General features: G+C 39.6%; 2 protein-coding genes across 3 annotated transcripts; both read right to left on the bottom strand.

Moving 5' to 3' along the window:
* Positions 1-44898: 44898 nt before the first annotated feature.
* LOC102004358 (neuron-specific protein family member 2) lies at positions 44899-104964 on the bottom strand. The gene is made up of 5 exons (XM_005376357.2): positions 104802-104964; positions 103783-103933; positions 88512-88595; positions 49444-49554; positions 44899-46755 (listed from the first exon to the last, which is right to left on the bottom strand). The coding sequence occupies exons 2-5, from the start codon at positions 103909-103911 to the stop codon at positions 46564-46566; spliced, it is 516 nt and encodes a 171-aa protein (XP_005376414.1). The 5' UTR covers positions 103912-103933; positions 104802-104964; the 3' UTR covers positions 44899-46563.
* An 80-nt stretch (positions 104965-105044) lies between these two features.
* Positions 105045-140799, bottom strand: LOC102004678 (chromosome unknown open reading frame, human C5orf47; the record flags this gene model as incomplete). Of its 2 annotated transcripts, none has more annotated exon segments than XM_013507167.1 (4): positions 105045-105127; positions 137196-137234; positions 138845-138944; positions 140714-140799. In XM_013507167.1, coding segments are annotated over 3 exon segments (206 nt in total), but the record flags the coding sequence as incomplete, so codon positions are not given.
* Positions 140800-144179: the final 3380 nt, after the last annotated feature.

The raw sequence follows: 144179 nt of genomic DNA, 5'->3' as shown, positions 1-144179 counted from the left end.
ATCCCTTGTTGTACTTGTAGAGGAGTTTTCTTGCAGTAAATCATTGTGCAACTTTCTGGCTTTTTCACAGGTCATAGCTTTACTAGTGCTATCATCTGCCAGCTGTTTCTCATTTAACCACATAACAACAGTTTTTCCACCTCTTACAGCACTTGCATCTTCAGCTTGTTTGGCATCATTTCTCCTTTTGCCACATCAGCTCCTTTGATGGCATCTTTATTCTTCAAAATAATTGAGATTGTCAACTTCACCATCTTGTACTCTAAGGTCAGATCAGCCACACAAATAAAACACTCATGCTTTTTTACAATTTCCTCCTTCAATTTATTGGTAATTTTTCACAACCTTCTTACTATCCTTGCTCTGCACTTTCTTGTTACTTTCTTTATTGCTCTGCACCTTCTTGTCACCTTCATTACTGCTTTTCACATTTGATTACCTTCATTATCACTCTGAAAGTTCTTGTCACCTTCTTTACCACTCTGCACTTTCTACCACCATACTTGCTCTGAACTTTCTTTGGAGCCATGCTGGAAGGAATAATATTGTACAGTACTGTATATGCTAATATTCACACAGAAAAGCTTCACAGTGAGTGTACACAGGTTTGTCTGTGACCAAAATCTCGACTGGAGGAAGCCACAACCATGTGTTAGAGAGGGGAGGATGGCTGTGTTCATGTTTGTGTAGAGAAGATGACCACGGTCGTGTTCATCACCTGTTGCAGAGTTTGTGAACAAAAACAAATTGCCCAATTCTTTTATCCATGAACAGACTGTTCACAAACAGAAGCATTCGTGAATCAAGATATTGCTGTAGTGGCTTTATTTATAGTCAAAATCTAAATACATTCTTAAATATTCTTCAACTAATAAGTGGATAAGCAAACTTTGGTACCTTCCCACAATGGAATGCTACTTAACAATACAAAGAAGATAACTATTGCATGTATAAGTAAATCTCAGATTCATCCTGGTAAGAGAAAGAAGGCAGACTCATAAGACTTCAAATGGTACATAGATATTCTGAAAAAAAATTGTGGAGACAGAAAACAGACCTTTAGTTTCCAGGTGCTTAGGGTAGAAGAGTGACTAAATAGAGTCATGAGGGAACTTGAAGGTGGTTAATGGGACTGTTCTGTAACTTGTCTGTAGTAATAATGATGCAATTCATGACCTTTTCCATAACTTGACAGTCACATGCTTTCAGGGATGAATTTTAATGTATGCATATAATATTTTAATTTTTAAAAAAAATAGTATTCTAATGAAATAGTCCTACACATTCTGCATGATTCCATTTAATAAAATTTAAGAAAAGTCAGAAAAATGTATAATAATTATAATCAGATCAATAACAGCTTAGAATAACTGGGAAGGTTAAAAGAGATAGAGATTGTAACAGAGTAGGGGATCTTTTTGAAGAATTGAAAATAATTCTATATACTGACTGTGATACTGAACTCATACATAATTCTGTCAAAACTCATTGTATTTTACATTTTAAATATATTATTATGTATTTTTACATCCTATCTTACTTTTCTCTCATTTCTGGGACAAAGTACCCAGCACCCAAAGTTTTAATTTAGCTCACAGTTTGTGGAGGTTTCAGTCCATAATCATCTGGCTCCAAGACAGGGTGGCATGGCACAGAGGCAACAGTTCAAGGCTGCAGAAGACAGCAAAAGCAACAAAGCAAAACGGGGAAGAAGAAGCCTCTTTTCCTTCCTTATAATGTAAGCAGGCTACCCACCCTGCAAGGTGGGTATAGCATTCATAGCATTTTCATGCCCTCCTCTTGAACAAGCTCAGGATGTTTGCAAAGTTAGGACCCTGGCCCTCTGCTGAATTACGTAGTTAAACTTCTAAACTTCTCAAGTTGACAAAATGTATCAACCATTACAATCCACCCTTTGTCAATTTGGCAACCAGACACATTTCTTTAAACTGGTTTCCAGATATAAAGACATACTTATTTGTATCATTTCACAACTTAAACATTATAACATAGGCTTAACAATCTTTAAGAATTAGTATTAAGTCTATCAACATTACATTACATCAGAACCATAACTTTCTGACCCTGGCCCCCCAGAGCCTCATGCACATCCTTTTATGCAAAAGAAATTTAATCCATCTCTAAAAGTTGCCACAGTCCTAGCAGTTTCGGCATTGCTGAAAAGTCCCAGTCTCAGGTCTTCTCTGAGATGTAAAGCAAACTCTTAGCTGCAAGCTCCTGTACAAATGAAAAGTCAGACACTTCTAACATTCAAGAGCACAAGATAAACATTTTCATTCCAAAAGTTATACACAAGGGACTACAAAGGATTGAGTCTAAAGCAAGTACAAAATCCAGCAGGGTACACATTAAGTCCTGTAATTCCTCCAGCATCTGAAGCAATCTGTGGAAGTTGTGAGCTCCAAAGGGCTTGAGTGACTCCACCCCTATGACACTTCTTGTGGTTATAGCTCCTTTGGCTTCTGTCTTAAGCCTGCTTTGCTCCCTCCTTGCAAGTTTCCTTAGATGATCCATATTCCTGGCGTTTGTAAATTTCTGGGGTCTTCACTGTACCTTTGTTTTCACACCACAGCTTCACATACTGTTCTCTCATGGGTACATTGCCTGGCCTCGCAGACCTGAAATAAGGTTGGAAGCCTTCTTTATCCCACAACTCTTGCATTCTGCATGGACCTGAAACAAGTACCACGTGGAAGATGCCAGGGTCTGCTGCCATCTGGAACAGTAGCCAGGTTTCCCTCTCTCTTGGCTATAGGAGTCAAGTGCCTGGATCACTGGGCACTCTGAATTCAATTCTGAGGAACAAATTTTCTATGCTGCTGCCATCCTGGCCCATGGTGCAGCCACTGCCATTCTGGGATATGGTGCTCTGTTGTTTTCACAGTCTCTCATCTTTGAGGTTTTGAGGCTGCAAAGGATGGATTCTTGCTGGTTCTTGTGATGCCCTCAGGCCATCTTTTGTATTCTCCTATCACTTCTGAGTGGTAAAGATCTCTTCTATTCCATCTTTGTAGTCCACAACTTTATTGGAGCTTCCTTCCTGGCCAAACTCATAACATTTTAAATCACTCTGCTGGGCTCTGTGCTCTTGATTTGCAACATAAATCTGACTGACAGCCCTCAACAATAGCCATGCCATAGCCTCAACATTCAACCGCCCTGAAATTTCTTCTGATAAATTAATTAGTCTATCACCCTTAATCTCAGTCTCAGGAAAAGTCTATGCACATGAGCAAAATGCAGACAAATTTTCTGCCAAGCCATAACATACTTTTTCTGGAAGCCAGTAACCAGTGCAGTCCTACTTCCCAGCAAAATCTTCCTGAGCCTTGTCTTTACTGGCAGGTTTTCTATCAGCCCTCTGGTTTTCTATCTCTGACCAAAATCTCCCATACAAAACAGACAGCTTAAGGTGTTCCAGTGCTACTTTTTCAGGCGACAGCTCCAAACCTTCCCAGACTCTTTCCATATGCCATTCCTAAAGGCTCTTGACCACATGTTCAGATATAGTCACAGAAACAACCCCATTTCTCTGGTACCAAATTCTGTGTTGGTTACTTTTCTCTCATTGCTGAGACAAAATACCTGAAACCCAAAATTAAGGAATTAAAGGTTTATTTAGCTCACAGTTTGTAGAGGTTTCACTCCATAATCAGCAGGCTCCAAGGCAGGGCGGTATGGCACAGCGGCAACACTTCAAGGTTGCAGAAGCCAACAAAAACAACCATAGCAAAAGGCGGGAAACAAGCTATATTGTACGCAGGCTACCTGCCCTCAGGCAGGTGTAACACTCACTCCAGCTCCATGCCTTCCTCTTGAACAGGCTCAGCACGTTTACAAAGTGAGGACCCTGGTCCCCACCTGAGTCCCACTGTTAAACTTCTAAACTTCTCAAGTTGACACAACGTCTTAATCATTACATACCCCAATAAAGTTGATTTTTATAATATAGCTCAAATTTTGTCTTCCCTGTGAAGCTCTCCAAGATCTTCCCTGCATCATGAGTTTTTCCTCTTCTGGATTCCATTAATATATTGTATAGCTGCCTTTCACCACATTGGCCATCTGATTCTAAGATCAGTTCTCCTGCTTCCCAAACTTCTCATCCCTCTCCAACATAAAGCACAGAGCCTGGAATTCTTTCTTTCCAGAAATATGTAGTATGAACCTATTATGGATGATCCCATGGCTGTGCCTTCCTGAAGATTACAGTAAAGCTAAAGAGAAAAGTAATAATCCAGAAATAGGTAAACATATTTTTCAGACTCTGTTTCTCTCTTTGTAAAACAGAGGTATTAAAAACCATCAAGTAGTTATGAGGGTTATTATGGAGTGATAAAAACAGTTTCTGAAATGTAGCAAACACTCAGTATGTGTTAGTTATTATTATTTTTACTGACTATTGAATTTATTTGCTGCTGTGACAATGAACTAACTTGATTCAGTGATAGAAATCATGAAAAATAAGCTACTTCCAGAAGGGTAATCAGGAGGCATCTTTCTATGCTGAGACCCTTAATCTGGAACCTGAAACATGAGACAGCAAGTGGTCAGGTGAAGTGTGCTCCTACTCACAAATGAAATAGCCTGTGTGAAGTCTCTGGGTCAGGGAACTGATAAGCCACTTGGAGAAACTGAAAAGCAGCCAAGAAGATTTTGACCAGGGACAGAAAAAGAGAGCAGAAAAAATGAGAGAGGCAAAGGCATCTTTGAAAGACCCATATAGGCTGTGACCTAATTTTGTTTAATGTTGGAAGATGGATGAATGGATGGATGGATGGATGAATGGATGGATGGATGGATGGGTGAATGGATGGATGGATGGATGGACCGAGATGGATAGATGACCCCTCAGAATTCACACCTATGTGAATGTAAGCTGTTTGCCTTTCAGCAGGCATGTATATAAACTAAAGAATGTACATTACCATGTTCCAGTCTCAGCTTCCACATCCATTGAAAGTACTTTTAATAAGAATAGAAAGCCACAAATTTATTGTAAGAATCAAGTGAGATCATCTACAGAGTCTACCATTTAATAAATAATCTCACTCTACTGCCCCATCTCATGTGAGTATGTGTGTATATGAAACGTACATGCGTGTGCATGCACACAGTGTAGCTGTATGGTCAAGAGCTAGGCTTCAACTTGCCAGACCAAAATTATGGCTTGGTGAGGCCAGTTAGAGTTGACAGGCCCAAAATTCATCAGACTTAGAGAAAGATGCATAAACCAGAAGCCACCTTCTGTCATTCTCTGGAAAGAGGGCTAGGCTATCAAGTGGAATACTCCTGGGCATAATCAGAAGGTCATGGCAGAATAGGGCCAAGGAATGGATGGTTCTCAGGAGCAGAGTCAGGGAAAGTAATAGACAAGATGAAGGGTGAATGTGCATTGATGTCTTCCTATAACGGAAGTATTTTGCACCGATTTTCTAATTTTATCCTCACTACAATCCTAGGAAGATAGTGCATATCTGGGCTTTATCATCATTCCCATTTCATAGCTTAGGGAAACCAAGCTCAGGGAGATTATGTCACACTTCTTCCCTAAGTTCTCTTGTGGGGTTAGGGTTGTGCTGAGATAGTATTGATGCCTTTGGCAGTGGAAATAATGAGAAAACTCACCCATTTTCTCCAGGGTGGTAAATAATTTTGATCACTTGCTGAGTGTCTTAATGTGGGAAATGGTAGGATGCACCAAGTTAGTTAATTCACTCAAAGTGCCCACTAGCAAAAAGGTAGAAGGGAGACTTGAACACTGATAGCCAGGTCCCAAGCAATGCCCTCCATGATAAGGAAATCCCAGCTGTGCACACCCTGGTTCTGAGTTCTTTTTCCCCATTCTCCTGTGCCACGGCAGATGCAGTGAGCCATGACCCCTTCAACCTTCACACAGTTCTGGTAAAGAAAATGATTCCACCCACTGTATAGATGTGGAAATTGCACCATCCCTTATCCTGTCTTCCTGCTCATCAAACCTTGTGCAGGATGTGCCATCTCTGCCCATGCAGGTCAGGGGCATCAGGCTTGGGGCAGATGATGTTTGGAACTGAGTCTGCTCAATTTAAAAAGCTAAACGCTAACACGTCTGTTGGGAAATTGCTCTTCCCAAGCACCTTCCAGAACTTCCCAGAGCTCTCTCTGAGTAGCTCTTTTGTAAACCTCCTGGACCAAGACCTCAGCCAACCTTCCAGGCTCATTTTAAATGTCACTATTTTGTCCCATTTTAGGAAGAGCTAGTGACTCTTTCCTCACTGCAGCACGCTCCTGGGATTACAACTAGCTATGCAGCAACAGCATCAATACAAGAAAGAAACTTGGAGACAGAACCAGAGAATGGAGGCTTTGCAGAGGGCCAGTGTTGGTTGGAGGATGGGATTAAGAAAATTTGGTGACTGAGTAGGGAGTGTATTAGATGAAACAGGTATGGATATGATCCACTCTCTGTTATAAACAAGGGAAGAAGATGGTGCATTTGCTCAGGGGATGAAAGCAAGCGGCTTGAACATCCATGGAGGAGGTCAGTTAGAAGAACTACAGTCTCATTAGTGGGAAAATCCCAAAAGATCTCGATTTGCTGCTAACTCCTAGCTAAATCCCTTTCCCTTTAGCCATTTATATTCCAAAGGCCCCCATTTCAGTGTTAGAGCATTTAGAAGACACAGCAGATATTTCCTCTCCTTTAAGTCCATCAGGAATTTCTGATGCAGCTGAGTTCAGCAAGGTTCAGAGTGCTTGGAAACCACTGTTCCTTTTTATTCTAGATGAAGCCTAAGAAACATCTCGGCTAGTTGCGAATTATGCAAGGGGAGAGACATACTTTTTTTAAAAAGGCAGAGTCTTGGGCTTTGTAAAGGTCTGGCCTTGGATTTAGAGGGCCTAGATGCTGCCCCAGGGCCACCTCTAATAATAATGATAAACCAGGAGCTCACTTCACTTCTCCAGGCCCTTTCCTGTGGGATGCCCTGGCTTGTCCTGGAGCTCTCTCTGTTCTGTTTCCAGATTAATTTTTGTAACTCTCATCCCAGTCTCACAAGGCTAGACACTCCCCTCTTTCCCGTCAGCATTCTGTCTATTTGTTAACCACGGCAGCTACTGCATTTAATGATAGCCATTCCTGGTCAGTGCCACAAAGTGGAAAAAACTCAGGAATCAGATGATTTGGGGCTCCCACGGTAAGCTCCAGCTGTCCAGGTGGGAGACCTTGAAGAAGTCTCTTTTCCACTTTGGGTTTCATCATCAATGGTTGTAAGAGTTTAAACAAGAGAAGAAAAAATACACATAAACTATCATCATGATAAGCACATGCTAAATGTACAATAAATATTATGTCCTAGTATTAGTCATTTTTCTACCATTGGGGCAAAATACTTGATACACACCTATCACTTCAAGTTGTTATTGCCATCATAATTTGTAGCACAATACATTACTCAGTGCACAGTACTGCCAGTCACATAAAACTATAGCACATGCAGGCTAGGGTGTAGTTGAGAGGTAGAGCATGCATGAGGCCCTGGGTTCCATCCTCAGCACTGAAAAAAAAAAGAAATTTACAACACGTAGAGTCACAGGTTAAATACATTTGATAATGATAACAAACAGTGCTACTAGTTTATGCATGTAATACACTATACATTTACATTAGAGTATATTCCGGCCACTTATTAAAAACCTACTGCACAGTATCATGCTGCATTATGTTAGCAACAGCCTCACACATGCCATGTTTACAGCATCTCTTGATCATTTTTTCTTGTGCTCAGTTTAATCTTGCTCTTTTCATTACAGCCTTAAGAGCAATCGGTTTGTGTATGTGTGTGCCTGTGGGTGTGGGGGGATATGTGTACATATACCCCAGGTGTGTAGTAGGCTATCTCATCTAGGCTTGTGCAAGTGCACTCCGTGACATTTGCTCAATAATGAAATTGCTTAATGGTGCATTTCTCAGAACATGTGCCCATTGTTAAGTGACACATGACTATAAATGAATGAATGACGGTCAAGTTCCTCTGGAACGTGGAGATAAAAGCTTCCTTTTCTGAAAAGTAAATGAGATTGTGGAAGTCACAGATAAAACAAGTTGCTGAGATGCAGTAGCCCTGAAGAGAAAGAAAGGGTCCTTGTGGCCTGATCCTGAGCTACCCATCTACCTGTCCATCCAGCTGCCCCTCCACACTGCTTTCCCGCTGCTTTTGCTGTCCTGAAACTCTCTGGCTTCTTTTTCTAGATGTTTCCCACTCCACTTTCTCAGAAGAGCTACTCCAGCCTTGGGACTGTCTGGCCCCATCATGGCCAGGAAAGGTTATGCTCCCAGGGGACTGGGTCAAAGTATCAGGCATGCCTAATTGATGAGGGTGCAGGGATGAAAGCAGTGCACCAGATATCTTGACTTGTAACTGAGCAGTGTGCTCTGGTCTGGGTTTTGGTCCCACTGAGACGGGTGGGCGAGAGGTGGTTGCTCCTGGAAGCATGGGGAAAGGGCTGCTCTGCTGCTGAACAGGGATGCAGCTCTCTCTGTGCTCTCCCTGTGACTCACTCTACTGTTCACATTCCTAGGCTCCTACTCTCACATTGCCCTTTTCATTCTCTGGCAGATGCTGTCTCCAAACCGAAGGTGTTATGTGAAAATGTCATTGCTCTTATTTTCTGTGCAATTTCATTTTAAATACTCTTCAAAGAAACATGAGGCTTCATGGCAGAGCTGTGAAACCAAATAAACTCAGGGCTGTGCCTCTCTCTGCAAATCGCCAGCTGCGCTATGTAGGGTGAGTTACTTCCAATCTCTGTGTCTCGGGCTTCTCGCCTGCAAAATGGGCTATTGCAAGGCATGAGTGCTTCCTTGGTGAGATGCACTAGTTCCCAGTATGATATGTAGTTCATAACACAGGCAGATTAAATGTGAGCCACTGATTTCTCCAAAATCAATGTTAGATCAAAGATCCAAGCAAGCTCATTTCATCAGTTCAAACAACCACTTTTTCAGATGCTCACCCATTCAAAAGGATTTACTGGGCTTCTCCTGTGAACCAGGTGGTGGGTCAGGTGTTGGAGTAGATAAAGTGGTGATAAAGATGAGGAATCTCAGTGCCTGATAAGAGAAACTGGGGTGAACATGCATCCAGGTAACCTAGGAGTCCCCTTAGCCTTGGGAGGGCTGCAGGAAGAAGGGGTCTGAGCTGAAACCTGAAGCAGGAAGAGAACTTCTAAGGCCAAAGTGGGGGCATTTCCTTCTCTGAGACAAACAAGAGCAGGGCCCTCAGAGCACAGGAAGCAGGTACAGAAAGGAGAGAGTGAGAAGCAAGGATAGAGAAGGAACACAATGCCATCACAGACTCCAGAGCATCAGCCACACCCAGCAAGACTATCTAATTTAAGGGTCGTAGACTTTGTCTCAAGGACACTGGGCAGCTGTGGGAGGGGGCAGCAGAAATTCAGAATCTGAGATACAGATATAGATATAGATAGATTATATATATGATTCTTCTGAAGAGAACAAGTTGCAATGGACAATGAGTGAAGCAGGGAAGAAATCAAAAGCTGATTCCTCTTCATCATGAGCCTGAAATGAGATGGAACTACATTTAAATGTTCACACTACCACTCAACATTTAGGTGGACTTAAATAAGCCTCTTTTCTCTTCTGTGTCCTGAGTTTCTCATCTATAAATAGGTGTCGTTCAGAACATGCACCTTGGGGCTGTTATAAAAAAATGAAATGAGTTAATCCATGTACAGATCTGGCACAGAACAAGCACTCAATAAATAGGAGCCATTGTTGGTGCAGCTTTCTTCTCTCCATCACACATATGCACAGCTCTTGCTCTAAAACACCCTGGCACTTGTGCCAGAACCCCTCCTCATTGTCACAGCCAATTCCAAGTCAATCACTGCCAGCAGTTCTGGGATAAGGGGTGAGTGAAAGAGGCCACATAGGATTTGTGCTGTAGCTCTGTTGCCTAGCAACAGCATCCACATCTGCATCATTGCAGAGCCTGGCTGCATCAGGCACCAGTCAAAACAAAGGAAGCAGAAATGAGTCACAGCCAGTCCCTGGGAACTGGTGGGAGCAAGGCCTTGTTTTTGGAAGAGATCAGATCTATCGAGAACATAGCTCTACAGAAGACCCAGCCCCCTAATTCCCCATTGAGAACCACATTCCTCGCAATCCCTTCTGGTACAAGGATGGTTGGCTGGGTACCAACTGTTTGCTACAGTACCCTGTATACATTACACATTCATAATCTTAAGAATAACACATCCCCATTTTACAGCTAAGGACAATGAGGCTCAGAGAGGATTAATATTCAAAGTTTATGTCTATCTGCCCTCAAAGACCCCATTTATCTTACTAAACCACAAGCATACCGATGCTTTTCAGGCCCCACACCTTGCCCTGATCTCTTTACAAAGCTCCACATCCCAGAATCCAAGCCCTTTGGGCCTTACCCATTGGTGGACAACAGGCAGCTTCCTGGAGGTGATCAAAGCTGGGTCTCCATCTGGCTCATCCTGCTTCTTCTTCTCCTGGGTCCTCACTGCAGGGATCACCTTATCTCAGGGGTCACCCAAGGCTAATAAAGCTGGTGTTATCTTGGATGCTTCCATTTGTCAAATATCTCAAGATCAGTCAAGAAACCTCAACAACAGGGCCCTCCACGTGTCCTTTTGTCCATTCTCAGTATTAGCCTGGCCTTGGTCTCCTGAACACAACACTCTTGCCTCCTGGTTCCACATCTTCCCCCATTTTATACACTGGAGTTCTTCCTAAAGGTCAACTATGACCTTGTCTCTCGTTTGCTTAAATCTGTATCAAGGCTGTGCCTCTTCCACAGTCCTAAACCCCAGATCTCTACAGGAGGCTCCACAACCTACACAAACCATCCACCATGCCTACTGCCCAACACACACACACACACACTCAGCCCCCTTTTCCCTCAGTGCTCTGAGTGACTGAGCGCCTCACTCTTCCCCAACAACAGATGAGCTGAGGGTAGCTTGTGACATTGGCAACTGAAGCCCTTCTAGGGCCACCTGTTTTCATGTTCCAAGTTCCAAGCCAGGGACAGCTCGTCCCTGATTCTGAATGCTCTAATTACCCTCAGCTGACACTGACTTACTTGTACTATGAAATTCTCCAACAGAGACCACGTGGAGGCAGCAGAAGGACCTTAGGCTTGTGGATCAGGAGTAAGAGTTTGAATGTCTGTAAGGTCCATTACTAGTTAAATGATTGTGCTGCTTTAAAATAGCCCACTGAGTCTTTGACACTCTCTTCAAAGATTAGGACTTAATGCTGCAGCCCCCTGCCAGTGTTTGCTGGATGTAATGATTGTTTTTCTAATTAACAGGATATTGTAGAAACAACAGCATGTGACTTCCAAGACTGAGTCACAAGAAGCACTCCAACTGGGTCCTTGCTGTGTGTCTCATAGCACTCACTCTGAAAGAGAGCTGCCATGTCATGAGGATGCTCAAGCAACCCTAAGGAGAATCCCTGTGCCAGGGTGTGAAGGGGGCCATCCTGGAAGTGAATCTCGGACCCCACCAAGCCCTCACACATCAGCAGCACCACTTGTCACCTTCATTACACACCCCTGGGAGATCCTGGCCCAGAGACCTGGTGAAGTCACTCTCAGATTCAGCTGTGAGATAGTAAGCGCTTGCCTTTGTGAGTTGCTAAATTGTGCGGTAACCTGTCACACAGCGATAGATGACTAAACAGCATCCTAGAGTAAATCACTCAGCCTCTGTATGCCTCCTCTCTATTTTTTATCTGTGACATGGGCTTACTAAAAACATGTATGTAACAATGTCAAAACAATTAAGAGTTAATGATTGGAAACCACTTAGCACCAGTGGCTAACATGTACTAAACATCCCATAAATATGATTTTATTCTTGTTTGTTATGAACTGCTCCTTTTTCATTTCTAAAGACTCTGAATAAGACCAAAATCAAGCAATTGGCTTCTTACCCACATAAAAGTCTTCAGCCGTCTACCACTTGAAGTCTAGATACTTTGACATCTTGAAAGCCACTGTCATTGCTGTGGTTAGAAAGAATTTCAGCCTAAAGATTCCTAGCCAAGAGAGTGATGCCTTCTCTAACAACAATGGGTAACTGCTGTCACACAGCGAGCACTTACTCTAAATATCATCTTATATGTGTGAAGCCTCACTTATAGGAATACTGGGTTGATCCATAGACGAGGATATTGTGGCTCAGAAGGCAAAGAGTCAGGTTCCAGGTCCCCAGACAGCATAGAGTAGAAACAGGATCTACTAGCTCTTGACATAATAACCACAACTAAGATAAGCTTAGAGGGGGGCAGCCTCTTCTTCCCTCCAGCCACAGGAACTGCCAGAAAGGTAAGCACTGGCCATGCTGGAAAGTGTGCACTTGACTTGAAGTCAGAGGCACTGAATTCTGGAAGGAGCCACATTTCCAGCCTGAACTTTCAGGACTTTGGGCCTCTGGGGGCTTTCAAAATCCAGAAGTCCTCTTTTGCTTGGGGTGTTGGCACATGTGGGGTACTGGCAACTTCCCTGACCCACACAACACCCAATGACCCACTTCCTTGCTAATGCCTTAAGAGCTGGGTAAAGTAGATTCACTTGGATGAGTAAAGTCTCTTAGTGTCATTTCTGTTTGGCCAATTCCAGTTTTATCCCTCCACCCAGGAGACATCCTGGAGACAACTATCTATGACTGAGAACCAATTAGTGACTCCCCAAAAGTTATAAAAGTGTCCATGTTTTGTGACACATTCTCATGGGTCTTAAAAGGGCAGGCGTGAGAAATTGTACAGGATAATGGTCCTAGAACTCAAGTGAGGCTGAGAATAACAAATGTTGGCTTTCTACTCCAACAGCATGTTAGTTTCCATACAGCTTCCTTCCCACCCAGCAAGCATGCTACTGCTACCCTCACTGAGCTTGTGGCAAAAGGCAGGCTTATTAGTTTGCTAATGTTGCATAAATATGGAGACAAAGGGCCTCCCCCATACCTGTAAGTGTCTTGCTCACATGCCTTTATAATGAGGAACCCAGAACCAAAGAGGAGCCCACAGAGGCCACACATGTTACCTCCCATCTCATAGCATCCTCTGTCACCTTGTCAAGCACATGCTCAGTCTTTCCTTTCATATCAACTGATAGAGAGCTTACTGGCCACCAAAATAGCCCCTTCTGTAAGCCAGGTTTTGGAATGAGACACCTAGGTAGATATTAAGTTCCACCATGTGACCTGGACAAACCTCATCACCCCTAGTTCCACCAGCCCTTTACATAAATAAGGTTCTTGACACCCAAGCCTGCAGAGAGATTCTAATGGCTATGGCTGTACTTTTGAAACAGTAAGCTGCATAGGAATGTGAGAGTTATTTTTATCGTAATTACTGTTATTATGAGAATGTCACATAACACTAATTGTTCCAGAGCTCCCCCTGATATTGAACCCATGTTTGCCCCTCTAGTACCTACACACTAGGTCTTTCCATCCAGAGGATAATGTGTTGGCTGTGGTGAGAAAGATAAGAAGTTATCAGTTTTGTTAAGATGTAACTCCAACCTAAGAACTGTCATGCTGGGAAAATATGGATGAAAAGGGTGCTCACTAAGAAACTTGTTACTGGTCACATGCCAAGTACATTACAGAGAAAAGAATGCTCAGTCTTCCTTCCCCCTTCTCTTCCCTTCTCCCTTCTGTCAACAGCATTATGGTGTCTTCTATGATAGATACAGATACATTTTCTGAGACCCCCGCCAACATACACCCCACACATCTCACACTAGAAACAAACAATTTCAGAAATAAACAATTTGTACATTTTAGTTTGTGTGTCATTCTGAGTGTTATGATGAAATCATGTGTCATCCCACTCTGTCTCCTGATAATTTATTTCTTTCCTAGTGCTCATCACTGTCTGATAGTTTTTCATTCATCTGCATTCATTTACTCTCATTTACTCTTCACTTTCCATGGTTTTAGTTACTGAGGGTCAAAGATATCCTTTCAGGGATCATTTCTATACTTAGTTACTGAGGGTCAACTATAGTCCAAAAATAGTAAATGGAAAACTCCATTACTGCAACACTATTCATAATCAGCAAGATGTGGAATCAGCCTTGGAGCCTATCAACAGATGAGTGGACAGTGAAAAGGTGGTACATGTGTATAATTGTATTAAAATTGATAATTGTAAATTTAGCACTGGGATACAGTATCCAACACCTACCACATCACTCTCACAGCTTCATGCATCACCCTCCCAGGCACATTGCCTGGCCTCCAAGGTCTTCCTTTGAAATCTGGGTGAAAGCTTCCATGACCCCTTAACTCTTGCATTCTGTATGCCCAAAACTTAGCATCACAAGGATGATGCCAAGTACTGTTGCCAGCTCAAACAATAACCTGGACCCTTTAGACTATGGATGTACTAGCCTCTTAAGGTCTAGACAGCTAAACTCATGGACAGTTAAACACTTCTGTAGGCAGCCCTGAATCATAAGGTGCTCTGGGGCCCTCTTATCAAAGCAAAATCTTTTAAAAGTTTACCTTTTTATACCTTTGTGCCAGAAATGGCTGGGATCTGGCCATTTCCTGAGATGTCCTCAAGGCATAATTCCCCTTGTTCTGGTGCAAAGTACTTGGCCTCTTCCTCTCTTCCCCTTCCCCCTCCTTCACTTCCCCTCCCTCTTGCTCTTCCCCTCTTCCTCCTGTACTCCTCATCTTCTTCTCTCTTTCTTTGTCTCCTTCTCCTCCTTCTTTTAATCCTACAGCTATATTCCCAGCCATTTTTATACTTTTATTTTGAGGCAGAGTCTCATTAAATCATTATGTTACTCAGACTGAGATCAAACTAGCAATCTTCCTGCTTCAGCCTCTGAGAGTGCTGAAATTAGAGGCATGTGTCACCATGGTCAATTTTGCTACTTTTAAATTGCATTAAACTTACTTAGCAACCATATCTTCTGTGGCTCTAATTTTATGTGTGCTTGTTCTCTACCAAAGTATAGTTTTTACATCTTTTATCTCTGCTTTGTTGACCCTACTTCCTACTGTAGATCTGTTCAAAGGCGGCCCGGGTTCCCCTGTCTCAGCCTGAATTCTGGACTGCCTTGGAGTTTTTTCTGTAAGGCTAATTAGCCTGTCTCTTAAAATTTAGTGTCCTGCAAAGTCTAAGGACATTTGCAAAATTTAGACGAGTTCTTTGCCAGAAGGTAAAACAAATGGACCCTAGTCCAGTTTCAAACAGACTTCTCATTCCCACCTGAAACCTCATAAGCCTGGCATTTATTGTCCACATTTCTATTATATTAAGTCCCCAACTTAAAAACAAGTTCTGTTCAGGAAGTATGTTTGCAAGTCAGATTCATTCCTAAGTCTGACCAAGTTGAGTTTTATATACCTTTGACATAAATATACAATGTAATATATAATATACATTCTAATACAATGTAAAATATAATGCACAGTGTTACCGTGGTTCATGAACTTAATTTGTCCCATGATTCTGGGGAAAATGCCACATTCATGTTCCCACACAAAAGGTGGCCATGATTGTGTTCATCACTGGATGTGGAATTCACATACAAAAGCAAAATTTTACCAAATGCTTCTGTTTGTGAACCAAATTTTTTGCAAAGAAAAGCGTTCATGAACTGAGGTGCCACTGTACATCTTCGGCCCTGATTGAACACTATACTACTGTACACTAGCACACTACTGTAAGCACTACAGTACTATACATTATCACACTGCAATAAGCACACTAGCACAGTACAGTCAGCACACTACAGTAAGCACACTGTACTACTGTACACTATCCCACTACAGACATGTGGCAATGTCTGGCAGACACACAAGGTACCATGATTTGTTTGTATCCACAAATGTTCATAATACAAGGTCCACCTGTATCTGTGAAAGTTCACAATTTGAGGAACTAACTGTATATTCTGATATTCTAAGATCTTAGCTCAGAATTACCCATCAAGCTCTGCTTACAGCATTCTAGGGATTCACTAGCCTGCATCTCCAAACCTTCTGTGAATCAGTTCCAAAATCTGCTAAACCACAGGGCCAGGTACAGTTATAGCAGCAACCCCACTCTTGGTACTAATTTTCTGTATTCATCACTCTCCCATCACTGAGATAAAATACTGAATACCTAAAACTTAAAAGAGAGGTTTGGCTCAAGGTTTCAGAAAGATTAGTTTATGATTGGCTGGTTCCAAGGCAGAAACAGCACAATGGGAAGATATGGTGAGTGAAAGCTTGTAAACCAGCGGTGAGCAAGAAGCAAAGAGAGAGAGAGGGAGAAGGGAGAAAGCAGGTACAAGGATATCCCCCTTTTAGGTTGCACACCCATTGACCCACCTCTTGTCATCAAGCTATGCCTCCTAACAGCACATTTAGCTATGAATTCATAGATGATTTAATCCACCAATGACTCAATTATCTTCCAAAAGCCTCGTCTCTGAACACAAAACTTTGGGGGACGTTTTGGATGTAAACCATAACAACAACAGAATATTACAGAGTTATATAAAAGGTGAAATCTTATAATTTGCAGCAAATTGAATTAAACTGGAGGACATTATGTGAAGTGAAATCAGCCAGACACAGAAAAAAGTACAGCACATTTCCTATATATGAAAACTTAAAAAGTCAACCTGAATGTATAGAGATAACTAGAATCTGTAAAGGGGAAGAAAATGATAGAGGGAGACTGGATAAGAGGTTACATATAGAGTTAGGTAGAAAGAATAAGTTCTAGTGTTTTATAGCACAATGTGATGACTGCAGTTCATAATAACCTATTTCATATTTTATAAAGTGCTATAATAATAGAGTTAAAAGGTTTCAAGTAAAAAGGAGAAGGAAATATTAAGAACACTGATTTTATCAGTATATACGTGTAAACTGTACCCCATAAATTTGTACAATGATTACATTAGTCTAAAATTTTTAATTTTGAAATAATTTAAAAAGATAAAGTTAGAATAAGAAACAAATGCCCCGAAATAAACAATCTATAACTTTCAAATTGTCATCCTGAGTACCATAGTGAAATCTTGTAGCACCCCACTAAAGACATAAATCCTCCATTCATCCAGTAAATTCATAGTGTCTGCACTGCCTGTCTATTAGACTTTTAGTAACTATCTCATCTATCAGATTGACTGTTGTGGTGTCACAATGCTGTATTTACCTAGCCCTTTCTGTAGGAGCCTAATGTTATATCATAATGCTTACATCATTCACTTCACTTCATCTCATCACGTGGGCATTGCATCCTTTCACACCATCACAAGAAAGATGGGAAATATAGTACAATGAGGGAGAGAGACAGAGAAAGAGAGGATATTCAGATAGCTCTTTTTTTCTTTTGGTTGTACTGCAGGTTGAACCCAGAGCCTTCACACTAAGCAACATTTTTTTTGAGACAGGGCTTGCTAAGTCACAAGTTACTTAAGCTGGCCTTGAACTTGCAATCCTCTTGGTTCAACCTCCCAGAATGCCACAATGTATCACTGCACCTAGCTTCTGACAACTTTTATTACAGTACAGTGTTGTAAACATTCTGTTTTATTATTAGTTTTTCTCACTAATCTCTTACTGTGCTTAGTTTATAAATTAAACTTTATCATATGTATATATGTATAAGGGCATATACAGGGCTTAGCACTATTTGTGATATCAGGTATCTACTAGGGGTCTTGGAACATACTCAAAGAGATAAAGAGAGACAAATGTATTTGTTTACTTCTCTGAACTCTCTCAGTAGAATAGGAATGCCTTCCCAGGAAGCAAGAACCCTGTCTGTCTTATTCTCCATGGAGTTCCCAGTGTCACCATGGGGCCTGGCCAACAAGACACTGAATACATGTATGTTGAAGAAATTTCTAAATAAATTATAACGAAGTACAATTTCTATATTGATCTCTCTGGTGCCAAGTGACACATAAGTACACAAATGGTCTTGATCGTGTGAGAGAAGTGCCCTGAGAGCGGATAAAGAAGGAAAAATAGAGACAAAGAGAAAGAAGGAGGAATACTGCTTCATTGGTAACCAAGAAACTTCCCTTGGGAGAGACTTCAGTTAGTTGTGAGGCAAAAGTAGGAGTTAATCAGGTGGAGGAATAAGCTATGTATACAGAGAAGCAGGGTGATGAATGATGAACTCTTTGCAGTTGGACATTGTCTTTCACTGTGGCTCATGCATAGAGTTTACGGGGATTCAGCCAAAAGAAGGCTGACCATGAAATGCATCTCCTTTCAAGAGCAGGAAACTCTGAGTGCTCCGGGTAGGAGTAAAGAGGGTCAGGCTTACTAGAGTGGGAATCAGTTTAGTGCAGTGAGGAGAGGTGGAGGGAGGGCCTGGAGGTAGATCAGGCAGGAGGTGGGTCCAGCAGAGAGGTGAGGCCTCTAGACTGAGGCAGGAGCAGGAAGCTAATGATGCCCCAAGAATGAGGGAGCAATACTGAGCATCTGGAGTCAGGGACAGAATGAAATTAGGAGCAAGGAGGACCTCAGAGATCTTCACCTGAAGAACCCTATGCTTCACCACAGTGGCATGATCCTAGATTCCCGAGGAAGAAAGGACAGGCATAGAACAGTCACATGCTGATATCCACTATATGTCACATGTTTTGCATCCACTGCATTGCTTGGTTCACAAGCTGGGCTTTTCTCCTTTTATCAGATGAAAAAACTGAGGCTTGGAGAAGCTGAAAACACTCTCCACATTTCTACATATAAGAAAGGGAGAGACAATCATCAAATCCAGTTTCTTCTGCCATAATAATCTGACTTTCTTTTATTATACCTCTATTTGCTAAAAGACTTGAGGAACAAGTATTGAGAAGAGGGAAACAGAAGAAAATAGCAGGGCACAAAACCATGGCAGCCATGGGGCTTCGCCTCCATGACAATTTTGCTTTCTCTTTGCCATATTCACTCTTCTCTAAATGTCAATAGTAAAGTGAAGAGTCACGCATTTTTTCTATGCTGATTTTGTTAACATCAAAGATCTTTTCAAAATCCTTGCCCATACCTGCACTGAGGCACCATTTCCCTTTCATATGTGGTAAATGCCTAACCCCTGACCCCTATTAATCAACTCAAAATGTACAGCAGGCTTTGAGGTGAGAATTTCAGAGCAGACATCCCAAGCCTCTAAAAGAGAAGGAAAAACACAAGGAAACCCTAAGGGAAGCTCCCATTCCTACCACCATCCTTATGAGATTGTTGGATCATGACATTTCATCATCCCCAACTGATAGTGAGAAAACTGAGTCAGAGGTGGAATTTTTCACACAGTCACACTAGAAGGCAGAGGCCACACTGTCACTATGGCTCACTTGGATGTGCCATGCAATGGGGGCTGTGGCCACATGGTCATCACAGGGCCCAGCGTGGCCACTGTGTCACTGGCATGCTTGCGAGATGCCTCATGTATCCCGCTCACTCTGACACCAGCTTCTATATCTGTGTTTTCATTTCCAAGCACAGTGCCTAAGACCTAATGTTTACTCCTTCAGGATTTGTCAGGAGGACTGACAAGTCATTTTCCAATCAGCAGGAAAAAGAAAATGGTAGCACTGGGATCCCAATATTACCTTCATAAAACAGGGCAACCTCCATCCACACCAGCCCTTGCATGACACAGGTGAGTGCCACAAAGGTGGGTGGCATAGTGCAGCTACAAAGGGTAAGACTACCCCCATCAAACCCATTCTCACCACAGCTAGGGCCATGTGCCTGGAAAAAGAAATGAGGAAGCAAAAATCTTGAGGTAGAAATGAGCATGCTTTGCATTATGGAAATGAGAAAAATGTGACACACACACATGTATGTGTGCTTGTGTACAGCAGAATGCTATCAGCCTTCAAATGAAGAAACTCCTACCATTTGCAACAACATGAATGAGTCTGGAAGCTAGTGTGTTAATGTAAAATAAACTGAGTACAGAAGGGCAAATATTGTTAATTCTACTTATATGAAGTATCTAAAATACTCTAACAGAAGTAGACAATACCAGGCTCGGGAAAGGGGAGAGTAGGGAATTGTTCAATTACTCCAGGCATGCAAGGTTTCAGCTACGCAAGATCAATAAGTTACAGAGATCTGAAGTACAACACTATTCCTACTGTTAGCAAAATGGTATTAGGCACTTGGAAATTTGTAAGAAGGTTAACTGTCAGGAAATTTGTAAGAACTTTTGTTAGCTGTTAATTTAAAAACATAAAAATAAAAACAAAGGCACACAGAGAGACCTTGGGAGGTATAGGACTTTGATGATGGTAACCAAAGTCAAAGGTGTTTGCAAGTATCCACACACATCAAATTATGTGCCTTAAATATGTGCACTTCCTTATCAGTGAGCCTTCAATCAATTGAGTAAAAATACTTTTTCAGATGCAAAGCAAACCCTTCCTTTTGTTTTGTGGGTGTTGTAACTGATATCCCACACAAACCACTGCCGCCATTCCCACGCTCTTTGCTTCCCTGTCACTTCGACTTTGGGCCCTGTTCTGGCTGCCTCAGGGAATGGACATGGGTGCTTAAAGCACAGAAAGTAGGAGCTTCTTTCTCACCCTTCAATTCCAACTTCTGGAATCCTAAACTCCCAGGGGGAGGAAATTTTCACATGGCACAAACAAAATTCTTAAACACAGGAGGCCGTAGGAATAAGACTTTCTTTTCTGTTATAGCTGACCACATTTGAATCAGAGCAGACTTCTCTATATTGGAAGCAAAAGACATTCAGGGAGAAGAATCAACAGACTTTATGAGAGTCTTAAGGAAATAGCTTTGATCTTTTCTCTTGAGTGAATCTCAGGAAGGGAGGAAACGCCAGACGTGTGTGATGTTCCAGAGCAGAGAGAATGTGTACCTCGTTTCCATGGGAAGTCCAAGGGTGGAAAAAGAAACTACAGAAAAAGATGCTCAGTCTACCTTGGAAACACAACTGTGGATAGCTGTACAAGGATGTGCTGGTGACCACACACCACAGAAGCAACAAAAGGGCTTCTGAACACCAAAGTGTCAGATCCACAACCAGCAACCTGGCAGAGAATTCTGAAGGAAAGCAGCCTGGAGATCTCTGTTTCCGTCTCTGCTTCCCCCTCACCCCGACTCCATCATATCCAACCTATAAGAAAGACTTGGGTTGGTCATTCAAAACATAAGCACAGCCACATACCGCACAACAATACTTCTAGTCCTTAACAGACCACATATACAGTGACAGTTCCAACCAATGATCCCAGAGCTGAAAACTTCCTTTCACCTCATGATACCACAGCTGTCATAACATCCTGTGCAATCCATTGTTCATATGTTTGTCGTGACACTGGTGTAAACAAAGCCAGTGTGCTGCCATTCATATAAAAGTACAGCAGCAATATCATTATGTACAATAAATAATATGTGATCATGATGATGCACGATTATGTGACTGACAAAGATTTACTATGCTGTACTTTCAAATCATCAGAATAGACTCCTATTTATAAAAGTAGCTTACTGTAAGACAGCTTACTGTCACACCTGCAGCAGCCTTGTCCCAAGGATGTTTATTGCATCTCTCAGCCACACCAAGAGGCCACTTGAGCTGACAGACCTGACACACAGGTTGGTGGAAGTAAGTGCCCTCTGCAATGATCACACAATGAAATCACCCACTGATATGTTTCTCAGAATGTGCCCCATCCTTCAGGGATAACTGCACACAGGAGATTGTCTCAACAGTGTTACTACTCCTACTGTTATGCTTTTCAGAATGTTCACACCTCAGACCCATCTACAGCCATCCCACCACCTCTCACCTAAATTGGGAGACAGCGTCCCCACTCAATTCCACCCTCACACTATCGGTGCTTTTCCTACCCACAGCAGGTAGAGCGATCCTTTCAAAACAAGGTGAATCATGACACTCCAAAGTGCAGAATCCTCCAGTGACTCCTTGTCACCCCCAGCTCAAAATGTAAATTCCCTTAGTGACCTACAAGAGTTTACCTTCCAATTCCTCAGACCTCATTTCAGTGGCCTCCCTCTTGCTTCTTTTACACCAATTATCTCACCTTTCTGGCTGTTCCTCTGACATACCGAGCTCACACTCCAGTTCAGGGCCTTTGCAGATGTCCTTGAGTGCTCCAATGCAGATTCTGGACTACTTTACAGTCTTGGCCGAGCACTCTAAAGTCATTCTCAACCAGTCTCTCTTCATCGTCTTCCACGTTTTATTTTTCCTGATAGCGCCTATCATCACCTTTGTTTGGTTGATTATTTTCTCCCCTCTGTTAGAATGTAGCACCAAATGCGTGGTTTTGTCTTATTTTCTTTTATGTCTATATCCTTGGCACTTCAAGCAGTGCCTAACACTTCATATGTGATCAATGGATATTTGTTGCATGGACAATGTTGCAATGGCCCATGTTGATAGATACCAAGAGCCAATGAAATAGAATCTCGAATCTTAAGTGGAGGTTAATGAAGTCCACAAGAGTTATATCTTTGATTCTTGGATAGCATTTGTGTTTTCCAGATCTTACATGCAACCCCAAGGATAAAATGAAGGGATTTTTAAAATTTCATTCCTCACCTTGGAATAGGGGCTAAAAAGACTAACCTAAGTTAGTGAAAATGAAGTTGTGTTTCTTGCACTGAGTTTATGGTCTGGGATTCATAGTAGATACACTTTCTTGGAAACAGAACTCCTAGCCAGTTAGTGGTAACACACTGACAGTCTCAGTGATCCTGGGGTTGGATCGTGCCCTCCTATGCCCTCATTGCAGAACACTACATACAGCACCCACTCCTTTCAGTGTCCATACCTGGTCTGGTGGGCAGTAGGTGACTAATAGTAAAGGCATTTATGGAGCATTTGTAGTTCCAGAGCCAGGACTAATGGCTTCTCCTAAATGCTCTGTTCTAATCTTCCCCCACCCCTCTCCAAGGTCTGCAAGACTTGCACGGCTGCCAGACACACACTGCAGATGGCCCGTGACATAGATGCACTCGAAGTTCCATGAGGAAGACAAAGACATGAATCAGTGATGACCATATGGCTCAAGCTCAAACAGAAGGGAGCAGGATGCTGTAGGAACCAGAAGGGAAGCTGATGCATTCTCTTCAGGATAGAGGTCAGTGAATTCCACTCTGCAGCTGCCAGAGCCCCATGTGCTCCTTGCTTTAGGGCCTCTAAGCATGTTGTTCTCTTTTGTGAGACCCCCTAATCTTGGCTCTTCACATGGCTGGCTCCTCCTCAGGCAGCCTAAGCACCTTCCAACATTTCTACCAAATAGGGCTCCTTCTCCACACCACTGTTATTCTCAGTGATAGTAGTTGGTCTATTTCATAATTTAGTTTAATTGTTTCCCTTCTCCCCTATTGGAACATAAGCTCCCTGAGAATGGAGACCTGCATGTACATTTCATCACTGTAACCCCCAAACCTAGACAACTGATTGACACAACATTATTTGCTGAGCAAAGGCCTGATTGAGCGTGTGAGTGAATTTGTTAGGGGCAAGTGTTGATTAACAACAGGGACACATTCTGAGAAATGCATCATTAAGTGACTTTGACATTGTGCTGCTTATTAGAATACACTCAAACAAACTAAAGCCTTTACAATGCCAGTAGGCTATAGAAATTTATGAGACCACCACAGTATATGGGCCATCACTGACGTAAATCATCATTATGTGGCACATGACTGTCACTGAAATTCCAAAAGACACAGTTGCCTGCACGAGGAGAAGAACATTCCAGATAGAAAAGACTACATTGGCAAACTGGAGAGGATTTGCCCGATTTCACATTGGGTAGGAGCCTAAAGATATTCTTGGTTTTACGCTGTTTAGGAAACCTCATAATCAGTACCTTGCACCCCTCTACAAGCTACCCTAGAGCCAGCTTCAGAAAACACACTATATTCTCCCTGATGATGAGAGAATATCTGACCAGGAATTATCCCAGCTAAGCAAAAGTATAGCTGTCTGTGGTGGGACTGCCTCTCAGCATTCCCTTCTCAGTCAGTCAGGTGACTCTTTGTCCCAGGAGTGCAACTACTGGAAGTCTTAGTGTCAGGGCTACTGAGATTGAAGCCCCACTACCTTGAACAAGCTGCTAGGTCCCCAAGTCCTTGTTCCTGTACCGTAAAATAGAGGTAAAATTCCTTTGTGACTGCTGAGAGGATTAAGTGAAAGAGGTCCGACGAGCCCTCTGCGTAATGGACAGTACATAACAAAGAATTCAGTAAGGGCTGAATAGATGGATGGGTAGATGGATGGAGAATGAATGAATGAATGAATGAATGAATGAATGAACTGAAATTTTTATTAAGGCTCTGTCCTTTAGTAAATGTGCACATCTGGATGAAAGAGAAGATACACATTCTCCTTGCCAAAAGTGGTGCTTCTTGAAAACGCATGGATATGAGCTGTGCAGGAACCTCCCTCTCACACTCAGCCCTTTCACAGAACCACAGAAGTTGTCTGAGGGACTCTGGTGTGAAGACGGCCATTGTCTAACTCTGTGCTCACCCTCAAGATGGATCAGCCAGCATAGCAGGAACATGTCTCTGGCACATACAGAAGGGACTCCCTCCCACATAGGGAAAATGCAGGGGTTGAGATTATCCCACAGAGAGCCTTTGGACTTCTTCAGACAGACTTCAGTAGCCAAGGGTGTGGCCCTGGAGCCCGCCTGTCCAGGTTCTACAGTCTACTCTCTTTGGGTCATAATTTCTGGATCTGTATCCTGAGAACAGTGATAGCATTCACCTCCATGGTTTTCTGGGTGGGTTAGTGAGTTCACATATGGAGACCTGAGAAAAACCTGTCCTACTTAGATTCCCAACACATGCTGGCTGAAAGTCGAAATAAAAAGATGCAGCATCGTATAATCGCCTTACCTAGGCCCTGGGCACAGAGGACACAGAGATACATGAAATGTGACTCTAGCCCCCATGTTGTGGCAGTCCTGTGAGGAAGGCGGCTGCATAAACAAACAGTTCCCCTAGTGACATCGGTACCATGACAGAAGAACAATTAACAGGCTGTGGCCATCCACAGCAAGAGCACCTAACCCTACCTGGCAATCCACAGGGCTTTCCTGAAGGAGGTGATAAACCTCAAATGACCAGGAGGACAAGAAGGAAGAAGACAGAAAAAATACTCTAAGCAAAAGGCAGTGCGAGTGCAATGGCCCAGAGGCGAGAGCTTGGCATGAGAGGATGGGAAATATATGGGTAAGAGGAAATACAATCGTGGCTGGGAATATGAAGGCACAGCCCATGCACCAGACCCTGTACCAGGAGTTAGAAAAAAAAATACAGGAGCAGTTCTCCAGAAGTATATACTGTAGTAAGTGAAATGGTAATCAAGATAAGCAATGGTAATACTTGGAACACAGTATAGTGGGGGTTATGATCAAGGTATGCCGGGGGAATACAGGAAACCTAGGTACGGATGTGAAAAGAGCTTTAGAAGAACGCTTTAGGGGCAAATAAGTAAATGATAGATAATATGTGCTGGTAGGAAGTACTTTGACAGAAATGAAGCAGAGTGATAAGATGGCAAGTGACAAGGACAGGGTGACAGGATGGTGTGCTTTTGAAAGATATTTTAGGGGAAGTGAACTTGGAGCCCATTTATTGAGGATAAGAAGTGAGATGGGCGAAAGAGTTCTGGACGTCTGTGGTGGCAGGAATAATAGGCCTGTATGAGTGCATGAAATTCAGCTCAGGCCTTCCCACCAGAAAGACTACCAAGACCCTGAATAGCAGCTTGGCATTTTATAAGATAAGGAAGATCATTGTGGTTAGAGTTAATTCCATGAAAGCAAGCACAGCGGAAGCTGAGATGAGTAACCCAGGGCCTGCATAGTGGAGCTGGAGGAGTTGGTACAAGAAGACTGTTGAATGGTGCTCAAGTCCAACAGACACAAGTCTCAGAAGTATGAGTTTGGCTTACTCATAGACAGACTGGAGTTAAAGGTGGAGAATACGAGTGACATACAAGTGGGTGTTGGAGAAATATGAGGGTATTTGAGTTCTATCCTGTATGAAGTAGGGGCCACAATGGGAGTGACAGCTGCAGTCTTAGAAAGACCACTCTTGCATGAGATGTTTGATTAACGGTTGCATTTATTTCTGAAGGCTGCTGTGAGAAGGCATCGTAAGCAGGGATGGCTCATAATGGAAGTGTATTGTGTCGCACACAGTGCTAAGGACTGGAAGCTTGGAGTCAAGGGGTTGAAAGACTAGTGCTTCCTCTGAATTTTCAGGAGAACCCTTTCTTGCCTCTTTCAGCTTTTTTTATTTACCCGGTATCTTTGTCACTCCATGGCTTGACCTTCATTATCACATGGCTTTCTCCTGTTCCTGTGTCTTCACGTGGTATTTTCTTCTTATACAGGCACCAGTCACTTTGCTTACCACATTTTCATGGCCTCATCTTAACTTGACCATTTGTTAAATTCTGATTTAAGCATGAAATACCATTCACAAGTATCAGGGATCAGGGTTTTAGCATGTCTTTTAAAGGGACATAGCACAAAATCTCTTTATCTATAGCTATATCAATATACTAATACCCTCGCCTATACCTATTCCTATATCTGTACCTGTACCTGTAGCTGTACCTGTAGCTGTAGCTGTGCCTATACCTGTCGGTGTGCCTGTACCTGTACCTGTATCTATATCATCTATATTCCTGATGCTGGCCAGGAAGAGAATGTAAAGAACCATGAAAGCGAGAATTTTGCAGATTCCAAACATAAACATTTGCTTTTGAAACCTTAAAATAGCATCTGATGGAATTTGTTACCTAAATCCAAATGGTAGCCACATTCCTGCTGATGTCATGAATCAATAATCTCTTCTCACAATCTAAAAAATTCAGGACTTTTCTCCCATTAGATAGGCTTGCTTCCCCCATATTAAGTGCACTTCAGATGCACACTTTCTTCATGTGACCTTCGCTTGAAAAGTAGCAAGCTCCAAGGACTGATACAGGTAATACCAACAGGAGACATCACTGATCCTCGCTGGTCTCCACAGTTCAAGGAAGGTGTAGAGAAGAATGATGAGACTTAACAAGATCTGTCATGTGCTCCAATGGGTCCTGAGTTGCTATTCAAGCCTAGCTGGTGAGAAGCCCCAATCTGAATTGGGACAGTAACATAATATGGAAAGTAATTAAAATTTGAATCCAAACACATTAATCTCTACTTTAGATAAAAGATACCTGCTAACCCAGAGCAGTCCAGGATATGTTATTGGACTTGGTAAATTCTTCCCAGTCCTTCGTGTTTGTAATGTAGGATAGCCATAGAGTAGCCACTGTAAGAAACATTATTCAATATCCCCATATTTCAGCAAATCATAATAAAAGTCCATTGCTCATCTGCACATGTTTAAAGTAGGTGCACCTATATGCACAGGTTTCCTGGGGAGCTACTGTCAAACACTGTGGGGTCTGAGATCATACTCCCACTTTCAGTCTGATACACTGGCCTGCCACCATTTCATGGACGTTGCCATAAGACAGTCTCTTGAGTTAGGGACAAAGGACGTGAGTGTCATGTTTGCATTGGCTTCTTTTGCTCCCTAAGTCCCATGAAAGCTATACAGAGTGGTCCAAGTAGCTGCTACACTATGAGTTAGCATCATAAATTAGTGAGTTTAAATCTTTTATAACAGGTGGTAAGCCTGTTTATCCTTTGACTGAGAGGAGGACATTATCTTTATTATATCAGGCAGCAAGTAAATCTGCTCTCTGCTTAGAAGTGGACCCCATCTTTATCCTCCAAGGCTGTTCGTTATACAAACATCCTGGAAAAAAATAGTCTGGAACAAAATCTGCTAGTGACTTTGCTCACAACACGTGCAAAAATAGCAGAGCTCCATGCAAGATCATCTCCAGTGACTCAAGGGTTCTGAATCCTTCCCCAATGGGTAAGTAACATCCTTCTGGTTCTTAGAATCTTCTTTATGCCTCTGGAAGATGAGAAAAAATAATAGGAGATAAAGATGGGGAAAAAGTTGTTAATGGCCCAAGCCTAGTGTTGGTATACCCATAAGACATTGGCCAGAACTTGACAAGTCATTCCTGTCTATGAGGGAAGTTAAGGAGTGTAGTCACTGTGTGTCTAGAGGGAGAAGAGAAACGTGCTTTGATGAAGAACTTCTAGCAATTCTACCATTCTGTTTAAATTCAAATCTAAGTTGCACAAAATTAATCCAAAGGTTTCTGGCAATCTTCTGGGAAGTAGGAGTATGGGGTAGAGTGTAGGGATAGGAAACAGGAAGAGAAGGAAAAGGACTGTATTTCTAAGTCCATAGTAAAATATTTATTTGACAAGAGCACAAGATTTGAAAATTTATGGCATGATTTTAAAGCTACAGTTACATTTTCCTAAAATACCAGCCCATCCCAGACTAAAGGGTTTCCTGGGATGTAGGACTATGTTAGTCTGTTTTCTGATACTATAACAAAGTACTTGAGGCTGAGTAACATGTAAAAAGAGGCTTACTTGGCTCACAGGTTTGGAGGTCCTGATCATGGTGCCTAGATTTTCTAGCTTTAGTGGAAGTTTTCTGGCTATATCACAGTGCAGCTGATATCATCATGGCAGAAGTGCGTATGAGAAGGAGAAGCCACCTAAGAGACAGGAAGCTAGAGAAAGGAGAGAAGCTAGGAATCTATACACAGGAACTAACTGGTGTTCTTTAAGAATTGTTAATCCCTTCCACAGGCAGCATCCCAATGACCTATGTATCTTTCACTAAGCCCCACCTCTTCGAGCTTCCTATTTCTCACTATCACCACACTGAGTTTCTTTGGGAGACACACTCAACCATGTCCAAACCAGAGCAAGGGTTTTCAGTGTCAAAGCTGGGAATGTCTTGGTAAATTGAGACAGCTGTTTGCTCTATTTTTCAGCTACCCTAGCCTTGTAAAAATTATGTCCCCTTTTGGAACTTTATTTTCTCACCTTCTTCACTTAGAAAGTGAAGCCCAGCCACGTACTTCCTATCTTATGCAAACGTGGTGAAGATTCATCAAGGTCATGAATAGGAAAATCCTTGTAAAGGATCACAAACATGTGAGTTGATCCATTTCAGAAAACATGAAGGTTAGGAGTGGAAGAAAGAGATCTTGAATTAATAGAGTAACAGCGCAAAGACTATAACTTTGAACCAATGTGTTTTATAAATGAGGAAACAGGTGAGAGAGACTCCAGGTGGTAAATGGAATTAACTCACCGAAGGCCCTTAAACATGTCTTGGCAGAGCTGGAGCCCAGGCCTCTTTGCAGTGAGTTCAGTGCCCCAGCCTCTCACTAACTTTTCACTTTTCTATTCCTGACATCTGTAAGATGTTTATAGAACTCAATAAATCATTGAGAGGTGTTTCTCACTCACCTTAAGCTCATTAATATGATCAAATTGACATTCCCCCAGCCCCTAGTCCTTGCATTTGCCAAATGCTACATAAATGAAGAATTTAGGATATGAAAAATTTGTCATGAGTATTTATTTCCCCCAATAAACCCTGACATTGTATCACAAAAGCCCCACAGTATTGATATTCATCATGTTCAGAGTCAATTGGAAATAAAATGCTTTGCATAAATCCCAGGTTATAATTTAGAAATTTAAAAATGAGTACCAGCCTTTCTGTTTCAAACTCCCAAGGCAAACCTCTTATTCAGACTGGGTCTGCCCAAATCCTGACCTTTGCTGGGATATAAATATTATTTGCTCTCTTCTTCAGTCCAGAAATTCATTTCACTAAGTCATCCTAGACATTTTTGAAGGCTACCTTAGCATAGCAGTATGTGTGATGTTAGGCAGGGAATCTGCTTCATTGTGTTGTCCAAATGTTTATCTGCAATGATACATTCAAACATTCGTCATAGTTACACCAATTATTTCATCCTATATTGGCAGCCAAAGAGGAACTCATTATTTTCACCCCTCACCTGGTGCTTCTCCTGAATTTCATGTCCTGGTAATGCCAACACAATCTACTTAGCTATCTAGAAACACAAAAAAATATTCTCAATTCTTCTACCACCATCCACAACATTCAACTTATCACATGTCCCATAATTTCTTCCCCTCTCATTATATCTCTGAAATCCACTGGTATCACTCCATCTTTATCACTACCAAAAGAGTTCAACACTTATCATCTTTCACCCAGACTATTCCAATAGCCCCTCAGAGGCTCTCTGTCCCAGCTTGCTCTCATCACAAAAACACACACAGCCTACTGCTGAAACATCCTGTGACTGTGTGCTTAGCTGCCCATTTTCTTTATATTTCTCCCTTTCTTCCCTGATTATTAGTATTACCATATGTACTTCCTATATGGGTCTCAGAAAAGGCCATAAATAGGCATTGATTATGATCCCATAAGTACTGTTGCTTTATGTGTAATGCATTTTAATTTGAATATATAATACCATACAATTAATTTCATTTGGTTTTCCACTTCCATACCTCAGTTTTGTTGCATGGATATGTTTCCATGCAGCTGTGGGTACACCTCATTTGTGACTCTGGCTCCTGTATAGGATTCCCTGTATGAATTCATCACATTTTATCTGTTCTTATCTTTCATGGTGTGCACCCAGGTTGCCCTCCCTTCCCACCTCCCTTTCCACAGATCTGGGCAATATTTGATGTAGCACATGCTGACCTTGGAAAGTATTTTGCTGGGCTATAGACCTAGAAATGTGCTAACTGGCCCATGTGGCTGAGGCATGCTTAATTTTGTTTACTGCTATAGACCACTTTCCGGAAGGATTCTGCCAATTTATGTTTCCACTTTCACCAAGAGAATCCTGGGTTCCCTGCATCCCACTGTCACTTGGAACTATTCACTCAGTAATGTTTTTCATACTAATAGGTTTAAATTGATTTCACGATGGTGTTCACACTGCCATTTTCCTCGTTACTACTGAGGTATTGTTTAGCCATTTGGACTTTCCAGGAAGAGAAAGAGCTATTCATCTTTGCTTCATTTCTTATTATGTTATTTTCTTTTTTAATTGATTTGTAGAGGCTCCTTACATATCATAGGCATCAATTTGTTGATGTGAGATGTTGCAAGTATATTTACTCAGTCTATGATTTATCTATTAACTTTATTGACAGAATTCTTCATTACAAAACTTTCTCCACTTTGATGTCAAATTTATCCACTTTTTGATTTATGTTTTGTCATTACCTCTTTTTCTCTCAGAACTTACTCCTTATCCCAGTCATAACTGTAGCACAGTCATGTGCCTCGATGTCATCATTGCCTTTATACAGGTGATTAAAGCAGAGACGGATACCTGACTCCATAGATACAACTGGGAATGTGAAATTGGGGCCAATAGCAAGTCAATCAATCACTTCTTTGAGAGCTATACAATCTGGGAACTGTTGATGACCATTTTCTGCCATGACAAAGTTGGTGTGCAGGGAGACGCCCCTGAATAACAGCTGTGAGGAGAGAGACTGAGTAAAATTGGAGGGTTTCATGCCTTCCCTTTCTATTCTCTGATTTCTAAGGCATAACTCCTTGGGACAGCGTCTTCTTGACCTGTATGTTATGGTTTAGATCTAAAATGTTCCCCAGAAGTCTCATATGTTCAGAGGTGAGACTTTTGAAAAGTCATTTTATTATGAGGGTGCTATACTCATCACTGAATTAATCCATTGGTGAGTCCATAGATGTATGTGCTATTAGAAGGTTGGCCTGCTTGGAGGTGGGTCACTGGGAACATGACCTGGAAGGATGTTTTTTTTTGTTCCTAGAGGCTCCCTTGTTCTTCTCTTTCTGTCATGAGTTGAGTAGCTTTTCCTTGCCATACCCTTCTGTCATGATGTTTTCACATTAGAATTAGCCAACCATGGATTGAAACTCCTAAAACTGTAAGCCCAAAGAAATCTCTCCTCCTTTATGCTTTGAGTGTCAAGAATTGTGTCTCAGTGGTAGAAAAGTTGACTAATTACACTGTATCTCCCAACTACTTTTCCAAAAGGTAATATTTCATCATATAAATACTGCCTTTATCTTTACCTTGTCCTTTACCATGTGGGCTATGATTTACTTAATACTTTCTATATTGATTAGACAGATATATTTGCTTAAATTTTTTATTTAAAGAGGAAACTTCAGATAAAGACTATAAACATAAAATTAATATCATCTGCTGTAACTAGAGGTAATAATGAAACAAATATAATTAAAACAGTGTAAATTCTAGTTAGGTGTCCTCACATCCTAAAAGTAAATATAGTAGAAATATATTAAGGAAATGTAGATCTAAAAGAAAACTTTCTCCTTAATATAATCAAGATATATAAAAATTTAGAAAAAACTAACTTTTTCTTGGTGTGATTCATATTAATTAACACCCTTTCCTCAATCGTCTAAATGCATCTACTTGTCTCAATGATATCTGTAAAATCTAGTGTTCTAATAGAACCCTCCTTTCTTCCCCACAGCCTTTTCATTTCCTTCCCCTTAACCTGCTAAGTTTCTTAATCAGAAAAAGCAAAAATATCATAACAAAATGAATTATTTTCAGTTAAGTAGACCAAGTGGATGGGAAAATAACATCTTAATTTATCATTAAGAACCAAGCAGATGGAAAAATGGCATACATCACTTCCTCCTACTTTTGATTGGTATAATTTAGTCATATGATGACCTCCTAGATGCAAAAGAATCTGGGAAATGTAGTGCACAGCTCATCATCTGCTTCCCTGCAACAGCTGTACTCCATCAAAGGAATGCTTGAATATTTTGTGGACCATGTCTGCCACTCACTGTCACTAATAGCTAGCACACGGTTGGTGGGATGTGTTACAGGAAGAAAGAAAGAAGAGCGACAGACCAAGAGAAGGCTCCCTACTCTTTTCCTTTCAGTAAAAAAAAGTTGTACTCACCCTTGAGTCTTTTACTCTTTAAATGAGTCTGAACTATTTCTCTCACAGATGTACTGATAACATAACTCAGTGAAAGCTTTAGTTTTACAAAACAGTTTCGTTTTTACTCCCAGAATTTGCAGCAGAGTATGCTACATATGGATGATTCCTGAAAGGTCCCTGGAAAATAGATTTATTTCTATATATCACATCCCTGGATTTCATTATGCTATGAAACTCAAAATTCTCTATGAATATATTAGTCGTGTCACATTTAAAAATTCAGGTAAATGTATGTCCCAAAGTTAAATGCACATGTGTGTGTATGGTTTTAGAAACAAATCACCAAACAGCATGCCTTGAGACTAAAAGTTACTTTGGTTTTATATTAGCTTCCAAGGGTTGCCAGAACAAATTCCACACACTGTATTGTTAAGCAGCAGAAACTTATTGTCTGTGAGTTTTAGAAGCTGGAAGTTTGTAATCAAGACATTGGCAGGACTGGCTCCTTCTGTTGGTTGTCAGGAGGATATGTTTCATACCTCTCTCCTAGCTTCTCATAGTTGACTGTCATCCTTTGAAATTCCTTAACTTGTATACATCGTTTCAATCTGCATGTCCACATGGCATTCTCGCTAGTGTGTGTTTGTCCAAATTTCTCCTCTATATAAGGACCTAAATTATATTGGCTTAACGCCACCCCAATGTTTTTATCTTAACTTGAATTTAATTGTAAAAATTATTTCCAAAAAGGCCATATTTTGGGAGGATACAGTTCAACCTATAAAATTCATTGTCTTAAGATCAAAATGCTCAATAAGAAACAAAGTAAGAAAGCAAAATTCATGGCAGCAAAACCTTTGTCAAGGTCTCCTGGTTTGTAGTTAAACAACAGATACAGTTTTGATTTTTCCAATCTTAACCCCCAATACTTAAAATATCTACTCACCTCTAAAGGGTGAGCTTTGAGCTTGGTGTGCTGACTAAAGTACGAGTGTTGGAGGTAAACTACCTGGGGGGCCAAATCTTGGCTCACATCAAGAGGACTATGGGACTTTGCATATATCACAAGACTATTATGATCATTTAGTGATCAAAATGCTTGATAAATAGCTCAAGCACTTCATGTAGTTTTTAAAGTAGACCTGCCTTAAATACCATTGGTCTTAGAAATGTGTAGTGGACTGCTATATCCCCATCACCTAAGTGTAACCAACTCTTTACTGTGTTTCTTTTATCACATTTCACTTTATCTGCTGTCCCTTCTATTCATATATTACTCCTTCTTGATTGTCATTCATTTCTAAGTAAGTTCCAAACAGCAGTACATGTCCTTGTAAGCCTTTCAGCATGCAAATCATTAACTAGTGTTGGACATTTTTTACACTTCTTTTTTGGAGATAAAGTGTAATGCAATGACATGCACAAATATTTAAGTGCATGATGATGGGTTCTGACACACAATAGCCCTGTGAAATGCAAACACCTATCCAGTTGTGAAACATTTTCATCACCCTAGAAGTTTTCCTTGTCCTCTGTTCCCAGTTAATCCCCACACCCACTCACCCCCAGAGGCAGCCATTGTCCTGATTTCTAGCATTAGAGGCTGTCTGCCATTGGTTGGTCTATTGCAAAACTTTGTGTAAATGGAATCAGATACTAAGTACTCTTTAGCATAAGGTTTCATCCAACATGATTTTGATATCCATCTATGTCACTGCAAATGTCAGTGGTCCATTTATCCTATTGTTAAATATTATACCACTTTACAGCTAGTATATCATAATTCGTTTCTCATTTTTCTTCTAAGCTTTTTCCAATGTTTTGGCCATTATGAAAAATGCTACTCTAGATATTCTTGTATGAGTCTTTATATAAAAAATGTTTTATATTTATTGAAATTGCAATTGCTAAGTCATAAGTATATATTTGATTGCATTTAAAAAAAAAGTTCCAGAAATTTTCTCAAGGTAGTGACACTATTCTATACTGTCACCAGTGATTTCTTAACAATTTGCAAAAGACATCACTCTGGTGCTCCAGAGCAAGGTATACCAGAGAAAAGAATCCCAATCAGGAAGATAAGTGACTGGGAAGATTTTGCAGTATTCCTGAGAAGGATGACAGAGTATTCCTACTCTTTCACAAAGATCTTTCTCACCTTTCATAAATGTTTGAAACACACCATGATTTTTTCCTTGTGCATTCTCCAAATAATCCAAAACTATGAAGACACCAGATGGGGGTTAGAGTGAGAAGACTTAGTTCTTAATTTAGGTGGCAATATCCTTGGACCAAAAAAAAAAAAAATGTACAGCTGTGGAATATTTTAATACCCATGCCAGTGTTTGTATTCCTTCACTAACCCTAAAATTTCAGCCTATTTATTACAAGAGGGTACTGATGAGGTCTAAAGATGAGGACATGTTGTGTTGTTTCTCTTTTCTTTTCCACACTACATCAGTGTCCTTGGCCATCGGCCTTTGTATCGGTTCCCTCTACAGCGTGGCCCTGAAGGTTGTCCCAGAAAGCTAAGTCTGGAATTGGGGTCTCCAGGTCTCTCAGGGAAGCTGTAACCCCTTAACACACTTTAATCAATCACTTTTTCTGCTTGTACTGTCTGTAAGCCTTCAAAGTGAGAAGACAGACTCTTGAAAGGTGCACAAAGTAGGTTTGTTTTAGAGAATACATTTCTAGCTCTTCGATTTCCAGAAGCATTTGCTTCTAAAATAGGCCCTCTACTAACTTCCAAGGGCTATCTCATCTTCTTTCTCATCTCCCCTGACACAACCTCTCCTCTCCCTCTTAACCACAATAAGACTGGCTTCTCATCCAGCCTCACTATTACAACAGCATTTTGCCAAGAACAGAGATCTCTAGGCCAAGGAAAGGGGAAGCCAGTATGTGGCTCCTGAGAGGTAGGCACTATGGCAGGCAAAACTATCTGTAGAGAAAACTGAAGCAAGATCCTTTCAGGGATCCCTACTGACTGACTTCATTCAACAACCTAGACATCCCTGTCTATCTAACATAGGATTCAGAAAAGAGATGCTTGTTTCAGGGTCAAGCTTATTTGAAATAAGTAATGATATCAAGTGTTTTCTGACGTTTTTATTCAACTAATGGTTTAAGTAGCTATCCTTGGCAGTTCAGATACTTATCAGACATTTTTAACTGAAGGAGCTTTCTAGTGATCTGTATCCTAGTAGGTAACTATAGTCCACACCAGTCTGTGACATATTACAAAATAACTAGAAAAAGGAAGTAGGAAAGTTCTCAATACATAGAAATCATCAAAATTTGAGGAGATGGAAAATCTTATTACTCTAATTTGATCATTATACATTGTATACGTGTACTGAATTGTCATGCTTTACCCCATAAATATGTATAAGTATCCTATCTCCAAAAAAATGAAAGACCTAAATGTACAAGTTTCAAAGCACATATTTAAAGCACATATTCAGATACCATAAATAGTAAATTATATTGTTTATAAATGCTTGAACTTGTGATTTAAAGAATGTACATATCAGGGCTAGGGATATAGCTCAGCAGCGCAGCGCCTGCCTGGCAAGCGCAAGGTCATGAGTTCGATTCCCGGTACCAAAAACAAAAGCAAGAATGTACATATCATCTTAAAAATGTGTAAGGAGAAGCACTGGTTTTCAATTATTGTTATTCTGGGAGAACTTCAAGTAAACATTTTTGAAAACTAATGCCTTAGGGTGTCACCTGTTCCTCCAAGAGCTTCTTGAGTCATGTCTTCCAAATAAATATAGTGCTCTACTCAAGAGGAAACCTGAACTGAATTCTCTTTATCTTGTTGCATTAGGGGAGAAAATTAAGCTGCCCCTTTCCTTTGGGGAAAGGAAATTTATTTGCAAAGAATTCAGTTAGCCACAGTAAAGTTGTCTGATGGGCCAGATGAAAGACAGGCACATCCGGGAGCCACAGAATCCCATGGTGTGCTTTGCAGCTGTGCATATTTTCTAGACCTGTGTTGAAAGAGGTTTTCTTCCTAGAGCTGCAGGATGATATTGCAGGCTGATGTCTAACCAAAATTTGCTGCTTGTTGCTTCTCAATAATACCAGGTCTGAACTCCCTTGGGGAGCTGGGGGTGCCCTACTTTTTCCAATAAGAAGGCTCCACACCAGCAGCCACCTCTGCTTGCTTTGGAAGTGTGGCATAGAGCTTGGAAGTAAATTTGGGGTTGGACTGAGTCCAGCTTTCATCTGTGTTGCTCAGAAAGGGTCAAAGAACAGCTAATTAAAAGCACCACTTCTCACATTGCAGAAAATACAATAATGATTTTAAAAGATTTTCCTCTATTTTCATTCCAAATGCAATTAAATGCCAACTACCTTTGCTGTTTTCAAGCCCAAATTGCTGATGCATTTTATCTGACTTTGATAATTACAAAAGAGGAGATTGAAAGCTAGCAGCAAATATGCGAGAAAACGTTTGTTTTCCAGCTCATCTGGTCTGAATGTAGTTTAGCTCCTATTTTTCCGCTAGCTCACTGGTAGTTGGTGGTTGTTGTCAGTGTGACTGTGGGCATGATAATTGTTGTTAGTGACTGTGGATTGTGCTCTGCTTCACCACACTGTGAAACCGCTGGGACTACCCTAGGGTGTACTTCCTTCACTTGGTCCTCTCCAAACTTTCGGTTATCCTATATCCTGTCTTGTGAGTATCATTCTGGGAATTTTGTAGGGTCAGGACAAGATCCTCCCCAGAAGCTCATTCAGATAACATGGGCACTTCCTGAATGACTATGAGACATTTAAAACAGTGAAAGAGCATCACTTTAAAGCTGTACGTGTCTGACATCTGTCATTATCATCTTGAAGCTGTGGTCTGTATTTTAGTTGTATCTTTCTTCTCAGTCCCTAGCAGGTACTGTGCACATGCATGAAGGCTAGTAAACACTGACTTGGACAGATTCATTTGATTTTGTATGTATTTATTACAATATCTACACATGAAGCATTATCACATGCAGTTTATAGGAAGGGCATAATGTTTGGAGACTATATTAGTTTACTAGTTATCATACCAAATACCACAAATGGTGACTTAAAGTTTAAGCCAGAAATTTACTGTCTCAATCCTGGATGATAAAGTACAATAACAAGGTATTAGCAAGGGTTGCTTTCTTCTGAGAGTTGTAAGGAATAATCTGTTCCATGCTTTTCCTCCAGCTTTGGGTAGTGTCTTAGTATCTTCAGTATGCCCCGGCTTATAGAGCCATTACCTCATCAACCTTCACAGGACATTCACCAGGTATGCTCATGAATGGGTGCAGTTCTCCCTTTTCATAAGGACACCAGTGATATAGGAGCAGAGCCCACTTTGATGGCTTTATTTTAATTTGATTATCTCTGTAAAGACCTTACCTCCAAACATACTCATTATGAAATATTGGTGGATGGGAACTGCAGCATAGCTTTTGGGGCTTGCACAATTCAACCCCCAACGTAGTTGGAGAGACCTACATTAAGTCATAGCTCCCTGAGTTTCTAGCCAGGTGACCATGGGCTCTAGAGTCCTTAAGAGGATATTGGGGCCAAAGTTTGCTTTCTGCAAATTAATGTCAGAGAATACTCTTCTCTACTTCCAGAGTATCTTAGAGCTCCAAAAACACATGTGTACTTTCTCAAGTAATCTTCACAACAACCCTGTGAAGCAAAGTTAACATCCATACTTTTGAAATGAGCTAATGGAGGCTCAGAGAGGAAAATCACTGTAGCTGCTGTTGATAAAACTCTTACTCAGCCCTAGGTTCCTCATCTGAAGATTAGAATTATTTATACTCAACTCACAGCCCCTATAGTGAGAAAGAGTGATGTGACTGATTTGCTGAGTCTGCCATGGGTGAAGATAGAACAGTTAGAATGTGTGAGCCATTTACCTAAAACCCTAGCACTACAGCTATTGCTTAAATCCATCTTTCAAAGCAGCCCTTCTGTATTCATGAATGGGTCCCCTCTAGGATGAGGCAGAGACTTAGGGTGCAGTGAATAAAATACAGATAACATAGACAACTCTTTTGGTTGGAACACTGCAGGGCACAGGAGGCATGAGCAGTCCTGCAGTAGGCCCTTCATAATAAAGTGAAACTCAAAGGAAATAGAATGCTTCTTCCCTTACTCCTCCAGAGCCTGTGACAGCTGGAAATTACACAGACTCTGGAGCAAGCATGGAGCTGCCCACCAGCCTGAGAACATCTGGGGCATCTGTGGAGCTCAGCAGACAACATAGCTCAACAGGTGCTCAATGATTATTTAGCACCTGTGAAACTCCCCCTGGGAGCTCCCAGGAACACCTATAGTAAGCTGGAAAGTGATAGCTTTACAAAGGGGTCAGGATCCTGCATGAGTAGGTGAAGGTAGATGGGTATGATGTGTACAGTATTATTGTTAATAAGATTTCACTGTTGCTCTCAGTGGTGAGGTCTCTGTAAACATAGCTTAAATATAATACCATGCACTACCCACCTCCAAAAATGTTAGCTTCAGAAAATACAAATCCATTTATATGTGAGTACACTCTCTAAAATGCAATGCTAGATGACTCAAAAATTGTCTGTAGTAGTGTCTGAAATTCTAAATATCAAAACAGTGCACATATCTGAAACATGTTTACATGTATACAAATAATTATAGATCATAAAATTATATTTCCTAGTGTCAGAGAGAGAGGTGATAAGAAAGCAAAAATAATTTTAAAAGAAATTCTATGGTTGTTGTACAGTTGTGCTTCGGAGTTAGAGGGGTAAAAAGACTCATATAAGTTTGAGATGGATAAATGGATGAAAGGATGGCTGGATGGATGGATGATAGGTAGATAAACAATAGGTAGATAAGTAAATAGATAAACAAATAAACAGTATATAGATAGGCTAGTAGATATTCATAAGTTTTAGCTCAGCCTAGCAGGCTTGCAAACAAGGACATCTGTATAACAATAAAAGGAACGAGGGCTGGTTAGAGGCATGATTGATTTCAGGTCTGGGAAAGGGAAAATATGCAATAAGCCTAGAGTATCTTGTCATTCAAATAGATAGATACATGATATAGATAAGTAGAGAGATAGATAGATAGATAGATAGATAGATAGATAGATAGATAGGAAGCAGCCAACCTAAAATAGCTCTTAATAACAAAAGCCCAAACAATTTGAGGAACACAATAAAATAGTGTTGAATTATAACCCAAAGAATAAGTAAAGATCTATGAGTTTATACTAATATTTTAAAAATGGAAAAATAAAGAAATGCGGGGGAGGGACAATTCTTCCTTTCTTCTGCAATAATTGTAGAAGCAAGAGAGGAAAAGAAAATTACTATTAACTTGCCAGTGTCATAACTGCTGCAGGTAAAATCTGTTGATGAATGCTAGAATGAGTGTGTGGAAGTGAAAGGAAAAACAGGTAATTTGCACTGTCCTTAGAGTAACTTGCCTCCTATTTCTCTAAATTGTGAAGGGGAAATGGTAACATTATGATAGAGAAGCCTGTCAAAGATCACTTGAGCAAGCAGATCAAGGTGAACATTACCAGTAGCATGCCCCTCACATGAATCTGTGTGATTATTTACCCCAAATACCTATCTTCAGTGTAACATGAGAAGAGAGCAGACAAACCAAATTTTGAGGGACACTCTACATGCTGGCCAGTATTCTTTTAAAATGGCCAGATCATGAAAAATAAGGTAAAAACCAAGGAACCATCATAAATTAGGGACCCCAAGGAGACACCCAAATGCAATGTGGGATGTCAGACTATATCCTGGAAAAGAAAAAGAATTTTAGTAGAAAACTGGGAAGTCTGCATAAAGTCTATTCTTTGTCTTTCTTTTTTTCTTGCTTGCTTGCTTTCTTTCTTGCTTGCTTTCTTGCTTTTTTTCTTTACAAATATGTGTGTAAAGAATTTTATCAAAAATCTTTCAGATTCTTTCCCTTTGCTTTTATTGTTTTTGTGTTCGTTTGTTTATGTCTGTGTGTTTGTTAATGTTTTTATTCTTTTATCTTTAAAATAAAAAAAATTCTTTCAGAATATGTGATGAGACCCAAAGCAATACTTTATCATAAAAATAATACATTTGTATAACTAAATTTAGTAATTAAAAACTGTTAGTAGTGTAGGTATGGAGAATTGGAGTAGCATTTGCCTTTTTGCACAGGTGTATGTGACAGATGATGGAGAAAGAGTCAGGGCCTGGGATAGGGGACCTATGAGCTCCTTAAAGGCAGACAGGAAGTAACCAATTCTATATTATAGGCACTCGAAGGCTGTTACTCTTATTTTAACCTATGGCAACCCTACAGGGGCTGGGAGTAGAGTATAATTCTGATCTGCAGATGAGGAAACTGAGACTGAGTAAGCGTTTTATCCACAGCAGCTACAATTGAATGCCTGCTATAGGTAAATCTTTAAACATTCTATCATAGAATCTTCACACAATGAGGGAGGAATAATTTTTGTTCTCATTTTAAAGACAAGGAGGCTGATGTACAGAGAGGGAGGAAGATGGCCAAGGCCAGACCTAAGGGTAGCTGCCCTCCTAACAGGGCATCTTCCCCTTCTACCTATTCCCCACCCCACACAAGGCCCAAACTCACCAATGCGTTCACTAGAAACCTTACATTGAAACATCAGGGCTTCAAACCATTCCACAGCCTCTGGACAGCATTCTCTTGGAAGGGGACAGAGAAAGACAGAGAGTAAGAAAGAGAGGAGAAAGAGGAAGAGGAGCGAGAGGATAAGGATATCCAGAAAGAGGGTGGCAATCTTTGAAGGCAAATTTGAATAGCTGAATGCTGAGTCTATGTGCCAAGGGACACATTGTTTCTGTAAAAAGGACAGAATGGGATAAACACCCCATTGTGTAAGACTGACTCTAATCTATGGAAAACAGCATTGACGTTGCCATAGAAACCACCCCTTCTCTTTGAAACTGTTCAGGAGCACTGTTCTTTAAAGAGATGGCATTGTGTGCTTTTTGGAAAAATTGCTGGGAATCTATTTCTTCTTCCATTTGACTACCCAGTTGGATCAGATCACACTGCGGAAGGGGAGGGGAGAAAAATCAATCCAAAACAGTTCCAACAAGTGGTCTTTGAATTTCCTAGAAAAATGTGTGTCTCCTCCTAAATGTCTTCTGATCTTATTGACTGCTGAGATCAGGCACCGTGATGGACCCAGGTCGCCATGATTGCTTTTCCCCAGTATGCAGCAATTGGCCCTTCATTCATTTTTACCCCACTCCCACCTCCACCCTATCCTAGCTGGGATGACGAGCCCCAGAGCAGCAGAAGCAATTTCATTTTGTGTTTCATCTTTGCATTCATCACTGGTAAAGGGGAGATATCCCACATCCCTCATGAAGAGAACTCCCTCATGGAGTTCCCTTCTCCACACCTGTATGATACCCTTCCCATTTGCCTGGAGGACAGCATTATGATGTCTTTCCTCCTGCCTTCATTCTTCCTATAAAAATATTACCTGTCCTACAAGGCCCAGTTCAAAGGCCAGTTCAGCCCTGGTAGACAACCACACTAACATGCCCTCCTCTCCTAGAATTTCCAGTAACAATGAGACCCTTGGCTCCAAAACATCTCCCACACAGGCTTGGTTCTATTTTATCTGGGAGCCCTTCCAGATCAGCTCCCACTGATGTTGGAAAGATTAAAAAGTGTGCAAAAGCCACAAACACAGTTGTTCCACTAACCAACGTGCTGTTTGTATGATAATTCCCTGGCTACCCTGGCTCCCTTGTGGACCAGAAGTAGCTGTGAAATTCCACCTTTCAAAATTCAGAGGAGCTTTCTCCTCACCAAACTTCCTTTGGTTAAATTCTAGATGATCTGCCTCTCCTTGGATATCTATGTGAGGAATTAGGCATCCTCCTTTATTCTGTTGTGAATATGATGTGAATTATAAATCTGTCAGCAATAGTATATGACTTCAGGGTCTCTTCTGAGACTAGAAATAGCTGTCACAATCTCCTTACCCTTCCATCCTCCTTTGTTTCTGGCTATGCTCCCATAGCCTATTTGTTGCTGAGTAATGGTAGCTTTGGCTCATTGTTTATAGAGTGGGAAATCCACTTATGACAGAATATTTGCACATGTATTCATTAAGTCTTTAGCTGACATTGAGGAACTAAAAATACATTGGGTGTTTATGTGTTGGCTGTATGGGTCAGTTGGCCCTTGTGATAGAGATGCCAGCCCTGACCTCTGCCTGGACCTCTCCAACTCAATTCACCTTATCATGCCCTAAAGATAGACTGGATGCCTAAGTCCACATGAGTGTGCATAAGGCTGTCTGATCCCTGGTGCTCAGCAGCCCTTGTGGCCCCAAAGAGCAAGAGCTCTCCTGTCTTCTTTTTCCCCACTACCCCCATGCTCAGATGCACGCCCCAGGACAGCAATCAGCTTAGAGCATCTATTTGCAGCTTAACTCAGAGTCAATCCACACCACTTCCTCAAGTGGCCTGACATCTAAGGTAGAGAAAACGGTCACAAACTATGAACTTCAGAGCAAAACACAGACTGTGTGTCATAGTGATTATGACACTGGTACCAAAATACACGACTTAGAATCACAGCTTTGCCATGCACTAACCAAATGACCTTAGGCAAGCTGCTTTACTGTTCTGTGTCTCCATTTCTTCATCTAGGGATTATAGTGATGATGCTCATGGTGATGGTGCTAAAGATGGGGGTAGTCATCTCCTAGAATTTGTGGGTGGCTCTGTGAACACAAAACACTCAGTACTTATTGCAGAACATGGGGTATTTAGGTGTTTGCTATTTTGGCATTAACCATTGCAACTGAATTCTGGCTGAGAATAAGTGAGTTTACTTTCATAATAACTGCAAACTGACTTTCTAAGGGATTGACTATAACTTTCACAGCATTGCTTGAGGTCCTACACACAAGTGGTTAAGGGAAGTAAAAGCATCACTCAAACCCAGCTTTAGATCCCAGCTCTCCTGCTACCGCCCTCAAGCAGTCTCCTCATACTGCTGAGCCACAGTCTCTTCACCTGTGTAAGGGGGTCAATAACTCCTACATGCTCAGGTCATCCTATCTTTAAACAAGCTAGTTATGCAGAGGGTCCCACTCATGTTTATTATCTTCTTCCTCAGGCTACTGGCAAGCCACCAGGTGCATGATGTCAATAGTATCATGAGACTCTCCTTTTGCCACTGTCTATTTTATAGTCAGTTTTGTCTGCAGACTTCAGAGTAGTGATTATGTGCTATGGTTTGAATGATTTACCCGAAGAGCATCTATTAGAAGTTTAATCCCCAATGCAACTGTATTGAGAGGTGGGGCCTAATGAGAAGTGTTTAGGTCATGAGTATCCACCCATGTGAGTGGATGAATGCTCACTGTAAGAGGGCTTGAAGCTGTCAGTTGGCTCTCTTGCTCTCTCTCACCTTCTCTTTGCCCTTCTGCCTTGGGATGATGGTTCAAGAAGGCCTTCACAGGGTGCTGGCTCCATGATCATGCACTTCCCAGCTTCCAGAACTGGGAGAAACAAATTTCTTTTCTTCATAAGGAACCCAGGCTATATTCTGTTACAACACAAAATAGAGTAAAGAACTCTGTTTCCTCTAGTGCTGTATGCCCCATGCCCAGCTCAGCCTGGCCCTCAGAAGCTGACCAGCAGAGGCTCAGAGAATGAAGGACAGTGGACTGCAAGCAAGGTGGCCATGTGCATTTCTTTGTCCATGCGTAGGATCTCAGCATCATGTCAAGCCCCAGCTACCTGAAGATGAAAGTCCTCCATGTCACCCTGCCTCACAGGCCACTCTATCCCCAAGGCTCACCCACCCATCAAGGCCCCTACCCCCAGCGTCTTTCTGGTTATTTTACTGAGCAAAAGATAAAGAAAGTTGCAAGTGAAGGTCAAGATTCTCAGACACATCTATCTTTATTTGTTTTCTGTCAGAAAATTTCAAGAATTACACCAAAAAATACTTCAGCCTCTGCTACCTACTGACAAAAATACACCACAAAATTATAAAGCGTTCAGCGGTTTTGCTAGGGACAGCTTGTTATTCCGCTTCAGATGACAAGTGAATTACAGGTGACTCAAGGTGATGGGCGGATGGGGAAGGAGAAAGGAAAAATCAGATGAGCGCGTTTGGCAGGATAGTTTGAGCTATACTAGTCTTATTTTCCAGCTGTTGAGTATAATGATTTCGGCAACATAGCAAGCCACAAAAAATCCCTTTTAAATGGCCTATTGGAGACTCATGGGGAAACTGTAACACATTTCAAATTGCCAATTCTCCTAGCCAGTTCTGGCCCTGTTGGGCCTGGAGCCAACACCTACACAGAATGGGCCTCCCTGAAACACTGTGAGAAAGGCAAGGACCGCCCTATATGCTTCCATGGAGCAAGAGGCCTGGTCAATGCCAGATGTTGCCTCCTTGTAAGAAGCTTCTAGAACTTGATTGGGGAATGTGGACCAATATCCCCTGTCAATACAGTACAGTGAACAAAAGTCACCTTTCCCGGTTTCTTCCAGAAATGAGTTGGGATTATTGCAGCCTCAATCTTAAAGTCTCTTCCTGACTACCACTTGAGGTTCCTGATTACAATCCAATTGTTGCTATGGCAGTTAGCATTCTGGGAAACCACAAACAGATAAAAAATTTTAAAATTGTGTGTCTGTGCTTCTAGTTTGGCCAAGGATCACATCCCTGCCTTGTGCCTTCTTTTTTCTTGAAGCCTCACCCCCATTTTCTCCCTCTCTACCCTTGCTGTCTCATAAACAAGTGCAATATCCAGGGATAGATCTAGAAAAAAAAAGCAACAAAGAAAATCTGCCCACATCCCAGTGCTTGCTTAGGCAAAACACACTGCCACAGGGTGAGCATTCAGAGCCCAGGTCATAGGGGTTGGCCTAGGCCATGTGGGTCTGCCCAAGCCCTAGCGTGAACACCCAACTAAAGTCTGTGCTCATCCTGCCGGTGCACCAGTGGTCGGTACGTTTTATTCTGGGCTGTGTGCATCCTGGGATTAGAAATGCCAAAGTCAATTCTTTCTGACTCAACCATTGCTAACCTCCAGGGCTCCTATCCTGCAGGCCAGAGGCTCAGTCAATGCCACTCACATATTCCAAAGCCCACAGTGAAGCTACAGTTCCTTGTTTCAGAAGCCCAGTCTGTGCTCTTTACTGCTCTCCAACGTCTTCCAGGTGAAGCCTGTTTCATGCTTTCTATTTATTTCTTTGTGTCTCTCCTTTTCTGCTTTTAAATTTTCCTAACAAAGAATAAGCAGTGGCTTTGAAAATATCTTACATGGGAACAATCAACACGAAACATGCCTTTGTACATGAGCCTGACTTAGGGACGAATCAACAATACCAAAGGACAAAAAGAAATATCGATTCAGACAACTCCAGTGCACAATATTTTCGGAGAGTGCCACCCCCGCCCTCCCCTGCCCCGCCCCCACCCCCACATCCCAGGAGTACAGTGTTGTCTTGTAACTCAAGCTTGGCTTAGCCAATGGGGGAGGCCCCCTCCCTACTACCACCACCCCCAGTCTGGCTGGGGTAGGCCTCTAATGGCCCTGGGTCTTGGGCGGCTTGGGCTCATGGATGACAGCAGCTGCCGACAGCCACGGCCCGATGGCCCGGGCAGTGCTCTGCTTGGCCACACTGTAGTGGCTGATGACTGTGTAGAAGCGGCTTCTGGAGTTGGGGTCCTGGGATGAGTAGTAAGCATCCAGGGAGGCCGGGATGCAGCGCTTGTGCTGGGGAAGAAATAGACAGTGTCAGGACTAGTTTGGTGGGCAGCTTCCAACCCACCTTGAGACATATTATTCTACCAATAACCACAGGTTCAATCAGGCTCTCAGACACATGGCAAGTGGTAAGACCCCACCTGGGCCTGGCACACAGCAGACAGCCCAACATCATCATCATCACCACCATCATCAGAGCTACCCCTGAGAAGAAGCCAGAAGAAATGAACTTGATGTTGGCAATGATTCAAGGCCAACATCATCTGCTTATTGAACATTGCACTGTAGGAGACATCATTGGTGTTTTTAACCAGATCTCCTTATCTAGTCCCCAATTACTTGGGGGATCACAGCTCTTTATGTCCTTGACTTTAGACTTCTATCTCTTTTTTATATCAAATATCTTGGTTCCCAACAATTTTAATATAATCATGCATTTGCACTCCCCTACAATTTGTGTCCTACAAAAATAACACAAATATTACTACTCAGAGTTAGATTACTAAAGGAATGTTGATATTTATCTACAGCAATCTGTGTCTTTAAGATATGGGTAGTCCAGGATTTGACTTGCTAGCTTTTTACTTAATGATGACATGAAACAATACCTATACGACCATTCTACTTTTCACTTTCAATGTACTAGCCATTAAACTCCATCACAAATCCACATTTTACTCTAAAGTAAGATTTGTAAAACATGGTTTCATCCCAATGAAGGATACTGTAAGTATTCTGAGCACATTCAAGATAGGCTGAGCTAAGCTATGGTTTGGGTAGGTTGGCTAGAGTAAATGCATTTTAACGGGATGTTTTCAACTTATGATAGGTTTATCAGGCTACACTCCGATTGTAAGTTGAGGACCATCTGTACTTAAATGGGAAACTGAATTGAAATTTTCCATTTGCACCATGACTCAGCTAAGTTATGATGTTTGGTGGGTTAGATATACTAAATGCATTTTCAACTTATGATATTTCAACTTACAATGGATGATTTTCAATTTAATTTGAAATTCTTTTATCTTATTTGTAAATGCATGTCCTCAACTTGATATAGAGCAAACTTTCTGTTTATATTTTTTACTTTTATGATTTATTTTTCATATTTATTTATTTTTAAATATGTCAACTATTTACATGTTTCTAGCATGAACATATAACAAGGTATATCCTGAGAAGCCTTGCTTCCATCTATGTCCTCTGACCCCTGTTCCCTTCCTTATCCCTGAGTAATTAATTTTACTGATTTTTAAATTTATCCCTCTAGAAATTTTTTCAGAAAAAAATATGCAAATATTTTCACTTCCCTTTTTATTCACATAAAAGTAGACCTCTGTTTACCCATATCATCTTAAAGGATATTCTATGTTTATATACCAATGTATTCTTCACTGTTAGAGATCTATAGAATTCTATTTGGGGATATGACATACTTTATTCAACTTTCTCCAATGCTAGTTGTTTCCAGTCTTTCAGAACTTGGACTTTTAGTCATCAAGAGCAAAGTCTTAGAGAATTGTGTAACAGAACCAAAGGACATATGCTTCCAAGTTTGATCCTCCACTGTGGAAATCACATATGTCTGGAAAACCTTAACTAAATGCTTTAAACTTGTATTTCCTCATATGCAAAATAGGGTAAATATAACAATATGTAATATAACAACCACTGTTAATTCCTATCATTTTGTTTTGAAACCCTGTATCATTTTGTTTTTGCTTTGTTTCATTTTTGTCTATGTTCTAGTTATTTTGTTATTTTTTATTCTCTTTAAAATAAAAAAAAACTACTCTTCAGAATGTTTGTGTGGCCTGTGACAATGCTTATAAAAATGTCTAACAAAGGGCCTGACATATAATACTTAGTAAATAATAATTATAAATATTAATGTAGGAAAGAGGAGAGTAGATCTTTTGTAGGCAGTGAGGGGATGTAGGGATGGAGAGATAAAGGGAAAGGGAAAATAAAAGGATTAAAATGTGATATCTACATGTACTAACTCCTCATGGAGAATATATTCATTATGCACCACAAATACATACTAGTAAAAATAATTTTCAAAAGACACCAGTAGATCAGATGTCCAGCTACAAGACTAGAGGAGAAACTCTCAGAAGCATAGCTCTGTGACTTTACACTTCTTCAGGGACAATGTGGAGTAAAGAAACAGCCATCTATGCAGAAAGACTAACTCAAGGCTCAGAAGCATGTCAAGCAGAGGTTTCCAAAGACGGAAAAACCAATGCCCAGTGATGGTGAGGTCCCTTCACCAGTGATGTGCAATTGGCAGCTGGGCCACCTCCAAACCTTGGGAGAAGAACTCTATGTCTACTGAGTCCTTCAGGAAAACTCTTTTCCAAACGCATGATATAGCTTTTTTTCTTTTTCATTCCTCTCTTTTATGAGAGGAATAAAACAAATTTTCATAATCAAGTAATAAAAGAATAGCAATAATTATTATACTATGTGTCATTATCTTCAGAGTACTCAGTACAAGATATAAACCAAAAAGATTCTTACAAAAAAAAGAGAAACAATAAATAAAAATATGAACTTTCTTTTCAATGAGCTAAGATCATTTAAAACACTGTGCGAAGAAGTTGCCATGCCCAAACTTCGGACACAAATGAAGGCATGACAGTCCCTCCAACTGAAGCAGACAGTAATGTGGAACTACAGTCACACTCCCCTTACCTTATAGACAAATCCCTCTGGGCAGCTGTGATCATAGGTGAAGGCTTTGTACACCACCAGGAACACAATGCAAGCAAGGAAAGCGAGGGCCAGACTGACAAGGATGGTGACCTGGAGGAAGACAAAATTGAAAATAATGCAAGTTCCTTTAACCTTTTGAACAGTTTCTTCCCATTTCACAACATCTATTGTATGTTTTAGAGCTTATTTACATTGTCAGTTTCTTACACTAGGGAGACAATACAATGTTTTTATGTGTGAGTCTGATTTATTTCATTATGAGTATGTGTTCAAGTTGCAACCATTTACTTATACAATTCTCAAGTCTCTCTTTCTTTATGGCTGAGTAGTACTCCATTGTATAAAAATGCCACATCTTTTTTAATCCATTCCTTGGTTGAGGGGCATTCAAGTTGTTTCCAAGATTTAGCTATTACAAATTGTGCTGCTATAAATATGGGTGCACATATATTGCTGTGGCATTATGTTTTCAATTCTTCTGGAAAGATACCCAAAAGGGGAATAGCTGGGTTGAATGGGACTTCTAATCTCAGTTTTTTGAGGAACTCCACATTGATTTCATCAGTGGTTGTACCAGTCTGCACTCCCACCAGCGGTGGAGAAGAGTTCCTTTTTTCCCACAACCTCACCAGCATTTGTTATTGGTTGATTTCTTGATGATGGCCATTCTTTCTGGGGTGAGATGAAATCTCAGTGTTGTTTTAACTTGCATTTCTCAAATGACTAATGATGTTGAACAATTTTTCATACATTTATTTGCCATTTGTATTTCTTCGTCTAAGAAGTGTGTATTGATCTCAGCTGCTCATTTTTGGATTGGGTCTTTGAATTTGGGGCATCTGATTTTTTTCAATTCTTTGTATGTTCTAGGGAAAAGTGGAAAAATGCAAGTCAGTTATATGATTAATGTGTCTTAGTTCATTAAAAAGTGAATTTGTCCTAATAGTCCTTAGTTCATTTGTCCTAATATCAATTGCAGACATTTTTATGCCCATATCTTGTGCCCTGAGCAAGTACTTTAAAGGTAATGACGTGTAATATATTAACTATTGTTGTTCTCCTATTATTTTGTTAAGAAATTTTGTTTTACCTTTTCTCTATAAAATGAGTAAATAAATAATTGAAAGTCATCCAGTCTCAGTGCAACCAGCTTTTAGTCCATGTGTGCAGCCTCCAAATCGTACAGCTTGTGGACGGTGTGGTCCATGGTATATTGGAAAGAGAAGAGGGCCAGGGACCCAGCGGACAGGCTCAGTATTGACTTTCTCACTTACTCTCAGTGTGATCAGCAAACCACCTGTGGTCTCTGGGCCTTAGTTTCTCCATTCTACAGGATAATCGGTTAAGTTCTTTCTTGTATGATTTCCCCCTTTGTTTTATTTTTCCTGTCAACAGTGCGTGTATGGAGGCTAATTATTAAACTATCACTTCCTTTCCTTTCTGCCTTCCATCACCACCACTGAATTCCAACCTCAGGCATCAGCTGCTGGTTTTTCCTCCATTTGAACATTGAATATACACTTGAACACATTCCTCAAAACACTGCTCTCCTCCTACTCCAGATTTGGTCCACCTGCATTCTTCTGCATGACAGGAAACATGGACTCCACCTTTGGGAGTCTTTAAGCCAAAAGCTTGAAATCTCTCTTGACTCTCCCTCTTTCTCACGTTGTATATCCAGTCTATCTGGAGAACCTGTCATCTCTGCCTTCAGAATCTGGCCGCTTCTTACCACTCAGTCATTCCCAAGATGGCCCACACTATCATCCTCTCTCAGATGCAGTATTAAATCAGTCCTTGACTAGCAGATTCTTCACACTCTGGTCTCTTTGACACACAGCAACCAGAGAAATCTTTGGAAATCTAAGTGAAGGTTCAAAAGTGTGCAGTAGTGTCCAACTTGCTCAGAGTAAAGTTTCAGAGTCTGGTTGTTATTTATCTTTAAAAATAAGTTTTTAAAAAATAAAACACAGAAGTGGAGGCTCCATCAGGATTTACCATAAAGGAACAAACAGTTGGAACAGTTGGCAGCTATTCAAATTTTGTTGTGGAATATTAATTACAGTATTTTCTAGCTGCACTGAGTGTACACAGATAAAGCCAGTCCTTTTTACCCAGAAAACAGGTGGCTTTGTTTTAGCTGCATTAACACAAAGTTAATAACTTTATTAAATATTCCTTGAGAAAAAGAAGTACCTCCGGATTTCTATTGGCTCCATCCCACTGCCTGTATACAAAATACAAAGGTGATCCCCATGATATTTGGGCATTATAAGCAGAATTCTTATCTGTGTTACTTTTAAAAGCTGATACTCCTTTGTGTTAGTTAACCTAGAAATATGACAGAATCCTTTTTACAGATAGAAGTTTCCCTCTGACTTAGAAGAAAAATAAAATCAAACTTGAGGGCCCACATCATATGTCCTTCCAAGTCCAAGGCATGTTTATAAGGATAAGAGAAGATAAGACTCTAATATTCGATACAGGTGCAATTGCTTGTTGGAAGACTTAAATACTATATGGGAGGAATTTGAAAAGGAAAGAAGGAAAGTGGAAAATGGAGGGAGTCTGTCTGTACTCTCTGTGCAGACAGAATCCACGAGAAATTCCCACACATGTGTGGGTGTGAAGCCTTGGGCCAGTTTTAAGCTATTGTTGATACAATGTGCTGCCCACATTCCCCATCTGCTGTTACCCCAAGCCCTTGGAAACCTGTTGCATACACACCAGCCTCCTGCCAAGGATTGGGATGATGGCAGTATAGGATGAGATGATGATCAGACCAGAGTCACCCAGGCAGCTAAGAGGTGGGGTTAAAATGGGTAAGTCCACAGAAGCTGAATCTGGACCAAGAGATGTCCCCAGATACTTCCCCCTTCCAGAAGCCCCAAGGATTGAAATGGAGTAAGTAGTACAGGAGAGGAGTATATTGGGACCACTACCCACTAATACTGAGGACACAGGCCCCTTAGAGCAACAGATGTTGGAATATAGATGTAAAGAAATTTAACAATGCCAACATTTTCCAGTAGTCAAAATGCAGAAATATCCCAAATGCCCATTGACTGATGAATAGACAACCAAATTGTGGATAGTTAGCCCTCCACAGTATGTGAATTATACATCCACTGACTCAATCAAACACCTCCATGGATTCAATCAACTGGGGATCCAAACAACTGGAAAAAATATTAATTGGAAAAACCATAAATTGCTTGTGCACCGAACCTGAGCAGACTTTTTTCCTCATTACTCCCTAACAATAGTGTAACACTTATTTTATAACGTTTACGTTATAGTGTGGATTATAAAGAATAGAGAGATGATTTAAAGGACGTGAGAAGATATGCATAGATCACATGCAGATACTTTGCCATTTTATATAAAGTATTCAAACATGTGAGATGCCCCAGGGATTTTGAAGTATGACTCTGTATCTACCCAATGGAATATTATTCAGTCATAAAAGGAAAGGAAGTACATATTACAAATGTCAATAGACCTCAAAACCATTATGCTAACTGAAAAAAAAAAACAACTAGATAGAAAAAGACACATACTATGTAATCTCATTTGTATTAAATATCCTGAACAGCTAAATCTAAGGGTCATTGCCAGGGGCTCAGGGTCGTGTAGAATGTGGCATGACAGCTTGGGTACCAGGTTATTCTGTAGTGGTGAAATTTTTTTGGAACTAGAGTCAGATGATGATTTCACAACACTGTAAATGTGCTAAATGCCACTGACTTGTTCATTTTCAAGTTATTAATTTTACATTATGTGAATTTTAACTTGTTTTAAAAATAAATGCCCTGAGCCCAGGCAGGAGCCTGCTACCCACAGTTCCACCCCAGGGTGGGAAGACTTGCTCCCACATGGTGACTCTGGCAAATAGATCTTAAAACGCCACAAGCATCCCTTTGCTTCACAGAGAGTGTTACTTTGGCCTAGCCAGAAGGGTTGCCTCAATGCCAGGACACAGCTACAATCACAGGCACACTCACGGCAACAGTGCAGCTTCCGACCTCATGCATGCTAAGGAGGGAGCAGAGAGCTGCAGCCCCATTGTGCTGTCGCCGGCAGCCTGATGCACAGTGTAAGGGAGCTCCCAGAAAGTCTCCCATCCTCCCAGCTATTTGCAATCCTAATCCCTGAATAGAGCCTGAGACCACTTGGCAAACTCAGAAACAGGGCAAGATGTGTAAACACAGGTACAAGTGCATGCATTCAGCATCAATGCTCCCTGGCCAGCAGCAGGTTAGTGAAGAGGACTCAGCAGTTCCATCCTTGGGACAAGTTCCCTCACAAAGGTGAGCTTTACCGTTCCAAACAGCTCCTGAATTAACCACCTCCGCCTAGCAGGAGCAGGGTCTGATTCACCAAAGTGTCACCAGAGCTTGACAATGTGAGCAGAGAGGAAGTCTTCAGCAAATGCTTCTGGGAAAAGAAAAGGTGGGAAGAGACAAAGGAAGGGGCAGATGGAGGGTGTTCCTCTATAAGTACAGTGGTTTCTATTCCTACTTCACATTAGAAGCATCTGAGATCTAGCTTGCTATCACCTCCACGAATTCTAACTTGATAGGCCAGGGATGGGTGGGCCCAGGACATAGGCATTATTATAAATTGTCCAAGTGCTTATAATATGCAACAGAGAAGAGATCCATTCACCCAGTGTGAGTGGCTTTCCAGCTGGCTACACCCTGTAGGATCACCTTGGCAGCAATTTAAATAATCCTGATGCTCCAGCCCCACCCTGACCAATAGCATCAGAATCTCTAGGGTTGCAGTCCTGGCTCTGAGGTGTTTGGAAGCCCCGAGGTTGTTCCCTGCTGCAGAGAGGGTGGCATGATCATTGTGAGTAGACACTGACAGGGTGGCCCCTCTGACACTCACCGTGAACAATCTAATGCTGAGTAGATGGATGCTGCTTGTCCTGGGGCTGCAAACCCAATCCATGCATGGGATTCTGCCCAAGCAAGACTAACTTATGCCAGGCTGAATCACATATTCCATACCCCTGGAATTAGCATGAAAGGAGCTTGTTTTGATGGGATAAACATTTGCTTCCTTTCCTGAATTTTGGTGATTTCTGCAACTCATGCCAATCATTCCCGAAGAGCCAGGGAGACCAAAGAATGCACTGTGGTGAAACAGGCATAGCCCAACTTCAGACTCACGGTCTACAGGGTGAGGCAGAGGTGGAGAGCAGGACATAGACATTGATACTATGGGGGTGACATCATAATTGAAGCAACCTGCAGAGGAGATCCTAGACCTAACCAGCTTGCGTGCAGTGGACCACGAAGACCTCCTAGGGATGTGGCACCAGAAGTGACTTAATTGGCACACACTAGAATATTGGAGGCAAAAGCCTTTGGCAGAGGAAAGTGCATCTGCCGTGGAAGAGAAGCTGCAGGGAACATGGGCTGTTCTGACAGCAACATAGGGTGTGACTGAGAGGGTGCAAGTGAGAGAGAGGCCGCAGGGGCTGGGGAGGAAAAGAAGAGAACAGATTAAAACTTGAACTTTACTGCAAGGAAGGCAGGGATCCATTGAAGGTTTTAAGGAGAGGAGTGGCAGGATCCAAACTGGGTGTTGCAGGAATGTCTCTTGGAGGCAACATGGAGGTAGGCTGGGACAGGGGATAAAGCTGGAATCAGGGAAGCTAGTTGCAAGGCTGATGCATTAGGACAAGCTCCAAAGGCTGATGCCAGATTTTTGCTGTGGAGTGGAACGGGGAGATGACTTGAGGAAGCCTAGGATAGGAGCACTGTGCTGTGAGATACGAGAAAGGGACTGACTCACGGGAGGAATGTGGGTATCTGAATTCTTAAGGATTACATCTGCATTGGTCTTCGGAGTGGAGTGAGGACCTGACGATTTCTCATTTGGTCCAAGGGCGGATTTTCTGCAGGCCATCTCACTGGGGCACTGTGCAGACCTGAATACCCAGAACCTGCCTCTCTTTTCTGGCAGATTTGTGGAATTCAGGCCCCCACATGCTTGATGATGCAGCACAGCTCCTGGATGCAGAGGGTCAGCGAGAGAAACTCCTACTTCCCCCAAAGCCCCCCAGAACATGAAAGCCTGACTCCACATTGTTTATGGACTCAATTTATATAAACTTGCACCTCAGAGACACTCTAAAGGCCTTGACATCACTTCTTCAATTAATTAATTTATTTATTTCTTTATTTTAGAGCTTTGAGGGTTTTTATTTTTTAATTTACCTTTGGAGAAAAAAAGTCAAGCCTTTAGAAACTCTTATCCTAAATTGTTCTCAAATTTAAGATTTCTCTTGTGTATTTTTGGAAAGATATAAAGACAAGAAAAGGATGGAAACCTGGGTTATGCACCCCAAACCAGTCGGGCCACATGAGCAGCTAGTCTTAAACCAGAGTCATGGCACAGGTGTAGCCTGTCCTGCTGTCTGGGTAGCTTGTTTTTTTTTTGGGGGGGGGTAGCTTGTTTTTAAAAAGTGTCTCGCCAACTAAATGTTACTGGGTTATGGGTTGCTCACCTCTCCTTCTGGATGGCCTCAGTGTGTTTCAGGCTGGCCTTGGACTATGTAGTGCAGGCTGGCCTCAAACTCACAGTGATCCTCCTGCCTCTGCCTCACAAGTGCTGGGATTACAGACAAGCACCACACCACGCCTCTTGAATTTAACCATTTGGGACTAGATTCACTGTAGGGTCTTCTCTGCGTCATGCACTGTGATACAGTCATTGCCTCAAGGAGTTTATGGTAGGCAGAGGCAGGCACTGAATGAACAACCAAATAATGACAGAATGAGACTAGAACAGGATCGGGTACAGAGAATGCGAAGGGAAGAGCCCAGATAGGGAGCTCAGGGAAGGAAAGAGGAGCCAGACTCAAGACTACCCCAGTGGGAGCAGAAACAAAAGGAGAGGAGCACTGGGGCACAGAGGGAAGGAGCTGTAACAAGGGGACAAGAGGACACACAGCTGAGGTGGGGCACAGGGCAAGACCCATGAAACACAGAGGCTGATATCACCCTTGTGCTGCCCCAGAGCCAGCATCCCTCCCTGGTGCTTTCCACCAGGCCTTGTCCCCTCTGCCACCTTCCAGTCTCATGTGCCATCACTGCCCAGCTCACACTTTCCCCTCCAGGCCTTCGTGTGCCTGGACATCCTGTGTGTCCTTTCTCACACATGAGGAAGAGTGTCTCCAGCCCTGATCAGGAGCTGAGGCTCAGTTCATCTCCTCAGTCACCACCATCTCATCCCTTGGGATCCTCCTGCTAGGAACACCTTGGGCAGCCAGCAAGTCTCACCTGCTATCTATACCCAGCTTAGTGGCTCATACAGCATGAGGACCAGTAACAGATCCTGAACTGCAGTGCTGAATTGCACTTAAGGCCACACACACACATGCACGTGTGAGCACACATGCAAGCACACACACAGTGTGTCCACATATACCCTGTACCCAGATGTACCGTAGCAGAGAGACATGAGGCTTGGTCCAAAACACTGCTTTCAGGTGGGATGGGGCATGAAACGTCCACACTTCAGCTTCTATTCTTTTCTATCACATCTTTTCACCCTTCTTACCCTCAAACCTACACGTACAGACACTCCAACAAAAACCCTCTCACCTTGGGAAGAAGAGTCAGGGTTTGGGTTAGTGTCCACTAACATGGACCCAAGATTTCTCTTTAAACTTTTGAGGATGGAGAGATATCAGAGTGAGCACTTAAAATTGAATACAGACTTGGCAGTGCTGGCAAAGAAGTGCTGAGAGGGGAGTCATCATGACCACCTCCCCATGACCCACACATCTGTACACCAATAATCACAGTAGTCACAGTAGTGATATCAATAATAATAGAGGCCTAGAGTTTGGGGAGAGCTTGCTTATATTCATGCCATAATCATACAACATGAATACGATAACTATCCACATTGTGCTGCTGGGGAAGCAGACTGAGAATTTAAGGGATTCAGTTAAGATACAGTTGGTAAAAGTGAAGTCCAGACAACGAGCTGAGGTGGCCCGAGGTCCCCCGAACTCATCATGCTCACATCCAGCCTCAGCCTCTTTGCTATCAGCTGCTAGAAGGCTGCGCTGCCCACCCCTCCCCCTGGGGATGGCCTGCTGCCGCCATCATGTTCCTTTTACTCCCAGAGTCTGTACCTCTGACACGGCTCTTTCCCTCTCCCCATCACCTTCAGCCTGAGTTCCACAGCACAGAGCACCACCGCCACCTTGCCCTGGACGTGGCCGCCTCTCATCTTCCTGGGCCTCCTGGCCTCCAGTCCAGGCTAGATTTTCTGACAAGCCAACTTGGTCCTGTTGCTTTCTTGGTGAATAAGACCTCACCCCTAAACACCAAGTCCTAATATTCTAGGCCATGCGCTTCCCCCATGTAACCTCCATGTCCCCTTTTGTCCTGACCCCTCATCTCCAGGATCCCTGGTTCTCTCCACCCACATGCTCTCTCACAGCTGCTGTTCCAAGCTCTGGAATGCCACTCCTGTTTACCCACCTGCTAAGTCTCTGCTCATCCTACAGCCAGTTCCAAGTTTCAGTCTCTTCCCCCAAACTTCCCCCAAAGCCCCCAGGCAATATTTAGCCACACGCTCTCTGCCCACTGCTTTCTCCGAGTACAATGTAATTAACCGCCTCCTGGTAGACGGTGTACTGTGATGGCAGTCACACTTCCATTTGCTGTGCACTGACTGCCTGCCAGACGCTGTTCTCAGGGCTGTACACAGATTTGCCCTTACAAACCTCACGGCAGCCCTACAAGGTAAGTCCTACTGTAGCCTTGCCTTCTCGACAAGGAGACCAAAGCATAAGAAGTTATGTCGTTTTCTCAGACACCCAGATTTTAAGTAATCCACTTTGGGGCTCTATGAAGTGTGCCCTAGGCACTCAGTTTATGCTACACTACTCATATAGTATGCTTATTCGTTTCTAACTGAGCACTTACATACAGTGTGTCAGAGGTAATCCCATGTGCTGAGCAGATAGTACTGAAGAAGCCAAGAGACACTCCGTGTATCCTTACTGCTTGGGAATAAGTTTTCTCTTCTGCCTCTCAGAGTTTACAGGATTCGAACAGATAATGCACATGAAGCCCTATAGTGGGTTGAGTGGTGGCCCTCAAAACATAAACCTACATCCGAATCTCTAAAACCTGTAAATGTGACTTTGTTTAGTCTACTTTAAAGGTGTCTTTGTAGGTATAGTTGAGGTAAAGAACTCATTTTAAAATAAGCCTATTTTAACAGCTGTACAACTGAGGTGTCAGGATTTAGTAACTTAGATAAGATCATGCTGTATTACACAAGTGGGCCCTAAATCCCAGGAAAGGGGCCCTCAGGAGAGATAGAGGGAGGGAGATGGACGAACAGGGGCAAGAGAAGAGATTAGAGTAATGCGTCTGCAGGCCAAGGAACACCTGGGGCTGCCAGAAGCTAGGAACGGTGGAAAGATCTTTCTTGGGAAACTCCAGAGGGAATGTGGCCCCTGCCGACACCTTCATTTACACTTCTGGCGTCCAGAGCTGTAAGAGAATAAATTTTTGTTACCTTAAGCCACATGGCTTATGGTAATTTGTAATGGCAGCTCCAAGAAATTAACACTATGTCCTCCCACAGTGCTTAGTATATGTGCTACACAGGTCAGCTCCTCTCTTTCTCCATATTGTCTGCCTTATTTCTCAGCATGTACTTCAGAAGATCCAAATACTCAGAAAGACTACTGTATTCTCATGATGTATAGCTTTTCAGCCCTTCCTCCCTTGGTGAACTCCTACTCACACCTCGCAACCCAACACACCACGTGTTACCCCCTCTGGGAAGCCTTCCCTTGCCCACTTGTGCCCTACCACACTTTGTGCATCCCTTCACCATGCAGCACTGTGCATGTCATGTATGCAGGGATCACATCTTTATCCCGCCAGTCCTAGATTCCAGCTCTTGATCTGGCAGTATGACAGCAATATTAATGCCTATCCCACACCCCTACCCCATACACCTTTCCTCATTTTTGGCACAAAGCAGTGAGTTTTCAGAACCCCTCTTAACTGTTCCCCAGCCTGGCAGGGGAAAGAAGGGAAGAAGAGGGAGGGGAGAGGAGGTAAAGAAAGAAGGGAAGGGTAAAAAGTGGCCCAGTTGAATAAGATCGATGCATAAAGTCTACTGAAGTCGAGTCGGTCTGATGCTGGAGAAACCAGTAGTCCCCTGAAGTGACCTCCCTTTCTGCCTGCAGGGCTTCTAAAAGATAGGAAGCTTCTCTGTACTGGGAGAACTGGACTGTCCATTCTGGACACATCCGGGCAGTTCATAGCTATAGCTATGGCCACACCCCAACTGGGTCCTGTCTTGTTTTTGCCTCTAATGAAGTATGTGGCCCTGGGCAAGATACTTTATGTCTCTTAATCTGTTTCCTCATCTGTCAAATGGGGACCAGAAAAAAAAAATCTCACCTCACAGATTTGACGTGAAGATTCCATGAGACAATGTCTATAAATTGCCCAGTGTTGTCCTGGCCCGCAGGCATAACTGATAAAAGTAACCATTTAATGGCTGTCAAACAACAAGCAGGGTACTGTGGAACAGAATATTTACATATTCTTCCTTTCAACTTTATGGTAACCACATAAGCCTATTTTAACAGCTGTACGACTGAGGTGTCAGGAGTTGGTAACTTGTCTGAGGCTATATGGTTATTGCAGGAGCAGGTCTTCCTAGGATGTCTAAAACATCTGATTCTGAAGGCCTTCATCCCAACCCCTGCAGTGAATAGCCTTTGGATAGCACTTCTCTATCCTGCAGCTGAGCTCTCTTTCAGGGTTGCAATGAAGCTGATGTCATGCGTAGTACATATTCTAAATTTATTCTGGGAGGACCCATCACTGCATACGTGGAAATCCCAGGAGTCAGGAAGACAGCAGAGAAACACAGCACCCCTCCCACTGTCTAGCCAGGGAAGCCACTGATTCCGGAGCCTCACTGCGCTGGGAAACATGAACATCATTAACATTCAGGTACTGCCGCCTCTCAACGCCACAAAGCCCAATAAATGAACCTTCTTATGAAGAATGCGAACCCTGGAAACCTCAGAGCAATAGAACCACTCACATCGGAGAAATTTAATTTTGTGGGGAGGGAAAAACAGCCACCCAACAGACATTCATCTTCTGTACATGGCAGCTGGAACCTCCAGAGACAGAACGAGGCCACTCAGTGCCTGTTCCTGGCTTGGCCCCAAAAATCCTGACAATAGCACTTAAGAGAAAGGGGTGAGGGATCACAGCCTCTGTAAATTATGATACCCTGGTTTTCTCAGCCCTTTCTCTAGTACAAATAGTGAGCAGAGTAGAACTTTAAGGTTATAAAACAGAAGCCCCAGATCAGCGCCTTATCCGTACAAACCTGAGCAAGCTGCCTGCCTCTGGGGACCCTCAGCTTACTTCTCTTTTAAATGGTAGTGATACTGGCGGCCTCCTCACACTAGCTGTTGAAAGGCAGATCGTGGTAGTACATGCTTCATCTCGCATGCTCAGCCCCTCACAGAAGTGACCTTGGCACACACAGTATAGGGCACAGGACATCACTCCACGCCCTCACAGCTCTGGGTAGGGCAGGCACCAGGGCCATTATTTTGCAGACGTATCAGAAGCAACAGAATGACTTTACACATGTGAGCAGTAGTGAAGATTTGATCTCAGGTGGGTTTAACCCAGAAGAGCAGCTTCCCAACTGTTACGGCTTAGATTGAAACTGTCCCCACAAAACCTCGTGTGTGTGTGTGTGTGTGTGTGTGTGTGTGTGTGTGTGTAAGGTGACTGGGTGCTAGGGCTGCTATACCATCAGTGGACTCACCCACTGATGAGCTCAGTAGCTGAGTGTGCTGTTAGGAGGAAGGGCCCGATTAAAGGTGGGTCACTCTGGGCACGACCTGAAAGGGTGTGTTCTTGTCCCCAGCTCCTCTCTTCTCTGCTTCCTGGCTGCCATGGGAAGAGTAGCTGTCCTCTACCAGGCCTTTCTGCCATGCTATTTCTGTTTGCAGCCACCAACCATAAACTGAAAACATGATCCAAAATAAATCTCTCCTCCTTTAAGTTGCAGGTATTGTGTGTTTTGTCCCAGCAATGGAAGGACTAAGACACTAACCATAGATTAGACTGCCTATGAACCTGTACTACGTTAGCTTATTGTCATTAAAAATATATTGGAGCTGGGAGCACGGCTCAGTGGTAGACACTGCCTACCATGCATGAGCCCTTGGGTTCAAGCCCCAATAATATAAATACATCCATCCATCCATACATACATCATGTAGCATTATTCTAAAAGCAATAGTGGAAATCTAAGAGGACATCTATTATAATCCTGCTATCATGCTTAATTCATTTGACACACTTGCTTCTTTCCAGCATAAATACTCATTTCTTCTGCTTCATCTCATTTTTCACACTTGTGGTGGCTCCAGCTTCTTGTGATCACACAGAAAATCCTCATATACCAAGTCTGGGCCACCTGACACCCTCGACTTTATCATCTGTGAAATGACTCTAAATCACTACACTAAGCTACATCATACTGTAATGAGATACAACCAAGATGAATAATGCAAAAGAAAAGGGTGCCACATAAATTCTAAAGTGATCAACTAGTGTCTCTTGTTGCTATTGTTGTTCTGGTCATAATCATGCATCATTAGGGGTGAATTCCGTTCTGTTATTGCCTGGGAACCAGGGTCATTAGGTGTTACAGTGTGTCACTGTCACCTTTTGTCTGTCCTTCCCGGCTGACTGATACCCTCTCAAGGACAGAGACACTCTATCTCTGAGGTTCCCCTGTGCCTGAGGACCCTACCTTTTAAAGTGTCTGCTGGTGATTCATGTGGACAAGACAGAAAGCACTTTTGGTGTGCCTGCCTGGCTTTCCCTGACTTTCCTGCTTGATCCATTCTCCCTAACCACTGGGGGATCTTCTTAAATTACTTTCCTGAACATTGTAGGGTACCAGTTCGGGGCTGGGCCTGGTGTTCCCAAGCCAGATAAACAAATCCAAGTCTTCTTATAATTCCCATTGCGGTGAGAAACAATGCCTGTTAATGCTGCTGGCTAGCACATACAGGAGCATCTCCTCTGCACCTAAATCGGCAGTGTTTGGGGACAGCTTTTCACCCTTCTACTCAATTTTCTACCTTTGTCCATGAGCAGGAAAGAATTTCTACTGAATCTTCTACCTCCTCATACCTCCTTCCTACACAGACACACAGATACACAATACTTAGAGGGATGATGTAGAGGACTTTTCTTGTTGTTTTTTTTTTTTGAACAGAAAAGAGTTCATGTGGTGGGCCTAAGATTGTTCCCTCCTTGACAAGGCCTACTTTTAAGGCTGGCCTAGCTGGCAGCCTGGATTTGAGGATGTTCCCACCATTCCCAGAACTGAGTAGTTCTCTGTGTCTAAACTGTACACAAATATGTACATTTGCCTTTCTTCTGTGAGTCTGGAACTTGGGTAGTGCTGATCAGAGGGTAACTGGATAACCTCAGAAAGACCCTAGGCACTGAGTCTCTAATGAGCTTCCTTTGGAGACAGTGCACTGGCCATGTTATTAAAATCGGAGGGACTGTATGTTCTGTGTATCGGTGCTGGGAAAGGACCCTTAGAAGTTTGTGCTTTGCTTCCTCTGGACTTCACCACATTTTTTTCCTCCCTTTGGATGATTTTGCTGGGGACCCTTTTAATGTAATAAATCATAGCCATGCATGTAACTGTATGCTGAATCTTATGAACCCTGGTGAATTAACCACTGCCCTCGGAGATGGTCTTGGAGACCTTCCACACAGCCCATCTCTGACTCCTTTTCTGATTTCTGCTGCAGAGGAATGCACTGTGTCTTATTTTTCAGAGCCTGGTAGGCAGGTAGCCAAACTTTATTCAGGACCCTGTGCCTTAAAGGCAGGTGCCAGGTGTTTGTCTTTCCCTTTCTGCCACCCAGAGCTCAGATCCACTGACATCTCTCCCTTTCCTTCTTGCCTCATGGATCAAGATCAGGGTGGAAGTCTTACTCTTTCTGCACGGTGAAGCTTGGCCATCTGGTTTGGGGTCTATCCTCTCCGCCGTGATATCCTGACCTAGGCTCTCACTTGATGAGTCTCAGCTAGAAACGGGGACTAAATGTACTTTCTCCTACATTCTACCTTGGTTTTTTTCTTTGGTGATGGTACTTCTACAGGCTACTACTGTAGTCTGGATATGGTTTGAGTTCACGTGTTGAGAGCTTTGTCTCCAGTGCGGTGATGGTGGGAGATGGTGGAACTTTTAAGAGGGCCTCGGTGGAGATGATTAGGTTGTCTGGAGGCATATTCCCTTTGGAAGAGATTAAGATAGTTTTCATAGGCCCCTGGGTAGTTCTCCGTAGAGGAATCACAGAGGTTACCAGTCTGGCTTTGGTCTGAAACAGTACATTGCTAGATAATACCTAGAAGCTGAGCTTTCCTTCAAAGTTTAAATGTTCGCCAGTCTGTGTGTATATTTCAGTGTGATCTCAGATAGCACATCTTTCCATTAATTTATTCTGTTTTGATAAAGGCAGAAAAATAAGGTGGTGACCAGATCCTTGACTTTTAAACCAGAAACTTCCGTGCTTACACTCCAACTGTCTAACTTCTTGGTTATCTAACTCTATTTCTGTGACCCCAGCTGTCTCACCTGGGAACTAGGATCATATCAACTGCCTAGAAGCACTGATGCAAAGAGGAAATGAGATCATTGTGTGGGAATGCTGAATGCAATGCCTGGCACAGAAAAAGAGCTCAGAGACCAAAGATCCAGTGGGAATAAACATACATTAGGCTTTAAAATCTTATTACCATTGCTTACACCATGGGCCCCATGTTTTGAGTGATTTTTTCAATGGTTCTACGACTGTATTCATTCAATGCAAATGAATTTATTCTACTTGGATTTATCAGTCATACACATACCAGGGGCTAAGCATTAACTAGAATAATCATGATATGTTTTGGTTTGTTTGGCCTAATCAGAAGAAAATAAACAATTTTTGGGGGGCTTTATAAAATACTGGGATGTGGCTAACACTAGCCATTGCTACTGGCCAGAGCTGGCCTGAAACCAGTGCAGACTCTGAGGACAGACATACGCTCCAATAGGAGCTTCACTCCCTGCCGTCATTTGCATGAGTTTCAACAGGGTTTGTGACATCTTGATGCCTCAGTTGCTTACACATAAAATGGGGATTATAGTGACCCCTAACACTGAAGCATTGAAAAGTGAAATGGGATCATAGAGATCATCTGTCTGGCTTTAGTCTGACAGTGTACATGTTCAGCTACATATCATCCAACTCAGTGTATCAGAACAATATCTAGAAAGATACTGCTTGGGTAGAAAAGCCAATCATAAAGTGACAAGACAGATCTGGCAGAAAGCATCTAATGGATGGTTCTGTTTCCTGCCCATTGTTTTATTTAATTCCTCAGTTAAAAGGGACCTGGCTTCGGTATGCTCTTCCACAGCCAAGATCATTTAATTGGACGGAAAAAAAAAAAAAGCTTAAGATGAACATTCCAATTTATTAAACACTGGTTCTTTTACTTTCATTTCTTATTAATATTTTTAAATCTCATCCTATATTATGTTTTATCACTTTTTCTGTTTTATAAATGAAGAGACTGAAGCACAGAGCAGTGAAGTCAATTGCTTAAGGAAACTCAACCGATGATGGAAGTAACCAAGATTCAACTTCAGATCCAATGCCAAAGGCTATGTGTACCTTCCTCTCACTTCCCTCCCTATCTATGGGGTGGCTGCTGCTAGAATGGCTACCTGGAATACAAAAGTTTTCTCTATCCTCACACCAAAAAGATTGTGCTATCATAATGTTTGGTCAGCTCCCTGTGGAACCTCCCAAAAAACTCATTAAAGAACCCTGTTCCCTAGGGCCCCAGTGAATCCTGCTAAGTAAATTGCCTTTTGAAAGGAAAAGGAAAATGAAACATCTGTGGCCTCAAATTCTATATGAGCAATAATTCAAGAGTCACTTTCAGAACTCAGAGAGGAAGATTCCCCACAGGGCGGTGGAGTCAGTGTTGAAGTGTGATCCTGGGGTATAGAGCCAGGAATTCATTAATATCTGTGGACTCCCTGAAAGAGAAAAAGCACCATTTAAGTCGGAACATTCCAAAGCAATAACTCATTTCCCAATTTAATGTGCTATTGGCATAATCATTAGAAAGAAGAAATGAGAGTCTGGGGCCCTGCTTATGTAGGAGATAAATCTCTGGCCTCCTGAAGTATTTTTCATTTTAAAAGTTCAAACCATCATTCAACTTGGGCCAGAGGATATTAAGCCTTTTGACAGTGAAGCCTTATAGGATGGAGAAGCGGAGGCCTTAATTCACAAGGTTGCAAAGGTAAATACAAAATATATTCAAACCTATTTGTCCATATTTAACCAAACTATGATGATGAGAGGAGCCACCCTTCCCTGGCCATCTCCTCTGTGCAGGCAAAGAACAGACAAATCACATAAATAAGTAACAAGGGGCAGGTAGGAGGTATTGGACAGACCGAGTCTCTCTGCTGGAGAGACTGAGCGGACCCATCCACAGGGGACAGCCCCTGCTCTGTTTCAGAAAATATATTGTCAAGGGTGAAAATGAAGTCTTTCCATGGTTGATGTTCTGATTATTTCAGGAGAAGGCAGGGATAATGTACACTGTAGGAAATTTCCCAATTTTACATTGAGGCTAACAGATCCAAAAACGCTTTCAACACTTTTTCTGTCATTACTCATTTTAAACATTTCAAAAACTCTATTAAGTAGGGTTTCTTATCTCTATGTTATAAGAAATAACTTTCCAGATGTGATTAGTACCAGGTCAGACAGCCGGTCATCACCCCTAGTTTGTTTTGGAGAAGGTTCATGTTGAAGTAGGGAGTGTGACTGGTGTGGAGCCAAGTGTAGAGTGAGCTCTCGAGTGGCACCATGGATGCTATGACTAATTATTATATGAGACAAGGTGGGAAGTTAAAGGAGTCTGGAGCATCTATTTACAAAACATTTCCAAATAAGTATAGGCCTACTACCTTCTACCACAGTGGAGGGCGTTAAAGGGGGGTACAACTTTTATTGAGTATCTACTACAAATTGGACACTGAGTTACATGCACAAGTTCACAACAATGGTCACATGATGATATTATCCTCACCTTAATAAAGTGAGAGAAGAGGATTTCCCAGAATCATACTCAGGTCAGTTGGGGCCTCTTCATTTCTGACATTTGCTCAACATATATGGGATATATGTCCTCTTTCTGGGGCAGTGAAATTACACCATAACCTGTCTATCACCCATATTTTGAAAAAGTGGTCCAGACAAGAAAAACACTCACCAGTCTTAACAGGGTCATTTTGTACTTTGTACAACTTGGGATATTAAGAAGTCGTACAGCCTTGCTATTTCTGCAGGCAGGGGCTATAGTTACAAATCACTCCCAACATGCAAGGGGGTGGATTTTGAGAAGCGAGGTCATGAAGTTTATTTGTTGATTCCAATAAAAGGGTGATTTTAATTTATTCGTAAGACAGTGAACGGCTACTGAGAATTCAGGGTATAAGTGGTATGGAATTTGGTTCTGGCTATTCAGTAGCTGGGAGGCAGCAATTTTAAAAGGACACAGTGGAAGATGGGAGGAGTCAGGCCCTGACATCAAACTGACCTGAGACCCAATGTCTTTTTCACCATTTACCAGCTGAGTGACCTTAAATAAATGGTGCCACCTCTCTAAGCCTCAGTCTCCTTACCTGCAAACTGGGTATCTACCTACCTACCAGGTTCCTTGGGAAAACTTCCAAAGACAATGAATATAGCATTCTCATAATTGTTGAATTTCATTATTGTCATTATTGTTTAAATATATTCCTAAAGCAGCCATCAATAAAGTCAATTATTTGACTTCCTGTCACAAAAATAGTTATCTGCCTGGCTTCATTTCATGAGGATGGCCTGGTGAGTCACAGCTGTAATCAGTTTTCTCATGGTTTTACTGGCACAGGAATCAGACCCTTGTATTTTCTTCCCTCTTCCTGGCTGCAAGTAATGGAAATGCATGTCCCTTATAAACCATTTTGATCTACAGACATTAGAAAATCATCCAGTAGACACAGGATGGCACACACAGCAATCCCGAGAGCCCACAGAGAGCTATCGCCACAAAGTATTTTTAAAGCAAGACCTGGAGTCTAATGAAACACTTTCCATCAGGTGAGTTCCCTACAGTGGTTGCAATTTGGGTCCTGGGGTTTTGTATTTGTTCACCTATGACCTCCACAGCCCTGGCAGGAGAAGGAGGGCACCATGGCTGAAAGTGGGGAGATGCGTCCATGTTGTAGCCTTTATGTGAAGCTGTCTTTGAAGGGCTGTAGTCAAGTCACAGGGCTGGACATGAGGTTCAGGCCAGGGATGCTTTCTTTACACAGAAAAGAAAGGCAGACAGGAGATGCAGGGACTGTACAATACTCTTTGCTGCAGGCTCCATGCTAAAAGCCACAACAAGCTAGCTGAGGCCTGTTTGACATTAGCTTGTGCCAGGCCAAGTCTCAACTGGTCCGCGTGCTCCATGAGGGCTCAGGCAGTGGGACTTCACCTCAGAAGCTCCCACATCTGGCCAGGGCTTGGCTACAGTAGGTGCTCAGTAAATCTGTGCTAAGGAAATAAATGACACCTAACTATCTTCATTCATCTTAATTTTCTTATACTCCCATCTTTTTCCAGAAATGATGTAAGGAAGCTTGTAGGCTACATGGTTTACTAACCTCAAACACTTACTGAGGGCGCATCTCATGTCACATTCTGCCCGTAGCCCTTTACATGTCTTCCCCTCATGCCCTTACATGAGCATCACTAATACAACTCACAATGCTCCAAAATCCAAAATGCTCCAAATCCTGAAACTTTTTGAGCATGAGTATCATGCCACAAGTAGAAAATCCTACACCTGACTTCAAAGGATGGGTTTTAGTCAAAACACAGATGCAGCTAGAATTGTATAAAATTACCCTTGGTCTCTGTGTATAAGGTATAAATGAAACATAAATGAATATTACATTTAGACTTGAGTCCCATCCCTATGATATCTCATTACATATATGAAAATATTCCAAAATTTAAAATCTGAAACAACTCTAGTACCCTGAAGTTTGGACAAAGGATACTCAAGCTGTGTTTGGGACAAGTATTATTATTATTACAATAAGGTAAGTAGAAGGAGTAAGAATGGGTAGAAATTGGAGGAAGGTAGGATAACAGTGCCATATTTAGGGTGGACAATAAATTAGCTCGAGGTTTTCTAGAAACCTGACCAAATATAAGAACTGGATCAGTGATCAGTTTACACAGTGCAGAAAACAAAAACAAACTGATTGCCCAAAAGATGCACAGCTGGCTCCTATCTAACTTGTGTGGCCTTGGGCAAGCCACTTCCTCCTCACTCTGTTTCATCTTCTGTCCAAAGGGAGTGACTCTAATAATGTCCCCATCTCGGGCCAGTTACAATGGCCAAAGGAGTTGACAAATGCAGTAAGCATAGGGCCTGGAACTCAGAAGAGCTATTCTGTCAATATTCATCTCCGTGTCTTATTTCTGGCCTTTTTCTCTCTCAGCTTATTGAAGGAGGCATCCTGGAGTGTGGGTGTTTAACTGTAAAATCATTGGCATTACTGAAAAAGAAGAATGAGTTATGTAAGAAGGGCTTTTCAAATGCACCTGCTCCTGAATTCATAAGCAGTGGGTGGCTGAATGGTTTGATGAATTCTAGCCCAGGCTCCAACTGAAATATGCATTTCAATGAAAGGGGCAAATGGCTACCAGAAATATGAAAAAAAGTTCAACATCAATAACCATCAGGGAAACAAATGCAAATGAAAATCACAGTGAGATTCCACCTCACCGTAACTTGAATGGCTTTTATAAAAAATGAAAAAAAATAATAAATTCTGGCAAGAATGTGGAAAGAGGGGAAGTCTTTGCAAATTACTGGCAGGAATGCAAATTAGTACAGCCACTGTGGAAAACTCAAAAAGCAAAAGCTACAGCTACCATATCATCCAGCTGTCCCACTACTGGGGACAAGGGAAATAAAATCAACATGCCAAAGAGAAACCTGAACTCCCATGTTCACTGCAGGATTATTCACGATAGCCAGGTTAAGGAATCAACCTGTGTCCATCAACAAACAAATGGATAAAAAATGTATTTATATACAGTGGCACAGTATTTAGGCATCAAAAAGAATGAAATACTGTCACTTATGATACATGCATGAACCTCGACAACATTAAGTTAAGTGAAATGTCAGCACAGAAAGACAATCATTCATATGTGGAATCTAAAAATGTTGGTCTCCTAGAAGCTGAGAGTGGGATGGTGATTACCAAAAGCTGGAGAGAATTAAAGAAAGGGAAGGAGGCTGGCACTGTCACAGTTGGATAGGAGGAATAAACTTTGGTTTTTTATGGCACAGCAAAGTAGATGTACAGAATCTGGACTGAACTAATCATTAAAAAATGATACAAGGTAAAGTTGATGGATATTATCTGAGTTGATTGTTTATACAACTCAAATATATATTGTATATAAATTGAAACATCCCAGTGTACTTCATAAAGGTATATAAAATATTATGTGTCAACCAAAAAATCAAATTTAAAAAACCTAATAAGAAAAATCAAAAAGTGATTAAGTTAGATAAGAACATATGAATGACTGACATTCCAGAGATTTAAACCATTCTGATGGTATAAAAGAAGCAAGAAGTCTCCAGCTCCCAGACATAGTGCTGTGCCCTGGGACCTGCTTAGGAAAGTCACTCTTCTCCATTATCTCCTTCAGCTGAGAAATGCAATTGATTTTCCTAGTCTCATTTTCATTTGCTCTAATGATTAATTTTCCCAGGCTTCTTGGAGAATTAAGATGGAGAAAAATATCATTCATATTTACCGTGTACCCCAAAGCCTAATCTTCTACCAAACTACAGATACAGACTGAATTCCTCATTCATAACAAGTTCAGGGTCAGAAGTATGGGATGCAAAGATGATATACAGGTTTTTGCTCTCAGGAGAGACCATTAGAAGGCAAGGTGAGAAGCATTGTGATGAAGATGACACACCTGCACCAGCCTGGAAGGAGAGGGGACAGGGCAGTCCAGGCAGAGAACAGACCGCAAAGGTGTAGAGGTGGCAGCAGTGCATTTCAGTAAATGATGGAACTTCAGTGGTAAACAAAGGTAACATGAAGTAATTCACTGTCAGACTAAAGAGCTTCTGGGGAGTGCTAAAGGTGATTAATATCCAGTGTTCACGAATATGCTTTCCTTGGTACTTTAAAGATTACTGAGGCAATTTGGGTTAGAATTGAGATGAAGGGAGTAAAGTTGGGAGGTAGAAAGACCAGCAGAAGGTTTTCAAAATAATTCAGACCTGAACAAATAATCCACAACTCATGATATTTCATAGCCCAAGACTGAGCTAGGTATTTGGGGAGATATCAAATCAAAGAAGTAAGTGTATACTTTCTGGTATCAATTGAATTTAAATGCATTGTATGTGTTATCTAAGTATTGTGCAAAATAAGATTAGTATCTCTGCCTCGCAGATAAAAGACCCATAGCTCAGGGAGCTAAAGAGAAATGAGTCATACAGGCGAGGCAGGTCTAATGTGTTCTGAGCCCAGAGACCAATGTGGCTTGACTCTGCAGAATTGCATCAGAAACCAGAGTCAGATGCAAACATAAAATGGAAAGACAGTTTGTTGCATTCACGTGTACAGCATGAAGTGAAATATTATTCTTTAGATCTAAGAGTGACTAATGGTTGTCTAAAGGGGAATCTGTAAACACAGAGCCCTAGGCTTTATTAATATACAATGATAAATGATGTTCCTTTGAAATCAAATTCACATAAATGGAAGTTTCCACTGTATAATAGCATCTTGAGAACATCAGATTGTGAACCTTGTCTTGTATTTCTATGAATCATCTATACCCGAAGGTTGGCCACATTGTGGCCAGCCATTCCACAAATACGTACTGACTGAATGGGGCCATTTGGAGAGAAATTGCTGAAGAGAGTTATAATTAAGGGGATGACAGTGGTGCATTCCAAAAATGTAATCTTTCAAAGTTTCATGTTTACTGAAAATTACTATACACCCCCAACAATACTAACTCAAATAATTATATTGGTTAATACTTTTTTTGAAAAAAAAAAAAAACTTAAAAAGAACATATTATTTATTGACTCTTTCCAATTTGGAGGCAAGGAGAAAAAAATAGACCTGTAATTTTTTCAAAGGTAATATAACACTGTACTCAACAAAGATAGCACAAAAAAATCTTCATAATACTGTTTAAGCTAAAATTTTAGTTAATGTGCTAAGAAGTAGATCTCAATGTTAAGCCATGACCAAAATGAAGACATATAAGAATGGCTTAATATCTGAAAATCTATAGGACGAATTTATCACAGTACAAAGTCAAATAAGATAGACCTCATAGTCATCTCCATAAATGCAGAGAAAGCATAGGGGAACAAAGGAGAATCCATCAAAATTTACTGGTAAAACATTAGTAACCTCAGACTGGAAGTTACCGACCCATGCAACTAGACAAGAAAGTGACACCAGGGTCCAAATATTGGAAAGGATATTTAATTAAATATCAGAAGAAGAGGAAACAATATCAGCATTATAGACAAATTATTTTCTAGGATCTATATTGAAAATAAAAAATAAAAAAATTTTAAACAAGTCATTAGAAACAATAATTAAAAAGTTGGTAATTGCCTGGTGGCAAATAGATGTACAAAATTCAAAAACAAGGCAAAGTACAAATAGCAAAATAAAGGATGGATAGGAGAAAACAAAGAATAGATCTCTTGCAAATGAGAAGGAGATCAGGAGACCAAGGATGAGAAGAGAGGTGCAGGGGAAGGAAAAGTAAGAAGACTCAAAATATGCCTCATAGAGTAACAGTGCATGTAAACATTGTATGTCAGAAGTATGAGCTAAGAATAATAACAATGAAGTGGAAATGGGAAAAGACACAGAGACAGGGAGAGAGGTGGCAGGAAGGGAAAAGGAATTTAAAAAAGAAACAAGCTGTATTATGTACATGTACCTACTCCCTGAGATGAACACAAGTCCAAGTATTGCAAACCAGTATTGATAAAATAAAAAAGCAAGAAGAGGAGATATAGCTCAGTGAGGATGTTAGCATGTGTGAGGCTCTAGGTTCTTAGATTTAGCAAAAAGCTAAATCTAAGAAAAGGCTTTTTTATGAAATATAAATACTCAATTAGAAATATAATGAAAGATGATCCAATTTATAGTTTAAAAATACGTAAAATTCTTTTGAATAAATTTAACAAGAACTTAAAAGATAAACCAAGTATGATGACAAACACCCATAATCCCAGAACCTGGGATGCTGAGACAGGAGGATAATGAGTTTAAGGCGAGCCTGGATTATACAGTGAGACCCTGTCAAGAGAGACAGCGGCAGGGAGAAATGGATAATTTTAAAGCCCAAGCAATACCTATGGAAAAATTCTGCAGATACAAAAAGAAATCTTGTTTATAGTAGAAGTTTCAGTAATTTAAGGATGTAGCTTCTTCTCAATTTAATCTATAAATTTATATCACCCAAACCAAAAAATAACAGGAGTGCTTTGGCACCTAAAAATATGGTAGCACACATCTGGAAAAACAAATGTGCAAGGATGGGCAAAGAGTTTCAGCAAAGAATGAAGAAATAACAGTAAGGCAGAAATAAAGAGGCATTTTAAAACTATTTAATAGACAATACATTGGCATGCAGTGCCAAATAGTAGTCAGAATTGTGGAAGAAAAGAGAGATCAGATGTACAAAAAAAAATGTTTGTACATCAACTTAGAGGGCAATGGTCTTTAAGCAACTGGCAAAGAGCCACTCAAAAAGAGAGAAAATTGGATTCCCAACTCACTCTGCGCTCAAAAACAAATTTCACATGGATCAACATTTTGATATAAAAAATAAAATGGAAAAAGCATCAGAAGAACACATGAGTTTAGGATGGGAGAAGGCTTTAATTTTTATAGATTCAAATGTATCAAGGTTTTATTTCATGGCTTCTGGAGTTTGTGATCGAGTTAAAGAAAAAGTAAAAATAAATCCTGTAGGATTAAAAAGGAAGTTATACCACAGACAAAACCAGAGTAAAGAATAACAGAGAAGACACCAAACAAGTGAGGAAGACTAACTACATTTGTAGCTGTTGGGAGCAGCCAGGCAAATCAGTACAAAGGAATCATAAATAGTCCAACTAAATAGGAAACTTTCCAGAAAAGACCTAAAGGTCAAAGAGTAAATAAAAAAACCAAAATATAGCAAATGCTGGTGAGAATGTGGAGAAAAAAAAACTCTTATGCATTGTGGATGGGAAATTTTACTAGTACAGCCATTATGGAGAACAGAATGGAAGCTCCTCAAAATAGTAAAGGTAGATCCACCATATGACCCAGCTACCCCACTTCTGCGAATATATCCAAAGGAAATGAGAACAGCATACTACAGAGATACTTGCACACTTATGTTTATTATGTTGATAATGACTATTCACAAGAGCTAAGACATGAACTCAGCCTAGGTATTCATAAACAGATGAATAAAGAAAATGTGATAGATAGATGATATAATGGAATCCTATTCATCAATAAAAGGTAAAAATCCTGTAATTTACAGCACAATGGATAGAACCACAGGGTATTATGTAAAAGGAAATAAGCCAGACTCAGAAAGACAAGTACCACATGTTCTGTCTCTTATATGGGAAGCTAAAAAGGCCACCTGAAGATAAAAAGTTGGGAAAGATGGAGGTACGGTAAATAAAGGGACATTAGACTTGATTTTTTTTCCAACAGGATCTTGCTATGTATTTTAGGATTCCTTGATTTCACTGTGTAGCTCAGGCTAGCCTCAAACTCACAGCAATTCTCCTGCTTTGGCCTCCCAAGTGCTGGAATTACTGTGGACGTGCACCACCATGCCCAGCTTGGACTTGATCATTGCCTACTAAATGCATGAGAGGAAATATCACTGAACCCTATTTATATGTTCAATTAGCATATGTTAAGCTAAGAAAAAAAAAGAAAGAACATAGAAAGAAGCTGAAATTCATCAGTAATGGGAGATATGCAAAATTTTAAAATGAGGTATCATTTTCTATCTATGTTACTGGAAAACATTTAAGTTTGTTAAAACCTGATGCTCACAATGTGGGGAGGAACACAGTTTTGGGCACTTTGGAGAAAACATAAATTGGTGGGAATTATTCAGAAGATAATTTGGCCAAATTTATTAAAATCAAGAACTTACATGTTTTCTGGCAAATTTTTAAAGACTGAAGGTATTCATATTGGGGACTCCTGCAGCGAGTGGCCAATCTCCTGCCAGGTGTTACACTGCAGGGTGAGAGACAAAGAGCAAGAGACAAAATGGCGGTGCAGCAGGGATCTGGGATGACCAGTTGTTCCTGGGGAATGAAAGGCCACCAGCAGCCAGAAAGTCAGCATTTATTGATCGAGAAGGGTACTATCAGATCACTTAGAGGACAGTGATGGTCTTTGATGAGGATCTTGTCCTGGAGTGTCTAGTCTTTGGTCTTGGTCTTGCTCTTGCTCTTAGTCTTAGTGGTCTTAGTCTCAGTCTTAGTAGGTGGGAGAGCATGGCCCACCCCTAATGGGATAAAGGGAAATCTCAAAAAGATGATACCCAAACCCCAAGCCTCCATTCATTCCTTAGGGAAGTATGTAAAACTAGCCACTGGGAATTTGTAGTCCCCAACATACTCATACCCTACAAATATACTTCTAAAATATATGAAAGGTGTGTGTGTGTGTGTAAAGATACATGAGAAAGTTCTCTGCAGAATAGTGTTCAGTAGCAGAAGATTGAAAACTAGAACAATAGTGGACTAATTGAGAAAGATTGTGAAGCATCCTCAGTCTACAACAATTAACAAGAACAAAAAGGATTTCAGTGTGCTGATGTGGAAAAATCTCTGAGATATTATTAAGAGAAAAAAGAGCAAGGTACAGAAAAATGTGCATAAAATCATCCAATTTGAAAACATAAAAGAGGATATCAGGTGTATATATGCATATATAAATGCTGATGTGGAAAATATCCCTGGATAGGAACACAAGGAAGAGGTTCTTGGACCGTCCAATAAAACTTTCTGCATTGATGGAGGCCCTAGGCTCATGTGGCTATAGAGCATTTGAAACACCATTCTTATAACTATGGAATTAAATTTTGAGTTTCATTTCATTTTAATTCATTTAAATGTATATAGCCATGTGTGGCTACAAGTTTCCAATGTAGACTGTGCAGACCTGGACAGTGGATATTTTGGGCAAGAAGGATCATGAAGAATAAGAAAGGGAAACTTTTATATTTTATGTTTCTACTGTTACAGTTTCATGCACATGTGTGTTCCTATTATTGAAGAATAAGTGTTATGGACTACCTATCCTATTCAAAGTATATCCTATTCAAAGCCCCAGAGTACATAGTTGTCAGAGTGCCTGGACTGAATCAGAGGCAGATTCTGCCTTTAAGATAGAGGCTTTCCTAGGATCAAGGAAAAATGTGTGCAAGGAAATAACTGCATGAACAAGGTAAAGGTGACAAATAGAAGAAATGGTCAGTCCTAATCTACCAATGTGGAAAACATAGGGCATTTCCAAGAGGGTATTTGAGCCGTGCTATAAGATTAATAGGTGTCCACCAGACCATGGTGGGAAGGAAAAGCATGCAGCATGCAGAATGAGGGCAAATGAGATAGGGCAAAATACCTTGAGCATTCGACAAGTTGGAATGATGAGAAGAGATGGAGGCAAACAGGAGAGGGGACTGAGCGATGAGTAAGAAATAGGTTCTCAGAAGCACACACAGCAACCTAAGGAGTGAAGCCTTTACCATGAAACCAGGAGGATCCCCAGGATGTCTAAGTAGGGGATGGAAGTAATCACACATGAGCTTAGGAAGAGATACACTCTAGCTTATCTTGAAATATCAAGACCCAAGACAGAAGCTGGAAATGAGGAGGCAGTTGAAATACATGCAAGAGTTATTTTTATCTCCCTCTATAGAAAACATAATAACGCTATTTATGAACCAGAAATTGCATTCAGTAAATTTTGCTTGAGCATGAAACAATCATGTCTGGTCTGTTTAAAGTTATACAGTACCTCCCACAGTCATTCCATTTTTATGAAGCCCCCTACAACCTTGAGAAATCTTTTTGTCTTTACTTTTACTAATTTTTATAAAGCTCCAAACTTGCAAGAGATTGCAAGGATATGAAATTGAAATACTAGACAAATTTGAATTATCTTGGTTGCCCTTGTATGACTCCTGGTTTTTAAATCCAATAAGCATGGTATTAAATTCTAGACCAAGGTTACCTGGCCTTGACACTACCAGCATTTGAGGAAGGAAAATTCTTTATTGTAGAGGGCTATTCTATGCATGGCAGGATGTTTAACAGCATTGCTAGCCTCTGCTCACTAGATACCAATAAACACACAACACACACACGCACACACACATACACACACACACACACACACACACACACGGAACAGTGGGGTGGGGAGAGTGGTGACAACTCTAAATATCTCCAGGGCTCCTTGGGAACAAACTCCTCCCTGATTGAGAGCCACTGTCCTAAAACTTCACAGCTAAAGGACCTTCAAAGATCAGCTCATCCAACTACCATTTTACAGATGAGAAAACTGAGGTCTGGAAACCAGCTTCCCTACTCAGTGTAGGGATTTTTTTAGAGGTTCATCTGAGTCTCAAGGATAGGTAATGAAACAGCAGAATTTTTAGCTTAATATATCCCCTCCTTCTCTCTCTCTCTCTCTCTCTCTCTCTCTCTCTCTCTCTCTCTCTCTCTCTTCCTCCCTCTCTCCTTCCTCATTCTGTAATATATGATTCAGCCTAGAATGTCTATGTAGCAATTTGGTTTTCTACACATAATTTTACCAAAATCAATAATATTTTTTACAATGTGTTTTAAAAACAAACACCGTATCTGCTCCCAACGTTTTCATGTGTTCAGACTGAAAGAGATCAAGGAGATGTTTATATGTAATAGGGGCTGCTGTGCACCAGGAAATGTGTAGGCACATCACACACATAATAATTACAACAGTTCTAACAAAGGAGAATCAGGCTCCTGGAGATGAGGTGACTTTCCCAATGTCACACAGCCAGTAAATTCTAGAACACGTGACCACAGATCTATTACATAAAGCAAAATTGAGATCAGATTGTAAAGAATTTGGATGAATTAATGATGATCACCCAAGTAAGTGCTGAATCCCTTTTGGAGAACTAAATTTCTTCCAATTGCTTGGCATCCTCAGGAGGAAACTGGGCTTGTATGGCAGTTGCTATGACAACTACTTTTCTTATAATTATAGAACATAATGGTGACATGACAAGCTGTACATACAGTCATCTTGTTAGAGCCTGGCTTCCTCTGAAAGCTACAAGATTTTAGATACCATAGCTTTGAAATTTTTTTAAAAATCACATTTAATATAGTCACACATTGCCACAGTGGAGGCCAAGAGACTAAGAAAGTCAGGAGGTGAACATTCCAACTTTGTGACTAGAATGATGAAGCCAGAAAATGGCATTTCTCCTTTGGGAAGTGTTTGCTGTTCCTTTTTTATTTTGGCTCAGTGCACTTCAAGTTTTGACCAAGCAGTATATTTAAAGAGAATAAAGAAATAAAGAACAAAACCAATATAAGGCTTGACAAATAACAAGGATATGCAGCAAAATGCTAGTATTATAGCAAACTCCTTTCAGCTTGGTTTCATTTAAGCCATTCCCCAAATGGAAGATAACATTGGTGAAAGAGGGAGGGAGGTGGGAGAGAGAGAGAGAACACACATGAACGTACCTGGACATGCACCCCTCTGGGTTGGAAAAGCCTTACTCTCCCCCTTACTGGCTGTGCGATCCTGACTATCATAATCAACACTGTTCTACCAATTTTCTCATCTGTACATCAGAAACAGTACTTACTTCATACAGTAGAACATAACTAGCACACTCCCTGGTACATCACAGGAGTTCAATAAAATAATAGTTATTATTAGTTAACTACAAATAATCATTTTTAATTGTTTTATTTCCCATGAGCATCTTCCTTGTGTTACCCCAACCGAAGATCTGAGATACCTTTACAAAGCCTTCAAGCTACCCCCAGTTGTCCATCCGGGCAGCAGGAGGGTTCTATGCAAGCAAAGGTGCCATTTCAGGACACGAGAGGTGCAGGAATGGGGAATTAGAGCTGTAGGACCAGCAGAAGAGAAATTGACTTGCAGCATCAAGAACAAGTTCCAGAAGGAGGTAAAATCTGAGCTGGGTCACAGAGCAGGAAAAGGATGGAAATAAAAGTAAAAGAAACTGCATAGTCAAAGAGCTACAGATGTGAAGAGGCAGATTTTCAGAATTATTAGAGGTCTGGGTCTTGCACATGCAGGAAGTCAGTGGAAGAAGGACAGGAACTGGAGGCAAACACCACTTTTGTACAGCCTGTCATGCTATGCTAAGGATTTCACACAGCTGCCTGTAGAAAGAAGGGCACCATCAAAGATTTATCAGACAAAAGAGGAATTTGATGATCTCTTGACTTTGCTCACCACAGGTAAGCAAAAATGAGTGGGACCGAAACTCCAGAGTCCAAAGCTGGCACTGTGGAAAAAGTAAGCAAGGGAGAGCAACTGAGCCAGGGCAGTGCCATTTGAGATAGAGGGAGGGCCTGTGGGTACCATGCATGGCTTCCCACCAGAGACTCAGAGTGGTGACAGCATTTCATCTAGTGAGATAACCCATTCCGTAGAAACGGGGCTGTCATGTAATGACAAGAGGAAGCTCATGTTTATGGAGCCTGTAGGGAATAAGAGTGTTACTCTATATTATCTTTTTATAGGCCTTCCCACAGGCCTAAGATGTAGACATGATTCTTCTACTTTACAGATTGGTGAAATGACTTGCTTTAGTTCACAAAAGCCCACAATGTCAAACTCTAACCTATGTATTTTCCCTTTTTATATAGTGTCTTCCTCAACACGGTGTTCTGGTTAAGGAGCTCTCAGCAGGGGAAGGAGAATTTATGTGGTGGCTGCTGGCTTCTCGGGTGTAAAAACTCCCACCATAGTTTGCCTTAAGCTTCCAGCAGTTTACAACTGGCTTACGATCTTTGAACAAGCAGCTCTTAGAGTGGGTGTGAGCTAGCTCCAGCTTCCCGCTGCAGCAGTCCCATAGGAAATAAGAACTATCACAAGGTTCTGGAAGCCTTCTATGCTAGAAGTATTAACAAGTGACTTGCTTCACTGCATCATGTATTTATCAAGGTTTGTTTAATTCCATAAGAATGAGGAGCAAATAATAAGAGTAACCCAGTTATTTAGCTTTGAGGTAATTAAATCTCTCCGGGTCTCATCTAAACCTTGAGCTCATTTCTTCTAAGACAGCTCTAAGTATATTTTCTGTCTCTCTCCCTCTCTCTCTCTCTCTCTCTCTCTCTCTCTCTCTCTCTCTCTCTCTCTCTCCCTCTCTCTCTCTGAGAAATATTTAATAAAAAATATTAGACCACATTTGCTTTTCAACTAATTAATAACAATATATATTCTTGAAAATCACTCTTATACACCCATCAGGCTAGGAGGAAATAACCAGCTGAAAACAAAGACCAGCATATTTATTCTAATTTTCAGTAATACTTTAGACAGAAATGAAATAATAAACATACGTCAACCTTTCTCCACAAGTACTCATGTGCAAATTCTTTCTGTGCCAAATAATGACTCTGCTCCTAGCCCAGCAGGCAGTGTTTTTATTAACTTGCCTAAAAATGTTCCTTAAAATAAAAAAAAAAAGGAGAGCAATAAAAATCAAGACAACAGATAATAAAGTAAAATCTCTTATCTCCAGTTGCTGCTGTCAGCAAATATTAGAATCTTACCCTGGAGTTCTGATGAAAAATTGGTGGAAGCAAATGACAAAGCTATAAATGAGGTCTCACTTCCCCAAGAATGTGGGGTCAGGAAGAAGACGTTTATGAGAATGTGTCATTGGCAAGAAGCTCAGAAGAAAAACTAAGGCCCTGGTTTTAAATAAAGATATTGAAAATGAGGCAGCAAAAGCTGTTGGTGCTATCAACACTAACTGTAGTTTCTCAGTCAGCCATGAGGATTTTTTGTTCGTTAATTTACCTGTTTATTCATTTATTAAAGACATCTTTTGATGCCTAGCCAGATGTGGTGGTGGCTAGGCTCTTGGTGTACAGAGATAAAGAGAACATCTTCCCTTCCCAAAGGAGCTCACAGTCTAGTCTGTGTGAGACCAGAGGGTCACTCATCCCGCCAACACTGATTGGTGTAGGGGTCCCCAGGAGGAAAGGCAGGGTTTACAAGGAGTGCACACAAGACTCCATAGCCTGAGAGCTATTCAGGTTAGGTATTGAGGGATGAATGAGGTGGACCATCGTGAAGACAGCAGAGGCAGGCAGCTGGAAGGGACAAAACTAGACATAGGTATAAAGAGCAGTGTCGCGAGGGAAGTGTGAATGCCATAGGAAGGTCAGACCACCTATCAAGGAGGCAGATTAGCAAAAGAAAACATGGAAGGGTTCTCAGAATGGGAATGTCTAAATGGGATGTGAGTTTTAGAAAGGAACCTCTTCTGGGTCAATGAGAAAATAGACTTAAATGGGCCAAAAAAGGAGGCAAAGGGGCCAAGGAGGAGGCAGGACAGGAAATGATATGGCTGAAGTGGACTAGGAAAGTGAGAACAGAGAAGAAAGGACAGTCACTTGAGATTTTCAGGAGGAAGAGGGGCCGAGACTTATACATAGCAACCAGCACTGGGAGGCTGGTTCTGACATCTCTCCATGTTTCTTTCTCAGTTGATGTTAGAAGGAACATGAGCAGGGGTGTGCCCTGAGAAAGACTGCCAAGACCTCATCCCCTGGCCTTATGTTATAAAAGGAAATGAAGGAACGAGTGGTAACTTAGATGGCTCAGCAGGATTCCCTAAGAAGTTCTTCATGTGTAGATGGGTCTCCCCTTCCATTCTACTGCAAGTCCATGAGCAGTCTTCCCAATCCCTTCCTCCTGGGGAAGGGTTGGTTCCATGTTTAGGACCATGGAGCCCATCCCAGCTCTGCAAGCTGCTGGGTGTGGATGTCAGGTTAATTACCCAGAGTCTCTGAGCATGCTTTCTTCCTTCTCCACAGATGGGGCAATAATCCTGCTAGATTTGTCTGTGGAGATAATTCAGTAGAGTAGCACACAAAAATGCCAATCGCAGGTCAAGAGTAGGAGAGCAACCCAAAAAGTTGAATGGATCAGCAAATGGATGAAATACTGTATGATGTCATGTCTGGAATGTCTACTAGGGAAGGTTTTGTTTCCTTTTTGTTTTGCTTATTGCAGTTTGATTTTAGTAAGAGTCCACTGATGCCAGTTCTTTAGAAAGGATTAGTCCTCTCATTTCCAATCCCCCCAAATTTATTTTTCTTTTACTGTGCTCATTTCTCTGACAGAAATTGTGAGTTCCCATCCCTTTGGACAACACTGTCTCTCCACAGTCTTTCCTCAAGTTCATGGATGCCCTTTAGTCTGAACCTACTCGGGCCATAGCCAAAGGAACCAAGTCTTCTGACTCCTGAGTGATGACCTGCAGTCAGGAGGAAATACTAAAACCATCCCCAAAGACTGATTCCACGTTGCAATACAACTAATGCCCACTCTATACCAGGTCCTGTGCTGAGAAGTGCAAACACAGAAGTGGGCCAGATATTTCCCTAGATCAGTTGCAGGTGCAGAGCAGCTGGTTAGAGGTCAGCAGTGCTGGAGGCTCTGACAAACCCTGCAGAGCACAGAAGAGGACTGAAATCAGGCTGAAAAGACCAGAGAAGAGGTTGTAGAGGGGATGACTCTACAGAACAGTATGGCTGAAATGCCAGTCAGAATGTTTCTTGTCTGTTCCATGCTTTGATGAGCTCCTTAAGAGCATGATTTTATTTTATCCACCTTTTTGACTCCCAGCAACAGGAACTGAGCCCAGCTTAGAGAAAATACTAACAAAGACAAAGAAGAAAAGGGAAGGAGAAGAAAGAAGACTAGAAGACAGATAGGCCACAGCTTAGCAAGGACAATGGCAAAGTGGCATCAAGATGTGACTCTAGATTAGGATACGGAGTCACAGAGATGGGGTCTTATTTTGCTGTAACATTTTCTGGCTTCAAAAAGTCACTTCAAAAAAAAGTTACTTTGCTTCTATGAACATCAGTTTACACACTTGTAAAATGAGAGTAATATGAGTGGCAGTTCACAAGAGTATTGTTAGACTGAAAAGTGGGGTCAAAAGATTCTTAATGCATTATAATTATTCATAGTTTAACTGATGAAAAATAGTCTACAAAATAGACACTACACTTACTAATAGACAAGCGCGTGACTCCAGAGGTCACTGTTAAGTTCTAAAAGCCATCCATGTATCCTGCTGTTGAACTGGCTACAACCTTGAATGGTTCCTACAGGTTTTCACAGTCACAGTCCTGTGAGAAAACCCACATGGGAAAAGCCAGGAGAATGAGGCCCAGAGCCCAACAATAGATAAAATCCAGCTGATTATGCAGGAAGAAAAAACCCAGGAGAAATAAAAGGGATATGAATAGGAAATCAATAAAATACTATGTTATTATGCCCCTCGAGTGTGCCAAGTGTTTATACTATTTGTTTTCTCAAAACTGTTGTTCCAGTTTTATTGATGGGGAACCAGAAACCCTGAGGGGTGAAGGACTCCCAAGGTCAAGAAGCTAACAAGGGATGAAGTCATGAGATTTCCAGGTGAGCCCAACTTCCAAGTACAAGTATTCCCCCCCAACTGTCTTTCATCCCCTTAGGACAACAGCTTCCAAATAGAACATGAGTTCCCACTAATGAACCAGCCCTGGAACAATGGGGTATCCTCCATAATCTTCCCCAGCATCTTCCAAGGCATAATCTTCCCCAACACACACATCATTTATATCACTAGCACCCTCCATATCATCAGCACCTACCATAGCACCCCTCCTAGCACAAGAGTCTTCATACCACTAGCACTTTTCATAGCACCAACATTTCCCACAGGACCAGTAACTTCAATAGGACCAGTAACTTCAATAGGACCAGTACTTTCCATAATACTGGTACTCTTAACACCACCACCTTCCAAAGCAATGGCACCTTACATGTAGCATCAGTACCCTCCATATAGCACCAACATCCTCTACAACACTAACATCCTTCATAGCACCAAAATTTTTCATAGCACTGGCACACACTGTTGAACTAGATTCCCGCATGGCACTAGCACCTTCTATGTCACCAGCATCTCCAACAGCAACAGCATCATCCCCACCATCAACATCTCTACAGAATCAACATCTTCCACAGCAGGAGTACTTTTCACAATACTAGCACCCTGAATAGCACCAGCACCTTCTATAGGAACAACATTGTCTACAGCACCAAAATCCTACAAAGAACAAGCATCTTCCATACCATCAACACCTGGCAACACCAGTTTCCATAGAACTAACATCCCCATGGTACCACCACCTTCTATATCACCATTTTCCATAGTGCCAGAACCTTTCATAAAATCATCACCTCCACAGAACCACCACTTATCATAGTACCAGTACACTGAATAGCACCATGCTTCCCACTGCACCAACATTTTCCCTGACACCAGCATCCTCTGTAGCAAAGTCAGCTGTAGAAGAGTCTCTGGTTCCTAGGCTACAGAAAGAAGGGGAAATTCCCCCTCTATACCCTCCCATTGGCTCAAATTATCTTGCTGAAAATATTGCGCATACATGCTCTTTTATAGTGACTGTGAGAACTTCTTTTGCTTTAGAAATGACAAAAATCCCAGGTATTTCCTTCAGCCAATCTTTCCTCAATTCTGCCTACCCTGCTTCTGTTTCCTTTTCTCTCTGATGACATGATTGCTATAAACTTCTCTTTCCAAGTCACTCTTCAAATCTGAAGTCACAAGCTGCTGGAAATCACAATTTTGAAATTTGAAATCACCCAATGAAGTGATGACAGTGACCAGTGACAAGGATGCAACTTATCATCCCTAAAGGTAACTTTGCCCCAGGCAACATATCCCAAGGACACAGACCCAGCAACTATTTGCCAGCACAGAGATGTCTAAGACTGACTGTAAATTTCTAAGTCCAGCCTTCATTTTATGGCTTAAATTTGCAACCTTAGCTGCAGACCCATGAATTACATCTAAGTGCAGCAAGACCCCACCCACAACTTCCTGTCACCTCACACTCACTGCATCTCCCAAGTTTTCTACTTTACTGGACCCCAGGAGACAAGAAAATTACCATGGATTCCCCCAGGCTCCCTTTCTCCACTAGAAACAAGGTTTGTGAATTTTAACGGCACACAGCCGCACTTGGGTCCCTAAGCCCCAGTGAGCTGACTCAGCTCAGACCCTCAGACTCTTCTTAATTACCACCACAGCCGCCTCCTCCTCTCCCCACATCCACCCTCCAGCCAGCTGATGTGTCCTCCACAGGGACCAGGGAGAGCTCTCTTGAAGAAAGCAGAAGAAGCAGACTAATTAATGCTTGTAGCTCTATATAAGCAAATAAGAATTTGCTTCATTCCACGTTTTTTTTTTTTCCAAATGGCAGGCTGTCCTCCACCTATGCCTGACAATGTTGACAAAGCGCTGCTGCAGAAGCACAAATCCTTTCCTTTCAGACCTCCAGGACTAATTGGGCCGAACTGCATGGGGGGCTTGCACAGGCCCTGCACCCTAACCACACCATGCCTTCCTCAGAGCTGACTTATTTCTGTCCTAACTGGTAGTTACTCCTGCAGGCAGCACGGCTGAAAGGAAAGCCCAGTCAGGCTTCATTCTGAACATCAGCTCTGCCAGTGGGTACCCGGATGAGCAGATTATGTCACCTCTCTGAGCCATTTGAGCCATTCCCCCTTGAAAGACAGGGAGTTAGAGTAGACCCCTTATCCATGGGGGACAGACACCCACTGCACTCGTGGCAAAGCTGCAGCACGTGTGCCTCAACTGGCTGTTTATATCATTAAAAGCTCTAACGGTTTCACCATTATGGATCCAGTAGATGCCTGAAACCTCAGATAATACCAAGCCCTATATATGCTATGCTTTTTCCTATAGTGTACACACACACCATTATAAAACTTGGTTTATAAATTCAATACAGTAAAGGAATAACAATACTAATATACCATAGATCTGAGCAACTTCAGTATTGTTTTTTCCTTATTAAGTCAGAAGCTTTCATCTTTTCACTTAAAGGAAGCACTTTATTTTTCTTCTTTGGCACATATGAGGATTTCCAGAATCACTATTCTTTTGTTTTGGGGCCATTTAAATAAAATAAAGGTGACTGAATCCAACCACTATGATAACCATGACAAGTCTAGTAACCGGGACAACTACGAAGTCACTGACAGGCAAGTAGTGTATATAACATGGGTACACTGGATAAAAGGATGATTCACAGGGTGAGACAGCATGGGATTTCATCACAGTACTCACAGTGGGCCAGATTTTAAATCCGTGAATTGTTTACTTCTGGAACTTCTCACTTAATATCGTTGGACTGGAGTTGACTGTGGGTAACTGAAACCTGGGAAAGTGAAACTCTGGGGTCGGGGCTGCTGAATATCAGTATCTCACATTTAACTGGTAAAATAGTCACATAACCAAAAGCTATCAAAGATGAGAGAAAATATGACATGGTCCAACATCACGACTGATAATACAGCCACAGGCAGCACCATAATTCCTTTTTGCCAGGTTGTTTTCCCTCTATACTTGTGGGTTTCCTCATAGTTCCAACCCTAGAAAGGACAAAACTATTTCTTTTAATTTTTTTTTTTTTTTTTGGTACCAGGAATCGAACTCAGGACTTGCACTTGTCAGCCAGGTGCTTATGCCGCTGAGCTATATCCCCTGCCCAAGAACAATACTTTAACTACTGCTTTCTTTTACTCAATATTCTGTCTTAAGCCTTTCCTAAAATACTGTGTATCTTCATAGCCATGATTTGAAATACTCTGGGTATGGAATGATTTCATTAAATACTCTTAACATTCTGGGAAAAGGAACAAAAAATGTTAAGAAAATAATTATTATTTTGTCTGATTATTATGACAATACACATTTATTATAAAAATATGGCAAGCGTAATAAAGAAGATAAAACTATCTCATAAGACTCTCTGAAAGCACTCTGGTAAAAGTGATTCTTATGACACTGAAAAATATTCTGTCACACAGTTGTGATTTTCTTTATGGAATCACAAGAAAGTTGTTGAAAAGTCTAACAATGTCCAATACTCTGATTTTATAAATTGCCTGGCAAGATACATTCTTGTCTGGGCATACTTCTTGTGACCTCCATTGCCAGATCAGTTTTACTGCTTGCCTGGTGCATGCACATTATGTACCAAGATACCACAGCCTCCTCTCAGAGCGAGGTGCTCATTCCTGCAGGTGCATGCTTGTTCTTGTAGGTCCCTATGTGTAACTGGAACCAGGTCTATAATCACACTGTGTGGCATACACCAAAGAAACATTAAGGGAACAGTCATGTCCTCAAAAGGGGGCATAACAGTGGATGTGCCACATTCCTGCTCAGGCTCACACACCCAACTGAACCAGATTTAGAGTGCAGAAAGACAGCTTCCCCCAGGTAACCAACAAAGGACTGGCTTCACTTTCAAAGCCCCCAGTCAAAGTTGACACAAAAGAGCTACTATTTATTTATTCTGTACATGCATTGTACACTTTATCTTCAAACCGAACCCTGGTATTATCTTCATTTGATAAATGAGGCTTCATGACTTACTTGTAGACATGCGGGTAATAAAGGTGGAAACAAGACTCAAACCCACCAGCCTGATCCAGTATCCAGCCATAGAACCAGTGTGCAGGAAGACTCCTGCCTGGTTTTTGCCTCCTAACTATCTTCTAGGTCTGCCTGCATGGCTCTACCCACCCACTATCTTTGTCTGAGCCACTGCTGGTTTTTACTTGGATGATTATTGTACCTAGTAGTCGCCCCCCTTTCCCTCTTGCCTGCTACACCCACTAAACCACTTAAAAGACAGCATGCTCTTTGCAAAGCCTTAATTCAGTCATGTTCCTCCTCCTCTTAACATCCTTCAGCGTCTTCCTATTGCTTTCCAGGGCTGGAACAGTCTGCATTCTGCCTACTTCCCCGGCCTCATCTCTGCTGCTCCCCAGCCCTCGCACTGCCCTTATTCCTCAGAGCCCCTGCATAGGTTGTGCTCTCTTCCGCCACAAGCAACCTTGTGCCTACTTAAATTTACTCCCTCCTCCTGCCTCTTAACTCCTAAATGGTCTCTTTTTACATCCTTATAGAGCTTGCTTCATGGCTCCGTCATGCAACTCATCACAGCCAGTGATACATATTTGTCAGTGTTTCAGACTCTTCCACTAAGAAATCGAAAATTGACCGTGAGGTTTGTACTATCAAGTCCACTTTTCTTTCCCTTTGTCTTTTTTGCATCCACTGACAAAGTTTTGAGTTTTTTATATGTTACCATCATACTTTCAGAAGACAGTGATGAAAATGCAGGAAGAAGGAGACAAGAAAAACAAAAGAATAAAAGAAGGTTTATCAGAACATCAATATAAAAGTACACATGTAGAACTCTTGTCCTTTGATTAAAAATTCAGCGACAGTGTGGCTTTAAGAAAACCTCCAAAAACAACCAGGGTCATTTTTACAATCCACAGGGACACCTGCTTTCCCAGAACAAGGCTGCTGAGCTGGCTGCTGCCAGCCTTACCTTTACTCTCTCCTACACCAATGAGAAACTGACCGTAAACTCTGCGATCTTTGGCACCCGGAACTTCCCTTTGTTCTTCTGTTCTGGCTGGTACTCTGTTCTTGTCTTCACAATCACCTGAAATGATCAGCCAGTGTCAGCACACATGGAGACTTGAGGCATCTCTCTTTCTCTTCCCCTTTTCCTTTTTCTAATAACTAGAATTGATTTTCTAACCCATAAAAGTCAGAAAATAAAGAATCCCCTTCCAGGCACACACAAATGAAAATTCAAAATAACCATAACGCTTCCCCATTTTCAAGACAGACAAACACAGATAATTTTGTTGATACCTTTCCAATGCTTTTATATGCATATATGTGTGTATTATATATCTACTATATATAACAACATATATTCTGTTTTTATGAAGTAGACTCATCCTTCATGACCTAGTTTCTAATCTTCTTTTATCATGTAACACTGTCCTTTTTTTCAGTCTAGAAAAATGTAAGGATTAATTTTCTCTTTTATTTTTGCAGTGCCAGGGAGGGAAACAAGGATCAAGTGCGTGCTAGCTAGCCAAGCTTTCTAATACTGAACTGTACCCCAAGCCCTTCATTTTGCTTTTTGATGTAGCATATTTTACTGCATGTATGAACCACAACTGAACTTTAACTATTGAACATTTCTACAGTTTGGATTATATAAACAAGTTATGATGAACATCCTGTAGCTAAACCTTTGCACACATTCTTAATTCCGATTTTATTTGAAGACGTGGGCAAAGAAAAATATCGAAGTCTGTTCAATCTATTGTATCATCTGATATTTCTAAAGCTTGACTATTTTTTGCAGAGGTGGTTAATCTCTTCCTAAGACATGCTGTCAACCTGACAAGACATTTATGGAACTCCATCCTACTGTTCAGGCAGAGTGGAAGGAAAAGCCTGACATATAATCAATAACTATCACTAAGTATCACAGTACCATGGGAAACACTGAAACTGTCTGACTGTTGGGTTCTTACCTGAAAATATGGACAATAATCATAATCATAATTCCAATTTAATAAGTTTCCTTGGAAAGTTAAGTGAGATGAAAAGAGATCAGATTTTTAAACCATTTATTATGTGCCAGAACTAGAGAAAGTGCTTTATATAGTTTACCTGCATACTACCACGTCCATTCCCTTGACAAGGAAATTGAAGGTCAGAGATACTAAGTCATTTGTCCAAATTCACATAGCTAAAAGGAAGAAATATTCTAACCATGAGCATTCTTAATTCCCATGGTAGCTTAAATTAGCAATTTTCACTGAAAATTTCCACTACCTTTTCCTAGAGGCAATGTCACAAACATTAAGTAGAGTAAGAATTCTTCTAGAAAGAATGTCCTTTGAAGTCATGAGACATGTCATTGCTGCAGTGTAGCTCAGGAAGGGAGAGATGTGAAAAGAACTATCATGTAATGAACATCTACCATGTGGGACTTATTATATTATACTTTACTATAGTAAAAGAGGTCCAGATCTCCACAGAACTTCACCTTTCCTTGACCTTTAGAGCTCATTTCCATATACTCTCTTTGCAGCCTCCTTGGTCAAATAACAAAAAATAGAGCCATTGGCTTCTATAAATGAGAAAATTGTGTAGGCAAACTCAAATGCAGACTTATGGGTAGGGAAGGATGTTCTATCATTCTTATTTTTTTTCTACTTCCTGTATCAAAGAATGGGAAACTAGAAACATGCATAGAATACAGTCCTCCCACAATTCCTTATGCTGTGTAAAACTTTGTCATAGCAGACTGGGAAGTCATTTTCCACTGACCTTGAAGAGTTAAACTGACATGCTGTGTCAGGGCTATGCAGCAGATACCTGAGGATAGCCTCCAACTAACAACCAGCAAGAAACCAGACTTCAGTACTATAACCACAAGAAACTGAACTCTGCCAGCAACTTGAAAGTACCAGACAAAAATGCAGCCCAGTCATCACTTTGATTTCAGGCTTGAGTAGAGAACTAAGCTAAACTGTGTTTGGACCTCCGATTTACAAAAACTGTGAAGTAATAAAACTAGGTTGGCTTAAGACAAAAATTTCATAATTTGTTACACAGCAACAGAAAAGTAGTTTATCCCACACTGTCAGGCCAGTCTCAACCACCTCTTGATTTGGTCCCTTCCTGTATAGATCCTTGGCATTAGGCTGGTGTTGAACATCTTCATATTACACATACAATATTAGGGAGCATTTGCTTCTTAAAACTTTCTACATCCTCTACATTCTTTATAAACATTCTTCCCAACACTTTTCAATAAGCTTAAAACCATTTTCATCATTTTCTGTAAGCTGAAAGACCCTATATTCTGGCCAACATTTGAATGAAGAGACAAAGCTGAGCACTATTAATGTTGATATGAGACAATAAATAACCCTTACAGGCAATATCAATGTACTTGCTATAAAAATAAACATTGTGAGGTTGCTTCTCCAGCATCACTTCCCTTCTTCAATCAAAAGCTTTCTATAATTCCTTTCAGAATCTCACCCCCTGCAGCCATGTGGTTTGGTGAGAACCACCTCTCCATTCAGGACAAAGATTGTCTCTACTTAAATTAAGCCAAGTAGGGAAGACTATCCTATCCATCACACCACTTAATTGGCTCATATATTGGCATATCATCTAATTTGGACCAATGATATTTGAGGCAACATTAACTAAAGACTTAAAGACTTTTGTCTTCATTCATGTCCCTCAGAATGTACCTTTCCTCTGGATGGTGTGGTAAGCACATGCGTTCTGGAACTGCTATAGCAACTATTGCACCTGTGAGGGACAACTGATGTAGCAATTGTTGCTCCTGTGAAGAGGAGGACAAAGGAAGCTCACGAAGGAGAGTAAATCCAAGAGAAACCCATAGAATGGAGATGGGTCCAGATGATATCCTGCCCTCTGGATCACGTTTTGCCTGAAGCTAGACCAATGCTGAACTCTGCAGTTATAGGAACAAATATATATTCTTTTGGTCTTGATCCAATTTGAGTTAGTTTTTCTATGACTTGAGACTAAAAGCTTTCTATCTGATGTAAGTATGTTTCAAGAAAATGAACTGAAAAATCTTTTAGAATTTAGTAAGATAGCCAAATTCTAAATAAGCATACTAAAATCAATAGATTTAGTAGATGTCAGCAAAAAGCCAGTTAAAAAGAAATATAATGGATCCACCAAAAGATACATACAAAATTGTTCAGAGTACTTTTCTTCATAATAACCCCAAACCAGGAACAACTAAAGTGGAGGACCATCTGGACAGCTCTCTTTGAAAGAAAATCATTTGTCTCCATGTTGGCTAAACCTTGCCCCAATTCCATATTGATATGTACAGAGCTGGCTAGGATAATATTTTACCCAATCAATTGACTCTAAGCAATGCAAATGGGTCTAGCCAAGGTGCAATGCGATAGGTCAGTGATGCCCTCCCTATAGCTCCCTACTACTAAGAGTGAGTTAAGCTACCCACTGAGACTGAGGCTCAAGAAGAGCCCCCTTCAGGTCTCAGAGCAGAGGGGGCCAGACATCAAAGCTGGGGCTCTGACCAAAATCACAAAATACTTCCCCAAACTGTGTTACACAGATTCCTTCAAACTTAGAGTCTACCTGTTACCTGAACTGAATAATCTTTCCGCATACTTTCTGCATACTGCAGAGGTGCTGTTGTTCATCCTACCTAGCCCAACTCATGGTACTCATGTACTTCCCACTATTCTCACAGTCACTCAATTCCCAGCTACTCCCCTCTTCATGAATTAGTAAAACCTTCGTTGGGCCCTGGGTTGTGGCCTTTGTTCTGGTTAGCCATTTTTCTGACTGGACTTAGGACCACCTTGGACTGCAGATAGAGTATTTGCCTATTCTTGTAGTAGGTTGCACTGGAAGTAGTCGATGGAAATTACTCACTAGAATTCCAATAACTTTTCCCTGGGATTACAAATGTGGACTCCTCTGGACTATGACAAGGCTGGAGCCAGCTCTCTATAAACTCAAATGTCCATTAACAGAAGAATGGGCATATTATGGTTTATTCATAAAATTAGAATGCTACACAGCCATCTCCCATATACATGGGTGAATCTCAAAGACATTATATTAAATAAACCAGACACAAAAAGGGTTTATTCACACTGTGATTTCACTTACATCAGCTTTAAATGTCAGCTTTTATATGGTATTTAAGTACATACCACTCACCAATTGCAGTGATGTGGTTAGGGGGTGCTGAAAACAGGCAGAGTCAGGGTCATACCTCTCTCTTCAAATTTGTATTCTGTTCTACTCTGAACTCTTCTGAAGTACTGCTCATCCTCTGGGTGACTGTCTTATAAAAATAATTATTTTAGCTTCATTGCTTCCTTCTGGAAATCACAGAGCTGCAACACAGGCTAAGAGACAGGTGCATACTGATGTCACGTGAGTCCTCATCATTTGCTCCTCTTTTCTTAGTTAAGTCACATTTTCTTTCCAAAAGCAACGTAGAACAGTGCCCCTTGGGAAAGTCTGAGACTAGGGCCAGCAGCAGCCTAACTGGGTCCTCCCTGAGCCTAGAGGAGGTAACGTCCAGAAAATAGGGGTTCTGCAAGAGGGCAGACCAGGCAGGAGATGCTGTGGAGCCCACCCTCAAACAAAGGCCAGGCAGATGCCTCTTAACCCGGGCTTGGTACAAAAGCAACTGACGCTCCCAGATAATATTTCACTTTCACCCCCAGGGAAGAGTTAGCCCTTTAGAACTCAGCTCTATTGCAGGGGGTCTTGTTCTGTTTACTTGGAACAAGTGGACAGTGTTCTGTGCTTTGTCATCTTTGACCTCTCAGAGCTATAGATGGTCCCTGACTTAAAATGGTTTGATTTACTATTTGTGGAACTTTACAGTGGTATGACACTGATGCATGCATTCACTAGAAATTACTTCCAATTTTCATCCTTTCCCAGAATATAGATGTGCAGTAAACTGCTCTCTTTCCCAATGGCAGCAATGAGCTGCAACTTCCAGTCAGCGATGTAATCATGAGGGCAAATGGATGCTTTACAATGTGCTGTGTTAGGTTACAATCGGTAGGCTAAGTAGACTTATGCATGCCCGACCTTTGATATTGTCAACTTACAATGAGTTTATCTGGTAATAACCCAATTATAAATTGAGAAGCACTTGTATTTGATAGACTTGTTCTCCCCTCCTCCTTGAAACAGTCCCTTCCCTTGAGTACATTAGTGATCTTTCTCTTGGTTTCTTCCTACCATACTAACTAGCTCTTCTCAGGTTCCTCCTCAGGCTCCTCCTCCTCCACACAACTTCTCAATGATGGGACTTTTCAAGAATAGCTCACAGTACTCTTCTCTGCTGTACAAACCCCTTCTGGGTTTACATACTCCTCATCATTGCCAAGTCTATCATTTATTTTTATGACTCTCAAATGTACCTTTCCTTTCAGACCTCATCCAAAGCTCAGTTTGCCCTACTGGACATATATCCTTAGATCTATGGAACTAAATTGTTCATGGCCACAGTTCAGCTCTTGGTCTTTGACCCACCTTCCCCAACTACCTGGCCCTCAACGTTTTCATGCCTGTAGAATCTCCGGCCTAGAAAATAGCAGTATTGTCCACCTCATTGTTCTTATCAAATCAAATGCAAGAATGTTTTACCATCCTCCCCTTTTCTTCAGTTCCCAAATCCATTCTATCATTCTACCCATTCTAGTTCCACCTTGCTCAGATATTTCTCTTGAATGGATCCATTTGCCCGAGAGGCTACATGTCTCCTCCCTAATCCACAGCATACTTACTTTTCTGTGAGTTTTGGCTCTTGGCCAGCCTCTTGGTTTCCCCAAACCCAATGGAAAGGTCTTTCTAGATCAAGAGAAAAGTATATACAAGCAAGCCTTCAGAAGACACTCAAGAGGCTGGTACCTACCTGGGGGAAAGCCCAAAGAGGCCACTTTCAGAGGTCAAAGAATAGGGCAGTAAAAGGAACGATGACAGAGATGAAGCTGGAAGGGGCAGACAGACCTTGAAGACCAAATTGAGGACAGTGAGGAAATAAAGAATGATACACCAGATGATGGTTTGCCAGATGTGCATCACACACAGAGGAAAAGCCTCAGCCACAATGGAGATACACTGGCATAGGGAGAGGCAGAGAACAGAGATAACACAGACCTATGAAGTTGCTGAAATCAACGAGGTATTAGGAGTTCCAAGAAACTTGGTGTTTTGTTCCTATGGAATTAAAACACAAGCATTACCCTTCTTTATATAAAAGATACAGTAACAGATACTGATTTTTTAGTACTGTGAAGTAGAAAGGATAAGAAATGCTAGCCAATTATTATTAATTGTATCTTGGAGGAATCAGCTTGCATAAGATGTGGAGGGGGGAGAGAAAGAAGGAGAGAAATTTGCAAAGAAAGGGTCTATTCTGTAAATTCTTTTTTCAGCAGTTTAGAAAAATGGATCAAAACAAAACCCTGAGCTCCTTGATTTATAACAGAAATGGGAGGAGAAAAAATTAAGGAGGAAAGAGGAAAAATACACTTCCTAATCTTTTATTAAAATTAAGGCTTCATAGATATTTTGAAAAATTACCTCCAAGTTTTCAAATATTATTGTGGATGTGGCAAAGTAACAACTTTGTTTTCTTTTCATGTTTACACTTTGGTCCCCCATTGTTCAGCAGCTAATATCAGGAGCATAATTTACCATAATTGACATTTTGAAAATGGAATAAATTATTCATCCCCAAAAGACCCCTCAGTCTTGCTATAATTCCCCTTTCCCTGGTAAAACCAGATAATACATGGTGGTTCAGATAGCACAAAGTACAAATCATAAAAATTTAAAATACTACTTCCTAGGATTATCAATAATGAAGAGGTTCCCACACGGAGAGGTCCCAGGATTGGCAGGAACAATAAATAAAAGTGCAGAAGTGCTGACAAGGAGCAAGATTGTATTTTTATGAGCTGGACTTGCACAGGCCAAAAATAGATCTACGCTGCACCAACAGCTCATTTCTGCAAAAAGGAGAGAAGTTCAGGGCCAGGACAATGAGAAGTTGGCTGCTGAGCACCTACTATGTACCAGACTCTATGCTAAGTACCCTACAGATGAAGATCCATTTCGTCCTCGTAATTCTCTTGACCACATTTTTTTCATTCCTCCGGTCTCTCCCTCAGAATCCCTATTATTTTTCCTTTTTTCATGAGGAAAGTGAGCTCCAACTGGTCCAGTCATGATTTTTTTCTGATCAAATGACTAGTGAGTGGTTAAGCCAGTGTGAAGCACCAGGATTATCATGCTCTTTCCTATCAATCATGATTTTAAGGCACGTACTATGACCCTGGCACTGTACAAAAAACATGACTTCCCATCTCAGTAAACTCTGCCACTCACTCTGTGATGAATGGGTGTTTACCTGTGTTTTACAGATTAGGAGCCTGAGTCAGAGCAGAAATGACAGCACACCCTTACATAGTCCCTATGAGGCAGAAATAAGACTTGAACCCAATCTCATATTCAAGTGCTACCTTACACACTCTGTTCCTATGGAAACTGGGATACAATAGGGGCTCCACAAACACTGCTGAATGCATGAATAAATGAATGAATGAGTGAATCAAGCAACCGATCAATGAGTAAGTGAATATATATCACCTCTAAAGAGAGAAAAGGTGAAGTTGCCCAGATGCAACCTGAGTCCTCAGTTGGGAACTTACCCCATTTGCCTCCCTCCACCTCACCCCACACTCTCTACTTGAGTTTGAGTCTTACCCTGGCCCCAAGAGCTTGGCATGAAGTAGAAAATCCAGTTAAAATATCAGAAAAATCAGTGCTCAAAGTAGTATGGTCCAACTCCATAATCTCTATGTGGGGGAAACTGGAGCACAAAGAAGGGATTTGGCACAGGTCACACAGTGAGACTAAGTCAGAAACAGGTCTCTAAGATGAACCTGCCAAATGTCAGTTGGCTTTTTCCATGAGTTCAAGTCTCTTTCCCTTGCTGGACTTTGCTTTCTCAGAGACAAAACTGAAGTTTTCCCAGGAGGGTCTCAAATAGAATGTCTAGACCAAAAAATATGACTGTCCAGTTGTTTGGCAATGCAAAGTATGGGGCAAGATGAGAGATGCTGTGGGATCCTCCATGGGACAGAGGCTATTTTATAGATCATCTCTCTTTGCTGCCTGGGATCAGACTCCCTGCTTTCCAGGAATAGGGGACCTGATTCTGGAACTGAGTTGATGAGGAAAGTCATGTTAATCACAACAATAATGGTGATAGCTTTGCATTTAGCATTTTCTACAAGCTGGACACTATGAGAAACATTTAGCCTATATTTTCCTCATTTTTCCTCCTTACAACAATCTGTAGAGGAAGATATCACTGCCAAGAGGAAACAGAGGGTCATGCAGTGAGGAGGTGGTAGAGTTAGTATTTGAATTCAGACTGGGTGACTATAACCCTCTCTGTACAAATAGAGACGCTGGCTCTCTCCAGAGGCTACACCTTCTGTGTGAAAGTGGGCAAGTCAATTAGCTCTTCCAGATCATTTTATTATCTGTGAAATGGGGATGACTTTTTAAGTAAAAATTAGATGTTTGATTATGATTAAAAGGGTAGAAGTTATATTTTAAAAATCTTCAAATGGAGACCACTTACCTCTATCCTTGCTTCTTAAACATTTAATGGTTTATTTTATGACCTTTTAAAACTGCTGTATAAACTATAAGAATAAAACACATGCATAATGTCCCCCAGGTTAATCCATGCTTTTACAAATGACCAGATCTGTGTAGATACCAGTACATAATGTATAAATGTATCAAAACACCATGTTGTACCCCATAAATATGTGCAATAATGTGTCAATAAAAAAAGAGTAAAAAAGAAAAACACATGTGTGTTTCCACCCTATTTGGAGTTGTGTTAACTGAGCAGTGTGCCTAGTATGTCTTTCTACATTGGAGCAGGCAGCTCTGCCTCTTTCTTAGAAGCACTGCTTAATAATCCAGTCCATGCACCAGAGATGATTTAACCAGTCCCTTCTCACACAATAGTCTGAGTTGTTCCTTTTTTTCTGTTTTTGCTTTTGTTTTGTAATATCTAGAGGTCTTTGAATTCTCAAAAAATTTTATCCAAAAGAAAGCTTCCTACCAGTGGAAAATATATCAGTAAAATAAGTTTAAAGCTTATAAACAGTGTCAAAATAGTCCCTGAAAATTGTTGCATCAAATTATATAACCTGATCTGTATTGAGGTCAGATATGCTCCCAGTCTTGTCAGGGCAAGGTAGTATTTTTAAAAATTTTTAACTATCTGAATAAAAATTGTATCATCTAAAATTATTATTTTTAAATTACAGAGAATTTTTGATGTGCTTATAGGTCATTTTGCATCTATTTTCTGGAATCACCTAGTTAGAGCCTTTGCCCCCCTGTGGGCTGTTTTTTAACCTATATGTTGGGAATCTCTGAAAAGCAGGGGTGGCTCTACAGGCCTGGACTCTGCAGAGTGCATTTTTGCTGCTCCCTGGGGAAAGGCTGACATTTCTCTAATCCCATGTCTCAGGGAGAAAAAGAAGCCATGTGTAGGGTCAAGGAGGCACACAGATCTCAGAGATAGAAATGACATCTTTTCTGCCAAATATCCTTTCAGATCTTCCCTGTGTAGCATCAGACCCCCAGATCCAGATCCCCACCCTTAAGATTTCATCTTTTATTCTTAGCATCTTTTATTTTTTTTAACTCATCTTCCAAACATATCATTTTAGGCTACATAGTCTGGATGTCCAGTAAAAGAAAGGAAATTATATCAGTGAGTTTCCTCCATGTGCCAGGCCCATTAGACAATTTTCACATTATTTCCTTCACATTAACCTTGTTAGGCAGATATATCTGTTTTACAGTTGAAACAAAACAAAATAAAGCCCAAAGAGGCTAAGCAAATTGCCAAAGCCACATAGTAAGTAAATAGCTTAGCTGAAGTCTCCAGGACTACAAAGTGCATGTGATCTACCAGGTAAACTTGAAGCATGCCAAATATCAATAATTGGTATCTAAATGTCTACATTCCTCTTACCCCAGCGCAGGTCAACTAAGCTCCTCCAGGACTCACAAAGACTTAGTAATCACAAGGAAAGAAAGGAGCATTCTCCCAAAGGCTGGCAGTTGGCTTGCCTCATACACAATTCACCTGGGCCTTTGCCAAGGTGGAGTTGTACCATCTGTGGTTTGCTTCTGCAGACCTGCCATCCATCAGTTAGCACCTCTAAGCACACCTGCATGTGGATCATGGCTGCAGTGTTTTCTCTTGGTGTGTCCTATAGCAGCAAGTAACCTCTCTGGGCCTGCTTCTGCTCTATAGAGATAACAATAGAAACCTCACATATGTGTTGTGGGGATATCTGAGCTGTTGTGGTTACTTAGACAAGCTAAGGGCACCAAGGCCCCAAAGGCATTTGCAGAACTGGATATCAAACAATTAATGTCCCAGCTTCTCCAAAGCTTGCGCCTGTGTTCTGAAGAAAGCCACTCAAATTCTTAGTTTTGAGTCCATTTCTCCATACATCAAGTGGAGAAAATGAGGCCAGTTTTAACTAGACAAGGAAGAGGGTGCCTCATTCTGCCAGTGTTTCTCACTGCCTATTACATGTCAGGACTAAACCTACTGAGGTGATGCAGAACCAGGGACCCCTGGTCTAGTAGGAAAGTGGAGCAGGGAAGCCCAAGTCTCCTCACAGCCAACCTAGCACCAATAAATCCAACCAAGTCCCCAATCCTACTGCACTAGCCCCAACCACCATCAAGTCATTAACACAGTAGTGGCCTTCTAGCTGGTATCATCCCTATGGCGCTTTTTATGGGGCAACTGCAAGAAACAGAATCACTTCTGCTTTAGGGATAAATGATGTGGTACTCTATGTAAAAATGATTGGGAGAAAAGAGAAAGAGGAGCCCTGAAGACCAAGCATAAGACTGAGCCTGTCCATCCCTTGTCCCCTTGGATTACCCAAAGCAATCAGAACACTCTTCCTAAAATAAGACAGATCCTGTCATTCTCGCACTTTATATCCCTTCAAAATAAAAGCACTCCAGACCACACATGACTTACATCCACCTCACCTCATCTCCTTAGTCTCTCACCCTCTCTCAGCATCCAAACCAATCTTGGTGGTTGTTCCTCCACCCTCCTTTGTGCATGCCTGCCCTCATTCCCCTACCAGGTCTCAACCAGAGCTGCTTCCTCAGAAACACCTCACTGACCATCCTCCCATCAAAATTAGAATCTCCTAAGTTTTACCCTCTCTTACATTACAACACATTTTTTTCTCCATAGCACCGCTAATAATTTGCTTCTATATAGTTCTATTTGTGAGATCATTTGTTTGAAGCCCCTCTTCCCTTCTAGACATGGAACTCTAAGAAGTCAGTGGCCATATTGTCTTTTCATAGATGTATATACATAGCCTGGTAGAGTGATTGGTGCACAGAAGGTACTCAAAAAGATTGGAAGGAAAGAAGGAAGGAAGGAAAAAGAAAGGAGGGAATGAAAGAGAAAGAAAGAAAGAAAGAAAGAAAGAAAGAAAGAAAGAAAGAAAGAAAGAAAGAAAGAAAGAAAGGAAGGAAGAGAAAGGAAGAAAGGCAAAGAAAAAAAGAGAGAAAAGAAAGGAAGAGAGAAACCTTTCAGTATGATAAACAACATGGCTATACTCATGGACATCCAGGAAAGGTGTGCACGATAACTATTGTCTGAACTGAGTTTGGAAGATGAGTACTGTCTTATCAGATAAGCAAAGGGTGAGAAGTGTATGTTCAAAGACAATGAGGCATAAAAACCTCCCAGAGATGTAGGAAACTCTAGGGCAGAGATTTTCCACCTCAGCACTGTTGACATTTGAGTAGAATAATTCATTGCAGGTGAAGCTATCATGTGCACTGTAGGATATTTAGCAGCATTCCTAACCTTTACTCACTAGATGCCAGTAGAATTACCTCTCCACTTGTGAAAATACAAATGTCTTCAGACATTGATAACTGTCTCCCTGAAAGACAACATTCTCCCCCTACTCAAAACTGCTGCTCTAGAGAATGTAACATGCTGATTTGCAAGGGAAAGTGTAGGGATAGAAGAGTGGTTCTAGACAATGAAGGATCTGGAATGCCAAGGTGAAGGCTTGAGGATGGTACCATGTGAGAATGAAGGACTAGAAAGGGTTTCCATGGGAGGAGACTGGCCACAACTCTGAGGAGTCTCGGGAGCAGTGAGGAGAATTAAGTGATGATAGCAGAGGCAGGTAACCAACCTAAGGCTGGCCACCTCTTCTTCCACAGTATGCACCAATATCTCCAACACTAGACAGGGAGGAAACATAGAGGTGGTGACATTCTTTCTGGAAAACCACCCCCGGGGCCTCACCTGCAGGTACAGGAGCCTATCTGGGAGGGAGTGCTAGGATCTGTAGCCAAAGAAGAGGGAACATAGAGTTTGAAGAAGCATTCACCCACAGTAGGGGACTTCTTAACACTGAATCTAGAATGATGCAAAAGAAAAAGCTGGGGTGTTAGGAACACTGAGCCTGGCTGTTTTACCTCTTGTCCATGGAACTTGGGCAGGACACTCCATTGACCAGAGCCTTGTTTTCCTCATCAGTGAGGTGGGTGCACTAAAGCTCACCTCACACACCTACAGGAGAAAACTCAAGCACACTGTGGGTTAGTGACTGAGTTAGAGCTAGAGATTAAGTCTATGGGTTCTCAAGCAAGCTCACTCCTCATTCTTGCTGATGTGGAAGATTCTGGATGGAACATTGCTGAGTTCCATAACCAATGCTTTGCTTTTGGAGGTTACATGACTGCACTGCGAATGAGTTTGCTAAAGTTCGGGTTTTAAAAATCATACCTCCTTTGTTCAAGTCTATTAACAACTGACAGAATGAAAGAGGTACACATCTGTGTGCATACATGTGAGTGTGTGTAGGTGTGTATGCCCCAGGATGGCTTCTAACAACTAGGAAGCACTTGGAAAATGGTAACCATTGTTCTTTCATGGTCAATTTTGTACTGGACATTTTATAAATGAGACCACATCTCTCTTTGTTCTCCCCATTGTAGGTTGAGTGTGATCCCCTCACTTCACAGAAGAGGAAACTGAGGTCTACTTCATCGAAAGATTTTCTCCATGAACATCTGAGGGAGTCTATAATGAGTCCTTATAGCAATGTGTCCCTTTAGGAATCTGGAGTCAAACTTGGACCCATAGAATTTTTTAGGATGCATATTTCCTTTTCCACCCAAGCAAGTCCGACTATAGAAATAAGATATTTATGATTCACATGTTGGGTGATTTTCTGGTACTGCTGGACTGGATGCTGAGTAAATCCTGGTTCAGTCTCTTCATTCAAAGAGAAAAAAAAATCCCAAGTGGATAGGAAGAGTAAGAGAAGAAAGAGAGCACAGTGACCTCTGCTTGTGGGTGTATGGACGACTGGGAGAAGGGTAACCTCATCACAGTCCCTTTTCATTGCACACCACTCAGGTCTGCAAAGCTGTAGCTGTTGGTCTCACAGAACCTCAAGACAATTACTCTCCTTTTCCCATCCAGTTTCCTCTTATGTATGGATTCAAATTGTAGCATTTCCATTTACTCCCTCTGGTAACTTGGATAATTCACTAAATTTCAATCTATAAATATGAGTTTATAACTCTTGACTCCTAAGGGAGTTATAAACTCTCCCAGGAGACTTATCACCCATCTAAAATAATGGTTTTCAACTTTGACTGCACGTAGGACTCACTTGGGGAACTCTCATCAATACTGATACCCACCCAGCTCCCACTGTAGCCATTCTGATAGAATTATTCTGAGATATGGATCAAGATATCAGAAGTTTAAATTTTCCATATGATTCTAAGATGTAATCAAAAATCTATCTGACATATATGTAACAAGTACTCAATACTACCTGTTCACATTTCTTTAGTGTTAACTACCTGTTCAAAGTTTATTTTGAAAGGTTTATCAGTTTCTCAGGATTGCTCAAGAATTCTTTATCTCTGCTATCCCACCCTGGTACATTCTCATTTTGATAACATCTGCACTTTAAAAACAAATGACTCAATACCCAGCCAATCAGCCAGGCTCTTTATCTAGCTTTGACTCCTCTTCTGTTGATTGGATGGAGCCAATTGGTTAAGACACACAATGCCTTCCTAGACATGCCAATGAGAAAATCAAACAGATGGAATGATCCATTGTTCACTCTTCAGCCAGGGAACTCTATCATTTACCTCCAAATCTCTCCCTTATGTTATACACAAGCTCATATTATAAAATAGCAAGTTCTGTCAGGTGGATCCTAAATGACAATATTTCTCCCACCTGTATAAATGGTACAACATCCTCCACCCCAGCCCTTGTATGAATGCCACCTCCAATTCTTCATGGACTACTCCCATGTCAGGAGATGTGCCATCAGCCAGTCACTCATTCCCAGCCGCGCCTCCCCTAAAGACACTCTACTCCAGTTCTGCTGTTCCCCAAAAGCTCCCCAAGTGTGCATATGTATGCCCTCTGACTTACGTGCATTTTCCTTCCAGGGTCTACCTGGAAGGTTTTTGGTCACCTTCAAGAACCCAGTTCAAATGTTCCCCTCTGCAGCTCATCTAACCTATCCTCCTAGTCCTATCCCAAAATCCCCCTCATCCTTTTCCCACCCTGACAGAATGTAGTTGTTTCCATGCATGGACTCTCACACTCTTTGTAATGCCCAGGCGTAGCATTTACCATGATGCATTACATTCATTTTTCATACTGAATAAGGATTTCATAATTGTTTCTTTTTACAACCAACTCCTAGTATAGCGACAAGATCTGAACAGGTCCAAACTGACTGTTTGTTGGGCTAAATCCAATTCTCTGTCCTAAATCTACACCAGCCAATTTTTGAAACATCTCCTGAAAATAATCAAGACAGGCTTTTTTCGGTCACCATCTAGGAGCTTATTTGTATTCATATGCTGTGATAAAACTTTGACAAGGAAAGGTTAATTTGCTCACCCATGTATGTAGATATGGGCTAAAAATGAGCATCATAAATTTAAAATAGCACAAGTGCTGTCTTGTTACTGGAAACAATAACTACATTTGTAAGAAAGGGAGTATATGTGGCTGATTAGGGAATGAAAAGGTTTGAGGTGGAATTTTTTGCTGCTGTATTTCCTGGGATGGGGAGATTCAGAGAGGCTGATGAGAGGAAGAGCACTTGATTTACCTTCTCCGGAGCAGGCAGCTGTAAGTGATTAACCTCCAAGGGAGTGATGAGAGGAACGGTCTGGAAGCCATCCTCAACCGAAGGTGGCTTAGCTCCCTTCTCATTGGGGTTACTGTTCAGCTTCACCATCCTTATGCCTTTCTTCCCAGACCTAAGGTAAGCAGTAGGATTCTGGTTACAGCAGTAGGCGAGGCAGGAGAGGGCTGATGACAGAGAAAATAATGTTGTCCTCAACAGCTCCACTTGAGTGGCTTTCTATCTAGTGATCATTCATCGATCTTCCACTACATGACATGACATGATTCCCATTGTCCAGTAAAACTTCTTTAATCATCAGAACATGCCACCTGACCAGTGGGCTCATCAGCCCTCAAATAGGTGGAACTAAGGAAAACCCAGATCTACATAAAAAATACAAGCTTAAAAATACCCAACACACTACAGCTAAAGTGTTCATATAATCCCAGTGGAAAGTGTAATCTTAGTGCAAAATGAAATCCTGCAGTATGATAAATTTCATTTCACCATCTGGTTTGCTATTTTATTGTATGGATTTTTCTTTACCAATCCCCCGAAAGCACAATAAATACATACAATACCTCTATGTGTACCCTCTTACATCATATGTAGATTGTACACTAGATTAAATTTTGTAAAACAAAACCAAAAACATGGGGGGCTGGCATAAGCCTGACCTGTTATTCAGCTATGGAATTCCTCCATTTCCTCAATAGTGAAGGGCCATTTTTTGTTGTTGTTTTTCCATGGAAAGTTAGCAGCCCCTGTACTGCAAGATTGCCAACTAAATAAACAGATCACATTTATTCCTCTCCAGCTCCCTTGGAAGTCAAACAGTGCTTCCACCCCACCCTCAGTGCTCCAGCACGACTGAATTTCTCTTGTCAAGCCTGCTAATGGAACGTTATTAGACAAAACGGGGTTGTTGTGGGGAAATCAAGGGTAGTAAGGGTTTAGAAGACAATGGGGAATGGTCACAACAAAAACAAACGGTTACTTACTGCGCTGCACTCTAGAGGGTCGGAGAAGATTCAAGCCAATTTGAAGCAGAGGACGAGCAGGAGTCCTCCCTCCTGCAGCCCCGGGCTTGTGGTGCTGAAAGGACAGCGCCTCGCGTGCGTCGGGATCCGGAGCTTCTGAGAGCGAGGCGCCAGAGAATGAGGAAGATCTCCTCGCAGCTGCCTGCTCGCTGGCTCGCTCGCGCCCCCTCCCACCGGGAAACAGGCTCCACACCATCTGTCATCTGGCACCACCTGCTGTTTCTCATGCATGGCCACAACCACTGCATGGTACAAAACAGTTTCAAGAAGGTGGGAGGGAGTCTGGCCTACATATATATATATATATATATATATATATATATATATATAGAGAGAGAGAGAGAGAGAGAGAGAGAGAGAGCAATTCTTGAGATTCTGGGAAAACTAAAAACACAGGTTCACTTTTAGAAAAGGTGATCATCTAAAACCTTCCTGAACCATATTATGAAATATAGAATGGCTCAAGAGCTGCGCTGTAGTCTGACTTTTAGTCAGTAGAGAAAGAAAAACAATATTTATTGTATATTTACAATGCAGTAAGCACTTTTCCAGCCTGAAAGAGGCTCAAGCTACCTCCTTCATTTGCAAAATGTGGCTTCTAATAGTACCTACACGATGAGGCTAGTGTGAGGCATAAATGAGATAGCATAGGGAAAGCAACTAGTACGAGAAGAGCAAATGGCAAGCACCATATAAACATAAACTACTACTCTTACAATTGTACTGTAATCATACTGGTGAAATAAGGTCACAGAGCTAAAATAGCACCAGTACTGGGATCTGGACTCTGATTCATTGCTACCAAAGTTTGTACCCAGCACACAACATTATGTAGCATCCAGTTACTGACTAAAATCAGAAAGGGCAAAATTCTAATGTCAGTTGTGCCAAATGCTAGCTATATGATCTTGAACTTTTTGTAATCCCTCTCTAAGCTTCCATTTCCTTATCTCTGACTGAAAATAATAGCTTCCCTTACAAAGTGGTTGTGCACATGAAAAGAGCTTATGTTCAAGGAAATTCCTTTTAACTTGGGAATGAGATTCTGAATGACTGAATTATTTCAATCCTAAAGCTTGATCTTACACTCTCTTCAAATTCCTCTAAGGTCAAAACCATTGCCACTAGTTTTCCCCCACTGTGGTTCAAATAACTGTTGGTTGTTCATCCTCAGGTGCAGTGCTTTTTATGATGCTTTTTCTGAGGTCCAGCTGTCTTGGCATTTGGAATATTATCCCCTTTTGCTTCAAGAGTATCCTGTTTTTCTGATAAAATGTTTGGTTACACTTGCTAAAGCTTACATTCTAAGGATGTACACTTCTAGGTAAAACCTAGATGAAACATACATATTACCTGTATAGTTCAGTAATGAAATTGTGTGTGGGGGGGTGTGGGGGGGGAGAGAGAGAGGGAGACAGACAGAGGCAGAGACAGAGATTTCTGAGGCAATAAATGCTATAACACACTGGGGAAAAACAGGGTACTATTAAGACATTTATGCATATAGGTGAGAAGAAGGATTCTAGTTAATGTTAGTTATCCACTCCCTTCCCCAAAGACCTAGATAGTTTTCAAGTTCAAGCATTGTCCAATAAAAACACAATGCAGCCAACCACATGCATTCAATTATGAATGCTTACATTCCATCATATTATTGCTGCCCCCAAAACAAACCAATACTTCATGAATGATTCACAAGGAGAAACTGCACTTTTAATAACACCCTACCAGAATCCCTAAGAGTTTATTAAGGTCCAGGTGAAAGGTTTCTATCACAGCCATAGGAAATCCTACTACGTGGGGTAGGAGAGAGGCTATAGGGATAAACAGGGGGTTGGAGCAATGTGAAAGATTTTCTCCTTCTTATAGAATGAGTCTGAGCAGCTGTTAATAAAATAGACTACTGTTCTCCTATGGAGTTTTCACATTTGATGTTGAAACTAAAAATAATTACTTCTTCTAATGAGCTTTTTAATGTATGTAAATGTAATATATAAGACAATTAATTGCACAAAGAGTGGAAGATAAAGGAGCCAATATGGTGGTAATGTTTCTATGTTCCACTTAAAACGATAAAGCACTGACTCCAACTAACTATGAAGAGTTAAGTATGTTTACTGTATTCTCAGCATGATCAAAAGATACAAAGAGAAATAATCAAATTCAATGGATAAATCAAAACAGAAAAGAAAAAAGTTCAAATAAAAAGAAGGCAGTAAAGAGAAAACAATATTGAAGGAGCAGAAGAAGACAGTGAAATAGTGTACTTACATCTCAACATATCAACAATTACATTTAAATGATCAAACAAGCCAGTCAATAAGAGTTTTTCCAAATGGGGGAAATATAAACCAAATATATGCTAGCAAGTGGACATACACTTCAAACATAATACTATAAGGTTAAAAGTAAAAGGATGGGCTTTTGGTTTTTCAACTTTCTTTTGTCACCTCATTTCTAATTTCATCCAACATCAGTCTATCTGTTCTGTGTCTTCCAGATTTAACCACAATATTAAAGTTATGTACCTGAGACATACTGGCGGAAAAGTCAGTGCCACATCTTCTCTGGTCCCTAAAATTAGCTTCCCAGGTCTTATTTTTAAAAGCAGATTAGATCTTATGTATTATTTAGCTGAAAAAACAGCTAATTGTAAAAGTCTAAGAATTACAGAAAAACTGACTAGTACAAAAACACAGACCTAGATTACAGTAGAACATTCTTCCTTTGCTCTGATCATTAAGGGCCTCAAAGAATGACCCAGAGAGAGAAAGATAGAAAAACAGTAATCAAAGCAGAAATACATAATCAAAGTAGAAATACAATTCTGGTGTGATTGTCAACACTGCCTAGAAAATGCAGCACTAACATTTAGCTAGAGAACTCTCTAGAATCTTTTAAGAGATCCTAGGGACTTGCCAGTCTATGGTCTGCAGTACTGAGTGACCACTCTTCAAACATTAGAGATGACATCAGTGATGGCACAGCAAGGTAAAAAGAAAACCCACAAGTTGGGAAAACATTTTAGTCAACTGCCCCTAAGACAAAGGACTTCTATCTAGAACATAAAAAGAATTTTAAAAAATCGGACCCCCAAAATTCAAAGACCTAATACAAAAATGGGCGTCTGAGATGAATACACATTTCTTAGATAAAGAAATACAAATGGCAAATAAATACATGAAAAAGTGTTGAACATCATTAGTCATTGAAGAAATGCAAATTAAAACAACACTGAGATTTCATCTTACACCAGAAAGAATGGCTATCATCAAGAAATCAACCAATAACAAATGCTGGAAGGGATATGAGGGAAAAGGAACACTTCTCCACTGTTGGAGGGAGTGTAGGGTGGTGCAACCACTAGGGAAATGAGTCTGGAAATTCCTCAGTAAACTAGGATTGGAGGTCCCATTCAACCCAGCTATTTTTCCTTTTGGGTATTTTTCCAGAAGAACTAAAATTATCATACCACAGCTATACATGTGCAACCATCTTTATAGCAACGCAATTTGTAATAGCTAAATCATGGAAACAACCCAAATGCCCATCAACTGAGAAATGGATAAAAAAGATGTGGTATTTTTATACAATGGAATATTACTCAGCTATAAGGAAAGACAGACTCCAGGCTTTTATAGGTAAATGGATGCAACTAGAGACCATACTCATAAGTGAAATAAATCAGACTCATATGTGTAAACATTGTATTTTCTCCCTAGTATAAGAAACTGAAAGAGAAAATAAAATCTGAAGGGTACAATAGATATTGAAAGGGGAAAAACTGCCCAAGAAGAAAGAACAACAGGGATGAGGGAAAGAAGAAAAAGAGAAAGAAGGGAGGAAAAAAATATATAAATATACACAAGATGGCTAAGATAATTGTACTACTAATTTCTATTAGTTTATTGAAAGAAACACAATGTTTAATTGTTTAATCTACCTTACATGCCTATATCTTGTTATCTGTGTAACCAATTTGAAGATAACAATATGTAATACAATGATAATTGTTAATTTCCTATCATCTTGTTTGAAATTCTGTATCATTTTTGTTTTTATGTTGTTTTGTTTATGTCTTTGTGTTTGTTAATTTGTTTTGTCCCTTTCTCTTTAAAAAAAAATGATGGTGCAGTAGTATATCCAGCTGTCTAAGAATTACAAAGGAAAATACTGCAACAAAGGATCAGTTGACAATGACAACCAAAAAGGTAAGGATACTTTTTAAAGATGTATCATGATAGTTAAGACCAATAGAAAACTAATTTACCAATATTAAAATCAAAGTAGATTTCATCCATAGCAAATTACTAAAGATAATGTGGGACATTATATACAACAAAAGTATTAATTCTCAAGGAAAACATGAAAAAATGTATATGAACAACAAGCTTCAAAATATAACAAAACAACTAACAAGTTTCAAAACAAGCAAAACAAATTACATAAGTGAAAGAAGGTATTGACAAGGCCACAATTACAGTTGGATATCATGTTAATAATATCCCTTAGTTATTGCAGGCTGATCAGGCCCACAATCTCCCAAAGGAGTGGATGGCAAAGGCTTAAATAAATGAGACAATTGAAATGATTTTAGGGATCCAGGAGGGTCCAACCATCTCATAGAATTCAAGCTTCTCTAGGTTAAGATAAAGAACTTCCCTGGGCAGCCTGTATTTATTTAGACTTCAAATGAAGGAGTGGGGACAGGTCTTGGGAAACCCTTTAAGGACTTCACCAGATAATACACTATGTTAATTTGGGAGAACTACGTTATCTCCAAGAAGGCCTTCACTGCAACAGTAAGATTTCTGCAGCTGCAATCTCCTCTTAGTTAATTGGGGTTAGAGCCAAATGTCCTCAGCTGTGGCCTTATCTTGTCCTCTGAGGCATCCCAACTTCGCAGGCCAATACAGGCCTCACCAGGGACCAGTGATTCATAGAGGTTCACTTACTATGAGTCCACTGCTGATGTCCCAGGGGCCTAAGCATTGGGCAAACTCATATGTAAACATGAAAAGCCAATTGGTTAATATAAATCCTGTTCAGAGGTGCTTCATAGTGGTCTCCAACAGCTGGAGACTTCAATATTTCTCTCTCATCAGTTGATACAGCAAGCCAAACATCGCAATGATATAGAACAGGGCTCCTCAACTTTGGGACTGCTAACATTTTGGATTTGATAACTATTTTGTGAGATATGTATTATTTAACGACCCTGTAAATTGTTTAGCAATATCCCTCCTACATGCTCCTGCAAGCTGTGACAATAAAAAATGTCTCTAGACATTAATAAATATACCCTGGGGGAAGGAAGGCAAACCACCTCCATTTGAGAACCATTGCTATAGAAGAACTGAAAAACACACCCAAACCAACTGGATCTAACTGATATTATAGATCATCTCACCAAAAGAAAGAAGCAGCATTGTTTTTAAGTGTGCATGAATCACTTACCAAGATTGACTATATCTTGAGTTATAAAACAAATTTGAACATTCTTTAAATTGGAAATGATACAAAGAATGTTCTCTGACCATAATAGAATTAGACCAAAAATCAATGACAGAATATTAACAGGAACACCACCAAATATTTGGATATTAAATAGCACACTTCTAAATAACACATATATTAAAGAGAAAATCTCAAGGGAAGTTAGAAAATATTTTGAACAAAACAAAAATGAAAATATGAAATAGCAAAATCCTAGTGATAGGGCAAGAGAGACTCCATTTTTGTTTTAACTCCATATTGAGAGAAGTCACCTAAAGTTCACTTAAGCTGTAGTTCATCCCAGTTGCCTTGGTTAGTTATCCACTCACATTGAGCAGTCATAAAATGGGAACAGAACAAACAAGACAAATTGAAAAGTGAGCTAAAAGTTAAACTGCAATGGTCATTTGGAATTCGGCTGTCTGACCTTCTGGGAGAAGTAAACTTTGTGATAATTGTGTGCCATTCTTGTAAGATTCTCAAAACGGAAGAAATGGTTACTATGGAAACTTAAAATGTACTTAAACTGAAGGTGAGACCCAGATCAGGGTGGACATCTCTGGCTCCTGATTAGAAATCATCTGTCAGCCAGCTCAAATAAAGTTTTGTTTGTTCCTGCTTTTTCCATTTTCTTGTGAGTGCTTTTCGCAATGAACTCACTGGCTGTACCGCTAGGAGTGCTTAGAAGGAAGTGTACAGCATTAAATGTGTATATGATAAAAGAAGAAAAGTCTCAAACAAGTAATATATGGTGTTACTAAAAAAAAAAAAGCAAAATAAATTCAAAGCAAACAGAGAGAAAGAGAGATAATAAAGAACAGAAATCAATAAAATTGAGAACCCAAAACAATACAGCAAATAAATGAAACCAAACCTGGTTCTTTAAAAAGGTCACTAAATTTGATAAATCTGTAGACAGAAGGCTAAAAAGAAAAGAGAGAGTACAAAAATTATGATTATTATTGAAGAAGGGGTATAACGCTACAGAGCATGCCAACATTAAAAGAATAATAAGGAACTACTACAAACAGCTGATAAAGTAGATGCAATGGACAAGTTCCTCAAAAATCATAAACTATCAAAACTCACCCAAAATAAAATGACAACCTGAATAGTAATAAGCATTAAGGAAATTAAATTTGTAGATTAAAATACTCCCGCAAATAAATCTTCAAATCCAAATCATTTCACTGGTAAATTCAACCAAATATTTTTACCTGAAATAATACCATGAGTATTAATACTTATCCTATTAATACTCTGATATCAAAACCTGACAAGACAAGACCAGATCAGACCAGACCAGACCAGACCAGACCACTACTGAACAATACACTTTATAAATCTAGGTACAAAATCTTTATAAAAATATTTTTAAAAAATTAAATCCAGCTGTAGAAAACAAATACACTGTGAACAAGTGAGATTTATCATAGCAATAAAACTGAATGGAGAAAAGTCATTTAATTACATTGAACATCTATTCACAATAAACTCTTAGAAAACTTGGAATAGAAAAAAATATCCTTAACCTAAAAGGGGGCACTATGAAAAATTATTGCCATACTTGAAGGTGAAATAGTGAATGCATGCATCCTAACATTGGGAATAAGGCATAAGTGTTCAGTCTCTCACTATACCTATTCAACATCATATGTTCAACTCCTAGCCATGCAGTGAAGCAAGATTGATAAATTGGAGTTCACTAAAGTTTTAAACTTTTTATTTGCCAAAGAAGTTGTTAAGAGGATGAAAAGACAAGCTGTGAACTAGGCAAAAATATTTGTGAATCTTATGCTTGGCAAAGGATTCATATTTAGAATATACAAAGAACTCTCAGAACTCAAAAATAAGAAAACACCCCAATTAAAAAGTGAACAAAAACTTGAACAGATGCTTCATCGAAGAGGATAAATAGAAAGCAAATAAGCATAGTAAAGGATATTTAAAATTATCAGCTATTAGGGTCCTGAAGGAGGATACTGTGACTATGTTGATGGCACTGGCTAAATGAATCTCTCAGATTCTTATCCAAGTTCATTTTTGCAAGCAAAGATATGGGATATAGCCAAATAGAAGGTGAGGAAAACATGTTTTAAAGGTAAACTTTACCTATTCCCCAACTTTGTTCAAGAAAGCTACATGTAAAATATAGAGTATACGCATTATAGTACAGATACGAGATTTTGAATCTACCAGCGAGGTTCTAGTTCTTGAAAAATTCAGTTTGCTGTAGTTTGGATATTGAATGTATCCCCCAAAAGTCTCTGTGTTGGCCTGGCCCATAGACATGTGCTATTGATGGTAGGTGATGGAACCCTTGACAGATGGGGTTATTAGGAGATGCTCAAGTGATCAGGAGTATGCCCTCGAAGGGAATTGTGGGAATCCTCCTCTCTGTCTTTATAACTGATGAGATGAATTGTTTTGCTCTACCATGGACTCATACTCTGATGTTATCTCACCAGAGGTCCAAGGAAATAGGACCAATTGTCCATGCACCAGAACTCCCAAAAGTGCAAGCCAAAACTTTTCTCTTTATAAGTTATATGAAGCATTTGATTATAGGGACAGAAAGCTAACATAGTAGTAGTGTCTCAAATTAGTCTTTCAAACAGCTCTTTAAAAAAAAAAAATTTTAGTTGCTCTCATGGAAGTACTGCTAAGATAAGCTTCTCCATTGTACCAAAGATGAATTTCAGACTTTCTTTCTGAGTTGATAAGCTTATAATTCCTGACAAAGGGTTCTGATTGGCCAAGTAGAGTCCAGGGCACTTCTAACAAGAAAACTAAAATTTATAAGATGAAAACTTAATTGAAACTATGTGGTTGAAGCAGGCAAGAGCATTTCTTGAAAGAAATGAAGGGGACATTTCTAAGCAGTGGGAAGGGGTACTGTACACTGTTAGCAACAGTCATCTACCTGCTATTGGGCTCTGCAGAAGAGTTTAAATTTTGTCAGTTTTACTCTTAAGGCCACGCATTTACATTGACCTAAATGAAACACAGAAATAATTGCTCTTCTGAACATTATCTACCTGACATTTCCAGGTGACTTTCACCATCAAAAACTTACAAAGAATATGTTTAAATTATCATATTTTAGAATACTATCATCTCTACAATTTGCCTTTAGGATTTTGAACTAATACTGTTTCTCTGAGTTTGAAACTGTTTTTCTTAAAAATTGTGAGAATAGTGTGGGAATTAAAGACAGATTCTCTGGAACCAGACTGTCTGGGGTGAAATTCCATCTTTGACACATGCAATATTTATGATTTTGCATAAGTAATTAAAGTTCTCTGAGCCTCAATTTCCTCATTGTAAATTAAGCATACTACTAATATTTGTTGGGTCATTATGAAGACTAGATGAACTAATGCATGTAAATAGTAGCTTAGAACAACACCTGTAAGTGCAAAACAAAAATTTATTGTGTTCTTCCTTTGAAGTTTGCCATTTCTCTTTTTAACATTGTGGAAAAATATTTAGCGTATCAATTAGCCTCCTTCCTATTTGATAGTGAAAAAGTTGATGTTATTCTTTAATTTACCTCTGAGTATTGCTACTACTTCATGACCATTTTTCAAATATTTCATAAATGAAGATTTGCTTCTCTTTTTGATGCAAGAGTTGATCATTAAAATGTTTTGTTTTGTTTTAATTCCTAAAAGCTAGGTTTTAGTGTCACTATAATATATAACATCTGAAAGTAGTTTCTAGTTTTATTGCAAGTAGTTCAATGGTGTGGTTTATTATATATTTTCTGCTTTGGGGGAATGTACATTTTCTTTGTGCACTAACATATGAACTCTTTCTGTTGAAATTCTCTTTCTGTTGTGGGCATAAGGAAAGAAGTTATAGCTTCTGTAAATACAGCTTTTTATACATAACTATTAAATTACATCTGTTACTTATGTTATTTAAATTGCCTATGCCCTTATTTATTGTTTACTTGCATGATCTGTCAAGAGAAGAGAGAATATTTCAATTTTCCATTATTATTGTGAAATTTCTTCTTGCATTAAATATTTGGCACACAGCTTCATGATATCACATGGTATGAATTTTGCTTTTATGGATGCAAAATGATCTATTTGTCCTATTGATTATTTTGTGACTTTAGCTCCTCTTTATCTAAAGTACAATTCCAAACCCTTATTTATATGGTTTATATTTGCTCTCCTCAGCCTTCTATACTGGGATTTTTTTCTTGGCTAGTCATTATAGGTAACCTTTTAATATGAGAATTTAACCTCTTAAATTAACTCATAGTAGCATGTATTATTTTATACCTATTATTTTTTCTGATTCCTCACTATTTCTTCCATTTTCTTAATTGTTTTCAGATAAATTTTTTCTCCAATAACTTAGAAGGTACACATAGTTTTTAATTATGCCAATTTATAATTTAATGTATCAAAACATGATTGAATCAATATTGATCTCCCAGGTTCAATAATAAAACAATTTTGATTTCCCATGTAAAATAAGATACTCAACATACATTTATTTCCCCTCATTTTTCTGCCTCTTCTTCTTCCATATTTATCAGCTGAATGTCAAAATTCATGCTACAATCTTTCTTTTTACTAATGCATATTTCCATTTCCTAAGACACTATTGTGAGAATTGGAAACAGGAAGAAAAGTGAATGCAATGTGACATATCTTACAGAAAGCCTCAAATAATGCTTTATCTAAAAATAATTATTATACATAAATGTTTCAAAGGATCTAAGATACTTCTGAGAGCAGTTTTTATCACATCTTGGCATTTAGTGTTTTGCTTTGTTTCCATGAATAAGTATGCATTCAATGAAAGAGATGATAAAAACATTTTAAATGTCTCATTATTAATCATGTCACATTGTCAGTTTAAGGATGTTATTCAAAATTTAATGGTCTGATACGAATTTAAAAATAAGCTTTTTAGAAATTTGTTCTGAGAACCTCCCAGAGGTGAGCATAAAAGGAACCTATGCTCACACTATTGCTAGAAGCTCTATATTTAAATTTCAAATAAAAGAAGTCAGAAAGTTATGAAAAGCATGAGATTCTCTTTCTTCTTAAAAAGGAAAGGGGCCATTGCCTACTTTTGATTTAAAAGAAGAAAGGACAATAGGCAGGCAAGTGGCAGAAAACTCAATCAAAATTTCTCCTCTGGCTGGATAAAAACAGATGAAAAAGGGCTCTTGAAAAAAAAAGGAGGCAAGTCCTAGGGGTGAAAACTGACATCAATTTAATACAAGTAGGATAACTTACAAAGAATTCTCCCAATTAAGGTTTAGGAATCCACTTAGAAAGATATGAGTTGATTGGAATAAAGGATTTTTGAGAAAGTTTTTGAATTTTGCCTAGAAATTGATGTCTTTAAAAAACCCATTCCAAATAATGACTTCTTTCTTTCTCATACCTATCCCTTTAATTTCTCTCTTGCCTGATTGGTCTGGGTAGTAACTTGAGTACTATGTTAAACAGCAGTAGTGAAAGTGGTCATCCTTGTCTTGTTCTTGATTTTAGAGGCAAAGCTTCCAGGTTTGTCCCCATTTAGTATGATACTGGCTATTAGTTTGTCATAAACATCTTTAATCATATTCAGGTAGGGTTCTTCTATACCTACTTTCTTCAGGGTTTTTATCATGAAGGGGTGTTGGATTTGTTAAAAGCTTTTCTGTATACATTGATACAAGCATGTGGTTTTTGTCCTTGCTTCTGTTTTTGTAATGTGTTACATTTATTGATTTGCATATGTTGAACCATCCTTGTAACCCTTAGGATGAAACCTACTTGCTTATGATATATGATCTTTTGATGGTATGTTGCATTGTATTTGCCAATATCTTGCTAAAGATATCAGCACCTATATTCATTAAGGGGATTGGCCTGTAATTTGCTTTATCTGTAGGTCTTTGTCTGGTTTAGGAATCAGACACTGGCTGACACTGGCTTCCAGAAATTAGTTTGGAAGGATTCCTTTCTTTTCAATTGCACTGAAGAGTTTGAGAAATATTGGTGATACAATGTCCTTAAAATTTCTGTAGAAGTCAGCAGTGAATCGATCAGGTTTTTGGTTTTTTTAATTTGGTAATTTTTTAATTGTTGCCTCAATTTTATTGCCTGTTATTGGATTGTTCAATATTTTTAATCTTCGTGGTTTAGTTTTGGTAATTCATATGAGTCTAGCAATCTATCCATTTCTTCAAGATTTTCCAACTTGTTGGAATAAACTTTTCCACAGTAGTTAATACATATCATCCAAATTTCAACAGTGTACTCTACATATCTTAGAATTAAAAACTATTTTCAGCAATGTAGCAGGATACGCCAACACATTCATAAATCAATAGTATTCTTGTATACCAATAATGGACACTGATGATAAAGAAATTAGAAAGACAATGCCATTAACAATAGCATCAAGAAAAATTAAACACCTAGAAATTAACCAAACCAAGGAGGTTAAACACCTCTACTGTGAAAAATATAGTACTCAAAAAAAAAGATTGAACAGGACATTAGAAGATGGAAAGATGTTCTCTCTTCCTGAACTGGCAGAAACAATATTGTGAAAATAATCATATTCCCAAAACTAAAACATAGATTCAGTGCAATCTCAATAAAAGTACCAACAGCATTCCTCAGAACTAGAGAAAACAATCCCAAACTTCGTATGGAGCCAGAAGAAACCCAGGATAGCAAAAGCAATCCTGGGCAATAAGAGCAAAACAGAAGACATTGCAATACCTGACCTCAAGCCATAATGAAATGCAACAGACAAAATTAGCAGGGTATTGGCATAAAAAACAGACATGAATTAATGAAACAGAATAGAGGATACAAAAACATTCCCAGACACATTCAACTATTTGATGTTTGACAAAAGGTCCAAAAATATACATTGGAGGAAAGACAGCCTATTCAACAAGTGATGCTGGAAAAATTGATCATAAATTATAATTGTAGATTTATTTTCTAAAGTTAGGGCCAGGGATATAGTTCAGCAGCACAGCGCCTTGGATGGCAAGTGCCTTCATTTGAGTCCCAGTACCAAACAAACAAACAAACAACTACAACAACAACAAAAAAATAAAGTTACTAGTCATACATTACTGGGATTTTTTTGCTTTGGTTTGGTTTTTTTGTCTTTTTGTCTTTTTGTTTCGCTATGCAGTTCAGGCTAGTCTTGAGCTCACTTTGCAGCCCAGGCTGGCTTTGAACTCTCAATGATCCTCCTGCTTCAGCCTCCCAAGTGCTGGGATTACAGGTGTGTGCCACCACACCCAGCTACATTATTGGTTTTTATGGTATGTCAATATCCAGTTTGTCTTCAATGATATTGCTGTTATTGATTTACTTGATATTAATGAATCACAGAGGGGTCACAGAGTTGCTGCTATGAATAGGTTTTCTTTATATACAGATAGCTGGAGTACCTCTGTAACATTAGCACTATTGCAGTCCATTTCTGGAGAACTGAGTTCTAGTCCAATTATACTGCATCGGTCCCTCCCATACTAACAGAGATAATCAGAACTTTGGACACAGGCAAAAGACTGTATTTAGCAATGCCCTGAGTGTATCACTGAAATGCAGACTAAACAGCAACAATATCTTTCCACCATAAGTGAAAGCATGCTTAAGCACAAAAGAAAACAAACAAAAAACAATAGAAACATGAGAAGGCAACAACAGAATGCCTCCCCAAACTCTATAAACTCTTCTAAAGCCAATCCATGGGCCATTGAGAGGGAGGAAAGCAGAAGGCACACAGCCAAATTATTTGAAAGAACACAAGAGGAAATTAAAAACACCTTGATCAATGAGATGCTTAGTGGGCTCACAGAAAATATAACTAATTAGATAATTGAGGTAATAACTAAACAATCAGGTAGCTTATGGAAGACAATAAAAAGCCAGCTGAGCTAAATAAAACTATATAAAACATGAATGACCAGTTTAGCAAAAAGCTAAAAAGTAGAACCAATGAAAAGCTTAGAAATAGAAATCCAGAAGATGAAAAATAATATTGAAATTATGGGCAGCAGAAGACCGTGATTAATAGGCATTAGTGAAAAATCAGAAAACACCATAGGATATAAAATGATATAAAAATGTTTACAGAAATAATAACAGAAAACTTTCCAAATATTGGAGAACAATTAAATGTACAGATAAGGAAGGTATACAGATCCTCAAAAGTCCATGATCAAAAAAGAACCTCTCCATGTCACATCATAATCAAAATATCAGAAGTCTGCCACAGTGACAGTCTTAAAAGCTGTTAGATTCATAAACAATGAGTAATTTATAAAGATAAATCCATTATAATTACAGCACACATTCCAACACAAACCTTAAACACCAGGAGAGTTCAGAGTGAAGTGCATGAATCCCTAAAAGATCACAGCTTCCAACCCAGACTTTAGATCCTGCAAAACTTTCTTTCAAACTTGATGGAGAAATAAGGCATTTCTGTGACAAAGAACACCTCAAGAAATTCACGACCATCAAACCAGCACTATGAAAATTCTCAAAGACATCCTACAAATAGACAATGAAGCAAACAATGCCAAAAAATCTAATAGAATTAATACATCAGGCAGGATCAGCAGGTAAGCCTAAGAGTGGCAGGGTAATCAGTAACAAGAAAATAAGGCAATGACAGGAAGAGGTTACTAACCATTAGTATTAACTCTCAATGTGAAAACTCTCAGTTCCTCAACCAAAAGACACAGATGTGCAGAATGGATCAAGAAGCAAAAGCCACAATATGCACAAGAAATACATTTAATTCAAAAGGAAATAGACAGATGAAAAATCAAAGGATGGAAACCAATATTCCATGCAACAGAAATTGGGAAAAAAGTAGGAGGTGCTATCCTAATTTCAGACAATGTTGAATTTCAAGCCAAAACTGATCAGAAGAGATATATAAGGCCACTACATATTGGTTAAGGAAACAATCCAACAAGAAGACATAATAAACATATATGCACAACACAAAACACCAGAATGCCCAACCTCATAAAGCAAACACTTAGACATAAAAATTCAGATAAACACCAACAGAATTATAATTTGCCATCTCTATACTCAACTGTCACAAATACATCAACTAGACAAGAAAAATCAACATACGGACTTAATAGATCTCTAAAAGTGTTCCATCCAGCAACAACAGAATACACATTCTTCTAATCAGCACATGGGACTTTCTCCAAAACAGACAACATTCTAGACCATAATGAACGCTTAAATAAATATAAAGGAATTAATATTTTCCTATGCATATTATCAGACCATAGAAACTAGAAATCAATGGTAAAAGAAATCACAGAAAGTATGTAAACACATGATTATAATAACAATACCCACTTTCATTATCAGTGTGTCATAGATTAAATCAAGGAAAAAATTAAACAGTTCTTAGAATCAAATGACAACGCCAGAGCAACATACAAGAACCTATGTGAAACAATGAAAACAGTCCTAAGAGGAAAGTTTATAGTTGTAAATGCCCTCATCAGGAAAACTGAGAGAGCTCAAATCAGTAATTTAATGATGCACTTCAAGTCCTAAATAAGCAAAAACCATACAAATCCAAAGGTAGTACAAGGAAGGAAATTACAAAGATCAGAATAGAAATTAGTGAAATTGAGACTAAAAAAATACAAAGAATGAATTAATCAAAGAGTTGATTTTTTGAAAGAATAAATAAAACAGACAAAGCCCTAATCAATCTTAAAGAAAGAAAAGAGAAAGAAACAAAGAAAGAGAGAGCAAACCCAAAACAAAGCAATTAGAAATGAAAAGGGTAAAATCAAGGAAAAAAATTGAGATTATGAATTAATAACTACTTTGAGAACCTGTACTCTAATAAAATGAAAAATTTAGAAGAAATGGGTAGATTCCTAGATATATATGAACTAGCAAAACTGAATCAAAAAGACATAAGACCCTTGAATAATACAATATCAGGCAATGAGTTTGAAGCAATAAAAATCACCAACTAAGCAAAGCCCAAATCCAAATGGATTCTTTCCCAAATTCTATAAGAGCTTAAGGGAAAATATAATACCAATGCTCCTCAAACTTTTTAATGAAATCAAAAAGGAAGGAGCACTCCCAGTGCTAGCTCCCTGAAAACTAACATTACCCTGATTTTAAAACCAGAAAAGAATCAAACCAAAAAGGAGAACTACAGGCTAATCTCTTTAATAAACACTGACATAAAAATCCTCAACAAGATTTGTTGCAAAGAGGATACAACAAGTAATGAAAAAGATCATACATAATGACCAAGTAGAAAGCCAGGTGTAGTGGTGCATGCCTGTAATCCCAGCACTCAGGAGGCTGACGCAGGAAAATCAGTGTAAGTTCGAGACCAGCCTGGCCTACAAAGTGAGCTCAAGACAACCTGAACAGCATAGCGAGACCCTGTCTCAAAAAGACAGAAATAATAATAATAATGATCAAGTAGATTTTATCTCAGGGATACAGAGATCATTCAACATACACAAATTAATAAATGTAGTACACCACATAAACAGAAAGGACAAGAATCACATGAATATATCAATTGATGCAGAAAGAGCCTTTGATAGAAACCAACATACTTTCATTGTAAAAACTGTAAAGAAAATAGGTATAGAAGGACCTTGTGTCAGCCTGATAACAGCCATTTATGACAAACCAATAGTCAACACCATCTTAAGTGGGAAGAAGCTAAAATCTCCCCCTGTAAAATTGAGAACACAAAGATATCAGCTATCACCATTCCTGTTCAATATAGTTCTCAAAACATAAGCCAGAGCAATCAGGCAAGAGAAACAAATAAAAAGGATGTGTATAGGAAAGAAGTTAATCATCATTATTTGCAGATGACATGATCCTCAACATAGAATTCCTAAAATATTCCCCCAAAAGATGCTTAGAATTAATAACGAAATTCAGTAGCATAGCAGGATACAAAGTCAACATACAAAAATCCATAGCATTCCTGTATATCAGTGATAAACTCACCAAAAAGAAGTTAAGGAAATAATACCTTTCATAACAGCATCATGAAAAATTAAATATCTAGGACTAACTTAACCAGGTGGGAGGGAGAGAACTTTATACTGACAACTACAGTACTCAGAAAAAGAAGCCTAAAGAGGAAATCAGAAAATGGAAAGATATCCCCTGCTCCTCAATAGGCAGAGCCAATATAGTTAAAAATGGCCATAGTTCCAAAACTGATATACGGATTTAATGTAATTGTAATCAAAATATCAATAGTATTCCTCAAAGACTAGAACAAACAACCCTAAAACTCACATAGACCCAGAAGAGACACGGAATAGCAAAAATAATCGTGGGCACTGAGAACAAAGCGAGAAAAATCACAATTCCTGACTTTAAGTTATACTACAGAGGTACAGTGATAAAAATAGTCTAATACTGGCAAAACCCCCACACACTTGGAACAATGGAGCAGAAACTTGCAAGCACACTCATTCACCTGATATTTGACAAATGGGCCAAAAATTGTGCTGAAGGAAAGGTCGTCTTTTTAACAAATAGTGCTTGGAAATACGACATCCACCTGTAGAAGAACAGATCTAGACACATATCTCTCACCATTCTTTAACATAAAAATGGATGAATATCTAAATATTCAAACAAAAACACAATCTGTTCAAATGTAAAGTAGGTAAAACGCTTGAAGACATAGACATAGACAAGGACTTTCCAAACAGAACCCCAATTATTAAAAAATAACATCAATAATCAATAAATCATATCATATCAAATTTAAAAAGCTTCTGAACAGCAAAGGAAATAACAGAGTAAAAACACAACCTAAAGAATGGGGAAAACTTTGCCAGCTATTTCTCAGATGGAGGACTAGTATCTACAATATATAAAGAACTCAAAAAATTAGATCTCCCAAAATAAAAGACCCTTTCAGAAATGGGCAAAAAAAGTGGACAGACACTTCTCGGAAGAAGAAATACAAATGACCAATAAATACATGAAAAATGCTCAACATCACTGGCCATTAGATCAATGCAAATTAAAAAAACACTGAGATTCCATCTTATTCTAGAAAGGATGGAGGTCTTCAAGAAATCAGATAAAAACAAATGCTGAAAAGGCTGTGGCGGGGGGAAGAAACCTTTCTATACTGTTGGTGGGAATTTAAGCTACAACTACAATGGAAAATAGTATGAAGAAACTAAAAATTTCATTTGGCTTAGCTATTCACCATCTATGTATCCCCTTAGTTACTTTTCTCTCACTGCTGAGACAAACTACCAACACCCAAAGTCAGAGGGGAAAGATTTATGTAGCTAAGTGGTTTTAAAGATTTCAGGCCATGGTCAGTTGGCTCCAAGGTAGGGTAGCACGGCAGACAGGCATCACAGAGGGGAAAGAGTTCCTAATAGGCAAAAGGTAGCAAAGCAACAAGGGATAACCACAGATCTTTCAATCCTTTCTGTCTTATCCAGGCTACTCGGGGCAGGTAGCACTCACACTCTTAACCCTAATGCCTTTGAGCCTAGAATTGCACCATTAACTAATCCATCACACACTCTAGATCCAGCCACCTCTGAAAAAGCCCCACCTATGACTGCATGAAGCTTGAAGGGGAACCTATAGACACAAACCATAACATTCTACCTCTGGCCTTCAACACTCAAGCACATCCCTTTGTGCAAAAGGCATTTAGTCCATCTCCAAGAATTGCCAAAGTCCTAACAATTTCAGCATTGTTGCAAAGCCAAAGTCCGGGGTTTCCTTTGAGATTTAAGGGAAACTGTTAGCCACAAGCCCTTGTATAAATGAAAAGAAAATTAAACATATCCAATATTTAATGGCACAAGATAGACATTTCCACTCCAAAAGTTTCAAACATGGATATATGAAGGAATGAAATCAAAGCAAGACCAAAACCCAGCAGGGCAAACATTAAATCCCATGCTTCCACTTTCAGCACCCTGGTAATCTGTGGGAAGTTGTGAACTCCAAAGGGTTTGGGTTTCTCTCTCTATATGGCACAGCAGATGGTTGTAGCTCCCACATTTCTCTCTTGAGCCAGTTATGCTCCCTCCTTGCAGCTTCCCTCAGACTATCCACATTCCTGACTTCTCCAGACTTCTGGGTTCTCCACTCCACCTTCAACTTCACATTCACAGCTTCAAACACTGCCCTCTCAGGGGCACACAGCCTGGCCTTCTAAATATCTGAGTGGAAGCCTTCCTGACTCCAAAACTCTTGCATTCTGTTTGCACTTAAAATCAACCACATATACGATGCCAAGGTCTGCTGCCACCTGGAGCAGTAATTAGGCTTCCTTCTCTCTTGTCTGTAGTGGTCCAGTGCTGTTAGTTACTTTTCTCTCATTGCTGAGACAAAATACCCAACACTCAAAATTAAGGAAGGAAAGGTTTATTTAACTCACAGTTTGTGGAAGTTTCAGTCCATAATTAGCTCTCTCCAAGGCAGGGTGGAATGGCAGAGGGGCAAAAGTTCAATGCTACAGAAGACAGAAACAGCAAGAGCAAAAGAGGGAGTGAAAGCCTCTTTTCCTCCTTTACATTATAAACAGGCTACCCACCCTTGGGTGGGTGCAGGACTCACACCATCTCCATGACCTCTTCTTGCATAGGCTCAGGATTTTACAAAGTGAAACCCTGGTTCCCTGGTGAGTTGTTTAGTTAAACATCTTGTAGTGGATTGACAACTGGTGGTCAACCTGTAACATCCAGCTGAACTTAACCAGCATGGTGCTGGGTGTGTAGGCCACCTGAGGATTGCTGCAAGCAGCATAAGAGGCAGAATGGGAGAAGAAGGAGAAAGGCTGTTAGGTGCTATTAAAAGCTGTGAAGAGCTGTTGGTTCTCTTGAAGGACCTTGTCATGCTGGCTTTCCTCATGAACTCAGTTGTTCCCATTGTCCACAGAGCTCGGGACCTTGTTGTTGCTGAGAATGGCTTTGGTTTACTTTGGGGGAGCACTGGTCCTCACTTTAAGCATCACTTCTGGCTCCGGAGGGGAAGAAGGTACACAGGTCAGTCTCCTGGAGAAGCTTGTCAGGTTGACTTTCCTGATCAGAACTTGGCTTTCTTCATCATTGGAAGAGCTCAGGACCTCACTATCACCAAGGATAGCTCTGGTACTTTTGGGGGCAGATCTGGTTCTTATTTTGAGCATCGCTTCCTGGCTCCAGTGTAGCTCACTTAGCCTGCTAACACAGATCCTTCATCCCACTGGCACAGACTTTCTAGATTCCACCACTGACCTTTGGGCCTTCCAGTGCAGATCCATGAAACAGGCCTGCATGAGATGTTGCTATAGGCTCTAGGCATTGTTAGGAGTTCCATGTCTTCAGCTGGACTCATGCAGGACATTGTCATGGGATCCAGGCCCTCAACTGGTCAATATTCTTTGGTCTTTAGTGTGTGGACAGATTTTCTGTACTCTCTTGTGTATGATTCTTTGGGTTACTATTATAAATAATCTTATAAAATATGTGTCCTGTATTATATTATTCCCCTTTGCAAAACCCTAAACTATGACACATCTAAACCTCTCAAATGGACTCAATGTAGCAACAATTACAAGTACTTATGAGACAAATCCTAGGGGACAAACTCCTTAGGTTGATGACATTCTGGTACATGGTGATCTGGGTCTGCTTCTCAAAACAAAGTCTTTCACTTTTGCAATCTGAATCCATAAAGGGTGAAGTTCTGCTACTTCTTGTGATGCTGTCAGGCCATCTTATCTATTCTCCTATTCCTTCTCAGCAGTCTAGATCTCTTCTGCTCTATCTTTTCAATCCACAGCTTTACTGGGGCTTCCTTTCTGATCAAATGCACAATGTTTTAAATCATTCTGCTGGCCTCTTTTCTCTTAATTCTCAACATAGATCTGGCTAAAAGCCCTCAACAACAAATATGCCACTACCTCAACATCAGACTGCCTTGAAATTTCTTCTGCAAGATTAATTAATCTGCAGACCTTAATCTTAGTCTCAGGCAGTCTCTGGACATGAGAAAAATACAGACAAACTTTCTGCCAAGGTATAACATACATTGCCTGGAATCCAAAAGTCAGTCCTGTCCTTCCCAACAGAAAACTCCTGAGCCTGGTCTTTACCAACAGGATTTCTAGCAACCTTCTTAGTCTTTTGAGCTCTGACCAAAATCTCCCATACAGTACAACCTAAGGCATTCTAGTGCTACTTTTAAAACCAGCATCTGCAAATCTTTCCTAACTCTTCCCCTTCCCACAAGCTAGTTTCAAAGGCTCTTGAGCCACATGGCCAGAAAATGTCACAGTAATGACCCCACTTCTACCACATTCTTAGTTACTTTTCTGTTATTGCTAAGACAAATATGCCTGACATTCAAAGTTATAGGAGGAAAGGTTTACTTAGCTCACAATTTGTAGAGGTTTCAGTCCATAATGAGTTGGCTCGAAGGCAGAGTGATACATGGCAGAGGGGCAACCATTCATGGAAGTAAGACAACAAAAGCAATAAGAGAGCTTAACAATGTCTTTCTGCTCCTTTTAGTTTATCCAGACTACTTAGGGTGGGTATCACTTTTAATCTAGTGCCTTTAAGCCTAGCATTGCACCATGAATCAAACCTAGCATCACACACTATCGAGCCACCTCTGAAAAAGCCCCATTCAAGACTTAATAGAATCAAAGAAGACCAACTAAGTGAAAGAATATACTATGTTCATGAATGAGAAGATTCAATATTGTTGTGATGAAACTTTCACCAAACTTATCTATAGGCAATTAAATAAAAATATCTAGAGGGTTCCTTGCAGACAACCTTAAACTGATTCTCAAATGTATATGAAAGGCAAAGGAACTAGAAGAGCCAAATAAGTTGGGGAAGGAGAAATCACTTTAAATTATAGCACACATTATGTAACTCCTAAAATTATAATAGCTCGTTGTAGACAATCTATCCAAAAACCACTACAGTTTCAAGAAAGTGTGCATTGGGAGAACAAACACATCAATCAATGAGAAAATAAAGCATCCTGAAATAAAACCACTGATATGATCAATTGATATTTTTAAAGAAAAATGTCCTTATTATATATTATTTTAATAAAATGTAATCTAGCTTCAGGATTAGGATATAGTATTTTAAATTAGATTTTACATTGAAGCAATTGTAGATCACAAACAATTATAAGAAATAATGAAGGTATCTCTTGTACTCTACACAAATTCCCCCAATAGTGATATCTTACAAAGCTATAATGAAAAATCACATCTAGAATGTAGCATTGATATAGTCAAGATATACAACATTTCCATCACCACTGAAAGCCCTCATATTGCTTTTTTGTAGCCACTTACACTTCTCTGCAGTCCAAAACTTCTTATTAACCCCTTGAATCTACCAACTTGTTCTTTAATTCTCTAATTTTTTCATTTCCAGAATGCTATGTAAGTGGAATAAGATGGTATATAACCTTTTTACTGGAATTTTTCACTCGGCATAATTCTCTGAAGATTCATCCATGTTGTTGAATATATCAGTAATTTATTCCTTTTTATTACTGAGCAGTCCATGGTATAGAGATATCTTGTTTAATCTCTCATTCACTGAAGGCCATCTAGGTTGTTTCAAATTTTGACTATTACAAATGAAGCTAGTATAAACATTCACGTACATGTTTCAGGTTTTTTTGCATGACCATAAATTATTTTTTCTGGGTAAGTGCTCATGAGTTCAAATTCTGGGTTTTGTTTAGTAGTTGCATATATAGCTTCTAAAGAAATTGCCACACTATTTTTCAAAGTGGCTGTACCATTTTATATTCCCACTAGCAATGCATGGCTCTCCCAAATGCTATGTATCCTTTCCAGGTTTTGATAGTCTTTATTTTTTGTCAATTCTGATAGGTGTATAGTGTTATTGTATATGGCTTTAATTTGCATTTCTCTAATGATTAATGATGTTGAACACTTTATCATGATCTTATCACCTTCCAGATATATTCTTTCACAAAGAGTACATTCAAGTTTTTTTGCTCATTTTTAAATTTAGGGTTTTCTAAATTATTTGGCTCTTCTAGTTCTTTTGCTTTTCATACAAATTTGAGAATCAATTTAAGGTTGTCTGCGAGGCTGTCTGTTGGTATTTTTATTTAATTGCCTATAGATAAGTTGCACTTAAGAGAATTCTTTACATATTTATTCTAGATACTAGTCTTTTATCAAATATATGGGTATCAAATATCTTCTCCCAGTGTATAGTTTCAATTCTCTTAACAATGTTTTCTTGCAGAGCAAAATATTTTAGTTTAATGAAGTCAATTTATCAGTTTTTAGTTTATGAATTGTTCTTTGGTTTTACGTCTAAGAATTCTTTGAAGATTTCATCCAGGTTTTTGATACCTAGCATTCCATCATGAAGACTTTCTGTCTTCCTAACATTTTATGATTTAACATTTTATATTTATATCCATGATTCATTTTAAACTGTTATTTTATTGTTATTAAACTTTAAAGTTTAGGGTCATTTTTTGCACACCCATTTACCCCAACACAATTTACTGAAGATTACCCTTTCTTCACCGAATTGCACTTGTACCTTTCTCTTGTAAAATATATACTGAGACTATGTAGGATGGTTAATTTTGGTTATCAACTTGGGTGAATTAAGAGATGTCTAGAAAATTGGAAAAGCACACTTCTGGGTATGTCTGTAAGTGCATTTCAAAAGACAAGTGGCATGTGGGTTAATAAAATGAGAGGGAAGATCTGTACTGATTATAATAGCACAATGCAATAGACAGGGGGCCCAGGTGGGACAAAAAGAAGAAAGCTTGTAGGCACATGCAAGCTCAATTATTCTTGAGCAGTTGTGTTTTTTGCTGCTGCCATTGCCCATGGGTATCAGATTCCAGATACTTCAACCTTGAACAGAGACTCACACACGTGACCCTCCACAGAGTTTCCATACCTTTGGCTTTAGACTAAGGCTGCATCATTGGTCTCTCTTGTTCCAAGGCTTTGCAGATTCTTATGCTGAGCTGCTGCTGTTTTCCCTAGCTCTCTAGTCTGCAGAAAGCCATTTGGAAGTATCCAACCTATGATCATGTAAGCCAATCTAATAAATCACTTCTAATAATCATATATATATTCAATATATAATAATACATACATAATAAATATATATTTAACATTGGTATTGTTAGTCTAAAGAACTATGACTAATACACTATGTTTCTAGATATATTTCTTCCTATTCTTCCACAAAGTCCTAAAATTAAAAATCTTGGACATTTGTATATAAAACAAAAGAAAACTAAAAAAGTTATAGAAAGAAGACAGACTAGGTAAGAACCTCAAGATCTAAGGAACAACACCATGATCCATCCTTGGGCCATCTTTTTGCCTCATATATTTCAGAATTGAAGCTGAAAAGCCAAAAACATGAACATGCCAATGGGCACAGACAAAAAAAGGCTCAACAAAATCCTGTCCTCTTCTTTTGAAGCAACAGGAAAGGGATAGCCTAGCAAGAAAGAAAAGTTTAAGGCAATAATTACTCCACGCTAGGCCAAAAAACAAAAAAAAATATGCCCCATACACGCATCAGCAAAAGCTGATTGGGGAACAACATTTCAATCTGTTTGAGGCTCTATTGATGTACCCTCAAATCCCCAAAAGGGTAATGTTAGAAGAGACCAAAGAGGAAGCCAGTATTTTCACTGTGTTGGTTAGTATGAACCTTCTGCTTCCTCTTCATTCCCATACTCCTTTGCTGGCTCAGCATCATTGGAGACAAGAAGACCAAGAAAGTAGGAAAAAGAAGCAAAAATGAAGACAAAAAGAACAAACAAAAAATAAAGTTGAAGACTTAAGTACTAAAATACCAATAACTATGTTAAATCTAAATGATACAAATATAGCAATTAAAAGATAGTTTGCCAAAGTAGATTTATAAACATGACCCAGTTATATGTTGTCTGTAAGAAACTCATTCTAAATATGATATATTAAGCAGTTGAAAGTATAAAGGATAGGAAAAGATATAATAAAAGGAAAGCAGGAATGTTTACAGTAATATTAATTAGGTAGTCTCAAGAACAAAGGAAATTACTAGAAACAGAAAATTATCAATCCACTAAGAAACCATAGCAATCCTAAATATATATGCACTGAATAATATAACTGCTAAATATGTGAAGTAAAAAATTAATAGAACTTAAGGAATAAGTAGAAAAACAGTAATACATGCAGACATTAATTCACTTCTTTCAACAATTGATATAATACAGAGAAAATAAGAAATTATAAAAAATCTCAATAAGAAAAAAGAAAACAGTGTAAAAGACAATTATGGAACATTTAACAACAGCAGAATACACATTATTTTTGAATTTTATTATTTAAACTTGTACAAAGACAGGTCATATCAGTCATACAGAGTGTGTTCTCTGACTACTATAGAATCAAACTAGGAGTCAACAAATAATGGTAACTATTGAAATCTCAATAATTAGAAGCGAACAACAAAATCCTAAGTAGTTCATAGGTCAGGAGCAAATCTCGAGGGAAATTTTAAAATATACATTTAAGTGAAAAAAAGAAAGAGAAAACACAACATACCAAAAGTATGTGAGGCATGGCTAAAGTAATGTTGAGAGGAATATTTATAATTAAATTTATATACTTAAAAAGTTTTCAGATTTCAGATGAAGCTTTCACTTCATGAGTATAGAAAAGAGCAAAATAAATCCAAAACTGACATAAGAAAAAAATAATAAGCAGAAGTCAAATAAATTGTAAGACAAAAAATAAAAATTTCTAGGAGGCTGACGAAAAAGGATGGCTAATATTATCTAGGGATCAATTTATCCTCTTAGTTTTCTAGTGTATCTTTAGTAGTAGATACTTTCAAGGGGGCAACAGCATACAGTATAAAAATCTTCACACTCTGTTCTCACTCCCATATGTTCATCCAAATGCCCCTATCCCACACTTCTTGTCTCCAAGCATCCATTCTTGGATGCCAGATCAGATGAGAGATCATTGGTCACTGTCTGGGAATTCATATAGATTGTCATCTTGGTCTACAACATCACCCCAGAACACAGCTGATTGTAATACTGCTACGATTCACACTGCTTCACCTTTAGAATGACAAAGAGCTCTATTATGAATATACTTCACTTTTTGCAGTAAGGGATTCAGGTTACACATAATTTATTTTATACTTCAGAGGAGGTATCGTGGCATATCCCTGACAATTGCAGCCCTTAAGAAGTTAATAAAGTTTTATTGGACTCCTAGAATCTTCACTGAAAATTCAAACAGATCCTGGAAACTTTGTAGGGTTTATCTTCCACCCTCAGGATCAAATCTATTACGAATCCAGTAGCCATCTCTTGCTTAACCTGCCTGATCAGCATTAAGATTTTTAACATAATGGGTCAGTGTTCTGTGGGCTAACAAAGTGGTCTAGATATCTTTGGGCTATATTGTGATAAAAGGTAGACAGTTAACATTCCCCTGAGGCAAAACTTTAAATAAATAAATATTGATGAAAATTTTAAATATTTACCATTTAAATTAATGTTTTTAAATATTTAAATAAATACTGATAGAAATGAACACATCTACCATATCAGTGAATTCACACAGTATTCTTTCTCTATATGCAATACCTATCTAGCACAGCAGCTTCAATCAAGGACACACTATAGCTAAGTCTGCAGCAGTCTTTTAGGTCTCTCATCATTGTCATCTTCCTCCTGTCCCAAGAATGTGATCTTGTTTTTTATTTAATATCTTCACTAGAAGCAAAGAGGAAGCTTTAGTCATTTCCACTTGTGCTTTCCCAGTATAAGAAATCTTAATCTACACAACAAGTACCCACTGTGGTGTTCACTCCAACTGTCAGGTACAATTTCAGACATATACCTGAGGACTGTGGAAGTGAGCACTGGTTAGATTTATAAACCTAGTGGGCTTATTGTGAGCCAGAGTTTATTCAAGAAATAATCTGATCCCAAGGAGCTCCCATTTTATTAGGGGTGACAGGATCATGCTTTGCATTTCCAGGAGACAATGTAAACTCAGAACTTGTTTCCAATAACTCTGGCTAGTTCTCTTTTCTCAAATTCACAAGGAAGTATCCCAAAGTTTATGAATTATTGATTTTGTACAATAATCATTTTTATTTTAGCCTCTTTGGTCAAACACCCTCAAAATCTAATCCCTGATATGTCCCTTGTTCATGTCAATAAACCCTTAGCTAATTATTAGAGAGCCTTCTTCCTTATTTACCTGGCAGAACACTTTTCCACTTGGATTACACTGCCACTTCACTGTAGTCATGGCCTGGTAGCCAGAAGAAGAGATGAGAATCGCTCCCAAGTAAGGAACCTATTTTCTTGAAGTGAGTGGATCTCCTGCAGCACTTCCAGCACAGACCAAAAGGGCCACCTCTGCAAACTCTCAAGATTCAGGCAAATATATTTGGATATTGCCATCACATGGTCCAGAGTCTCAGCTTTTTCCTTGCCTGGCCCCGACTTTAGCATAGCAGACTGCCTCAACTGACCATGTACACAACTCCAGAGTTCTGTATCTCTAGCCATTAGACCACTATGAAGGATTGGTCTCTGTAGGGAAGAGGTAGATAAAAAGAAAGGTGGGTAGACAGTCTTTGATTCTGTCTCTGGTGCAGCTCTAAAAAAGTTTCAACAAGGCAAATAGGCAGTCTTTGAGGTCTGTCTTTCTGAAATGTGCCTGCCTTGTTAGTCTTGCCATGCTTAATCACCAGCAGAGGGCAACTTGTTGAGAAAAATGGCCTTATACGCATATAGTAGTCAACTCACAAAGCAGCACAGCTGAACCCCCATTAATTATGGTCCTTGTGGTAGGAAATATGAGAAGCATATTTTCATAGCTGTCATAGATATGGTCCCTGAATTATAAGCTTGGATACACTGTGGCAGCCAAATGTTCTCCCTGTAATAAGATATGTGCTGATGCTTCTTCCCCTTCCACTCCCAGGTTTTTCAGCCTTGTACTCTCACAATCCTACTCCCAAACTCAAAACTATTCTTTCACTATTTGATAACCTGACTCCCATAGATGACCCAAGACTTTGCCAAAACACTAACTTTTCTTCACGTTACATTAGATTTGAAAATATCTTGAACTTTAGTTGGTTCCTATACTAAAAAGATCCTTTTATGCTTCCCTCATAAATCCAAAGCTCACCTGAAATTATCCAGTGGACCTGGAATAAATGATTGAATGATTATTAGAGATATCAATATGCTTCATCTCTACTCTGTAATCATAAGTCTTTCATTCAAACCATTAGATCTCCTCTCCCCTCCCTGCTCTGCACATCTATGTACAAAACATCTGCTATAGAATCCAAAACAGATGCTGTAAATGCAATCTTTCCTCATAGTATATTTTGGTTGATGACAAATCAACAATTCACACACACCACTGTGACATTGTAGCCATCCTAGCACCAATGTATCACTCACATGGCCATAAACAAACCTACTGAGCTATTAGTTGTATAAAAATATAGCACAGGGTTGCGGATGTAGCTCAGACGTACAGTATGCGCAAGGTGCTAGGTTTAGTCCCCAGCACCAAAATAAAAGTAAAAAGTATAGCACATACAATTACATACAGTACATAATATTGATAATAACCATGTTACTGGTTTATTATTTACTATAGTATATTTTTATTGATTTCTAAAGTTTACTCTATTTATTAAAAATTACAATATAACAATGTGCCATGTTATAGCAGCAGCACCATCATTCGTGTTGTGCTTACCACACCTGCTGATTGCATCTAGCAGCCACATAGAGTAATTGACCCAAACCACCTAGTTTTATGAAAGCATATTCCATGATGTTTGCACAATGACAAGGTCACCTAATAACACATTTCTCAGAATGCAGTTCTATATGATCAGACTGTTGGGCTAAAATAAATTATTTGGTCTAAAGAAAGGAAACAAAGAATCGGGTATAGATCTGCCAAGTGTTCCTACTCATGGAGAAGAGAGAAAAGAGTCTGTGCTAGAGATGAAGGGAAGGCGGGACTATATAGCAGTCTAAGATTTTAATGTAGGAGTCAGTCACCCTTGCTAGATTACAGAACTATAAATAGCTCACAGTGCTACAACTGATGTTGGGTGATATGCTAGCAAAGAATTCCTATCATATTGTATTTAACAAAGTAGAGATTTAGTAATTTTCATCAGAAATTATGAAACAAAAATTAAGATTTAGAATGAATATTTACAGTGTTCGTTTCATTTCAGTGGGAGTTTTCATTGCTCTGCTGGCTCTAGAATAGTAAGAGTTTGTATCCAGTATCAGGCTTATATTATAAATCTAATAAACACTGACATATCTGACAAATTAAAACACTACATTACTGTATCAAGGTGTACAAGTCACAGAAATATAAAGTGAAGCAAACCTAAAGTTCTCATTCATATTCATCACAAAACTTTATATAGCATAAATTACTACATATATTGTGTAGAGTCTTATTTAGCGCTGGATTTAAGTCATATAAGCAATGTGTCCTTCAACTAGAAATAGGTGGACTTGACAAACAGTCATCAGAAGAACACACTACCACAAAATCCTACTCTGTTGGGGTCTCATGAAATAATCTGAAGTTATAACTAGAGGAAGAAATAACTAAAAAATTATTGTACATTCCTTATACCTTATACCATTTCATAAGAAGTCTGTTTTTCTCTATTGTATAACACCTTTGTAAGGGGAGTGAGGAAGTGTGCCCTCTTGTTGACCCCAAAAAGAATAACAGAGAATGTTCTTATCCTGGATATTTAAGGAAGAGGACCTGTCACATCAAGTGAGAAAAAAAAGTAGTATACACAGAAGCTCACCACAGATAAGCCTCTTTTTGCCTTTACCTCCCAGGTTACCAGTTCTACTAGGCCCTTTATTCAGTTTAAGAAGAGAGACCATACCATCAACAAGTAAATAAAAAAGCAAGCTACTGTAGGTAATATTGGTTACCATTTAATATTGCATAGAAAATAAAACGCTGCACTAAAAAACACTTCTAAATGATTTTCAACATTCTAAACCTTTCACTTTATTGACTTGTATGTACCAGTTACAGCCTAGAGTATCTCCTCTGATTTTTTTCCCAAGAAATTTCCCAAAATACTCGTATTGTTATAGACTCCATTATAATATATCCATATAATGAACATACACAAACACTGAATTTCCTTAGGATAAAAAGATAGTTTAAATAATCATCAGTTTTAAGGCCCAAGATAAGTATTTCTCTACAGGTTTTAAGAAAAAAATGAGGAAGCCAAAAATAATTCAAATGAATGCAAGTTTAATTTAAAGCAGTTACATATAAAAGATGGGATGTATAAAGTAGCAATAGCAGACTCACTAATGAAAAGGAAAAGTTTCCAATTATAAATACATGCAATTGTACTGACATGTTAATTTAAATTTTATGTATACGATTGTTTGAAGTATCCAAAATAAGTATTAATTCTGAAAATAACACTTGCATGCATATAACAACTTTGAACTAAAATTTTCATTGACTTGCAAAGAAATACCATTAATTTATAAAGTCATTTTTTCATCCAATTTATAAAGTCCTAATTCCAACAAAACACACCAAAATAATGAATAAATATCATTCCATTTAATGTTCCATCTTCCAACTTTTCATAATCTTCACTGGGAAATAGACCCAAGGATAGGTTAATCCTAAATAAAAAGTGACAAAATTGAATCGCATTAAAATTAAATATTATGTCATTAGTTATTAAAAAATGTAAATTCTAAGACTCAAAAGAACAGTTAGATACTCCCTGTACTAAAACAGTTGCTACTGTTTTAGCAACTTTTACTTTTATAGGTGATCATAGAAGTGTCTGGTGAACTCAATGTGTTGCTCATATTTTTCTTTCCATTCCAACTCCTGCTAATACCTTTGGCGACTTCAATAGCTTCACTTATAAGAACTGTCACAACCCTGCATTACAGGCTTTTAACTCCAGGCCAATGCAGTGATTCACAAATGAGCATATTACTTAGACAATGTCATCTTTTATGTTTTACCCCTAGGCACTAGAACTCTTAAACTGGACCTGACTGACATATTTTTATCTTTCTACTTCTTGTACCTCTTTGCTCTCACCTAGCAAGGTCTTCATCCTTACTTGAACTGCCAGTTCTTTGATCATCTGTAAGCTTCATTTGCCTCCTTCTTCATCCCTTCAGCCATCTCTTTGTACACTTGATTATCCCTAGAAACCCAGACTCTGAAACTCAAAATTTTTCATCTTTGACATTGTCTGACATGCTGCACTCGATCCTCTGCTCCTTCTCCATCCTCACATTGACATCTTTATCTGCAGCTACTGTTAGAACCACAATATAACGTTTATGAAGGATATATTTGTCACACCAGATCCAATACAATACTTCCAATTGCTTGCTTAGAATTTCCAGCTGGGTCCCTCAACATGAGAAAAATAAAGCTCAATACATTCATTAAATGAGTTCTTCCTTGGGAGGGTGACTTATTTATTTACTCATCCTCAAAACTCAGTACCCTCTTTCTGACCCCCTACTTCTAACCTACTTCTCTCTGCCCCTTCCGTCATGAGACACAAAAACTAAATGCAGTACATGATCCTGGACTGGACTTGATACCTGGAAAAAAACTCCCATTAAAGATAATATTTGGACAACAGGGGATAGAATAAAAAGTATAAATTATTTAAACTGTTAAATTTCCTGAATTTGATAATTGTGGTATAGTTATTATAAAGGACAGCACTGAACTTAGGACATACATATTAAAGGAGTGGGGGTAAATATATATAGAGAGAGAGAGAGAGAGAGAGAGAGAGAGAGAGAGAGAGAAAGAGAGACAAAGAGGGAGACAGAGACAGAGACAGAGAGAAAATGAGAAAGCAAATATGACAAGATGTTAAAAATTAGTAAATCTAAGTAAGAGGATTACTAGCATTCTTTGTATTATTCTTGGAACTTTTCTGTACATTTGGAATTATTTAAAATAACAGGTCAAGAAAATGTTCCATGTTTCTTTATTGTATCCTGAACAGAGTACAAATTCTTCCCTTGTGTTCAAGAGAGACTCTTTGATATAATCTCATCATTCTTTTAGATCGTTCTTTAATTACTATTTTAAACAATCCTTTATTAAGCTGTACATTCCACAAACACTTTGTTAGAATCAATAAATTTTGCTCATCTTCATATCTAAAATATATTGTGCTCCTCACACTCCCACTTATAAAGGTCTAATTTTCTTTTTCTAAGACCTATATTACCTATCTCTCCTGTTACTTTTCAAATTCTGGGAAACTGGAATTAATCTCTCCCAAAGAGTTGAATGAAGCCAGGTTATTAAGAAGCCAGGGGCACAATTGAAAGGAAGTGTGAAAATGATATATTCAGTTTAAAATATTGTAAAGAAAATCAGAAGCCAGGAGTAGAATAGATATTAAATCATATACCCAGAAAGATTCACTGAAGTTATAAAATTTAGTGAGTTATCTGAGAGAAAATATGTAAATAAAGAACAGGATGAAAAATTACTCCTAGGACAACAAAAGAGACATGAGAGATACACAGAAAATACAGTTAGAGAGGCAGAATGAGTTCTTCCTATGTGCCAAACCTCGGATTAAGGAAGAAAATAGAATGGAACTAGTCAGGGTTACACACTAAAAGTTGGAGAAGGTAAGATACAAAAGGGAAGAGGAAAGATCAATGTAATTATTGTCAAGTGGATTCTCACCAGAAGATGACAGAAAACTTCATTTTGTACAATTTGCATCTAGAAAAACAAAAAATGCAAGAAAATTTTAAGATGGCTTCTAGCACTGATTTCTCTATTAATAAATGTATATTAAGAAATAAAGTCATAATAGTTTGCAACATATATATTAGCTTTATTAAAAATTTTTGCAATTTGAAACTGCACTAAAGCTGGGCATGGTGGTGCACACCTGTAATTCCAGCACTTGGGTGGTTGAGGCAGGAGGATCTCCATGCGTACAAGGCCAGCCTGAGCTACATAAGTCAGGTTAAGGCCAACCTGCACAACATAGTGAGACTTTGTCTCAAACAAACCAAATAACAATAAGAAGAAGAAGAATAATGCAAAATAATATATTTTAAAAGTACCTTTTGTTTATGAGAAAATTATTTCCTAAAAACATTACATATTATTTTAAATTGTTAAGTAATCATCATACAGTTACTCTATGTTTATTAGAAGGCCTCTTGCTGAGGTAGGAAAGATCACATGAAGTTCATATGAACTGGACTAGCATTCTGAATTATGTCCAGATTTTTTTGCACATTTTCTGCCTATCCCAACATCAATAATTGCACAAACTGTTTGCAATAATGACATATAAATCAATGTTTATATTTGTGATGGTCGACTTATCTAATTAAGAAGGAGAATGGGGGGATTAGGAAGAAGGAAAGTAATCAGAGATTTCTTAAAAGAAATAGATGTTTGAACATTAACATTTCCAGTGTTACATTGTTTATAAAATGGCATTGTTTTATTTCTCATCTTATTAAAATATTTTTCACAAATTAAATACTACAAGTTTAATAACTGTTAAATAGAAACTGTCATCAAGAGACCATACTGAGCACCAAGGAGTAGCATGCATATTAGGACATGTGCCTTAAAGGAAAAAAATAACTATTTGCTTCACCATCAACATTATTAGTTACACTAATTTTATTCAATTTAATATTTTGAGAATCTAGAACTTTCAATTCTTTTAATAAACATAGCAGATTATATCTAATTTGCCCTGACAATATGAACTCAATATGGATGCAGTCTTAGTTTAATTCGTGAGTTGTTTTCCAGACATAAACTAATGTCATCAAGTCCATAACACAAGGGCAGTTTTTGTCAAATGTATTAAGTTAGACTGCAGCACCTATGAAAAGGAAATGAAGAAGTTACATATAATGTAACTTTTTTTTTCTTTTAAGAAACATGGAACATGTAAATTTTTAATTATATGTAACTACAAGAAGTTACATATAATGTAAAACTTTAGATTGCAGTTTAAATGTTTGTCTTCATTGATATGGATGAGTGTTGTAATCTGAATTAAAAAGTTGGCATTAAAGTTCACATTTAACAGACAAGTGTGTTTTCTTTGCAACGTAAATTCCCGCCACATGCACCTTCTACACTCTACTCATATTTACCAGAGTCCACTCTACACTCACTGCTTGAAGATGTTTTGCACTTTGAATTACAATGAATAGTGATAACGTGGTAATCTCATTTCTGTAGTTGTGTACATTAAATCTGACAATTAGGAAAACTACTAGCCTAATGTGATCCAAGGCTAACTAAACTGTTACTAGAAGCCGGTCTTCTTTAAACAATGAACTGTGTTAACTTACTTTCATTAGATGATCTTTGACATTTAAGCCTAAGTCTGTATTTTTCATTTTCTTCAAGCATTCTAGAAATGTCTTTGTATACGTTATTCCACACTGAAACCTTAAAAAGATAAACACAATTATGAGACAGGAGCCAGAAAAGTAAAAATACATTTTGAGCAATACAACTTGGAGTGACCCAACTGTGTTGCATGTCAATCATTATAAAGCAAATTAGTACACAGAGAACTAAAATTTAAAATGGATTGTTTCCCCATGAGCACTGAACTATCTGATCTCTTTTCTAACCTCCTAGAATTTTCCTACTGGAGTATTTAAATTAATTATAGTGGATGAAGCTTCCCTCTATAAGTCTATAAATTTCTACCTAAATGGCTCCAATACATTCAGTTTTCAGAAGTAATAAAAATAGTGACTTTCTATTCCTATATCTAAACCATTGGGCAGTGATTTGATTTTTTAATGTATTTTATTTTAGTTAAGAATTAAAGATTTTTCCCAAAACATACCAAAGCAAAATTACTAGAGATCATTGATATACTAGAATAGATAGAATGAGAACTATGAAATCAAACTGCCACTTTCCAGTTGCTTGACACTGGGTGTTTAAATCACATAGACGGGTATCTCCACCCATTGAATTATTAGCAATACATATGTAAAGTACTTACCCTGATGTCTGGCACACAACAGTTCAAAGTAAATGTTGGCTTTTGCTTTTTTCCTCTCACTCAAAATAAAATGGTTCTTGGAAGAAATATTTCTTAGTATAGTGAGATTAGATACCTACTCAAAATCATGCGGTCTTAGGTAGCTTCTCGGAGGTGGCTGAATCAAGGGTGTGTCATAGCAGGATTAAGGATGTGATGCTGGGATAAACTGTGTGATACTGGGATCAAGAAAGGCCCACTCTGGGTGTGGGTGTTACCCCTTAGATGGCAGGTAGCCTGGAATAAAAAGGAGGGGCAGGCTGCTGCTGCTACTGGCAATGCTGCTGCTGCTGCTGCTGCTGCTGCTGCTGCTGCTGCTGCTGCTGCTGCTGTTGCTTGCTGCTTGCTGCTAGCTTCTTCCTGCCCTCATTTGCCATGAACTGATGCCCCTCTGCCATGCCACTCTGCCTTGGAGCCAGCCAACTATGGACTGAAACCTCTACAAACTGAACTGAAATATACCTTTCCTCCCTTAATTTTAGGTGTTGGGTATTTTGTCTCAGCAACAAGAAAAGTAACTAAGACAAAGAGTTAGTCAGCTTTAATGTTACTTTATATTATGTATAGATTATATATTAAACAAACTCAAACCTCAGAAACAATACAATTATATGTACCATAATCAATTAATAATTTATTTAAACTAAAATGGCAATCAGCGATTAACACAGCATCTGATCTTGGGTATGTTTAAAACACTCAAGTTGCTGTGATATCTGGGCAACCAATGTCAAGAACAGTTGAACAGTAAAGGTTCATCCTTGTTAGCTTTCCTGGGAAAAAATTAAAATGTATTCCTTGTCTTTGAAAAGAGCAATATAGTACCAATATAGATCTATGATTTTCTTCTCATACTACATTACCTCTCAGAGTTTATCATATTCTATAAATCATAGATTATTATTTGAAAAAAATCTAGTGGATTATATCCTGATTAAAATATTTTTTATACCTTCAAATATTAGAAGAGCTATTCTTTTTGGTTAATAAATATTTCTAAACCCAGCTCCATTTCTCCAAATTCTATTTTCTCATTTCAGAAAATTAAATTATTCAAAAGATGTAACTATTTTCACTGTCTTTAATATCTTCACACATTTTATCTAGACAGGATTATCTAAAAATCAAATATTTCTCACTCCCCTTTATAATAACATACCTTTTTTCTTTTTTTCATTATTTTGCAAGCTTCATGCAACTGTATGGGGAAGTCAAACACTTTAGCTGCATCCTTCTGGGTTAAATCTAATTGTGAAAACCAAGTGAAAAAGTAAGATGTGAAAATGAATACATATTTTAAAGAATTCACTATCCTGAGAATAAAGACCACAGAAACTTCTCTTGATCTCTGGAGATTTTTATAATTGTTGGTATATTTCTGATCACTAGGAAGTACTACTTTACCCTTTAGCTAATTACATGCTGAAAACAATCATGAAAGCTAGAACTAAATAAACTTGTAAGTAACAAGAAAAGCTTCCATCCAGTTTCAGTCTTTCTTTACTGATAGTAAGGTGAGACTCAAAAGGGTCAAAAAGAATATACAAATACCAAAAACTAAATCTTGCCTCATTGTTTTTCTCCAGTCTCCATTCTCCTCAATTCAGCTACAAATACACAGTATGCTTCCATTAACACAAAAAAAACTTGTGATTTCTCCAATATGTCTTATTCTTACCCTCTCTAGGCTTCACACATGTTTATCAAGCTAAAACAGTATATAGAAAACACACGTGCATACACACACAACCTTCCAGGAGAATTTATACTTGTTTGTCAACACTCAACTCATACGTCACATCCTCTCCACAGCTTTCCCTCAAGGATACACAGCCCTATATATAGCACTGTTTCTTATAAATCCTTTCATAGCACTTAGCATACTTTAATAGCAAGTATGTATAATGTGCTTCCTCTACTAGGTTCTGAACTCCTGGAGGGCAATGGCCATGTGCATTTTATTCATCTTTTTATACAATCACATAGTAACACAGATATATCCTTGACTTCTGATGAGGTTATGATTCCATAAAACCACTGTAATTTGAAAACATACTGAGTCAAAAATGCATTAAATACATCTAAATAGTCAAACATCATAGTTTAGACTAGCCTCTCTTAAATGTGCTTAGCATATTTACATTAAATTAACAGTTGAACATCTAACATAGCACCTACTTTATAATAAAATGTTGAAAATCTCATGTACACACACAGATGATGTTTTGTAGACATGATAGAATGGAAAAACACAAAATTTGACTAACACTGGCAATGCTGTACAACATAGAGTATCTGTTGTTTACACTTGTAATCATGTGGCCCACTGGAGTTGTAGCTCTCTGCCAATGCCCAAAATCATAAGGAGTATCCTACCACATGTCATCAACACTACCATAATAGTTTTAAAAAATTGGCTAGGTTAGTCATAAGTTGGTGGAGGTTTTCCAGGGTAAATAAACTTCCTGGCTCCACTCACTAAGCCATACTGCCTTCCTAAAAGTTAAAGCTGTTAGAAGAAAACCTAAAGACTGTGTGTCCAGACACAAAATTATAAAACACTAAGCATGTACTCCCTGAAAGCATTTATATTTGTTTTCCTTTTGTCTCTAACATTCACCCTATCTTCCCCTCTTCATTCCTGCCTTGCTACACTCCATAATACCTGGCTTTCTTCTACTCATTCAATGGTTAGATTTCCAGGGAGCATTCTGTGATCTCACAAAGCAGCACATATTCAGTTACTATAGGATTTATAACATTACTTGCCTGTGAGGTGTGTTTATTATTCACTAAAATCTAGTTTCTAATTCTGTTAATATTAGGTACACATATGTTAGTAACATTCGGTAGACAAATTAGATATATTCTTTTTTGAATGAATTAGAATATGCTCTAAAATAGCATTTCAAAATTTGTGAGATGCATGCCTTTTGATTCTGGGTGGAGCCCAGATATAGCTTTAAAAAACATTAACTCGCCTAGCATGATGGCACATTCTTGTAATCCCACCTAATTAGGAGGTTGATGCAGAAAGACTGAAAGTTCCGGGATGGCCTGGGCATGTTGAGAAACTCATTCTTTTTCCAACTTGTTAAAAATCTTCTGATTATATTAAGGAGGAAGTCTGAGTTTGATACTAGTATGTCATTTAGATGTCTCTAAGACTTGTTCATTTCCCTTTATGACCACAGACAACCTTTGGCAGACAACCCATTTAACTAGAATTTAATAACAGTGCTTCATCTTTATTAGATTTTTAAAATGAATTTCTATTTATGGCAAACAGTACAAGTTTTCCACTGAGGTAATGACGCAAAGTGTTCTAAAATAAATTTAATTGAGAGGGGAAAATATCTATTCAAATAAATAAAGTAAATAATAGTACAGATTATATGTAGATACGCCATAGAAAAATAACTCAGGTTTTGAAAACTTCTCTTCAGATTGTCATGTTTATCCTTCCCCCTAGATGCCTACAGACTTCAGAGCACTATAGTTGCACTGCTCCTAAATATTTCCTGTTAAGTCTTATCTAAACTATACCCATACTCTTTAAGGCTAGGGTAGGAATAATCAGTTCTATCTTTAATAATTGGAAATATTAAATATGTAAAGAAGTATAGAGAGTATGCAAAAGAGAAAAGACAATATTTCTTTCACTTATACTTTGTACTGCACTGAGGCCACCCCCCAGTATAAACAATGGATTTTGTCCTGACTTATGTTTCAAAACTTTCTCTAGTCCTCTTCCAATACATTTCGGCCCAACTTGTGGTTCTAGTTCTTCCCTAATCACTGCCCATCACTGATCCATACTCAAAATTTGCTCACATGCTTTTCCCATCTATCATTTGCTTCTATCTCAGCACCATATGAAAATGTCATGAAGCTTCTGCCACCATGAAACTTTCCTTGATTCCCTCATCCTCAAACTATTTGCAACTTCCAAGGCATGCATTTGTATCATGCCCCAATAGTATCTACTATCTCCCATTATTTATAAATTATGACCATATCTATAAGCTCTGTAATGACAGGAAGTAAGCCTCATTACTGGTCTTGTTAGAAATGCTGGTAGATTTGCTTAAACTGTCTGCCTTTGCATCTCTAAACTCCAATACAGTTTAGAAACAGTTACAAGTCTATCTTCCAGAGTGCACCAGTAACTGATAACTTCATTCCACCATTCAAAAATCTTTAGTGATTACAAAATGACAAGCAACCCACAATCTGATCCAAAACATGCTTCATTCACTCAATAAATATGTAATACATGTATACTATGTGGTAGATGCTAGGATAAAACCCTTTTCCCTTCAAGTTATTTCTGCTTAATGTGCCAGACATTTAATTCTGTGGTAAACACTATGTTAGGCACTCTGCACATATTACTCCATATAATCTTTATGTCACTCATTTAAGATAAGAGCTATTATTCTCATTTTACAGACAAGGAATAGAGGATCATAGTAGTTAAGCAACACGATCAATATTATATTGCTGATAGATAATAGACAAGATTATTTATCTGACTTCAAAGCCAATGCTCTTGTTAATTTTTACTACTCACTAGAAATTTTTCTATTCTTTTTTTTTTTTTTTTCCAGTCCTGGGAATCAAAC

Source organism: Chinchilla lanigera, unplaced genomic scaffold, assembly GCF_000276665.1.
Source record: "Chinchilla lanigera isolate Chin_1 unplaced genomic scaffold, ChiLan1.0 scaffold00007, whole genome shotgun sequence".
NCBI lineage: Eukaryota > Metazoa > Chordata > Mammalia > Rodentia > Chinchillidae > Chinchilla > Chinchilla lanigera.
Note: the sequence above shows the minus strand (reverse complement) of the source record. Positions and strands in the feature narration are given on the sequence as shown.

What these genes read in the sequence shown, in the direction of transcription:
- LOC102004358 (XM_005376357.2), bottom strand. Translation starts at nt 103,911, where the DNA reads ATGGTGAAGCTGAACAGTAACCCCAATGAGAAGGGAGCTAAGCCACCT. An exon ending in AGCTGCCTGCTCCGGAGAAG is followed by an intron (nt 88,596 to 103,782) that starts GTAAATCAAGTG and finishes TGATCATTTCAG; the next exon opens with GTGATTGTGAAGACAAGAAC. An exon ending in CAGAGGGATTTGTCTATAAG is followed by an intron (nt 46,756 to 49,443) that starts GTAAGGGGAGTG and finishes TTTCTTCCCCAG; the next exon opens with CACAAGCGCTGCATCCCGGC.